General features: G+C 46.1%; 1 protein-coding gene across 1 annotated transcript; it reads right to left on the bottom strand.

Moving 5' to 3' along the window:
- Positions 1-40903: 40903 nt before the first annotated feature.
- LOC141224329 (SH3 domain-containing kinase-binding protein 1-like) lies at positions 40904-128441 on the bottom strand. Its single transcript, XM_073666906.1, has 7 exons — positions 128366-128441; positions 121993-122082; positions 55811-55923; positions 46242-46367; positions 44301-44554; positions 41233-41296; positions 40904-41026 (listed from the first exon to the last, which is right to left on the bottom strand). The coding sequence occupies exons 1-7, from the start codon at positions 128439-128441 to the stop codon at positions 40904-40906; spliced, it is 846 nt and encodes a 281-aa protein (XP_073523007.1).
- Positions 128442-144179: the final 15738 nt, after the last annotated feature.

Genomic DNA, 144179 nt, shown 5'->3' with positions numbered 1-144179 from the left:
AATTTTTTTTAATATGAACTATTGGCACAATAGTCAATGAATGTGACCTTTTTTCAGTCTCTATAACTATATAATGGAATCTTACTTATGGGCTATCTACTTTGTTTTAGGTTTTAAGCGCCACTTCTCTGACCGGACTTCTGGAAAAACTTCAGGACAGCAATGTGCTTCTGGATAAAATCATGAAAGGGCTGAATACCTATCTGGAGAAGAAGAGGCTTTTTTCCCACGGTATAGTCCTTTCACTTGTTGCAATGATTCTATATACTACTTAAAGAAATTTTTTTTTTATTATTTAAACCATTGAAATCATTTTTGTAATTGGATTTCATTAATAATTTTGCACTGTTTGCCTTCTATTGGCTCTGTGTTGCGCTGGCTATTGGACTTATTTTTAATCTGTCTTTTTTCAGCTCCTCTTAGCCGATTTATGACCACAGATCACATCAAAGCTGAATGTGCAGGAAACAAAAAGCCTAACGGTGCAACATTTTTAATGAAACTGAATTGTCGCAAATACTCGCAATTAAATGGGTATTCCCATCTCCAAGATCCTATCCAATATGTAGTAGGCGTAGTGATAATAATAATATTAGCAAATACCTCCAATTAGAAATGTAGTATAGTTCTTCTGATTCGCTATGTCGCTTTCCCCTGCTTCGGTATCCATGGTTACGACCACTCATATAGTGACAGTGATTTGCTAGTGGTCGTAACCTAAGGTACTGCAATGCCCTGCACATTGGGTAAGCGACAAAGCAAATCAGAAGAACTATACTACACTTCTAATTGGAGGTATTTGCTAATATTATTATTATTACACCTACTACATATTGGGGTAGAATCCTGGAGATGGGAATACCCATTTCAGTTAAATAAAAAAAGTTCCCAAAGCTGGATAGCCCCTTTAAGCTAGCCATACGCATGAGATATGAGATACCCGTGGTCTGAATGGTTATTTGGCTACTTCTCCTGACTCCCACATATTCTGCTGAACAGTCATGTGTTTTTAATGGGGAGAGAGGAGAAAGTCGGTACTGGACACCTCCGGCAGCGGGTTATCTCCCCTGAGAACCAAAAGACCGGGTATTGAAATCCCATCTGCCCGATCCTTCTGGCCCTGACATCCTCTATCGGGGGATAGTCAGGAGACCCCCATACACATCAGTGGGTAGGCCGGTCCTGCTGCAATCGTCAGGTTTAAACTATTTTAATCCAATGTGTACGGGGACTGAATCTTTACTTGAAAGCTTTGCTTTTCTATTTTCTCACATAGACACTAATACAAATGGCGCCTGACCCAATACTTTAATGACATTTTTATCATATTGTGCATTTTCGCTTTAGTTTTTTCTTCCTGTCCAACGACGAAATGCTAGAAATTCTCTCTGAGACTAAAGATCCTCTGCGGGTCCAACCACATCTAAAGAAGGGCTTTGAAGGCATCGCAAAGCTGGAGTTCCTTCCTAACCTGGACATCAAAGCCATGTACAGCACCGAGGGGGAACGCGTAGAGCTCATCCAGACCATCTCCACCTCCGAGGCTCGGGGGACCGTGGAGAAGTGGCTCATCCAAGGGGAAGATGTCATGTTAAGGAGCGTGCATGATGTTATTGCTCGGTCACGAATGGTACGGATCTACCTACAGACCAAAAGCATTAATTGGAACTAATCTAGTACTTTTATATTTGTATAAGATTATTTGGCAGCAGTGAATGATTTGTGGATGATGTATCTCTTGCAATACAGCCAGGTAGCAGATCTTCTACCTGCAATCGGTAGAAATGAATTTGCTAGATAATACTAGTAAGGTTGTCCCTCTCTTAAATGCTTCTGTCAACGTAATTTAACTTTGTTTTTTAAAAGGCGTACCCTGAGACTGCAAGAAAAGACTGGGTGAGGGAATGGCCGGGACAGGTCGTGCTCTGTGTGTCTCAGATGTTCTGGACAAGTGAAGGGCATGAAGCTATCGGCAGTGGCCCAGAGGTACGGCATAAGCTCCTTTACTGATCAAGGTTGCTTCACTAGAAACAGTCATGGCCGGAAGTGTTGGCACCCTTGAAGTATTTTTCCATAAAATTATTGCAATTGCATGTGTATTTTTTGTTATACACATGTTTATTTCCTTTGTGTGTATTGGAACAACACAAAAAAAAACAGAGAAAAAAAGGCAAATTGGATATAATTTCACACAAAACCCCAAAAATGGGCCGGACAAAATTGTTGACATCTTTCCAAAATTTTGGGTAAACAATTTTGTTTCAAGCATGTGATGCTTGTTCAAACTCACCTGTGGCAAGTAAAAGGTATGGGCAATATGAAAATCACACCTGAAACCCGATACAAAGGGGAAAAGTTGACTCAATCTTTGCGTTGTTACGTGCCACACTAAGCAGGGAGAACAGAAAGAGGAAAAGAGAACTCTCTGAGGACTTGAGAACCCAAATTATTGACCAATATCTTCTTTTTGTGTTGTTCCAATACACACAAATTAAATAAACATGTGAACAACAAAACATGTGTAATTGTAATAATTTTCTGGGAGAAATACATATATATACATTCATAGACAGACTTCATGAGTTCTCCTACTAATAGACTGTCATACCCAGGGACGCAGCTTATAGGAGTTTCCAGGGGCGGATATACCATTGGTGCAACAGAGGTAAGGGGACCCACATTCACATCAAAGGATGCAAGCAGCTTCTTTTACAGTACGTTATTAGACTGCAAAGAGCCCATGTACTGTTCTTGCCCAGGGGTCTTCTCCTGGGGGTTGCAGTTGTACAGCGGCTCAATATCTTGAAGGTACGTAAAAGGCTCCATAGTATTTGATAGTTGGGATTTTGCATTGATTCATGCATCTTGTCTAGAGATGAGCAAATAAATTTGCAGGACCTTGGTCTAAGAGAGCAGGTTAGTAGTCTGTGGCTGTTGGATGGGAGCCTTGCTAACCGCCTCTTACATGCCGGCATCCCTGGCTCCTCTTTTGATTAGCCGGCCAGGCGTGATGTCATTTGTGCCTCACACCACAACTATGACATCGGCATCAAAAGAGGAGCCGGAGATGCCGGTTCATGGAGCTCCGGTCCTGCGGCCGTGGAATACTGACCCGACTGTTGGACCAGAGTCCTGCAAATCCATTCGCTCATCTCTACTCTCGTCATATCTACCAATAAGGGAAGACATTGTATGGGATTTCCCATAATACCAGCATAAAATGAATCCATCTGCATTGAGTTTTCCATGCTGTTTGTGGCAGGGTTTTATAGAGGTACATCTGGGTATTTGGAGCTCTGGGTTCAATCCAGATCTCCAACTTCTATAAAGATATGTTGTAAAATTGTTGTGTACATTATAAAGTGCCTGCATATTGTGGAGTTCTCAATCTAGTCTGCAGCTTATAATCTGTATAGATTTCAGCCCCCTTGCAATATGTATGTTCTATGAATGTTTCTGCAGATGATTTCACCGTTACATCCTTCTTGTAGGGCCTGAAAAACTCCTATGATAATCTGCAGCTCCAGCTAAATGATATTGTGGAGCTTGTGCGAGGAGGCAAATTGTCCCAGCAGACTCGCAGCACATTGGGGGCTCTCGTCACCATAGAGGGGCACGCTCGTGACGTGGGCATGGAAATGATCCAAACAGGTTTGTGCAAACATCATGGCTGGCACCAAACTTTCCAATACCATGTTCTATTTATTATACACTACATGGAGAAAGGTATTGTGCCCCCTCCACATTACACCTACAGGGGCTTTTATGGCCTCCTATTCTAAATCCATATACAGGATGTTAATATGGAGTCCGTCCCTCTACAGATATCACAGCTCAATATGCAGAGCACCTTCATACATTTCACCCCATTCCTATCTTCTTTCCATATCTATGTTATATTCCCCCCTCTTTTCTTTGAGTTTTCATAGGACACAATTGATCTTGTCACAGTAAAGCAATCTTGGGGTGTACTTACAATGACGTCTATGGGGCAGTAGTCATTTCTGCATATTGAGATGGTGGTCCCTATATAGGAATGTTTTTGCATCTGTATGTGTCGGCGTCCCCTGTATATGACTCATTGCCACAATTGATATTCTTTATAGTCAGTGGTTTGGATGGCCTAGGTGCGGTTTGTAATATTTTCTATCAATGGTGTGTGTGCCCTCCTCTGTGCGGTGTCCTTCCATAACCATGGATGTACTAATAAAGGGTTTTTATGTCAATTCCTTTAATGACCGTTTGTTCGGCTTCTTTGTAGGTATTATGTAATTCTCTGAATGGTCAGCCATTCTAAGCCTGAGCAGACATATGGCAATGTAATTGATGTGTGACTGACATTGTTCTTCCCTATGTTGCGGTGACATATTTATGCTGCCATTGTGCAGTATTTGTTCTAATTAATCATCCTAAAGGTGTTTAGTGGGGTTGAGGTTGAGAACGTGTGTGAAACAGTTCTGCTCTTCTATTCCCTTAGGGTTGGAAGCTACAATTGTTTAAAATGTCTTGTGCTGAAGCATTAAGATATCTTTTCACTGGAACTAAGGGGCCTAGACCAACCCCTAAAAACAAGGCCATACCTCCACCAGCAAACTGTACAGCGGGCACAATGCAGGTAATAGGGTAACGTTCTCCTGGCATTCACCAAATCCAGACTCGTCCATCAGATGCCAGATAGAGAAGTGTGATCCGTCACTGCACAGAACAGGTCTCCTCCAGAGTCCTGTGGTGGCGGCTTCACACCACTCCATCTGACGCTCGGCATCGTGCTTGGTGATGTAAGGCTGCATGCAGCTGCTCGGCCATAAAGCTCCTGGCGGGGGCGCAGTGTTTGTGGTGATGTTGTTACCAATGGAGCGTTCTGCCCTCTGCTCCTCAGCACTCAGTGACCCCGCTCTGTAATGTTCCGGGGTCTCCTGAGTTGCTGCAGTTCCTTCTACACCTTAATAATATCACTCACATGTGATGGGGGAAGATTTAGGAGGGAAGAAATGTAATATCCAGACTTGTTACCCCGGTGGCTCCTATTACAGGACCGCGCTGGTATCAGAGAGCTTTGCACCACCAGCCGTTCTGTCATATGTTAGTAACAGCACACAGCATGGGAGGGCGGATGTTATACACCGGGGGGCGAGGAGATTGATGTTATACACTGGTGGGGGGCGAGATTCTTAATGTTATACAAGGCCGAGGGGCCAGATGTTATACAGGGGGGGTGCGAGGGGCTAGATGTTATACATGTCCGAGGGCTGGATGTTATACACTGAGGGGCGAGGGGACGGATATTATACACCGGGGCGAGGGGACGGATATTATACACTGAGGGGCGAGGGGACGGATATTATACACCGGGGCGAGGGGACGGATATTATACACTGAGGGGCGAGGGGACGGATATTATACACCGGGGCAAGGGGACGGATATTATACACCGGGGGCGAGGGGACGGATACTATACACCGTGGGCGAGGGGATGGTTGTTATACACTGGGAGCGAGGGGACGGATATTATACACCGTGGGCGAGGGGACGGATATTATACACCGGGGGGCGAGAGGCCGGATGTTATACACCAGGGGGAGGGAGCGAGGGGACAGATGTTATACACCGGGGCTGGGGGCCGGATGTTATACCCTGGGGGTCGGATGTTATGCAAAGGAGGGCTTGGGGTTGGATGTTATACAGTGGGGTTGAGGGATGGATTTTATACACTGGCGGGGGGATGGATGTTATACTAAACTAGGGGTGAGGGGCGGATGTTATACCCCGGGGGAGGCGAGAGGCCGGATTTTATAAACTGGGGGCTGAGAGTCCAGATGTTATACACCGTGGGCAATGGGACTAAATGAAGAAAGCAGAATTCGGTGACTAGGAGTTTTGTCCTATAATGTATGTGCATTTGCCTTCCCTTTAGAAACTCTCCCTTGTGATTCTGCAGTGTCTTAGAGGTTGACTATCTTTTCCTACATTGCTCAGGAGTTTCTCATGAAACAGACTTCCAGTGGCTTGCCCAACTCCGCTATTACTGGGAGAATGAGAATGCGAGAGTGCGAATCATCAACTGCAATGTGAAGTCCACCTATGAGTACCTGGGCAACTCCCCACGCCTGGTCATCACTCCGCTCACTGACAGATGCTAGCGGACTCTGCTATGATGTGATGGGTTATGCTCAGAAATCTTTTAGACTTTTGTATGATGCATGAAATTTATTAGAAAGTTTATTGATATTTCATACCAGTTCTTTCATGTTTCATTGGTAGATCTGTGCTTTTTATCTAAATCTTGGTGGAGCTCCAGAAGGTCCGGCCGTCACAGGAAAAACTGAGACCACCAAAGATTTGGCCAAGGCGCTGGCCGTGCAGTGTGTGGTCTTTAACTGCTCTGATGGTTTGGACTACATAGCAATGTCAAAGGTACATACAATGTTAAGGTGCTCCATTGCAGATAATAAACTGACTCCAACCGATGTTCTGCTGACATGTTTTGATTATATAGTACAGACCAAAAGTTTGGACACACCTTCTCATTTAAAGATTTTTCTGTATTTTCATGACTATGAAAATTGTACATTCGCACTGAAGGCATCAAAACTATGAATTAACACATGTAGAATTATATACTTAACAAAAAAGTGTGAAACAACAGAAAATATGTCTTATATTCTTAGTTCTTAAAAGTCGCAGGTTAACATCAGCTCAGATTAGAGACCAGGTCAATGCCACACAGAGGTCTAGCAGCAGACACATCTCTACAACAACTGTTAAGAGGAGACTTTGTGCAGCAGGCCTTCATGGTAAAATAGCTGCTAGGAAACCACTGCTAAGGACAGGCAACAAGCAGAAGAGACTTGTTTGGGCTAAAGAACACAAGGAATGGACATTAGACCAGTGGAAATCTGTGCTTTGGTCTGATGAGTCCAAATTTGAGATCTTTGGTTCCAACCACCGTGTCTTTGTGCGATGCAGAAAAGGTGAACGGATGGACTCTACATGCCTGGTTCCCACCGTGAAGCATGGAGGAGGAGGTGTGATGGTGTGGGGGTGCTTTGCTGGTGACACTGTTTGGGATTTATTCAAAACTGAAGGCATACTGAACCAGCATGGCTACCACAGCATCTTGCAGCGGCATGCTATTCCATCCGGTCTGCGTTTAGTTGGACCATCATTTATTTTTCAAAAGGACAATGACCCCAAACACACCTCCAGGCTGTGTAAGGGCTATTTGACCAAGAAGGAGAGTGATGGGGTGCTACGCCAGATGACCTGGCCTCCACAGTCACCAGACCTGAACCCAATCGACATGGTTTGGGGTGAGCTGGACCGCAGAGTGAAGGCAAAAGGGCCAACAAGTGCTAAGCATCTCTGGGAACTCCTTCAAGATTGTTGGAAGACCATTTCCGGTGACTACCTCTTGAAGCTCATCAAGAGAATGCCAAGAGTGTGCAAAGCAGTCATCAAAGCAAAAGGTGGCTACTTTGAAGAACCTAGAATATAAGACATATTTTCAGTTCTTTCACACTTTTTTGTTAAGTATATATTTTTCCACATGTGTTAATTAATAATTTGATGCCTTCAGTGTGAATGTACAATTTTCATAGTCATGAAAATACAGAAAATCTTTAAATGAGAAGGTGTGTCCAAACTTTTGGTCTGTACTGTATATACTTTTTTTTAGTTTTTCCAAGGGCTGGCATCATCGGGAGCATGGGCGTGTTTTGATGAGTTTAACCGTATTGAGCTGGAGGTGTTGTCCGTGGTGGCCCAACAGATTCTCCGCATCCAGAGAGCCATCCAGACGATGATGGACATGTTCAACTTCGAAGGAACAGATCTGAAGCTTAACCCAAATTGCTTCGTAGCCATTACCATGAATCCTGGCTACGCGGGACGTTCTGATCTGCCGGATAACCTCAAGGTAAAGAGTCCCAGTGCCTTGCATCGGGCCCTTCCACAACATTTCTATAGGATTAAGCTCAGGACTATGACTCGGCCATTCCAAAACTTTATGTTTATTCAACCATTCTTTTGTAGAACGACTTGTGTCTTTGGGCCATTGTCTTGCTGCATGACCCACGTTTTCTTGAGATTCAGTACATGAACTGATATCCTGATATTTTCCTTTAGCATTTGCTGATAGATTTTAGAATTCATTGTTCCATCAATGATGGCAGCCGTCCTTGGCCAAGTGCAGCAAAACAGGCCCAAAGCATGTTACGATTACCATCTTTGTGTTTCATAGATGATAGGAGGTTCTTATGCTGTAATGCAGTATTTTCTTTCTGCAAACATATAGCTTCTCACTTAAAATCTCTATCTTGGCCTCATCCTTCCACAAAGCATTATTCCAGTTACCTATTGATGTGCCCAGGTGTGTTTTAGCAGTGACATTTTATATCGCATTGCCTTTCTCCTTGCAATCCTGCCATGCTCGCCATTGTTATTCATTGTCCTTCTAATGGTGGACTCATGAACAATTACATTAGCTAATGTGAGGAGAGGCCTTTAGTTGCTTAGAGGTCACCTTGAGTTCCTTTGTGACCTCACAGACTGATGTAGCTTTAAGTCAAATTTATGCAGTAATACAGAATTTTTTGAGGGGTTCACAAACTTTCAAGTAAATACTAGGTTTACAAAAGAAACATAAGATTTCATCAAAGGGATTATTCTCCCCCAAACCTATATGAGATTGTACATTTCCTATGTATAACCACAACACCTGATGCCCTAATTTCTGCAAACTCCTTAATATTGATGTCCCATTCTCCTATTTTCCAAAATGGACACAGTAGAGGTGTGGAGAGAGATTTGGAAAGTGTTAAAGGAGTATTCCCATCTCCAAGATTCTATTCCAATATGTAATAGGTGTAATAATAATATTAATAGCAAATACCTCCAATTGGAAATGTAGTATATTTCTTCTGATTAGCTATGTTGCTTAACCCATGTGCAGGGCATAGCAGTAGCTTAGGTATCCATGGTTACGACCACTAGCAAGTAACTAACTGTTACTATGAGTGGTCGTAACCATGGATACCTAAGCTACTGCAATGTCCTGCACATGGGGGTAAGCAACATAGCTAATCAGAAGAACTATACTACATTTCTAATTGGAGATATTTGCAAACATTATTATTATTATACCTATTACATATTGGGACAGGATCTTGGAGATGGGAATACCCCTTTAACCACACTTTGACTGACTTTCCTCTGATGTGGAATAGACACATCACTTTTAGGTCTGGGGTGGAGGATAGTGTAAATGGACATAATGGGTTCCCCGGCTCTATGCCTAGTTTACAGTAATTTAGTTTCATTTGTTGACTGACCCATCTGGTTTGCGCATTTCAGGTTCTTTTCCGGACTGTAGCAATGATGGTCCCCAACTATGCTCTGATTGCGGAGATCTGCCTTTATTCTTACGGTTTTCTGCACGCTAAACCTCTCTCGGTGAAGATGGTAATGACTTACCGGCTGTGCTCGGAGCCGCTCTCGTCCCAGTTCCATTATGATTATGGGATGCGTGCAGTAAAGGCTGTGCTGACCGCTGCTGGCAATCTGAAGCTGAAATTCCCCCATGAAAATGAAGATATTCTTGTAAGTTCTGAACTGTTGGTCGCTTTACATCTCGTATAGGATAGCATTACCATCTTACCGAGAAGCATTTGGATCACAAAAATTACAGCTGTATGATTTTATAGTAGCAGACAGAGACTTGCAAATAATTTCTGCACATTACTGTTCCTGGCTTGTTAGATCTCATCTGTGCAAAAATGTCAAAACTATAGTTGTTAAACACGTAGCTTGTTCATCTTATGGGACAGTTTTGATTTTTAACTTAAACACATGTATTTTAGGCTAAAAATCATTTTAACAATTGGGTTTTATTAAAAATTTTGCATCGCTTGGCTTTCACCGGCTTTTTGATTCCCTGCACATTCAATTTTGATAAGGTCTGTGGTCATAAATAAACTGAGAGGAGCTCAGAAAAAGACAGATAAAACATTTCCAAACTCCCCGTCAGCCAGCAAAAACGAGTTCACTGACAGTATCTCACTTAACTCATTCTGCAGCCGGCAATTAACAGTGCAACACAGAGGCCACATGTATTCCCTATGGAAAAACAATTCTGCAGCATATTTTAGTGCAACTCAGCAGCGTTCCATTCCTCTTTTATCATTCCTGGAAATGTAGGAATTAATTGAAATCTGTCAATAACGAGTCCCCTACACAGTCTGACAATGTCACCACTGTTTGGGCACAGTCAGATTGTATAGGGTTGTCCCCTATATAGATTATATATACATTATATATCATTTACACATACATTTCCAGGAGGTATAACAGAGGGACGATACAATGTAGAGTTTTAGGAAAAGAGGTTTCATACTTATTTTTTGGAGAATACTATTCTTTACTAATACAGACATACCACAAGAACTGACGGCTCCTTTGTAATGGGGTTCCTCACTTTTAATATTGTTTCATGTCATATTGTATATGAATTATTTTATCATTTAATCCTTTTTCATTCTATTTAGCTCTTGCGGTCAATTAAGGATGTAAACGAACCCAAATCTTTGTCTCCTGATATTCCTCTGTTCAATGGGATTACCAGCGACCTGTTCCCTGGCATTCAACTTCCGAAAGCCGACTATAAGGTATTAAAATATAATAGTGTCTTAAAGGGGTTTTCCAAGCCTTAAAGAGGACTTGTCCCTCGCCATAAATCTGTAAATGCCGCTGTTCTCCTGACTCCGGCATTGTTTTTCTTTTCTTCCTGCTCCTCTCCGTTCCTGACATCTGTCACACTCCTCTAGCCCTTTAAGCCAACTGGGCAAGGCCTTACTGAAGACTCCCACAGAGAGGACTTGATGACCACGCCCACTTGGCTATTAAAAATTATGAACTAGATTTCTATAAAGAGGCTATATCTCAGGAATGGAGAGGCGCAGGAGCAAAAGAAAAACAACACCGGATTCAGGAGAACAGCGGCATTTACACCAGGTAATAAAATTGCATATTAATGGCAAGTGATAGGTCCTATATAGCTGGCCAGCTATCATTTGGATGACAGTTATCTTTCCCGGCTCCCCCATATTCAGGAATGCTCCCTCCTCTGTTCTCTATGACAGAGTCGCTGCCAGAATCTTATGGCAGCTGCTAATTTCAGGGTCAGAAAGTAAGGATCGGGTGATTAAATTCCAACCGCCCGATTTTTATGTCCCCCAACATAACCTGTCATGAGGCCCCCATACACAGAAGATGGTAGACCAATCCCATTGAAATCACTAGATCCTGATCCACTGCTTTGGAATTGGGTTACATAACCTTGTCACTCATCGTCCGGTCCCATTAGTGCAACCTGGGCAGCTGCACAGGGGCACCAGAGGTAAGGGGGCTCACTTACACCTCCAATGCAGGATGATCTGATGTAGAAAACAAATGGTTAAAACATCTGTGAGTGATTTATCACTAGTTTAGTTGTAGGTTATGGAGACTTTTTTTTTAGATGAATGAATCGATTCGCAGGAGACTGATCCAATGGCCAGGTGTCATGGGTGCGTCAGATGTGACAGACAGTCGCCCTGCAGTTGGTTGCAGGAGATCCCTTCGTTTGGCATTACAGACATCTTCTTAGTGGTCTCACTGTAGGACCCAGCGGCTACCTCCCTCCTGTTCTAATTGACAATCAGGCCTGGGTGTTTAAATACTTCCTGGTTGCTACACAGAGGTACCAGTGATATTCACATGACCCCTTGTGAAGGCTTGGAGCAAGTGCAGTTCTTACTTCCTCTCTGGTGCTAAGAGGATGTGTGTGCCATCTCTCTGAAGTCGACTCAAGCTAAGCTACTTCCCCTATGCCTGTCTCCCCTTGCTGTCTTTAGTTGTCAGTGGGGATCGACTAGTGCTCACCCCCCTTCCCTATCCAGGGTCAAGCGCTAAGGAAATACAGGGATAGGTTCCTGTGCGGCAATTGGTGAGGAACCAATATAGAGTGGGTAGGGGAGACAGGGTGATTGCAGATCAGCCTAGGAGGTCTCCATTTCCCCCTTTCCCTAGTATCTGGGCTCCCTTCCCCTCATCCCTTTGTGTCGCACTTTGTCTTTCCTACACTGTGCGTGACATCAGGTCAGTGGTGGGCACTGAATGAGACCCCTGAGAGCCACCTTATTTCTTCCTGCCCCCCGGCTCTTCTTCACATTAGCCGGCCTGGCATGACGTTATGGTTGCAGCATGATGTACACCAGGCCATATAATCAGAAGAGGAGCCGGGGATGCCGGCAGCTAAGAGGCGGCTCTCAGGGGTCCCGTCCAGCGGCCACAGAATACTGATCTGGGTCCTGAAAATGTATTCTCCCACCTCTAATTGGATCCACTGTAAACAGACTGATGAAATATTTTACCTTCCTTTTGCTCAGGGTTTACAGGAATGCGCACAGGAGAGCTGTGCTGGACACAACATCCAGCCCGAGAAGGTCTTCCTGGAGAACATGATCCAGACGTATGAGATGATGATTGTCAGACACGGGTAAGCTGCAACTACAGAAGTCCATGGGACGGGGGATTTATTCTTCCCTGTTTCCATTTTATACAATGGACCATGCTGCATTTTGTTTATCCCGTACAGTTTTATGTTGGTTGGAGAGCCGTTCTCTGGAAAAACGAAGGTCCTCCACGTCCTCGCTGATACTCTGTCTCTTATGAGTGAGCGAGGGTGCGAAGAAGAAAAAGTGATTTACCGGACGGTGAACCCTAAAGCCATCACCATGGGGCAGCTGTTCGGGCAGTTTGATCCAGTGTCATATGAGTTTCGTCTATGATTGGAATTATTGTTTACTAGATGGTGGCCCGATTCTAACGCATCGGGTATTCTAGAATATGTATGCGGCCGACCAGGCGCAATTAGCAGAGCGGTGTTTAAATTTGGCGCCAAAATCGCTGATTGGTTGCAGCCGGCAACCGCGACCAATCAGCAAAGCGGTGTTTAAATTTGGCAGCAACATCGGTGATTGGTCTTGGCCGCCACCCACGACCAATCAGCGAACCGTGTTAGTGAGGACTGGAGAGCGTGTTTAAATTTGGCGCCAAAATCGCTGATTAGTCGCGACCGCGACCAATCAGCAAAGCGGTGTTTAAATTTGCCGCCAATAATGCTGATTGGTCGCGGCCTGCAAATGCGACCAATCTGCAGAGGGGTGTTTAAATTTGGCGCCAAAATCGCTGATTGGTCGCGGCCGGCGGTCGCGACCAATCAGCAGAGCGGAGTTTAAATTTGGCGCCAATAATGCTGATTGGTCGCGGCCGGCGGTCGTGACCAATCAGCAGAGCGGTGTTTAAATTGACCAATCAGCAGAGCGACTTTTAAATTTGCCGCCCATATCGCTGATTGGTCGCGGCCGGCCACCGCGACCAATCAGCAGAGCGGGGTTTAAATGTGGCGCCAATAATGCTGATTGGTCGCGGCCGGCCACCGCAACCAAGCAGCAGAGCGGCGTTTAAATTTTCCTTCCATATCGCTGACCAATCAGCGTCGTATTAGTGAGGACCGGGGATCGGCGCTGCTTATGCGGCTACTTCCGCTGCGAGAAGCCGGGAGATGCGCGGCTGCTCGCAGCAGAAGCATCCCGACCGGCGGCGCCGCTCCCCGGTCCTCCGTTCAGCTAGCGGCCGGGAGATGAGCGCCTCGCGCCGGTCATCTCCCTGCTGCATCGCCGCTGACCTCCGTCCTGCAGATGAGCCGCTAACGGCCGCCATCTTTTTCTCAAATCCCGCGTCGCTGATTGGCCGCAGCCGGACCAATCAGCGACGCGGGATTTCCTGGACAGACAGACAGACAGAAAGACAGACAGACGGGATAAGACGATTATATATATAGATAATTCTAATATCTTTGCTGAAAATGGGAAAATCTCCCCTTTTATGGCTTATGGACATGGTAGAAGGGGTTCCTTCAGAGACATAGACCCCAGCCATACATTGCTGGGCAATCATTTTATTATGACTTACTCCCTGTTTGCACAAAAATTGGAAACTGTTTTATTTTCCCCATCAGACATGGAAACAACAAATTGTATTATTTATGCCAGAAATTAGCATAGGTTTGCATACTTCCAGCCACATTCTGACTAGACTGTGTCTGGCCTCCCTCAATACATTTGCTTTGAGTGAGGTCACGCACTTCTAGTTGGCATGTGACCGCATATATGCAAATCACTTACTTGCGGTCTCTCCCGGTGCCGGCACGTTCACTTCAATAGGGGCCACGTGTAGTCAATACATGTGTATCATCAATATCATAATCCCAGGCATTCCCTTTAATAATCCGTTCAATTGTGGGATTGTATTGGATTTTATTGGAAGAGCAATTTTATTGATGCCTCTCTTCATTTGCAGTGGACAGATGGGATAGTTTCTAATACTTTCCGGGAGTTTGCGTTATCTGAGACCCCGGAAAGAAAATGGGTTATCTTTGATGGACCTATTGATACGCTAGGGATAGAAAGTATGAACACAGTCCTAGATGATAATAAAAAGGTAACTCTCTATTTTACTTTGTGAAATTTTTTTTTTATTTAACCGCTTCCCGACCGCCCACTGTAGATAAACGTCCGCGCTGCCTGGGCTCTGTGCAGCGCGGACGCTTAAAAACGGTGGACCCCGAGGGTCCTGCAAGCGCTGCGGGTGCCGTGCAGAGAGATAGCTCTGACAGGGAACATCATCTGGACCTGATTGGATCAGGTCCCAGTGATGTTAACCCTTTGCTGTCTTCTATATGCCGCGATCTATAGTGATCGCGGCATATAGAAGACAGCAGGAGGAGAGGGGGTCGTCTACTTACCTCTGCGACGACCCCTGATACCTTCCAGGACCTGGCGTTGCTATGGCAGCTGGAGGTCACATGACCGCCTCCAGATCTGCCATATACGGTGTCCTGCCAGGCTCAGCCTGCAGCTGAAGCCTGGCAGGAGACACTGACTGTGAAATAGTCAGCAAAGATCTCATGTAATGTAATATATGTCTATTACATTACATGAGATCAGTGATCAGAAAAATAAAAATTAATGTCCCATACAGGGATTAAGTAAAAATGTAAAAAAAAAAGTAAAAAAAATGTTTTCAAACTACTAAAAAAAATCACAAAATAAATAAAAATAAATAAATAAAATATTAAACCGATAAATCCGTGTATTTATGCAAAAACAAAAAAAGTACACATATTTGGTATCGCCGCATCCGAAACAACCCGATCTATAAAACTGTCACACCAATTAACTCCTTCTGTGCACACCGTAATAAAAATAAATAAAAAACGGAGCAAAAAACTATGCTTTTTCCTCATATCGCCAAACAAAAAGTGGAAAAAAATGCGATCAAAAAGCAAAATGGAAATAAAAATGGTAACGCTGAAAACGTCATCTTGTTCCGCAAAAAACAAGCCGCCATAGAGCTCCATCAGCCAAAAAATAAAAAAGTTATAGCTCTCAGAATAAAGCAATGCAAAAAAAATATTTTTTCTATAAAATTGTTTTATTGTGTAAAAGCGCCAAAACATAAAAAAATATACAGTAAGTGTAGTATCGCTGTAAACGTACTGACCTGAAGAATAACGCTGCCTGATCACTTTTACCACACGCAGAACGGCATAAAAAAAAACCTCAAAAAACAATTCCTGAATTGTTGGTTTTTGTTAATTTTACCTCCCAAAAAACAGAATAGAAAGCAATCAAAAAATGTCACGTACCCAAAAATGGTACGAATAAAAATGTCAACTCGTCCCGCAAAAAACAAGCAGTCACATGACTCTGTCAGCCAAAATATGGAAAAATTATAGCTCTCAAAATATGGTGATGCAAAAACTAGATTAAATTGCAAAAAAAAAGCATCTCTTAGTGTGTGACAGCTGTCAATCATAAAAACCCGATATGATTCTGGTATCACTGTAATCGCACCGACCCGAAGAATAAAGTAATCTCATCACTTATACCGCATGAGGAACGGCGTAAAAAATAAATAAAACCAATTCTTCACCTGCTACTGATTTGCTTATTTTGTCTCCCAATGTGCTCACTATGCATCTAGATAAGTTCCCTAAGGGGTCTAGTTTCGAAAATGGGGTCACTTGTGGGGGGTTTCCACTGTTTAGGCACATCAGGGGCTCCCCAAATGCAACATGGCGTCCGCTAATTATTCAAGCAAATTTTACATTCAAAAAGTCAAATGGCGCTCCTTCCCTTCCAAACCCTGCCGTGCGCCCAAACAGTGGTTTTCCTCCACATATGGGGTATTGGCGTGTTCAGGAGAAATTGCACAACAAATTTCATGGTGCAATTTATTCTATTACCCTTATAATAATGCAAAATTAGGGGATGAAAAACATTTTTGTAGGAAAAATGTGAAAATTTTATTTTTACAGCTCAATATCATAAACTTCTGTGAATCACCTTGGGGTTCAAGGTGCTCACCACACATCTAGATAAGTTCCCTAAGGGGTCTAGTTTCCAAAATTGTGTCACTTGTGGGGGGTTGCCACTGTTTAGGCACATCAGGAGCTCTCCAAACGCAACATAGTGTCTGCTAATTATTCAAACAAATTTTGCATTCAAAAGGGCGCTCCTTCCCTTCCAAACCCTGCAGTGCGCCCAAACAATGGTTTTCCCTCACATATGGGGTATCAGCTCTCAAGAGAAATTGCACAAAAAATTTTGGGGTTCACTTTTTCCTGTTACCCCTGCGAAAATAAAAAAAAATTGGGTCTAAAGTAACATTTTTGTGAAAAAAGTTAAATGTTCATTTTTTTCTTACACATTCCAAAAATTCCTGTGAAGCACCTGAAGGGTTAATAAAGTTCTTGAATGTGCTTTTGAGCACCTTGAGGGGTGCAGTTTTCAGAATGGTGTCACTTTTGGGTATTTTCAGTCATAAAGACCTCTCAAAGTGACTTCAAATGTGATGTGGTCCCTAAAAAAATGGTTTTGTAAATTTTGTTGGAAAAATGAGAAATCGCTGGTCAACTTTTAACCCTTATAGCTCCCTAACAAAAAAAAAATTTGGTTCCAAAATTGTGCTGATGTAAAGTAGACATGTGGGAAATGTTATTTATTAACTCTTTTGTGTGACATATCTCTCTGATTTAAGGGCATAAAAATTAAAATTTTGAAAATTGCAAAATTTTCAAAATTTTCACCAAATTTCCATTTTTTTCACAAATAAATGCAAGTGATATCGAAGAAATTTTACCACAATCATGAAGTACAATATGTCATGAAAAAACAATCTCAGAATCAGGGGGATCCATTGAAGCGTTCCAGAGTAATTACTTCATAAAGTGACAGTGGTCAGAATTGTAAAAATTGGCCTGGTCATTAACGTGCAAACCACCTTGGGTTGTAAAGGGGTTAAACACTGCACCCCTCAACGTATTTAAAATTGCTTTCATATAGTTCATTAACCCTTCTGGTTCTTTTCAGGAAGTAATGGAAAGTGGAATGACAAGAATGAAACAGTTTATTTTTACAATCTAGATTTTGGTAACTTCTGAACAGGCAATTATAGCCGGCATACTTTAAAGGTAGTTATTTGGCCATGAACTGCCAAGGCAAACATCAGGACCACACAATCAAGATATCAAGGTGCCGATAAAGTTAAAAGGAAGCCCCCACACTGTGTTAACTATTTAGATTCTATAATCACTATTGACAACAGAATCAAAGGGGTTAAACGTCCATGGTCTGTGCCAACACTGATCATGGCTGATGCAGCAAGTTGTCAGCTATAATGTACAGGTGACAGCTACAGGATAGTCACCTGTCGGGGAACGCTAGTCTCTTATATTGCAGATCAGTAAAAAGACGTCTATTGGTCAATAAGGGGTTAAGGATAACAAAGTCAATGTTTTGGAGCGGCCATCACCAAGCCCTGATCTTAGTCCTATTGAAAATGTATGGGCAAAGCTGAAAAGGCTGGTGCGAGCAAGACGACCTACAAACCTGGATCAGTTACACCAGTTGTGTCAGGAGAAATGGGCCCAAATTCCGACCTAAGAGTATGTGCCCACGTAGCGTTTTACAAGCGTATATGCTGCGGACTTTCCTCAGGGTAAACGCTTGTGAAACGCTAGGTAATCTGCCCCCCATGGTCCCCAAGGGGAATCCGCAAGTTCTATGCCCATGCTGCGGATTTTTCCGCAGCGTTTTTGATGCGCGCAATAATCCACAGCATGTCAATTAATTTTGCTTTTCCGCAAGCGGAATTGCCTTTGCAATGCAATAAAAAACACAAGGCAATTCCGCATGTGGAAAACGCGCGATAAACGCAGGATAAACGCGCGTGGAATTCCGCATGTGGAAAACGCGCGATAAACGCAGGATAAACGCGCGTGGAATTCCGCATGTGGAAAACGCGCGATAAACGCAGGATAAACGCGCGTGGAATTCCGCATGTGGAAAACGCGCGATAAACGCAGGATAAACCCGCGTGGAATTCCGCATGCGTTTTTTCGGGAGAGGACATGCGGAAATGAAGCAGAAATTTTCTGCTTCATTTCCGCAACGTGGGCACATAGCCTTATATTGTGAGAAGCTTGTGGGAGGAAATCCCAAATGTTTCACCCAAGTCATTCACTTTAAGGACAATGGTACCAAATACTAATGAAATGGATGGAAAGTTTTGACTTTGTTTTAAGCATTTTTATTACTTACTGCATTCTCGCTCTCTCATTATTCTGGCATTTGGCAAATATTACAAATGATGGTAATCCTAATTGACCTAAAACAGGAAAGGTTTATTCTGATTTCATGTCAGATATGGAGAGAAACATGCAGATACTGTATGTCTTTTTATACAGTGTATGGAAACTTCTGGTTTCAACTGTATATGAGATATTGAAATGTAATTGGTCATATTGTAATTTATTTTGAATGAATTAAGTGAATTCCCACATTAATTTGACATTATATAATAATGTCTTTATCCTACTAATATTATAAATGCGAAAGTTTGTGAGTATGTATGTTTGTTACTCTTTCACGAAAAAACTACTGGACGGATTTGCATGAAACTTTACAGTAATATAGATTATACATCGGAATAACATATAGGCTACAATTTGTAATGATTTTATGTAATTTTGGTCGTAATATAACGATACATGTCAATTAAGTCGGAAAAAAATCTGGCCTCTGAGAGCTCTCTGATATACACACATACACAGGTGATATTTAAATGGCTGATTTACAGCAGTCAGAAGAGATTGATAATACAATAATTTGCCCATAGTGGATCATTGTATAGTGAGGTCACAGTTGCCGTCTGTCCACAGTCAAAATACAGGGGTGATCATATACCGTGGCCCGGTACAAGTGTGGCACAGGGGGTTCACACACGACCCCCAGGGACTGACATTTCCTAGAAACTTTGGCAGCTGTCAGTCATGAGCTCACCCTGATACATTACACTCTGGAAACAGCTGAAGGGAGAAGGATAATTTATGACATTTTCTCAGACTTAAAAAAAAAAAAAAAAAAAAAAAAATAGGCCAGAAAACAGCCCATATGTCAGGAACAGGTTACTAGGGAACTACACGTCCCAGCACGGCCTGCCTGCGCCCACAGCCCGCGGGGAGTGTGAGGCTTCCTCCTGCAGGTTGCCCGGGGGCACCGGGCCGTCATTGTCCTCACACAGGGGGTCCCCGCCACCATTGTCCCTCCACATAACACCGTATAATAAAACATGCGCTCACCTGCGCCAGCTGCTGCAGCCGGGAAAGTTCCGAGTGCCTCACCTGGGCGGAGGGGAAGTGACTCACACACGGGGAGGGGCAGTAACCTGAGCGCGGCTCCATGGAGGATGCACATGACGCACCCCCTGGGCCATATTCTTTAGGGGAATACCCGGAGCCGGATCAGATGGGGGTTGTAGTCTCCGAGTGGCTGTGACCCGGTCCGTGCCCAGGGTGTCAAGCTCAGAGTATGTGGCAGTCCTGCAGATGTTATAAAGTTCTTTATGTCGACTACGCCACCCGTTGTATTGCGGTCACTACGGCCGCCGCTGCAGCAGGGTCCGCTGAGGCTGATGGTGTTGGTGCAGCTTTTGATAGTATAACCCCCAACGGGTGGGGTATAGCCTCAGGGGGTCAGGTGCAGAGGATGGGGGTTGTGGTGGTGCAGCATAGATGGTAATTAAAGACAGAGTCGGGTTGTGCAGTTTAGGGTATTTACTTACTGCTGATGTTCCGGTCACTCCAGCTTCAAGTGACCACCCGAGCCGTGCTGCGTCCACCAGGTCCTGGATTCAGCCAACCCCCAAGCAAGTCCGGAGCGTGACCCTGAGCCCTCCTTCCTGTCCTGTCTTCTGGCCGTCCCCACCAGGGATCCACCTAGGTCCAGCTCCCTCGGGCCTTCTGTTGGGAGACCCTTGGCCTTGGGTTCCCTGACCCTACACGTGGTTTGCCTTCAGGGTGGATGTGGTGGGTGGCCGTGGCAGATCCTGCCCACGGCCTCCGGTCTCTGGCTAGGGTGTGCTTTAGCCCCCACCAGTTTGGGATCCGGTACCCAGTTGCCAACTCTTCACCCGGTGATGGACTTTGGGTTCTCAGAGTCCTTTTCTTTCACCCTCTCTGGGTCTTTCTTGCTCCACTCTCACTCTCTCTGGGGCTGCTCTGCTCCTCTTCCTCTGGCTTCTCACAGACTGACTGACTGTGGCAGACTGACCGACTGACCCTGATCTAAGATGGTGCCCACCTTATATACTCCCTCTATGTGTGAGCTCAGGTGACCAGCACCCAATGAGCTCCTATCTTTACCCAGGCTGCTCCCCCTATCTGCCCCTACACTACTGGGATGTACCACCCCCCTCCCACTCCAGCCAGGAACAGACTCGGTCGTACCTGCACATTTCTAAGTGGGAGTACCGTTGGTCTGTTCCTCGGAAATGGGATGTGTGTAGTGCATGCAGCTTTCTGGGCTCAGTTTCAGACTCCATCCTTACCCGGGAGTGGAATATCACACCTCTGGGTTGAGGTGCAATACCCCTGTAGCAGCCGAATCCTCAGGGTGCTACATTCCCCCCTGGTAAACCACAGCACGTCCTCGGGCTGTAAGAGATAAACATCCACAAACATACATTTTTTTTTTTTTTCATATAAACAACATAATAAAAACATATAAAATATCATATATATATCAGCATCATCATAAAACTTTTCATATTAATAATATTCTCGTCGCCTCTGGCTCCTCCTCCGGTCACTGTGCAACGTGTGACCGGGTAAAGTGCGACAGTCTTTGGAACTCGTGGCTTTCCTATAAAACCAGTAGGGGGCGCTTTAGGACGCGCAACTATTTACAAGGGATATGGCCGCTCTCAGTCCTCGGCCAGGTATTTAAGGGATAAACGGGTAAACAGTTCACACTTGCTGGTCCCAACGGGGACTATATTATCAGCAACAGTTTCTTTGGTACCCCTACGGGTAACTATATACAGCTTCTACTCTGCCGTACTCAACGACGACGTCCTCCTGCTCTTTCTTTGTGGTTACCTTTAGCTTCAGACCCGTCCGGGTCCTCTTGTTCTTCCTCCTCACACCGCAGCTCTTCCTCCGTCAGGCGATGCACATGGAGGGCGTAGGGTCCTTTGGCACACTTGTGCCGGGTAAAGGTGACCTCGTCCCCGATGTAAAGGTCACGACCTCTGTGTCCCTCCGGTAGGTGGGACTCAACGTCTCTCCTGGTCACGAAGACGTCGCCTGGGGTGCGGTGGTCTCGGATGAAGCCCCACCCATGCTGCATGTTAAACTTGATCACAGTCCCGGTGGTGCGGGGACTATGTGCTGCACGGGGGTCTCTCCTGGCCCGGCTCTTCTGCTCCGCGCTCCTTATCTGGGCTTGTTGTTCCCGGACCCGCCTCTCTCTCCGCTCCCTCTCAAAGACCTCGAGCTGCTGGCGGCAGCACTCAGCACGCTCCGCTGCGGCTGCCCGGGTCTCCTGAGTGAACCCCATGCGATCTTCTCCGGTGGGGTCCCACTCAAACTGTGCCTCCTCTAGCGGGGGCGAGGTCCTTTTTACGGGCTTTGGAACCGGAATCAGGGGTTCATCTAGGGGTCTCTCTTTCCGGAGTCGGGGATGGTGAAACTCCGGTGGCCATGTAAAGGGCTGCCCATCCGGGCACGTATGTTGGGCGAACAAATCTTCTCCCAGATGCGGCACTCTTGGTTTTATGGGCGCGGTGGTGGTGGCGGCGCCCGGGTTGCCCAGGCCTTGCGGCCAGGCCTGGGGCACCTGGAAAGTGAAGGGCACCGTAAGAACGGCGGCGCCCTGTGTTACTTGGCCCTGCGACCAGGCCGGTGGCTCCGCGGAGGTAGGGGGCGCTGTTGGTATTGCGGCGCCCGGGGGTACTAGGCCTTGCGACCAGGCTGGTGGTACTTCCTGCTTGGTCACGCTCGGGGTCGAGGCGTGTGACGTCACAAGGGTCGCGGCTCCCGTTTGAGGCCTAGTCTGCGGCGGTGACGTTGCAGCGACGGGCACGGCAGGGGATACTTCGGGCTCTGCGACGGGGAGCTGGGGCAGGTACGCGGTTTCCCGGTTTGGGGTAGAGACGTCCCCTTTACCTGCCTCCTTTCGTTCGGCTCCCTTCTCGGCGCCGTCTCCGGCCTTCAGTCCTCCTGCGCCATCCTCAGAGGCGGTCTGTCTCCTCGTCTCGGGTGGCGTGCTCCGCTGACGGGTCTCGGTCTGCTGGGCCATCTCACGGCTCCACTCCGCCAACGTCTCTCGCTGCACCCGGGCCATCCTCCGTGCGAGGCCCTCCAGAGCGGTCTGCGCACACTCCCGGTCTCGGGGGAGCTGTGCTAGGACCTCCACTAGGCCTAGTGGGGTCGTTGCTTCTAGCAGGCTCCTGACCAACGGGTCGGTGCTGCTCTGCTCTCCTTCTGCTGTTCCCGGCAGGCTCCTGGCCAGCGGGCCGGTGCTGCTCTGCTCTTCTCCCATCTCCGGGTAAGCTTCTTCTGGACTCAGCTCTAGGCTTCTTGTCTCCGGGTGCGCCCTCTCCAGACTGCTCCAGGCGACACCCATCTTTGCTCCCTTCTTCTCAGTCCTCCCACTTCGAGGGCGGTCCCGGGGCCACTTGGTGATTGTCAGCTCCAGGGGCAGTTCTTTCACGCTGACAGACACCTCTAGCATCACAGTCTCTGTTGGTGGGGGCGGTTTCCACTTTTGGTGCCATTTTCGGTCCTGGCCCACGATGGGAGGTGGCCTCTTGCCACCCTCTGGCACGCCCATAATGGCGTCCGCTCTTCCAAGGCGGGAAACCTTTGGAAATGGCGGGAATCGTCTCCCAGTGGCGGGAAACTCTGCAGATGGCGGGAAAAAGCTGTTAATGGCGGACAACCGGCGGGAATCGATCTGTGATGGAGTCCGATGGCGGGGACCCTCCGGAACCGGCAGGAGACTTCTTTTTGAGGTAAACTTGTTCTTTTCTTCAGGCACGCAGTACCCGGTTGTTGTGGGCACGTAATCCTGCCGACTACGCCAAAGTTGACGCACCCCCTGGGCCATATTCTTTAGGGGAATACCCGGAGCCGGATCAGATGGGGGTTGTAGTTTCCGAGTGGCTGTGACCCGGTCCGTGCCCAGGGTGTCAAGCTCAGAGTATGTGGCAGTCCTACAGATGTTATAAAGTTCTTTATGTCGACTACGCCACCCGTTGTATTGCGGTCACTACGGCCGCCGCTGCAGCAGGGTCCGCTGAGGCTGATGGTGTTGGTGCAGCTTTTGATAGTATAACCCCCAACGGGTGGGGTATAGCCTCAGGGGGTCAGGTGCAGAGGATGGGGGTTGTGGTGGTGCAGCATAGATGGTAATTAAAGACAGAGTCGGGTTGTGCAGTTTAGGGTATTTACTTACTGCTGATGTTCCGGTCACTCCAGCTTCAAGTGACCACCCGAGCCGTGCTGCGTCCACCAGGTCCTGGATTCAGCCAACCCCCAAGCAAGTCCGGAGCGTGACCCTGAGCCCTCCTTCCTGTCCTGTCTTCTGGCCGTCCCCACCAGGGATCCACCTAGGTCCAGCTCCCTCGGGCCTTCTGTTGGGAGACCCTTGGCCTTGGGTTCCCTGACCCTACACGTGGTTTGCCTTCAGGGTGGATGTGGTGGGTGGCCGTGGCAGATCCTGCCCACGGCCTCCGGTCTCTGGCTAGGGTGTGCTTTAGCCCCCACCAGTTTGGGATCCGGTACCCAGTTGCCAACTCTTCACCCGGTGATGGACTTTGGGTTCTCAGAGTCCTTTTCTTTCACCCTCTCTGGGTCTTTCTTGCTCCACTCTCACTCTCTCTGGGGCTGCTCTGCTCCTCTTCCTCTGGCTTCTCACAGACTGACTGACTGTGGCAGACTGACCGACTGACCCTGATCTAAGATGGTGCCCACCTTATATACTCCCTCTATGTGTGAGCTCAGGTGACCAGCACCCAATGAGCTCCTATCTTTACCCAGGCTGCTCCCCCTATCTGCCCCTACACTACTGGGATGTACCACCCCCCTCCCACTCCAGCCAGGAACAGACTCGGTCGTACCTGCACATTTCTAAGTGGGAGTACCGTTGGTCTGTTCCTCGGAAATGGGATGTGTGTAGTGCATGCAGCTTTCTGGGCTCAGTTTCAGACTCCATCCTTACCCGGGAGTGGAATATCACACCTCTGGGTTGAGGTGCAATACCCCTGTAGCAGCCGAATCCTCAGGGTGCTACACACACACTGCAGCCTGACAGCATGGCGTCCTCCCCTCCTGTGTGCAGCACAGCCCTGTGTGTGTGCAGCGCAGCATGTCACCCACAGCACCAGCAGGCTGCGCTCAGCTCCCACAGAGCACTGGGAATGGTTGCTATGGGTAACCGCGCCACAGCTGCTCCTCATAGACCAGTCATATACAACTGATATCGTCTGTACAGCGATCGTAATATAACTAATTAGATTGTTTTAGTATTTTGTTTGAACTTTACTAAGTACCTATTTTGTAATTAGTACTTATAAAAATGCCGCGAAAGCGTAAGTCTAACATTTCGCAAAGCTCTAATAAAGCGCGAGCTATGAAAATAATTAGACGTGATGAGACGTCTCAACAAGCCGAGCAACGAAGGCTTGAGCAGGCGGTGCGTTGTGCGGCACATAGAGCTGCAGAGACTCCAGAACATTCCCAAGCCCGACGTGAACAGCATGCGGAGTATCTGGCGTCTCAACGGGCTGCTGAAACTCAAGAACAGTCCCAAGCTCGACGTGAACAGCATGCGGAGTATCTGGCGTCTCAACCGGCTGCTGAAACTCCAGAACAGTCCCAAGTCCGACGTGAACAGCATGCGGAGTATCTGGCGTCTCAACGGGCTGCTGAAACTCCAGAACAGTCCCAAGCCCGACGTGAACAGCATGCGGAGTATCTGGCGTCTCAACGGGCTGCTGAAACTCCAGAACAGTCCCAAGCCCGACGTGAACAGCATGCGGAGTATCTGGCGTCTCAACCGGCTGCTGAAACTCCAGAACAGTCCCAAGCCCGACGTGAACAGCATGTGGAGTATCTGGCGTCTCAACGGGCTGCTGAAACTCCAGAACAGTCCCAAGCCCGACGTGAACAGCATGCGGAGTATCTGGCGTCTCAACCGGCTGCTGAAACTCCAGAACAGTCCCAAGCTCGACGTCAGCAGCAAGCGACTTACATGGCGTCCCAAAGAGCCACTGAAACTTATGAAATGGCCGAATCTCGCAGACGCACTGTTGCTGAAAGGGCAGCACAGCGGCGTCAAACATTTACAAGAAATACATGGATATTGTTTAATAAAGCTGCATTTGAGTATGACGAGACTCTTGATTATGAAACTCACAAGCTTATAAAAATAGAAGCAATGACCATAGATTGCAAATATTGCGGAGCTCTTAAGTGGAAAGAGGAAGCAGCAGGTATGTGTTGTTTGGGCGGGAAAGTAGCTCTTCCTTATATAGACGAGCCAGTTCAACCTTTAAAAGAGCTTTTCTCTAATGAAACTGATGAATCTCACCTTTTTCTAAATAATATAAGAAAATACAACATGTGTTTTCATATGACGTCTTTTGGAGCAGATCAAATTGTCTCAATGCCTGGGTTTTGCCCGACCTTTACAATACAAGGACAAGTATACCACGGTATCGGTTCTTTAATTCCTACGTCCATTTCGCAACCACAATTTTTACAAGTTTATTTCATAGGTGACGAAGAAGAACAAATCAACAGGCGTACTGAGTGCGTGCAAAGCGCAGATAGAAACATAGTTAAAAAATTACGAGTACTTCACGACCACAACATTTTGGTGCATGAATTTAAAACGGCTAGAGACAGAATGATCAATGACGATCATTTCAAAGTAGTGATTCACCCAGACCGTGTAACACGTGGTCAACATGAGAGACGATTCAATGCCCCTACTACAAATGAAATAGCTGCTGTAATAGTTAGTAGCGAACAAACTATGTCTCGGGACATCGTTGTGCAGACGCGCGATGGCATGCTCACTAGGGTACACATAGATTCTATGACGCTCTCGAGTACCCAATAATTTTATGGAAAGGACAAGAGGGGTACAGCATTGATATTCCTCAGATAAATCCAATTACCAAACAAGCAATGCCAAGCAAAAACGTGTCCTGCAAAGATTTTTATGCCTTTCACTTGATGGTCCGTCGCAGCGATTTTAATTTGATGCTTAAGTGTAGGCTCCTACTTCATTAGTTTCTGGTCGACATGTATGTAAAGATGGAAAGTGAGCGCTTAAGGTTCATTTCTTTAAATAAAAAAAAACTGCGCGCAGAAAATTATATTCACTTGCAAGATGCAATAAGAAATGATGCGGATTTGGATCCAAATAACTTAGGTCAGATGGTGATTCTCCCGTCATCATTTCTAAATAGCCCGAGATACCTACACGAATACACACAAGATGCGTTCACATACGTACGTAATTATGGGAGGCCTGATTTATTTATTACAATGACTTGCAACCCCGCTTGGCCAGAAATCACCAAAGAGCTTATGGCTGGTCAAAATTCAACGGACAGACATGACTTAACAGCTCGAGTAGAATAAAAGTACAGAAGTTGGTAGCTCTACTTACAAAAGGTAACATATTTGGTGATATGCAATGCTTCATGTACTCGATCGAGTGGCAAAAGCGAGGTTTGCCTCATGTGCACTTACTGCTGTGGTTAAAGGAAAAATTGCATCCGAACCAAATTGACGAAATCATATGTGCTGAGATACCAAACCCAGAAACCGATCAAAAGCTCTATGATACAGTGACAAAGAATATGATTCACGGGCCATGTGGTACATTCAATTCTTCATCGCCATGCATGAAGGAAGGAAAATGTACCAAAAAATATCCGAGGAAGCTTTTAAAAGATACTCAAACCAATGACAAAGGTTATCCTTTGTACAGGCGCAGAGCACCAGAGAATGGTGGACGCACGACGATTATAAAAACCCGTAGAGGAACACAGGAAATATTGGTGGACAATAGCTGGGTGGTCCCATATTCTCCACTCTTATCAAAAAATTTTAATTCTCATTTAAATGTAGAGTTCTGTAATACGGTACAGGCGATAAAATATATTTGTAAATATATTAATAAGGGTAGCGACCAGGCTATTTTTAATATCCGCCAGCAAGGGAATGTTAACATTGACCCAAGAGATGAGGTGCAGACCTTTAGAACCGGCCGATATGTTAGTAGTAACGAAGCAGCGTGGCGGATCTTAGGTCTACCTCTGCACGAGAGACACCCAACCGTCACTCATCTCGCGATTCATTTACCCAATAGCGAGAGGGTTTACTTTATGGAAAATAATTTTAGAGAGAGATTAGAAGCACCACCTAAAACTACACTAACGGCATTTTTCCTGTTGTGCCAAAGTGATACGTTTGCAAAAACATTACTTTACATTGACGTGCCTCGCTACTATACTTGGAATGTGGCACGGAAGCAATGGAAACGTCGTCTACAAGGAACACCTGTCGATGGCTGGCCAGGTGTAAAGGCAGGAGACGCTCCAGGTCGCATTTACACGGTGCACGTTAGCAATTTTGAATGTTATTGCTTGCGTATGCTGCTGAATGTAATAAGGGGTCCAACCAACTTCTCGGATTTAAAAACATTTGAAAGTCAAGAACTTGCAACTTTTCGGCAGGTGTGTGAGAAGATGGGGTTGTTGGAAGATGACAACCACTGGGATACCACCTTAGAAGAGGCCGTGCTATGTCGCTCCCCGGCGCAAATAAGAGAGCTGTTTGCCATATTGATATGCACTTGCGGTTTATCCAATCCTCTACAACTCTGGCACAAGTATAAAACTGCGTTATCAGAGGATATCATGCACAGATTTGAAAGAATGGATCACGTTAACGATGATCTCTGTTTCAATGAGGCGTTGGGGCTTATCGAGGACAAAATATTAATAATTTCTGGAAAGAAATTGTCCGATTTTGGTCTACCCTCACCGCGGCGTAGAGGAGAGCTGTCGAACGAGTTGATAAAAGAGCTAAGCTATGATACCAACCAGTTGGACGCTCACGTTTGCGAAACTGAGCCACGTTTGCTACCTGATCAAAGAGAGATTTATCACAAAATAGTAGGATGAGTTGAGAATGGTGAAGGCGGACTTTTTTTCCTTGATGCCCTGGGTGGTACAGGAAAAACTTTCTTGCTTAATTTACTTTTAGCAAAAATTCGTAGCGGTCATAACGTTGCATTAGCTGTGGCTTCCTCTGGAATTGCTGCAACATTGCTAAGCGGTGGACGGACGGCACATTCAGTCTTTAAATTACCTCTTAATCTGGTGAACGAAGAAACCCCATCGTGTAATATCAGCAAGAGCAGCGCCCGTGGCCTCCTGTTGCAACAGTGCAAACTAATCGTGTGGGACGAGTGCACAATGTCACACAAACGCGCCATCGAAGCTCTTGATCGTTGTCTACAAGACTTACACAGTAAACAAACAATAATGGGTGGTGTGGTTGTTTTATTGGCTGGGGACTTTAGGCAAACTTTGCCTGTCATCGAGCGAGGCACTGCAGCAGACGAAATTAACGCATGTCTGAAATCCTCATATTTATGGACCAAAGTTGAAAAGCTGCACCTCACCACCAACATGCGTGTCCAGTTATTCAGTGATCTAGAGTCGGGCGCGTACGCTGAGAAACTGCTCGAGATCGGTGAAGGTCGAATCGAAACTGACGAAGAAGGTATGGTTCTATTCACTAACCAATTTTGTCATGTTGTGGATTCGGAAGACGCACTTATTGCTCAAGTTTTTCCAAATTTGCAACAAAACATCCACGATGAAAATTGGCTATGTGAAAGAACTATACTAGCACCAAGAAATGAAACAGTTGCGAAAATCAATAAAATTATCTTGGACCAAGTAACCAGCGATGCAACAACCTACAACTCCATCGACACAGTCATGTCATCTGAAGACTCTACGAGCTACCCCGTGGAGTTTCTTAACTCTTTGGAGCTATCCGGGGTCCCATCTCATAAGCTCGAATTAAAGGTCGGTATACCCGTTTTGTTAATGCGCAACTTGGACGCCCCGAGATTATGTAATGGCACTGGATTGCGAGTCACTGAACTAGGCAGGCACATTGTAAAGGCCACAATTTTAACTGGAGAAGCTAAGGGTGAAAATATTCTTATACCACGCATCCCAATAATACCCAATAACTTACCCTTTAATTTCAAACGTTTGCAGTTCCCACTTAAAGTTGCACTTTCAATGACCATCAATAAATCGCAAGGGCAAACTTTGAAGGTAGCGGGGATACATTTAGGCACGCCCTGGTTTTCCCACGGTCAGCTATACGTAGCTTGCTCACGTGTTTCTAAATCGCAAAATCAACATATTTTCGCTGAACGAAAGAAATCAAATAACATAGTTTACAGGAGTATATTGCAGTAAAAACATATAGATAAATTACCTGCAGATGTCCATTATTCCAATTACATACTAATTCTTTACTAACACGAACAATATTAAACGCAAGTAACTTCAGTCCGTCCTGTTTATTAATCAGTGTTTAGTAGTGTTGAGCATTCCGATACTGAAATATCGGGTATCGGCCGATATTCACTGTATCGGAATTCCGATACTTAATTCCGATACTTTTATAATATCGAATACCGGAATCGGAAGTTCCCATAATGCCTGCGCTCTGCAGTGTCTGTGAAGGATGACAAGCTGGGTGGCAGCGCTCAGCTGCGATCCAGCTTGTCATCAGAATGCCATCCCAGCGTGGGAGAATTCTCCTGATTGTTTAAAAGCCGGCGCGCGGTAAAAAGCCGCCGGCTTTTAAACAATCACGCAGCCCCATACTGCTTCCCCGCAGCCTCCCACCCCGATCCTCCGCTCCCCTCGCCACCTCCCATCCCGATCGTAAATTAGGACCGGGCGGGGAGCGCAGCACCAAGGAGCGAAGGACCCGGGCGGGGAAGCCGGCAGTGAAAAGACTTCACCGCCGGCTTTCCCGTTCTGTGCTGCGCTTTCCCGCCGGTTATTTCAAATGAACAGCTGAGGTATCAGGTGATGCCGATCAGCTGTTCATTTGAAGTAGCCGCGGTGCCCTCAGAGGGTTCATGTGAGTTCATGCTTGACTGCATGAACTCACATGAACTTTCCCACGGCCGCACAGGTCAGCCTCACCTCCCAGACCCGTCATGATTAGTGTGTGCGGGGTGTGTGTGTGTGTGTGTGTGTGTGCGCGGGGTGTGTGTGTGTGTGTGTGTGTGTGCGCGGGGTGTGTGTGTGTGCGGGGTGTGTGTGTGTGCGGGGTGTGTGTGTGTGCGGGGTGTGTGTGTGCGGGTGTGTGTGCGGGTGTGTGTGCGGGGTGTGTGTGTGTGTGTGTGCGGGGTGTGTGTGTGTGCGGGGTGTGTGTGTGTGCGGGGTGTGTGTGTGTGCGGGGTGTGTGTGTGTGCGGGTGTGTGTGCGGGCAGACATAGGCCGATGTGACACTACTACTCCCATCGGCCTATGTCTGTCCCCCGTCCACTCCTGCCAGCAGGATCAGCTCGATGGGAGCAGTAGTTCCCATCAGCCTGATCCTGCTATTTAAATTGCCCTACTGTGTCCCCAATAAATGTTAAAAACATGTCATTGGTGGCCAGTGGTTACCTAAAAGAAATTAGTTCATACATTACCTGTCCCCGCCGATCGCCACCTGAAATAAAGTAAAAAATAAAAAACTACACCTATACTCACCAAGACACCTAATTCCCCGAAGCCATCGATCTCCTGTAATAAAATATAAAATAATAAACCACAACCTTATCCTTACCCCTCCGTAGTAGTCCACGAGTGTCCCACGAAGATCTCCAGTTCAGAGCAGCCACATAGAATGTGACCGCTCTGAACCGCTGCCGCCGCTAGAATGACGGGGCCGTAAGGGTTCACCGGAGTTCAGGCAGCGCTGCTCCGGTTAGCTCCTTTACGGCACTGCTGTATCGTGAGAAATTCCCACAGTACAGCACTGCCGTAAAGGAGGTCTCCGGAGCTGCGCTGCCTGAATGCACTCCGGTGACCTCAGTCAGTGGCTCCCGCTGCCGGGAGCGGACGTGTTCCCGGCAGCCTGAGCTTACAGCAGCCATGCACAGCTGTCACCATCTCCAGATGTGACAGCTGTGCATGGGAGATCAGCGCAGGAACGTGGACAGGTAACTATTTTTTTTTTAGTAAACTAAGAATTAAATAAAATGGTGTTTTATTTCAAATAAATTATTTTTTCTGGGTGTAGTGTGTTTTTTCTTTTTAACACTTTGTAGGTTAGTAATGGGGGTGTCATATAGACGGCCATCATTACTAACCTGGGCTTCATGGCAGCTGGCGCTGACATGAACCCCACCACTATTACCCCCTGCCACCGCACCAGGGCAGCGTGGAAGAGCGAGGCTAAGTGCCAGAATTGGCGCATCCTATGGATGCGCCATTTCTGGGGCGGCTGACGGCTGGTGTTTCTAGCCTGGGAGGGGGCCAATATTCATGGCACCCTTCCTGAGCTATTAATATCAGCCCCCAGCTGTCTGCCTAGCCTTTGCTAGCTATTAAAATAGAGGGGACCCCACGTCATTTTTTTTTGGGGGGTCCCCCATTTTAATAGCTAGTAAAGGCTAGGTATTCAGCTGGGGGCTGATATTAGTAGCCTGGGAAGCTCCGTGGGTTTTACCCCCTTCCCAGGCTTCAAACATCTGCCCCAGCCGTCTGCTTAACCTCCGCTAGAGACTAAAATTATGGGGGATCCCACGCCATTTTTTTTTTAAATAAATCCTTTATTTTAACACTAAATGACATTTGAGGACTTAATAAAGATGCAGTCCCTAAATTATTATTTATTTTTTAATAAATTTTTCCCAAAACTTTTGACGTGGGCTTCGCCATATTTTTGTATGCCAGCCAGGTACAGCATCCAGCTTCTATGAACGCGCCATTTTCCGGGGCGGCCGCGGACTGCAATTTTCAGCGGGGGGGGGGAGGGCAAAAAGCTTGGGCCTCCCTGCGCTGCAGATTCCATCCCCCAGCTGCCTAGTTGTACCTGGCTGGACACAAAAATAGGGAGAAGCTCCACGTTTTTTTTTTTTTAATTATTTCATGAAATTCATGGAATAATTAAGAAAAAAAGGGCTTCCCTATATTGTTGTGTCCGGCTAGGTACAAATAGGCAGCTGGTGGTTGGGGGCAGCCCGTTCCTGCCTGCTGTACCTGGCTGGACACAAATATAGTGTGAAGCCCCACGTCAATTTTTTTTTAATTATTTCAGGAAATTCATGAAATAATTAAAAAAAAATTATGTGGGGCTTCGCCCTATAATTGTGTCCAGCCAGGTACAGCAGGCAGGAACGGGCTGCCGCCAACCACCAGCTGCCTATTTGTACCTAGCCGGACACAACAATATAGGGAAGCCCTTTTTTTCTTAATTATTCCATGAATTTCATGAAATAATTAAAAAAAAAAATGTGTGGCGCTTCGCCCTATTTTTGTGTCCAGCCAGGTACAACTAGGCAGCTGGGGGCTGGAATCTGCAGCGCAGGGAGACCCAAGCTTTCTGGGTCCCACCCGCTGCAAATTGCAGTCCGCAGCCGCCCCGGAAAATGGCGCGTTCATAGAAGCGCCATCTTCTGGCGCTGTACCCAACTCATCCAGGGCCCTGGTGCGGTGGCTCACTGGGTAATAAAGGGGTTAAGGCCAGCTTGGCATTATCAGCTGGCCCTAAGCCCGAAATTCATGGGGTCACGCCAATATTAGACATGACCGCCATGAATTTCTAGTAAAGTATTTAAAAAAAACACAAACACCCAGAAAAAAGTCCTTTAATTGAAATAAAGACACAATTCTTTATTGTTCTAAATTAAACCATACTTACCGCCACACCCATTCCAGCTGAAGCCAACGATCTCCTGCAATAAAAGTAAAATAATAAAGCAACCTCATCCTTACCTTTCCATGGTTCCCAGGACAGCTTCAGCTCTGCTACATCGAGATGACAGGCTGGACCGCAGCAGAACGCTGCCATCCAGCCTGTCATCCCGCGGACACTGAGAAGCGCAGGCATGCTTGCGCTCCTCAGTGTCTTTCTGTGACGTCATCCAGATGAGCCGAGGTCATGTCCAATGAACTCAGCTCACCTCATGCACGTCACTGACAGCGTGGGAAAATTCTCCTGCACTCAGCGCTTCAGCGTGAGAATTCTCCCACGCTGTCAGTGACGTGCATGAGGTGCGCCGAGTTCATGGGACATGACCTCACCTCATGCACGTCACTGACAGCGTGGGAAAATTCTCACGCTGAAGCGCTGAGTGCAGGAGAATTCTCCCACGCTGTCAGTGACGTACATGAGGTGAGCCGAGTTCATTGTTGGCTCATCTGGATGCCGTCACAGCCAGACACTGAGGAGTGGAAGTATGCCTGCGCTTCTCAGTGTCTGCGGGATGACAGGCTGGATGGCAGCGTTCTGCTGCGGTCCAGCCTGTCATCTCGATGTAGCAGAGCTGGAGCCGTCGTGGGAGCCATGGAAAGGTAAGGATGAGGTTGCTTTATTATTTTTCTTTTATTGCAGGAGATCGTTGGCTTCAGCTGGAATGGGCGTGATGGTAAGTATGGTTTAATTTAGAACAATAAAGAATTGTGTGTTTATTTCAATTAAAGGACTTTTTTCTGGGTGTTTGTGTTTTTTTTAAATACTTTACTAGAAATTCATGGTGGTCATGTCTAATATTGGCGTGACCCCATGAATTTCGGGCTTAGGGCCAGCTGATAATGCCAAGCTGGCCTTAACCCCTTTATTACCCAGTGAGCCACCGCATCAGGGCCCTGGATGAGTTGGGTACAGCGCCAGAAGATGGCGCTTCTATGAACGCGCCATTTTCCGGGGCGGCTGCGGACTGCAATTTGCAGCGGGTGGGGCCCAGAAAGCTTGGGCCTCCCTGCGCTGCAGATTCCAGCCCCCAGCTGCCTAGTTGTACCTGGCTGGACACAAAAATAGGGAGAAGCTCCACGTATTTTTTTTTTTAAATTCATGAAATTCATGGAATAATTCAGAAAAAAAGGGCTTCCCTATATTGTTGTGTCCGGCTAGGTACAAATAGGCTGCTGGTGGTTGGGGGCAGCCCGTTCCTGCCTGCTGTACCTGACTGGACACAAATATAGGGCGAAGCCCCACATCAATTTTTTTAAATTATTTCATGAATTTCCTGAAATGATTTAAAAAAAATTGACGTGGGGCTTCGCACTATATTTGTGTCCAGCCAGGTACAGCAGGCAGGAACGGGCTGCCCCCAACCACCAGCTGCCTATTTGTACCTGGTTGGACACAACAATATAGGGAAGCCCTTTTTTTCTTAATTATTTCATGAATTTCATGAAATAATTAAAAAAAAAAAATACGTGAAGCTTCTCCCTATTTTTGTGTCCAGCCAGGTACAACTAGGCAGCTGGGGGATGGAATCTGCAGCGCAGGGAGGCCCAAGCTTTCTGCCCCCCCCCCTCCCCCCGCTGAAAATTGCAGTGCGCAGCCACCCCGGAAAATGGCGCGTTCATAGAAGCTGGATGCTGTACCTGGCTGGCATACAAAAATATGGCGAAGCCCACGTCAAAAGTTTTGGGAAAAATTAATTAAAAAATAAATAATAATTTAGGGACTGCATCTTTATTAACTCCTCAAATGTCATTTAGTGTTAAAATAAAGGACTTATTTTAAAAAAAATTGACGTGGGGCTTCGCCCTATATTTGTGTCCAGCCAGGTACAGCAGGCAGGAACAGGCTGCCCCCAACCACCAGCTGCCTATTTGTACCTGGCCGGACACAACAATATAGGGAAGCCCTTTTTTTCTTAATTATTCCATGAATTTCATGAAATAATTTTAAAAAAAAATGCGTGGGGCTTCGCCCTATTTTTGTGCCCAGCCAGATACAACTAGGCAGCTGGGGGCTGGAATCCGCAGCGCAGGGAGACCCAAGCTTTCTGGGCCACCCCCGCTGCAAATTGCAGTCCGCAGCCGCCCCAGAAAATGGCGCGTTCATAGAAGCGCCATCTTCTGGCGCTGTACCCAACTCATCCAGGGCCCTGGTGCGGTGGCTCACTGGGTAATAAAGGGGTTAAGGCCAGCTTGGCATTATCAGCTGGCCCTAAGCCCAAAATTCATGGGGTCACGCCAATATTAGACATGACCACCATGAATTTCTAGTAAAGTATTTAAAAAAACACAACACCCAGAAAAAAGTCCTTTAATTGAAATAAACACACAATTCTTTATTGTTCTAAATTAAACCATACTTACCATCACACCCATTCCAGCTGAAGCCAACGATCTCCTGCAATAAAAGTAAAATAATAAAGCAACCTCATCCTTACCTTTCCATGGTTCCCATGACAGCTTCAGCTCTGCTACATCGAGATGACAGGCTGGACCGCAGCAGAACGCTGCCATCCATCCTGTCATCCCGCAGACACTGAGAAGCGCAGGCATACTTCCACTCCTCAGTGTCTGGCTGTGACGGCATCCAGATGAGCCGAGGTCATGTCCAATGAACTCCGCTCACTTCATGTACGTCACTGACAGCGTGGGAAAATTCTCCTGCACTCAGCACTTCAGCGTGAGAATTTTCCCACGCTGTCAGTGACGTGCATGAGGTGAGCTGAGTTCATTGGACATGACCTCACCTCATGTATGTCACTGACAGCGTGGGAGAATTCTCACGCTGAAGCGCTGAGTGCAGGAGAATTTTCCCACGCTGTCAGTGACGTGCATGAGGTGAGCTGAGTTCATTGGACATGAACTCGGCTCATCTGGATGACGTCACAGAGAGACACTGAGGAGCGCAAGCATGCCTGCTCTTCTCAGTGTCTGCGGGATGACAGGCTGGATGGCGGCGTTCTGCTGCGGTCCAGCCTGTCATCTCGATGTAGCAGAGCTGGAGCTGTCCTGGGAACCATCGAAAGGTAAGGATGAGGTTGCTTTATTATTTTACTTTTATTGCAGGAGATCGTTGGCTTCAGCTGGAATGGGCGTGATGGTAAGTATGGTTTAATTTAGAACAATAAAGAATTGTGTCTTTATTTCAATTAAAGGACTTTACTCTGGGTGTTTGTGTTTTCTTTTAACTTTGACTATGGGGTTAGTAATGGGGGTGTCTTATAGACGCCTCTCCATTACTAACCTGGGCTTGATGTCAGCTGGCATTATAAGCTGACATCAACCCCAACCCTATTACCCCCTGCCACCGCACCAGGGCAGCGTGGAAGAGCGAGGCTAAGTGCCAGAATTGGCGCATCCTATGGATGCGCCATTTCTGGGGCGGCTGACGGCTGGTGTTTCTAGCCTGGGAGGGGGCCAATATTCATGGCACCCTTCCTGGGCTATTAATATCAGCCCCCAGCTGTCTGCCTAGCCTGTGCTAGCTATTAAATTAGGGGGGACCCCACGTCATTTTTTTGGGGGGGTCCCCCATTTTAATAGCTAGTAAAGGCTAGGTATTCAGCTGGGGGCTGATATTAGTAGCCTGGGAAGCTCCGTGGGTATTACCCCCTTCCCAGGCTTCAAACATTTGCCCCAGCTGTCTGCTTAACCTCCGCTAGAGCCTAAAATTAAGGGGAACCCCACGCCAATTTTTTTTTAAATAAATCCTTTATTTTAACACTAAATGACAAGTACAGTAATCAACACTGTCACTGTACTTCATATATATGTGACTGACATGTTTCTATCTATCTAATCTATGTGTGATTCTCTATTCCTTCTATTCTAAATTGTCGGGTACAGATGCTGAATTGCCGGCCGGCTTTCTTAAAGAGACGGTGCATGAAAACACTATTATTTTTTTAAATAAATCCTTTACACTAAATGACAAGTTCTGTAAGCAACACTGTCACTGTACTTCTTATATATGTGACTGACATGTTTCTATCTATCTAATCTATGTGTGAAGCTCTATTCTGTCTGTTATAAATTGTTGGGTACAGATGCTGAATTGCCGGCCGGCTTTTTTAAAGAGACGGTGCACGAAAACACTAATATTTTTTTTAATAAATCCTTTACACTAAATGACAAGTACAGTAAGCAACACTGTCACTGTACTTCATATATATGTGACTGACATGTTTCTATCTATCTAATCTATGTGTGAAGCTCTATTCTTTCTGTTGTAAATTGTCGGGTACCGGTGAATGCCGCTGATGAATTGCCGGCTTTTCATGTCATTCTACATTATTCTTAGTTGTTTTACTTCATGTAGAATTAACCTACAAGGAAAGAAAGGGTTTATTTTCATTCCGATATTTGTGTCCCATTGACTTGCATTGGTTTCCGGTATCGGAATCGGCGATATCCGATACTTTTTGGGTATCGGCCCGATCCAATCCGATACGATATTTCCTGATATCGGAAGGTATCGCTCAACACTAGTGTTTAGTAATCCGTTTGTGATGAAATTTGATATGGATAATTTCAAGCCTGGGGAAGGACATAGGGCTACTTTTTATAAACACACCATACAGGCGAAGATTATATAAAACTGTAAGCCTGATTGACTGACACACCTAGCGGTCAACGCACAGCCGAAACCACTGAGCTTAGCATCTTGAAATTTGCAGATAGGTTCTATTATAGCTTAAATAAGCACTAAGAAAGGAAATTTGATAATTCCACCCTCAAGAGTTTCCCTCTTAATATTATAGGGGTTCAAAGATTGTATGGAATCCGTCAGTTTTGAAGTTAGACATCTGAAATTTTGGATGTGCGAGTAACTAAATAAGATTATTTTTTTTTACTATTAAGATTATTTTTTTTTACTATTAAAATGATCTGTCACGAAACTTAATGTGGCAGACCAAATTCCATGCGAGCGAAGCCGCGGGTAAAAGATAGTACTACCTAAATTACAGTATATTTTCAGAACAATTCCTATCCTAGTCCCAGAAATATGGATTAAATCTCTTCATAAACAACTGTCAAATTATAGATGGCAAAAAAAGTTTCAGAGAATTGCAAAAATGTTACTATTCAAAAATAAAAGGGGGAATTGCCCTACCAAATATCCAGGCTTCTTCTGAAGCTAATATTATTATTCAAAGCAGAAAATAGCAGAAAACGAATCAATTATAAACTTCCTCTCCCTAAAAACTTTTCATAATCTTCCAGAAGAGGAATTGTACAGCCAGACTAAAGAAAGCCTTTGTGGACTACTCTGATTCATGTTGGAGATACTGTGGACAAAAAGCCAACTTACCGTATTTTTCGGACTATAAGAAGCCCTTTTTTCCTCCAATGTTTTGGAGGAAAATGGGGGGTGCGTCTTATAGTCCGAATGTTGGAGGGGGGGGGTGTATATATATGTGGGGTGTGGGGGGAGCAGTAGCGGTGAAGGAGCGGGGTACAGGAGTCAGCAGCCGCCCGCTGCAGCCTACATTGTCCCCGCTGCTAAATAAAATGAATATTCAGTGCTCCCCACGCTCCTTAATAGCAGCACACAGTGTAGCCGCAGCACGGCTCCTGCTGTTGCCGGAATCGCCTGTGCCCGCTGTTAAAGGGCATGAATATTCAACCTCTCTCCACGCCCATGGGCATGGAGAGGGGGTGAATATTCATGCCCTTTAATAAGCGGGCACACGCGGTAGCCCGGCAGCAGCAGGAGCCGCAGCGCGGCTACGCTGTGTGTCGGCTATGAAGGAGCATGAAGTCACTGCTCCCCGTGCACACAGTACCGGCGTGGGGAGCAGTGACTTCCGGCAGCTGATCTCTCCTTGCGCATGGTAGAGACGCCATGCGCGGCTCACATGGAGAGATCAGAGTGGGCAGGCAGGACGAAGCGCTGGAGGAGAGAAGAAAGGTGAGTAGGAGTGTTTTTTTTAATGTGCAGCATGATAGGGATTAGGGGGACCATGCATACTAGGAAAAGGATGAGGGGGCCATACATACCAAGGTAAGGATGAGGGGGCCATACATACCAGGGTAAGGATGAGGGGGCCATACATACCAGGGTAATGCTGAGGGGGGCATACATAACAGGATAAAGATGAGGGGGCCATACATAACAAGATAAAGATGAGGGGGCCATACATACCAGGATAACGCTGAGGGCGGCATACATAACAGGATAAAGATGAGGGGGCCATACATACCAGGATTAGAATGAGGGGCCATACATACCATGATAAGGATGAGGGGTGCCATGCATACCAGGATAGGGATTAGGGGTGCCATGCATACCAGGATGGGGATTGCTGTGCCATGCATACCAGGATGGGGATTGCTGTGCCATTCATACCAGGATAGGGATTAGGGGTGCCATGCATACCAGGATAGGGATTAGGGGTGCCATGCATACCAGGATAGGGATGAGGGGTGCCATGCATACCAGGATAGGGATGAGGGGTGCCATGCATACCAGGATAGGGATTAGGGGTGCCATGCATACCAGGACAGGGATGAGGGGTGCCATGCATACCAGGACAGGGATGAGGGGTGCCATGCATACCAGGATAGGGATGAGGGGTGCCATGCATACCAGGATGGAGGGATGCCAGGCATACCAGGATGAGGATGGGGACCACATATAAAAGGAAGGAGAGAGACATATATACCAGGATGGGGGATATTGTCAGAATTGGGGGACATTACCCCTATACCAGTGTCAGCAGAAGACCCCCTCCCCCTTAAAAGTGCATCATGAACACATTTTTTGCTCAAATTTTTTTTTTTTCCTCCTCTAAAACCTAGGTGCGTCTTATGGTCTGGTGCGTCTTATAGTCCGAAAAATACGGTATTTCATATCTTTTGGACATGTTCTAAAGCTGCATTAATATGGAAAGAGATCTTTAAATTGTTGAATAAAATCAACAACTCTACAGTTAATATTTCACCACAACTAGCCCTTCTATCTCTTGACTCAAATTTACTCCCACAGAAGATAAAACATATTTCCATTCATATATTGGCTATAACAAAGCTACTTATTGAATCTAAATGGAAGTCAGTTAATGTTCCTACTATCTCAGAAATTATAGATAAAATGTTAGTTCACAATTCTTTAGAACATTCCTATGCGTTAAGAAACAGCTCTCTTAAGAAATACTATTCTATATGGTCTTTCTGGATCTGGATACTGGATACTTTTCCCTGAATAAGAATACCTCTCCAAACAAATAACATCTTTTAGCCAGAAAGTATACAAATCATTTATTATTTTAACATAATTAAACTGAAATCCTGTGATGCCATAACAAGGATTTATACTATAGATGATCTATTTTGCTTTCACCTCCCTTTCCCCTGTTTTCCTCATTCATCCTTCCCTTTTTTCCCCATCCCATTCCTCTCTCCCTTTCCTTCCTTTCTTTCCTTTCTTCCTCTCCGGCTATCCTTTTCCAGATTTTTCCTCCAAGTTAAAAGTTTTGTTAGGATGATGTAACTGTTGTAATACTACTATACTGTCTTTATCATATTTTATTTTCCCTTTCCCTTCTTTTGTAAAACATCCCTTAATAAAAAGTATATTATTGAAAAAAGACAACTGGATTTTCTTTACACCGTTTTAATGAGTAAGCCTATGATTGATGATGTACTAACAGGACTCTGAGAATTTCAGACTTTTATCATATCACTGGAACCTGTGGTCAGAGCACAACTACAGCATACATTTCCAAACTACTATTTCGGAAGGGCTTCAAGTCAAATATTATGTACCTGTAATCGAAGACGAATCTTCTTTTCTTCATCCAGCTCGGACAGTAATTGTTTTATTTCTTTTCTAAAATAAAAATACAAGAACGATGGAATTAATTTTCTGGGGTAACCTCGAGTATACTAAACTATACTTTAAAAGGCAGCAAAGTGAAGAACAAGGACAATGAAACATGTGGAGAATCCGAATAACCAAATAGTTTGAGTAGGAATCTGACTCCTGAAATACTGCTTGGGGTAAGCTGTGCTGAGATCTGAGATGATATGTGCTCCACAGATTATCTATTTCACAGTCTTCTTTGCATATACTGAATAATACATAGGGAGAAGCATCTTATTTTCAGATAATTTTCATCTAATATATCACCCTGTGCTTATATTGGACACAGACAAATGTTCACCAGAAAAGCAACAAATGTTCAGATGACAAATGCTCATTTGCAAAAAAAAACAAATATATATAAAAAAAAACAGTCAGCTGATGTGGACACATCATCCTGGGTTCCACATCGAGCCTCTTAATAATCCTAGGCCTACATATGTTTAAGCATAGAGCCCATGAATTTACTGCTTACGCATGGACCAATGTTTCAAGCCTAGTCTGGACAGGATCTGAATAAATCTGATGCTGAAGCCTCAAATTCATAGTTGAGCTCTCACCCCATTGCAAGATACCAGTGGTACAACCTACACCTACCACCTAAAAAACCCTTCATCTTTGGGTTGGAGTTTGGTTTGTTTGGCTTGCGAGACCTCTGAGGCTGGAAATAACCAAGGGGGCAGGTTCTGAGGAGACATGGCAGTGACAGTCCACAAAAGGATTACCCACTATGGTGATTGTACTGGATCCCTAGGAGGAGATGCGACACAGTATTCATCTCCAGGAGAGACTCAGGCAACCAAGTGAGAATCAACTGAACCAATCAGTTATGTATTTATGTGCGTCCACTATAATCACACCTAGGTCAATCCCTGCTGTGCCATAGTTACATGTGCTACCCTATCATCTCCTCTACTCTGCTGCCAGATACACCAGGCTCCTTATTGCTGCTCTGGTGATATGCTCAGTGACTATACGACCTGCTTCAGACACTACATCACATTAGCCAAGAGACTCCACTGTCTTATATTTCAATTTACTCCATCCTTCTCGCATTTTAATATGGCACTAAATATAAAGACGTTTTTGTTCCACTGACCATCCATTTAAATTATTGAAATTAATTACTTTGGTGCTACCTATCGTTGGCAAATAGAACTCACAGATTGCATAGATTATAATATATCATGCATCCCAGAATTTCACTACCAAGAAAGAACTAGTCTGTCCCAAATGCTCCACCATAGGGACGTCTACAGTCACTACCATCAAGAAATCTACCCCCCCTTTGCACTCAGGCCTGAGTAATTCTAGATCAGTGATCCCCAACATTTCTTACCTTGGGAATCGCATTCAGCTCTGAGAGAGGGTCATGAGCAACATCCAGAGCCCCCCGACTAGTGACATCCAGATCCCGCTCCCTATCCCACAGTAGTTACACCCAGAGCCCCATTACTGGTATAATAACAGCCAGAACTTCCCCATAGAAATAAAACCAAGGCAGTGTGCTTACATACAGGGGTTCTCACCGCACTCATATTCGGTATTCTCGCAGCAGGCACTCCCACCACATTATTGCATCCAACTTCAAGCAACCCTTTAACTAGCAGTATCATCTTATCTCCAGTCTCATCTCCAGACTTCATTTATCTCTCCAACTCTTAAAGGGGTTGTCCACTACTAGGACTAGGACACCAGTATTGATATGGTGCAGGGCTCACGTGACATAACCGCACGAGAGCCCCAGAACGTGAGTGCCGACACCACTGGAACTGCGCCAGCACGGGAGGTGAGGACAGGGGTTTTTATTTTAACGAGGGCAAACATTCAGAGTGATAAAGGGTTGTCCTAGTAGTGGACAACCTCTTATATATGAGCATCTAGACCTGCTCTTCTGTATGGGGCTATTCACAAACGTCAGGAACTAGAGACCTGCTCTTCATATCTGTTTGTTAGACATGGTGCTAAGGCAACAAGCTGACACACAGCCGCGAGCCACACATTATAGGTCTGCGAGCCACAGGTTGGGGAGCCCTTTTCTACACCTTGTACTGTACAAGATCTCATTTTTCTTTTTCTCCTGTTAGAGCATTGTCCCAATGTTTTAGATTCCCAGTGGATCTCACTATATACCAGCAGAAGAAAGATAGGTACATTCACGGAACTTGCAAACTGTGATGTACTAAATGTAAAAAAGTATGAAAAACTATAGCAAAAATATAGTCATATAGTCACACAGTCTGAGGCTTTATTCTGCCCTGTCATAAACAGCATCTCAACTCATTTCTTTTAATGCTGGAAGCTAATAGTAAATGGACCTAAGTATATGGCTGTACATTTGCTCACTGCACCTTTAGATCCATCTAGAGAAAAGGTCCATTTTCTGAACGTATAGCAAAATTGTCTGCTTCCAATGTGCTGAATGAAGTCTTATAACATCCATTACAGGCTGTTATTAGATGAGTGTGAATAGTTTGTGTTAATTACTTCCTATTCTCTGCTAAATTGATATTTTGAACATAATTGCAGATTTGTTTTTCGTCTTTTGCACATTCTTCTTTTAGCCAGATGGAAATCACTGACTGTGACAATTATAGTGTCTCTTAGCACCGATCTGATGAAAATAAGCTCCGACTGAATTCACGCTCAGAGAAAAAATGGTATGGATTAATTATTAATAAACAAATACTCCATAAATAATACAATGTATCATGACATTTTAAGAGTTTCTTTCATCAGGAAAACCTGTTAGAGAGGACAACCTCCAGGGAACCTCTTTTTTGAGCCCTGACAAGCAGCGGCTCTCCATCTTGTGGACTCGGGCTATCTATGTATGACATGATAGCCATTCATTTGGTTTGCACATTATAAAAAAGTCATCCATGACATTTTTGAAACTTTACACAAAAACATTAAATCAGAACAAGTCCTTTAATTCCCGGCTGCCGGCATCTGGTATAATAAAGCTTACTTTTGCTGGTCCTTCATTGTCTCAATGATGCTTCGAAGCTCCTTGACTTGTGCCTGCAGCTCTTCTAGTGATGACTGGCCATGCTCAACTGTGTGTCTTGCATCGGAGCTACCAAAGGACGGAGAGTTTGACCTGTGACTACTTGAGGTGACAATGTGAAATGCTGATGGGGCTCCAGGAGCGCCGTGTGAGAAACTAACACTTGAAATCAAGCCTCCTGGTTTGGGGGGCAATGCAGCTCTGTTCTCTGGTACCTACAAGACAGGAATACACTGAATATGTACAGAAAACTGTTATTATTAAAAGGACACATGTAGTAATCATAAATGAATATTTCCCATATGCTGGTAAATCATTACCTAAATACAGCGGTATTATATGTGCTATTAGGTGGTCTTCATTATTGAAAGATATTAAGAAAATGCAGGCACAACTGCAGCCACAATTACAGCTCAGTCATAGGCAATGCTCTGATTAACGAGAAAAAAAACACAAAAAAAACACTTTCATTTAATATTCTAATGTATACAGTGACCCCCATAGATGGTACAGAGCTGACTTGGCTAATGCAGCATAAGCTATCTATTAGATAGGGGATAAATGTAAGATTACTGGGGGTCTGTTTGCTGGGACCTCCACCAGTCATGAGAACAGGGGTCTTATTTCTGCAATATGGAGCAGCAGTGCACCACAGTGTGTGACCACAGCTCCATTCACTTCTATGGTTTTGTGGAACAGCAGTATGTGTGACCACCTGTGCCATAGGCAGTCAACAGAGCGGCGGTCATGCATATGCCCTAATGCTCCATTCACATGTGAAATACAGTCCTCAGGATTGGTGGGACTCCCAGCAGTTGGACCCTGCATCATCATATAATCACCTGTTGTTTGTAGCACTGGTGTATACAGACAGAAAAGGGCCCGGGTACAAGAACAATATATGGGCCCTTTGCAGTCCAAGAGCTCCTAAGAATGCAAAATTGCACCTGCTTTGGAGGTAGAAATGGGCCCCCTTATCTCTTGGGCCCCTGTGCGGCCCCATAGGTTGCACCAATGATATGTCCGCACCTCGTTTGTAGGATAATTCCTTTGAAGGAGTTGTCCCAAGTAGCAAGTTACCACCTATGTACAGGATTTGAATGATGGCTGTGCATGTGCACTGCTGCTCCATTCAATTTCTATGGCCTGCCAGAGTTCCACAGACAATGAATGGAGTGGTGCTGTGCTCATATCTTGAGAGTGTGGTAATCACAGCAGTGGGACCTCAAGCAATCTGCAATAGAGATGATCAAAAAGATTTGCGGGATCCTTGTTCAACGACTACTTCAGTAGTCAATGGCCGCCGGAGCAGAGCTCTGTGAACCTCCTTTTAACGGCCAGGATCCCTGGTGCTTGTTCTGATCGGCAGGCCTGGCTAAGTGTCATGTGTGCGTTGTACCAGAACAATGACAGTGAGCCAGGCCTACGGATCAGAAGAGACACTGGGAACACCAGCAGGTAGGAGGAGGTTCACAGGGCTCTGCTCTGGCAGCCATGGACTACCAATATGGCAGCTGGACTAGGGTCCTACAAATCTTTTTGATAATTTCTAATCAACAAATTATCACCATTCCATGCATGTATGGGTAATAACTTAGTCAAGTTGGACAATGCCTTAAAGCATGCAATCTATGATAAAATGGTAAAAATCTACTTCTAGAAAAAGGTTTTCCCACAATTACTTATTTAGCTTTTATAAGGGAAGAGAGTACACCCGTGACATTAGGGACCATCAGCGCAGCAGGAAATAGAGCAGCTACAGTAGGCAGCTATATTGCTATACTCCCCGATAAGCATGGATCATCTACACCTTTCCTCCATGGTAAGATTACAGATTGACTTTTAACCCTCCCAGTCCTAATTGTATTGATCCACAACAGAGAGCACGCTCCCCTTACTTACCTGTGATGTAAGACTACGTGGGGCTTTCTTGGATGAGTCTATAGGTCTCTGTGACAGGTGATTGATATCATCCTTGTCATCTTCTGGACTTGGAGAGTCAAAGAAATCAGGACTGGAAAGGGAGGACTACAAAAGATCGTAGTGAATAAAAGTATACTGATTGTAACAATATTTCCTACATGACAAGAAGATGCGTAATAAGCCAGCCATCTCCATTCTTACCAGCACAGCTATAAAGAGACTCTTGACCGTGTACGGCCAACCCGGGTTCCATTGTTCACATTCCCCTCCCCTTTTCACCCATACCAAATAAAACACAGCACCTGTAATTTTCTCTTTGGATAAATTTGGCCACAGCGGCCGTTTTATTAACAAACAACAATATTAAACATATAAACATTATAATAACAAGGGTAAGGGTTCTTGGAGTTAAAAAATTGATCTGGCATAAACCAAACTGTACTTGAACCACCATGTTACCCTCAGCCGTACCACGCCAGCTCAAGGGCACCAAAAGCTCCCAGGGTAAAACCCCGTCCAGAGCCCCCAAAACCAAAATGCCAGATCACCCCCCTTAATCAAGCCAATGCCTGTAACTTGATAATCTCCTTTTTTACCGACACTTCCGTGCCAACTCCAAGAACCCCAACCCCCCCCCGCCAGCCACTGCGACAAAGACATCTTAACACATCACTAAAATTTTTTTATATATATATATATATATATATATAGATATAGATATATATATATAAAACCCCTCCTAATACACCCTAATTATTAGACCTCCCTGTTCTTCTTCCTACAAAACCCGCCCTTTTCCAATGCAATTTAAAAGAAACTAACAAACAACCGAAAAAAGGGGTGGGTGGGACTTTTCCAATGCTTTCTTCTCTGAACTGACCGTTTCTCACCCCACCCTTTCTGCTTTATCTACGCCCCCCTCAAATGCCCGCCCCTCAACCTATATCCAATCCTTATTCTTTTAAGTTCAAATTACACCCTCCTGTCCCCTCCCGGTCATGTGGGGCTTCCATCTAGGTTCCTTGCCTCCAGCCCCCTTCTTGACCATGTAAGGCCAACCCGGGTTCCATGGTTCACATTCCCCCTCCCCTTTTCACCCATACCAAATAAAACACTGCACCTGTAATTTTCTCTTTGGATGAATTTGGCCACAACCCCCCCACCCGCCACAAACGAACAGCCCTGACCACCTCAGGCTCGTGAGCGCCCCAACACCGCCAAAGCCCTTTCAATCCCGCCTTGTATGGCCAATGCCCATAAATCGATGCGTATATCATTCAAATGCACGCCATCCTTTGCCCAAAATTCTCCAACTCCCGCTTCCAGATCAAGATGCCGTACGCTTACTCCCCCATTCCTGTTAACAAAAGCTGATATGGCTCTGTTCAACTTTATACGTGCCCTATTAATTCCCTTCAATGATCTGGCCTCCCTCCATGTTTTTCTGGGCACCACCTCAGACCAAACAGTCAACACCTCAGGAAACGATCTCCATAGCCTTAAAAGATCAATTTTAATGTCCCTCATCAATTCCCTGACCGGTCGAGCCCCCAAATCATTCCCTCCCATGTGCAGCACTAAAATATCCGATGCCCGATCCAAATGAGCTGCTTTATGGAACTCTGGCAGTACTCTTCTCCACACCATCCCTCGGAAACCCAACCACAGAACCACGGCTTGCTCTCGGCTGAAGCCCAATTGCCTACCGTCGGGCCTCACGTCCGCCCGCAGTGCCCCCCAGTGGACAAAAGAGTGCCCCATAATCCACACTAACAACGGGACTCCACCTGCAACAAGACAACCAAAAATATTTAAAACCAAAAGATAATTACATTAGACCGAATGCCTAATTCCTTACATAAGACAGGTATCGATCGGAACTCCATCTCCCAATGCGTTTTATCACTTCCTTGCCTAACCCCAAACCATCCGCTTCCGATGACGCGCCAATTCTGAAGGAATGTGACCCATATACCTCAGGGCTAAGGCCCAACTCAGCAATACCCTTCTTAAACACTGCTATAAACTGGAAACGCGATAAAAATTCACCATTTTCATGACACAATAATGGGCCCTTCCTCCCTGACCAAACCTGCCAGTAAGCCATTAAACATGTCCTAGGACAAACCAAAGATCCCTTAACCTCACCTAAGACCACACGTTTTCCTCTGCCCAATTGATCTGTCATCCCCCGTCTTATCCAAAATTCAATGCCCCCATCTCGACCGCTCATATCCTCAGCAAACAAACCCCCAACCTTATTCTTGCTTAGTGCCACCAATTCACCTACCCTTAGTGCACCAAAAAATGCCAAAGCAAAAGCCAATCTAAACAATGTGGCCTCGAAAAATGAACAACAAATCCTATCCATTACCAAACCCAAACGTTCCAAGATACTAAAGGTTACCGGCCTACGTTTATCCAACACTTTACCTCCTTTCCTAAAGCCCTTCAAAGCTTGCTTCACCAAAAAGGCCTTCGTAACATCCTTCGTACCCAGCAATTTAAAACCAAATGCTAATCCTGCCACAAACTTGCCAACTTTTGAAATCGACTATCCGCTCTCTGCCGCCCTTTCCCAGCAGAAACAACACAGCCGTCTCTCTATCTACCTCACTCTTCACTCCACCCCACTCCCGAATCCAACTTTGCCATACTCGCAACGATGCCTCGTATGATGCCCAGGTCTGCCTTGTGATAGACTCTTGTATTAACCGTCCCACTCCTCCATAACCATCTGCCATAACCGCGAAGGGCATTCTTGACCCACGTCCTCTGCCTCTGGTGCTAGTGCCCGAAAACGATCCCACTGAAAACGAGACAAGGCATCTGCTATGGAATTTTTTACACCTGGCACATGGACTGCTGTAATCCAAGCATTCAACTTAAGACAACAAAGTACAAGTTCCCTCAGCAACCTAATCACAGGCGGCGACAAGGCCGACAAACTGTTGATGACCGATACAACTCCCATGTTATCGCAGTGAAACCGAATTCTCCTGTTGGCAAAACACTCCCCCCAAATATTCACCGCCACAACAATAGGAAACAACTCCAAAAATGCCAAGTTCCTCGTAAGACCCCTCTCTTTCCACAAATTCGGCCACTCACCTACACTGCACCGCCCTTTCCAGTATGCCCCATAACCAGCACCTCCTGCAGCATCCGTAAATATCTCACAATCATAACTGTTCAAAAACTCCTCCTGTATTAACGATCTTCTGTTATAATTTTGCAGAAACAACTTCCAAACTTTCAGATCCTCCTTGTGTTCTTTATTTAAGCGAATAAAATGATGCGGAGCCCGCACTCCTGCTGTTGCTCCAGCCAACCTGCGACAAAATATTCTGCCCATTGGCAAAATCCTGCCCGCAAAATTCAAACGCCCTAACAGTGACTGTAACTCCTTCAGTGTCACCTTGCGCAATCTCCCGATCCTATCGACCTCCTGTTTAAGCAAAATCAATTTATCATCTGGTAACCGACACTCCATCCTTTCAGTATCAATTACAATGTCCAGGAAACTTAGGGTTGTGCAAGGGCCTTCCGTCTTTTCTACTGCCAAAGGTACGCCAAAATGCTCTGCCTCCCACTCCATAGTACCTAACAAATTCCTACACAACAATGATTGCGGGGGACCTATAAACAAGAAGTCGTCCAAATAATGAATGACCGACTTCACAGAAGCCAGGTCCTTCACTACCCATTCCAAAAAACTACTGAAAGTTTCAAACAAAGAACACGAAATTGAACAACCCATTGGCAAACATCTATCAACATAATACTCCCCTTCCCAAAAACATCCCAACAACGGGATGCTATCCGGGTGAACTGGCAACAACCTAAAAGCAGACTCAATATCAGTCTTAGCTAGCAACGAGCCTGGCCCATACCTCCGTACCCATTGTGCCGCCGCATCAAAAGATGTATATTGGACCGAACACAACTCCTGCGCAATGCCATCATTCACTGAAAGCCCTTTAGGGTATGACAAATGCTGAATCAAGCGAAACTTATTCACCTCTTTCTTGGGCACAACTCCTAACGGTGAAATAATCACCTTGTTGCTAGGCAATTCCTGAAACGGTCCCGCCATCCTGCCCAATTCAACCTCTTTAGCTAACTTCGTCTTAACCACCTCTGGATAACGGTGAGCCGACATTAAATTTTTAACCGAAAAAGGGACTACATGATCAGGAGCTGGTATTCTAAAACCATCCAAAAACCCATCCTCAATAACTTTAGCCTTCAACTGATCCGGATACCTATTTAGAAAGGGGGCCATCGCGTGAACCCTCACCGGAGTAACCCCCTTGACCGGTAACCACCGACGGCTTTCCTTTTCCTCTCTTAAAGCATTTTGATGCTCTATGTGAGCTTCCATTACAATGGGAGCACACATGCTTGAATTTACAGGAGTTCCCGTACTTGCATTGGCCATCATTAAATTGCCAGCAAGTTCCCGCTTCCTTTTTAATGTTTTGCGCCCCCTTACTACCTCCCCCATGTCCCGCTGATTGATTCCCGCTACTGTTGTTCCCGTGAAAGGACTGCCCATACCTCACTGGAGCCATAACCCTCAACCACAACCCAATGTCTTTCTGATCCCATCTGATCTCCGGTCGGACTGCTTTTCTCTGCCGAAATTGCTCATCATATCTTAACCACGCCTGACCCCCGTAAGTCCTCTGGGCCTCCCCGATAGCATCAAGCTAGCAGAATAAGCCTGAGCAATTATCAGGAGCTTTCTCCCCAATAACACTAGCCAATATTGCGAAAGCCTGTAACCAATTTACAAACGTCTGAGGAATCAACCTCCACCTACGCTTCTCCTCCTCCTCTTTTCTACTCTCATTCCTTTTTCCCTTATCCAGGTTAAACTTTTCCAATGGAAGAAGGGAAAAAATCTCTACGTACTCATCCCGCCAAATTTTTTCCTTTACCTCTTTTTTAGGTGTGCCCCCAACGGCCCCTCAAAGCACACATAAACTTCCCCTTTTGCCCTATCGCCCAGTCTTACATTATCCGCCTTGTCCTTTTCTGTCTGCACACAAACCGATACCCCAGAAGGTATAATGTCTGCACTGACCCCCGACCTGCCCATCTCGCTTCCCACCTGCAAAGACACCGGTTGACTAGGCACCCACGTCGCTGCCGCGGATGCCAATCCACCCTGATTAACTCCCCCCACTATCTATTCTAGCCAAAAATTGCGACATATTAAACAAAATGTCTCTAAGACCCATTATATCAGACCCGCAACCTCCCCTAATATTTTGCCCGCTGGGCCCCGCCGACTGCCTATCAACTCCCTCATACAGTAATGACCCAGCGGGCGACAAACAAGACATAGAAGCAAACTCACCCAGCTGCGCAGGTGCTGTGTCCCTGCCAGCCAAAATTCCTGTGTCCTGCCGACGCCTGGATTCACCTCTATCCTCCCCAGTCTCCGATCCGTCCGACTCCTGCTGCAGCGCAAGGCCCGCGCCCCTGTCCTCCTCGTCACCAGGGGGGACCTGAGCACTCGCCGCCGTCTCCGCTGCTCATCCTCAGTCAATCCTGGCTCTGGTCCTTCCTGCCGTCCGTGACCTTCCTTGATTTCCAGACCCCGACTCTCGTGTCCGGCCTGTCGTGTTCCAAGTTTGACTGCCAGGCATCCCAGTGCTAATGCCCGCCGCTCCACCGCCTTGAATGTGTTGCATCGAGCCAGGCAGCAGATCTTCAAATTGCCGCTGCCTGCCCGTGAAATTCTGCTGCTGCATCCCTGTCCCATTGTTTCTAGCAGGCACCCCGACTGGAGCATCGCCACGTGTACCTGCCGTGCAAATGATCCTTCTGCTGCTCCCCCCGCTACGCGTCCTCTGTGGTCACGGCGCTTTGAATTGGTGCCTTTTCTTGAACTGGGGGGCATGTGCATATCTCCGTCGAAGACTTCCTGAGTAGCCCCGTCACGTGATGCCGGTTCCGGAAGTGACGTTGCTAGCACTTCCGGTGATGTCCCGCCCACCGGAAGCTGACGTGGCTGTATCGTGGGCATTGCTTCTGGCGCGGCCCGGGCCCTGGTATTGCGGCGTGACACCGGAGCAGGCCGCAGCACAGCCGACCGGGTTCTTTCAGTTGAGGACTGCGATACACTGCAGATGGAGCCCGCAGGGCGGCTAGGCGGATTCCTGCCGCGGCGGGCACGCTGACGGGGAGTTCCAACAACACGCTCACCGGACGCAGGGTCCCCTGAGGGGCTCCGCGGCCTGCGCCTGCTGCCCGCACTAACCGTGTCCGGAGAAATCCTAACGGGGGGCCTCGTCCTCCTGCTGGCCCTTCCAGATCTTGATGGAGGTGCTTCTGCCCCATCACTCCCCAGCAAATCAGACAGCTGGGACTCCAGCCACCCTCCACTTCTGGATCTTGCAGCCTCCCTCAGTCTTGCGCTCAAGGAATCTACAGTTTCCATATTCTTGGTAAGTGTCTTCACACAAAAGGACTTTCTCCATTGTTCTTGTCTCTGGGACTTTTCCAATGCTTTCTTCTCTGAACTGACCGTTTCTCACCCCACCCTTTCTGCTTTATCTATCCCCCCCCCCCCCTCAAATGCCCGCCCTTCAACCTATATCCAATCCCTATCCTTTTAAGTTCAAATTACACCCTCCTGTCCCCTCCCGGTCATGTGGGGCTTCCATCTAGGTTCCTTGCCTCCAGCCCCCTTCTTTAGTGAAAATGAATTGACTAGAGAACAACACTAATATGTTAGCTAAGTGCTGTGTTGCGCTTTTTATTATAGTCTACCCTTTGGGACCATTTGAGTTTCCTCCATCCCCAGCTTCCTTCTTATTTTCACAGCATTAAAGTGAAGGTGCCGCAGTTGGTTTTTTTTTGTATTCATTTTTTGTTTCATCTGGTCTTATCCTTCAGTCACCTCCAGAACTGCACTCACTATTCTGCTGTTACATCTTGTCTTATCCTCCAGAGCTGCGGTCACTATTCTGCTGTTACATCTGGTCTTATCCTCCAGTCACCTCCAGAGCTGCACTCACTATTCTGCTGTTACATCTTGTCTTATCCTCCAGAGCTGCGGTCACTATTCTGCTGTTACATCTGGTCTTATCCTTCAGTCACCTCCAGAACTGCACTCACTATTCTGCTGTTACATCTTGTCTTATCCTCCAGAGCTGCGGTCACTATTCTGCTGCTACATCTGGTCTTATCCTCCAGTCACTTCCAGAGCTGCGGTCACTATTCTGCTGTTACATCTGGTTTTATCTGCCAGAGCTGCGGTAACTATTCTGCTGTTACATCTGGTTTTACATCTGGTTTTATCCTCCAGAGCTGCACTCCCTATTCTGCTGTTACATCTGGTCTTATCCTCCAGTCACCTCCAGAGCTGCGCTCACTATTCTGTGTCATCATGTAACAGAATAGTGAATTCTGATCTGGAGGTGACTGAAGAATAAGACAGCACGTCTTATCCTCCAGTCACCTCCAGAGCTGCAGTCACTATTCTACTGTTACTTGTCACTGGTACCTAATCCATAACATGAGAGGTCACATGACCAGCGACCCTTTATATTTGCATTAATAATGAAAATGCAAATTACTAAATAAAACTGAAACATTTAAATACATTATATACAAAATAAATAGTAAGAACACAAGGACAATATTCAGTCCAGGCCTGGGCCGCAGAGCTGACGCTCTAATATCAGACCTCAGTGACCGCTCTGTACTATATACTCCTGTATATCCAGGCCTGGGCCGCAGAGCTGACGCTCTAATATCAGACCTCAGTGACCGCTCTGTACTATATACTCCTGTATATCCAGGCCTGGGCCGCAGAGCTGACGCTCTAATATCAGACCTCAGTGACCGCTCTGTACTATATACTCCTGTATATCCAGGCCTGGGCCGCAGAGCTGACGCTCTAATATCAGACCTCAGTGACCGCTCTGTACTATATACTCCTGTATATCCAGGCCTGGGCCGCAGAGCTGACGCTCTAATATCAGACCTTGCTGCATAAGGATCTGCATGTAGTTGTGTGTTGGTATCACTATGTGTCTACGGCTGTGTGCCCACATAGCGTTTAAGAGTTTTTTTCACGTAAATTACGCAGCGCAAAGACTTGAAAAACGCTAGAATATATGCCCCCCATGGTCCCCTATGTGAGAACGCAAGTCATGAGCACATGCTGCGTATTATCGCTGCGTAAAAACACGTAGCATGTCCATTAATTTTGCGGTTACGCGGTGTAATCGCCGCCTTATGCGTATGTCCATGCCCACCATGTGTATATTGTGCGCTTCAATATGTGTATGGTACCCGGGTCTGGAGGAGGGGAGACTCACCTCCAGGCCCAGGTACCATAAAACCTGTTGTAAAAAAATAATGAAAATAATAAATATCAATATACTTACCCTCTGTCAGCCCACAATCTCCTCACCGCCGCTGCCTCCGGACCCAGAGATGCATTGCGGCAATGGCCTGCGATGACGCTGCGGTCATGTGACCGTGAGGTCCTCACAGGTCCTGCCGCTCTGTATCTATGGGAACAAAGTTACCGGGGAGAAGCGGTGAGGAGACTTATTATTTTTTACATGCATATGCAGCATCAATAGTAAAAAGTTGGTCACACTTGTCAAGCACTATGCAGTGTGACCAACCTGTCAAGCACTTTTCCAAGTGATGCTAATATCGCTTGGAAAGCTCTTGACAATGTGCATGCTAAAATGCATGCAAAAACGCTGGATTTGCGCTTGTGTTTTGCGGGAAAACGCATGTGAATTAGGCTTGTGCTTTCCCGCAGCAGGGGGATGTGGAAATGATGCAGAAATTTCTGCTTAATTTACGCAAAGTGGGCACATAGCCTAATATCAGACCTTGCTGCATAAGGATCTGCATGTAGTTGTGTGTTGGTATCACTTTGTGTCTACAACAAAATGGCTCCTCACTGTGAGAGATCCTAATTCCTAAACTTCATTGTCTCTTATCCATTTGTAAACACCCAGAAAGGGAGGGGGGAGGAGGAGACATCAGACATGGAGCAAATCCAGCCCAGATTTTCAGCAGTCGTAATGCATGCCAGCTCTACACAAGGTTTTCATGCCAAATTTCAGTAGCGGCTCCCCCTAGTGTTTCAAAGTGGAACATGTCAAACTTTTTAAATTATTTTTCATATTTTACTCCATTAAAAAAATAAGATAATATTGGAGAAACGAATCAAAACAATAATACTTTACGTTTTCGCAAATGTTGAAAACATTTTTTTTTGATGGCACCTTCCCTTTAAGGCATCTGTACTCATGAGAAGTCTTTACACTCCTTGAAAATTGCACGTGTCTATACATTTAGCAGCTGGGTTCAGGAGAGTGACGACTTATAACCAGGACAAACAGAATAATGAGAAGAATGTATCAGGCTGGGTCTGTCAGTGGTGTAAAGTGATCCCTGCCGCTCAGGTCTCCTATTCTGTAGGACACTTCTGTAGATTGCATTATAGGCCGTCCCTTAGTCATGAGCAGCATTTAGTTGTGTGGAGCATGAATTGCGGCACATACATACGACGTCAGAGACTGGGAAGGTGGACGTCTCCCGCTGGATTTAGGCCTTGAAGCAGTAGGAGGACTAAGTTTCTCTCCAGTTGACACAAGGGAATCAAAGCCTTCAACATCTAACAGATAAAATACAGATATGGCAACAAATCTATCAACTAAGTGACATCTCTTTCTCTTCAAGTTGGATACGGTCAAACAGCTTCTCTGTCTTATACACGGCCATTTATTCTTTTCATCAGTATTATAAGTACTCAGTCGACTTCCCCAGAAATATAAAGAACCAGGAGGAACTTCTGTTCTATGATGAGATCGGCCTCGTGTTATAGATTTACTCCATTCAGGAGCAGAGGTTTCCCACAACGTAGTGATCTACTGCCATGAAGCTTCTACACTATTCTAATCATTGTATCCTGGGTTTTTATATGTATTGCTTGTATAAATAGGATTTCTAGTTGTAATGATGTACGTTAATCTATAACTGCTGGGCTACCGATGACCAACACAGACTAAAATACATCACATGCCGAAATTTCAACTTATTATCTGTCCCATCTACCCAGTTCTTTGCACAAAAGAACACAGCCAATAAATGGCCAAGGATGGTAAAAAAAGGCAGAATTTTACATTTGGCCAACAGTTTCTGATGCCAATTTCAGTGGGCTAAAAAACACAAAGCGCTTTTATAAGACGTGATTTACTGTCATTCATAAGAATTTGCAAATAAAATGGTGAGCAAAAACAGATTGAAACTGAATGAGAGCGGCACTCACCACTAGTACATGAAAATACAGCACTTTATTGTGGTTGTCACATGAGGAGACATAAAGACATAAATAAGCGACAGCTGTTTCACGTAAACTACGCTTTTTCCGGCTGAGCCTGAAGAAGTGTAGTTTATGCGAAACAGCTGTCGCTTACATTCCTCTTTATTCAGGCTCGGACTGGCCCATAGGGCAGCAGGGAAATCCTCTGGTGGGCCCCAACTCCACTATATGGGCAGTACTTGGCATAATTCACTTGGAACAGAAAAAAAGCAGCATACCATCATTCATTCACCAAAATACCCAGTTTATTATTATATAGAGGTATAGGTAAATTTGTGAACAAGGGTAGTGTAATATTTGCATGCAGTTGAAAAGTGGGTCCCCCAAAGTCAATGTTACTGGTGGGCCTTTGGCACCCCAGTCCGGCACTGTCTTTATGTCTCCTCATATGACGACCACAATACTGTGCTGTATTTTCACGTATCAATTGTGAGTGTCGCTCTCATTCAGTTTTTCATGCTGTTTTTGCTCATAATTTTGTACTGTTTTATCTCAAGATGAGCACCACTATATCTGGCAATCCGCTAGTTATGCTTGCCCTAATGCATTCCTGGAGGGTGTGTTAGCAGCACCCGAAATTCTGCTAATCTGTTATTTATTGGTCAAATAAAATGGTGCACAACATAAATTGAATTAAAGGGCTTGTCCCGTGATTTATTTTCAGGAGCGCACCGCTCTCCAGGCTCACAGCTACCTACTTGCTAAGAAGCAGTGCGCTCCTGCTTGATTGACAGTTCAGGCCAGATGTGAATCTAGCGCTCCCTGATGTTATATGAGGCAGCATTAAAGAAGTGCAGTGGTACTGAAGCTGGCCAGAATCGGAACTAATAGCAAGTTCCAAAGATCCTGTCCAGTTTCAGTGCAGTGCTTGCAAGCTCACTATGTAAGAGCTTGTAAGTGCATCTTTAGCCACTGCTACTGTCTAGGCTATGAACAGTAAACAATAAAAAAATGCAATTTTAATTATCAGGGGGCAGGTATTAAAGGGAATCTGTCAGCCCAATCTGACATTATAAAACAAAACCCTGTAGGGGATATAGTCACTCGAAAAATTACACCTATAGTTCCAAATCCTGCCTCTATTCTGCAGTAATTGAAGCTTAATCAAATAAGCAAATTAGGAAGCTTGATGCATCCTTAGTGTGACCAAGAGGCTCTGCAAACCGATCTCCCACTGATTTTGCACCCTCACTGGTGACTGTCAGCCTGAGCTTTTTCTGCAGACAGTTCTAGCTCCAGGCAAGGCAGCGCTGTCGATCACTAATGAGGGAGGCGGGGCATGCAAAACCAGTGTACGGAACGGTGCACTGAGCCTCTAGACCACTCTAAGGGTGCACAGTGAACTATAATAAGCATATATGATTACAGAGAATCTATCAGCAGGTTTTTGCTACGTAATGTGACAGCCGCATGATGTAGGAACAGAGACCCTGATTCCAGCAATGTATAACTTAGTTACTGGGTCCAGCACTTATGATAGAGTCACAATTTTCTCTGCTAAAGGTCTAGCAGACCTTGAAATGTTGAGCCCTATGTAATCCAGCCCATACCACTGATTGTACACAGAAAGCTGCCAATGTATATTGACAAAAAGCTGCCATTCAATGTTGGGGTGTGTGGATGGCCTAGGAGGCATGCGGGCAGCTTGTCCTATAGTGATAATCTCCTGCTGATAAAACTCTGTACTGAAACAGCAAAACACAGTCCAGTAAGTGACACATCGTTGGAATCAGGCTCTCAGCCCCTACATCATACTGCTCTCAAATTACAGAGCAAAAACAGGTGACAGATTCCCTTTAAACTTCAGTTTCTCAAGAAAAGAGGCAGTGATTTGTACCACTAAATATATCTACCCGTCTATGTGCTAAGTTTATATTGTCAGCTTGAGCCGCATTAAATAAATAGTAAATTAGAAAGTTGCTTGTTTTTACAAGCGCTTTCCAATTATACCTGACTTTGAAGATGGGAATAACCCTTAAAATAGATAGAAGTTAATACTTGTGGTTGATGCTATATTTTAAAACATTTTTGAAGGGTTCATTATTGCATGAATGTAGGATTTTGTATGTTCTCCCTGTGACGCCTCTTCTCGGAAGCCCTTTTCTTTACCCTGGGAGATGGGGGACTCGGAGTCGGGTCCTAAGATGGAGAGATGGGGTGCAGCCGTGGCCCGGACCCGCTCCGTGCTCAGGGCCGTCACAATTTAAAAGGGATGGTATGGGCTCATCCGGGTTGAGTGGCTGATTACAACTACGCCACCTGTGGCACCTGGTGAAGGCCACCAGCGCTGCCGCAGTCCGCTGAGGCCTGGTGTTAGGGCAGCTGGCGTTGTTACTACTCCCCACAGGCGGAGCAAGGCCTCAGGGCAGAGAGACAGGACGGAGGCGGGGTAGTAGTCTAGAAAGTCTGTGTCGTGCGGTGTAGCGCCGATTAAAGAAAGTCCGGAGGCCATAGGGGTGAACTTCCAAGGCTTTACTCACATAAGAGATGGCAGAAGGAAGGCGACTCCCTGCTCCTCGCGGAGTTCTGCGGCCACCAGGGACGGGGGTCCGACAACCTCCGAGCAAGTCCAGTGTTAAATCAGGATTCTGCACCAGAGTTTTCCTAGACTTCAGACCGGGTCCTTTCCCGTCTGTGTGTGTGTGGATAGGCCGGGTCTCCCTCTGAGCTCCTCTCAGAAAAAGGGTACGGGTGGCAGCTCCGCTCCTTCCGATACCCGGTGGGATCCTCAGGGCCTACCGGGCTTACCGACCAGGACGTGGAGTAGCAAGGTCGGGTGTCGGGGGCCGGTACCCCTCTTGCAGCCGGAATCCCTCTGAAAATATCAGGTGGGCGAGGACAGGTGGCGTCTACCGCTCCGTCTGCATCCTCCCTAGGATCCATTTGCTATGGAGCTACACTCTAAAGCTCCGGGCCTTCTTGGTCATGGTCCTTGACCGGGCTGAGACGTTCATCATCTCCAGCCAGCCCCTCGTCCCAAGGCCAAGGTACGAGGGCTGTGTCTCCATCCGCTGCAGGTCCACACAGGATCCACACTCAGGGTGGGAGATCACAGTGTTCACAGTTCCAAGACTGATCAAAGACCAAAGGACCTCCCAAAAGACCATGAACCAAGATGGCTTTTTATTAAATATGAAATTTAAAGTGTCACTAAAATGTGAGTCCTCCACCCTCACCCACTAAATGGTTCCCCTAACTCTTGGTTCCCCAATCTCCCTGTAACCAGGAGGGCAGCACATAGTGCATTCTAGCCCCCTCTGGTGGGAGAAGTGTGGTGTTGGATGTGAAGGAAGGGTCCTGACCATCACACTGTTCTTACCTCAGAGGAGGAACACTACACTCCATTAGAGAAGTGCAGCATTCCTGTGGCGGTCGAACCCTCAGGGGCGCCACATCCCCGTGTTCGCATGGGTTTCCTCCCACACCCCAAAGACATATTGATAGGGGATCTAGATTGCTAGCCCCCAATGTGGATAGTGTTGATAATGTCTGTAAAGAGCTGTGGAATTAATGACGCTCTATAAGTAAAATAAAAAAAAAGTTCACATGTTGCAGCTGCATTGCATTTTTTTGCCATTTCTATCTCGATTGCAGCAACAAAAAAACGAAGAAAACCCTGCAAAAGCAAAGTGTGAATGCAGCCTTAAATTCAAAATCAATGTCAGCTTTCACATATCTACAACAATCTTGCATTCAAAAACTCATATCCCAAGATAAACTTCTCCTGTTTCACAGAATATACCCATATCTTGTAAAATGCTACAGGCAATAAGAAAGCAAACCAAAAACTATCAGCAAGGAGGGGGCTGGAGACAGCACAGCTAGGGGGAAGCCACCCATGACTGGGATTGGTCTAGAGGTTTCACCCCCCCCCCTTTTGAATGAGGCAGCCTTGGGGATTGGATAATGGGAAGTTGGGGGGTGGGTAGTGGGAGAGGCGCATATATAGGGAAAAGTGTGGGAAAACCGCCATTCCCTGAGGAGCAGCAGAGTGATTTACCCAGAAATGGCGTCCGTCGAATCCCTGGTGGGCCAGCTCAGAGACGTCGCCATGACACCAGGGAGGCAAGCATCTGCGGGCAGGCAGCAGTCCAGGGAACCACTGCTGCCTGGCTCACAAGGACGACGCGGAAGGGAAGGAGCGGCGGGTAGCGACACCGCTCTGCCTGGCAGCGTCCAGGCCTGTGCGTCTGGGTCTGGTTGCCGGAGGAGGCCCAGAGCTGCATCCAGGAGTGCAAGACGGTCTGGCGGGAGGCGATCGTCAGGGAGAAGCCAGTCTGCAGCATCCGTGACCATTCAGGTCCCCCTGGTGACGCGGAGGCCAGGGGCGCGGGCCTTGAGTGGCGAATGGACACAGAAGGATCCGATTCCAGGAGTGATCGTGACGGAAGAGGTGATCGTCAGGACTCAGGAATTCCGGCTGGCGGGGACACAGCACCTGCGCAACTGCGTGAGTATGATTCTATGTCTTGTTTGTCGCCCGCAGGGGCTGTTTTGCTAAGGGGAGGTAGCGGTCAGTTTGTAGGGCCAGGGGGGAGGAGTTTAGGTGGTCCCGGGGGTGCAGAGGTATCGGGGATTAGGGATATCTTGCATAGCATGTCACAGATTTTGCTTAGAATGGAGAGCGGTGCAGCGGGTGGGGCAAGTCCATCCCCCGTAGGAGCTTGGTTACCAGGCCAGGAGGTGTTGCTGCAACCCAGTTGCGTTACGGTAGGGTCTGCGGCGGGCACAGAGGTAGCATCTACGGGCGTTTCAGTATCGGTTTAGACGGAAAAGGACAAGGGCGATACGGTGAAGCTGGATGATAGGGCAAAGGGTGAGGTGTATGTGTGCTTCGAGGGGCCACTGGGGGCACATTTAAAAAAAGAGGTGAAGGAGAAAATTTGGCGTGATGAATATGTCGAAATTTTCTCCCTCCTTCCCTTGGAGAAGTTTAATTTAGACAAGGGGAGGAAGGATAATAGCAAAAAGGAAGAGGAGGAGAAGCGCAGGTGGCGCTTGATCCCTCAGACTTTTGCAAATTGGCTTCAAGCATTCGCTATATTGGCTGGTGTCATTGGGGAAAAGTTTCCTGAAAATTGTCTATTCTGTTACTTAGAAGCGATTGGGGAAGCGCATCGTACTTACGGGGGACAAACATGGCTGAGGTACGACGAGCAATTCAGGCACAGGAAGGCGGTGCGGCCTGAGATTAAGTGGGACCAGAAAGATATTGGCCTTTGGTTAAAAGTGATGGCCCCTGCTAGATACAGGCAGTCCTTTCACCGGAGCGGGGGAAGCGGGAGTCAATCGTCGGGACAGGGGGGAGGTAGTCAGGGAGCACAGGGAGGAAAAGAAAAGTCGGGAACGTTCTGGCAATTTAATGATGGCTAGTGCAAATAAGAGAACGGCTGTAAGTTCAAGCACGTTTGTTCCCATTGCAACTGGAGCTCCCATGGGGCTGCAAAATGCTTCAAAAAAGGAAAAGGAAGGATGTCGTGGGTACCGGTCAAGGGGGTGACTCCAGTGAATCTGCTAGGGATGGCCCCCTTTCTAAGTAGATATCCCGATCAATCGAAGGCCAGGATTATTAATGATGGTTTTTTGGAGGGTTTCAGGATCCCGCCTCCTGACCATACGGTTCCTTTTTCTGTTAAGAATTTGAGGTCTGCTTTGTTGCATTCAGAGGTTGTCGGTGTTAAGTTAGTAAAGGAAGTTGAGTTAGGTCGTATGGCAGGGCCTTTTGATAGTCTACCGGTTGAAGGCGTGATCATTTCTCCTTTGGGGGTAGTGCCTAAGAAGGAGCCAAATAAATTTCGCCTGATCCGGCATTTGTCGTACCCAAAAGGTTGTTCGGTCAATGACGGTATAGCGCCGGAATTATGTTCAGTTGAATACACATCATTTGATGCGGCTGTGTCATGGGTTCGTAGGTACGGGCCTGGGTCACTGTTAGTGAAAACTGACATTGAATCAGCTTTTAGGCTACTTCCGGTTCACCCGGCTAGCATTCCGCTATTGGGTTGTTTTTGGAACAAAGGTTATTACCTAGATAGGTGTTTGCCTATGGGTTGTTCTATTTCATGTTCATTGTTTGAAACTTTCAGTACTTTTCTGGAATGGGTGGTCAGGGATGTTGCAGGTGTGCAGTCCGTTATTCATTACCTGGATGATTTTTTGTTCATAGGTCCCCCAGATTCGTTTGTCTGTGGTAACTTGGGTGTCGCATTGGGGGGCGATAGAGAGTGACGAGGATAGGACGTTGGCAGTCTTGTTTTTGGTTGGTAAGGCTGCGGACTTAGGGTGGTCGGCATCTAGAATTAGTAAATTTGTTGCTGGGCTCGCATTCAATTTCAAGTTACAGGGTTTGACTGATGTTACTAAATCCTTTTTGGTCAATCAGGCACTTAGAGGTTTTCGAAAAGGTAGCAAGAGTTTGGATAAGCGTAGGCCAGTCACGTTTAGTATGTTGGAAAGGTTAGGTCTGGTTTTGGAAAGGATTTGTTGTTCTACTTTTGAGGCGGCTCTGTTTACGTTAGCCTTTTCCTTAGCTTTTTTTGGGGCGATGAGAGTAGGCGAGTTGGTCGCCCCCAGCAGGAATAGGGCGGGAGGTTTATTAGCCGAAGACACGAGTTGCTGGGCCTGGGGTATCGATTTTTGGATTAGACGCGCAAAAACTGATCAGTTGGGTAGAGGTAAGCGCGTCGTTTGAGGTAGAGTGGACGGGGCTCTGATGTGTCCAAGAAGGTGCTTGGAGGTTTATTGGCAAGTGTGGTCGTGTAGATCCGGCCTACTGTTACGTCATTGCAACGGGTCATTTCTTTCCCGTTTCCAGTGTATAGTGGTCCTAAAAAAGGGGGTGCAGGAGTTGGGCCTTAGCCCGGGTGTTTATGGTTCACATTCCTTTAGGATTGGCGCAGTGTATGAGGCTGATAGGCGCGGTTTGGGGGCGGAGGTGATAAAGCGGATTGGAAGGTGGAGTTCGGACCGTTATTTGACGTATGTTCGCCGTTAAATAACGCAGGACTTTGTTCATTTGTGAGTTGTTGAATATGCTTGTTTATTATTCTTTTAGGTGGCTTCCCCGTGTTAGCTTGGATTTTCGGACATTCGTACGTGCATTGGGGGGCGCTGCATGCTGACGTAAGGCGTGACGGTAGGCAGTTGGGCTTTCCGAGGGTACAAGTGGTTATAAGGGGGCTAGGTTTTAGAGGGATGGTATGGAGCCGTTTTTTGTCGGAGTTTCATAAAGCGGCCAGATTGGACAGAACACCGGATATTCTGGTTGTGCAGTTGTGAGGGAACGATTTGGGGGCAAGGCCCGTGAGAGAGTTAATTCGGGATATCCGTTTTGATTTTTTGAGATTGTGGACTTCGTTCCCGGGGGTTCTGACGGTTTGGTCAGATATAGAGCCCAGGAAGAAATGGCGGGTGGTCAGATCAGAAAAAGGTATAAATAGAGCAAGAGTGAAATTAAATAGGGCCGTGTCTAGCTTTGTGTCAAGGAATGGTGGGATAAGTTTTAGGCACTTTGAGTTGGAATCGGGGGTTGGTAATTTTTGGTTGAAGGACGGTGTTCATCTCAATGATATCGGTATTGATCTTTGGGCCCTTGCAATACAGGAGGGGATTGAAGGGTGTTGGTAGCTTTGGGGCACTCACGAGCCTAAGGTTTCAGGGCTGTTTGTGGTTGGCGGGGGGTGGGGTTCTTGGAGTTGGTACCGAATTGTCGGTGGAAGGAATTGGGAAAATTCCAGGTCGTTTAAATTGAGTGGGGGGTGATCTGGCAGTCGGTTCTGGGCTCTGGACGGGGCTTTACCTCGAGAGCATTTAGTTGGTTGGTCTTTCACGGAATGTGGAAGTTTTTGGTGCCTTTGAGCTGGTGCTGAACGGCTGAGGGTAACATGGCGGTTGATTTTTTAAGTTAATTTAAAGCCAGATCTATTAGCTCCAAGAACCCTCCCTCCATATATATATATATATATATATATATATTCCATTGTTATTTTGTTTGTTATTTGTTGTTTGTTAATAAACGGCCGCTGTGGCCAAATTTATTCAACGAATAACAGGTTGTAGAGTCTTTATTTCAGGGACGGGATCATGGGATCCCTTGGTATGTTGGGAAGAGGGAAGCCATCAGGTAGGAAACCACATTGGGCGTAACAGGTCATGCGTAGTTATAGTTGTTCATTAAAGTCAGATGCTTCCTAATGAGTCACGATCACCCATGGGTCAACAGGTCAATAGCAACAATGCCAGAGTGTTAAATGATTGCACACAGTCCTTATAAAACAGCATGGAGCCGGCCCCCCGAATCATCACCGAGGTATTATACACTTTACAAGTCACAAAATATAAGTCCAGCCGTAAGTGGCACAGTATAATGTGTTGGCAAGTAAAGTGACAGGCAAAGTAAGATCAAAGCTGGTGGAGATTATCCTGCAAAACATTATTGGAATTTGGAATTTAGAAGTTAAATTAAAGGGATTCTATCAATTCTGACATCCAAATCAAAGTCATCACAGGTCCTTGTTGGGGTTCTTGCACTTAGGCCATTAATGACATCAGTGTGCAATCAGTGTGTGATCAGTGTGCGATCAGTGTGTCATCAGTGTGTGATCAGTGTACCATAGTGTGATCAGTGTGCCATCAGTGTGCGATCAGTGTGCCATCAGTGTGTCATCAGTGTGCAATCAGTGTGTGATCAGTGTGCGATCAGTGTGCCATCAGTGTGCGATCAGTGTGCCATAGTGTGTGATCAGTGTGTCATCAGTGTGTGATCAGTGTGTCATCCGTGTGTGATCAGTGTGGCATCCGTGTGTCATCAGTGTGTGATCAGTGTGTCATCAGTGTGTGATCAGTGTGTGATCAATGTGTCATCAGTGTGTGATCAGTGTGCCATAGTGTGATCAGCGTGCCATCAGTGTGTCATCAGTGTGTCATCAGTGTGTCATCCGTGTGTGATCAGTGTGCCATCACTGTGCCATTAATGTCATTGGTGTGTCATCAGTGTGTGATCAGTGTGTCATCAGTGTGTAATCAGTGTGTCATCCATGTGTGATCAGTGTGCCATCAGTGTGCCATTAATGTCATTGGTGTGTGATCAGTGTGCCATCAGTATGTGATCAGTGTGCCATTAATGTCATCAGTGAGCCATCAGTGTGTGATCAGTTTGCAATCAGTGTGCGATCAGTGTGTCACCAGTGTCATTATTGTGTCATAGTGTATGATCAGTGTGCCATCAGTGTGCGATCAGTGTGTCACCAGTGTCATTAGTGTGTCATAGGGTATGATCAGTGTGCGATCAGTGTGCCATCAGTGTGTGATCAGTGTGTGATCAGTGTGCCATTAAAGTCATCAGTGTGTGATCAGTGTGCCATCAGTGTGTGATCAGTGTGTCATCCGTGTGTGATCAGTGTGTCATCCGTGTGTGATCAGTGTGCCATCAGTGTGCCATTAATATCATTGGTGTGTGATCAGTGTGCCATCAGTGTGTGATCAGTGTGCCATTAATGTCATCAGTGTGCCATCACTGTGCGATCAGTGTGCCATCAGTGTGTGATCAGTGTGTGATCAGTGTGCCATTAAAGTCATCAGTGTGTGATCAGTGTGCCATCAGTGTGTGATCAGTGTGTCATCCGTGTGTGATCAGTGTGTCATCCGTGTGTGATCAGTGTGCCATCAGTGTGCCATTAATATCATTGGTGTGTGATCAGTGTGCCATCAGTGTGTGATCAGTGTGCCATTAATGTCATCAGTGTGCCATCAGTGTGCGATCAGTGTGTCATAGTCTATGATCAGTGTGCCATCAGTGTACGATCAATGTGTCATCAGTGTGTGATCAGTGTGCCATTAATGTCATCAGTGTGTCATAGTGCGTGATCAGTGTGCCATCAGTGTGTGATCAGTGTGCCATCAGTGTGTCATCAGTATCATTAGTGTGTGATCAGTGAGTCATTAATGTCATCAGTGTGCCATCAGTGTGTCATCAGTGTGTGATCAGTGTGCCATCAGTGTGTCATCAGTATCATTAGTGTGTAATCAGTGTGACATTAATGTCATCAGTGTGTCATCAGTGTGTGATCAGTGTGCCATCAGTGTGTCATCAGTATCATTAGTGTGTGATCAGTGAGCCATTAATGTCATCAGTGTGCCATCAGTGTGTCATCAGTGTGTGATCAGTGTGCCATCAGTGTGTCATCAGTATCATTAGTGTGTAATCAGTGTGCAATTAATGTCATCAGTGTGTCATCAGTGTGCGATCAGTGTGATATTACTGTCATCAGTGTACCATAGTGTGTGATCAGTGTGCCATCAGTGTGTGATCAGTGTGCGACCAGAGTGTCATCAGTGTGTGATCAGTGTGCCATTAATGTCATCAGTGTGTCATCAGTGTGTGATCAGTGTGCCATCAGTGTGTCATCAGTGTGTAATCAGTGTGTGATCAGTGTGTCATCCGTGTGTGATCAGTGTGCCATCAGTGTGCCATTAATGTCATTGGTATGTGATCAGTGTGCCATAGTGTGTGATCAGTGTGCCATCAGTGTGCGATCAGTGTGTGATCAGTGTGTCATCAGTATCATTAGAGTGTGATCAGTGTACCATTAATGTCATCAGTGTGCCATAGTGTGTGATCAGTGTGTCATCAGTATCATTAGTGTGTAATCAGTGTGCCATTAATGTTATCAGTGTGTTATCAGTGTGCCATTACTGTCATCAGTGTGCCATAGTGTGTGATCAGTGTGCCATCAGTGTGTGATCACATGACCAGCGGTGGTGCATGCATGATGATTCCATATGAATTGCACTGAGTGACAGTTGGAAGAGACAGTTGGAATTGCCCAGCGACAGTGGAGGAGATGTCGTCTGACCCAAAGCAAAGCAATAATATGGATGCAAAAGAGGAGGAGATTGTGGTGAGGAGAGAAGGAGTGAAGACTGGAAGACCTTCCCATGACACATCTGATGATGAGAGGAAGTCTTCAGTCAACAGGACAAAACCACCAGTCCAGAAGAAAGAAGTAGTAGAGGAGAACGTGGTGAGGAGAGAAGGACTGAAGACTGGAAGACCTTCCCATGACACATCTGATGATGAGAGGAAGTCTTCAGTCAACAGGACAAAACCACCAGTCCAGAAGAAAGAAGAAGTAGAGGAGAACGTGGTGAGGAGAGAAGGACTGAAGACTGGAAGACCTTCCCATGACACATCTGATGATGAGAGGAAGTCTTCAGTCAAACAACCAGTCCAGAAGAAAGAGGAAGTGGAAGAAAAGGAGGAGGTAGAAAGTCAGATGATGGGAGCCAAGAAGAGAGGAGCCATCTTCATCTCATCGGGGGACAGAAAGGAGAAGAAAAGAAGAAGGATTACATCAGGACAGAAAGCCATGGATCTAAACCAGAAAGCTGAAGAAGCTGAAGGAAGCAGCGGTGTTCGGCCAACCGGCTCCAAAAGCACAGTCTCTGATACTGATACCATCAAGAGGAGATTATTATTCCATCATGTGCTTGGCCAGGGAAGTTTTGGGACGGTCCTGCTGGCGGAAGATTCATCTACCCACAAACATTTTGCTGTTAAGATCATCGGCAAAAGAGCCCTGCTTGCTGAAGGTGATGAGCGTGTGATGGTGGAGCGACGGGTTTTACAGCTGGCATCTGGGAGCCCCTTCCTTGTCCACGCAGACTTTGCATTCCAGACCAAGGTACAGTATTGATTGCTGGATATTAGGAAATGTCACACGTACCACACACTGCTCTGCCTCATGGACCCCACTGATATCATCTTCTTACATCTCAATGTAGCATGTCCCAAGGTAACCACAGAATATAAGGTTAATGTGACACTTATACACATGGGATATTGTGGCCCCTACTGTTATTAATATAATTCATTGTGGAGCGCGGTACATTGGGAATCATTTATTAAAAGCTTTTACTTTTCCAGGTCAGTTAAAACAATCTTAGCTGATCTCTAATTGGTTAGTATGGGTAACTAGTTTTCTAGTAGGCAGATTTATTAATGAGGCCCAATGTCCCCCACACTTTAAATTATTGAAAATATCAGATGTAATCACAGAGGTCAATGACCTGTAAAAATTCACTTCCCCCGGACCTCATGATTCTAATTGGGTGACTGGTAATATTTGTATCATTTACAGTATTAGCTGGGCATTATCTCGTTTGTAGGCATCAATGCCATGTAGTAGTCTATGGACATTTATATCCACTCTGTGATCAGGGCTGTTACAAAAGAGGCTCGATATTCTTTGTAATATTCAACCTGCTGCTGCAGAACCTCTTCCTGCCGTCATCACCTTCTTGATATGACTTATACATTGCTCTGAAGGAAATTTTTTGTATTAAGTAAAATGTGTTTATATGTTTTTTTTGGACTCTATGCCATTTCTTTGACACTATAATTTTGCATATTATTATCTTGTATAGACATGGGATTTCAGAATAGATTAAATGTATTTAATGTTTGTTATTTCCTGGATGACATTGTATTTTGTGTATACCATGTGGGGGACCCTGTGTACACTATATGTCAGGGCTATTGACTTTTGTGCACTTTATATACAATTTGAAAATGTGTTATTTTTGTATACAAGTATTATCTGTATCTTAATAAAGTTTTTTTAATTAATGGTGGGACAATGTTATGTACTTGGGGTCACTTTTTTTTCCGTCACCATGTTTTCTATGTATGAATATACTGTAATAAAGTACCAAATCCACTGTCTTTGAGTGAAACTTCTTCTAACTTAACCAACTAATGGAAAAAATGGTATTATATTGAGCATGGGCGGGCTGGGCCAGGGGGCAGAGGGGCACATGCTCACCGGGCCGGCCACCAAGCAGCTGTTGAGGGCCGCCCAGCCATCTGCTGCTTTAGAGAACGCAGGGCGGCCCTGTATATGTAAATGTGTACATGTGCCGGCCGGGCGTCTGCAGCGCAGCACAGCAGGCACTGCTCACATTCTTCTGCCTGCCGGAGAGAAGCTTCATCCGCTGAGCAGTACCGGAGAGCAGACATCTTTGATTCCTATAAGTCTGAGCTCCGGATAGCGCTGGGACAGGAGATTTATGCTTTTTGTAGAGTGTGGAAGTGGCAGGACGCTGTTCACCTCCTGACAAGTCCAGAGGCCGGATCCTGAATGTGATCTATGGACGTTCTGCTGATGATCAGAAAGATTTATTGTAGCAGATGGACCCTTCATGCAGGTTGGGGTCGCGCTGTCAGTGTGAGGTTATCGCCCCTCATCTGTATGAATGTTCAAATCACATCGTACCCGAGATAGAGACCCTGCAGACCTGACTATAAAGACCCCTGCCCAAGACTGATCCTGCACCGACTACAGGACAACACAGATTATATATATATATACTGCCATCTCTACAAAGTGATGTCTTGTAGTCGGTGCAGGATCAGTCCAGGGCATATATGATCTAATGTCAGTGCACAATATAGAAATATGAATATCAAAAGACTGACCGTCACTTCCAAACAGAAAACAGGTGTGTACAGGCATACCTCCCAACTTTGGAAGAAGAGAAAGAAGGACAGATCGGCAAATTTGGCCGTGCCCCTGGCCACACCCATTTACCATTTCTTATTCCCAGGGCTGGCTCCAGGTTTCCGCAGGTCCCGGGCCAAAGAGTCTCAGTGGGCTCCTTTAACACATACCATGATACGTGACCCACAGATATGGCAGAGAAATCCCTGTGCAAGCCCCCAAATGACCCTTTTCCTGTGCAAGCCCCCAACATTACATCCTACCCTGTGCAAGTCTCTCAACATGACCCCCTTCCCTTTGAAAGCCCCCAACATGACCTCCTACCCTGTGCAAGCCCCCAAATGCTGAGACTTGTAATCCTTATTCCTCACTAAGACTATGTTAATACTAATGATGACAAAAAAGTAATAGTACTTGTAGTGCCATACCCTTTCCTACTTCCATTTGCCTGATGACAGAGCTGCTGGGACTTGTAGTGCCCGATCCTACCCGGTAAATAACAGCACATTATAGCCCCTCTCTATATACTAACCCCTTCCTACTGTACTTGCATGATGACAGAGCTGCCTGCATGCTGGGACTTGTAGCTCCGCTCTCCACCCTGTACACAATGCTAATCTTCACCACACCCCTATGTAATAACAATATTACACTTCTGTCTCCCACATCTCCCTGTCAAGTACGAAACTGTATTCCCCGGCAGCCACATAAAACCACATCTAGGGAAACAGGAAGTTCAAGGATGCAGTGTATGCTAGGAAACGTAGTCCTAGTCCAATCTATATACACCCACTATGCACTTAGCATGCGGTTAGAGTCAGCCATCTTCTCAGTGCACAGTGACAATGCGCTCTCTCACCAGCTGTGGTCAGAAGTAATGAGACGGTAACAGAGTGCACTGTCATTACACATTGTAAGTAAAAAATTAGACAAGTGTCGCCCCCACAAGTGATGTCAGATTAGAGATTCAGCAGCCAGGTATCAATTAACTGAATGCTGGACCAGAGTCCCACATATCGATCCGCTCACCTCTGGTTATGTCCTTTCTTTGTAGTAGACCTAGATACATTTAAAAATGTGGTGCAAATTTTGTTTAAGGTCATGTGCAAATGTTGCATGTTTGATGCATCTTTTTCAGCACAAATTTGGCACTGAAAATATGCAACGTTTTGTTGTCCCAGCAAAGTGAATGCAGACATCGCTTATTTTTTTCCTAGCAGATTTGCATCAGATTCAAACCTGAAGCATGTCAATTCTTGCAGCTTTTTTCACCCATGCTAATGAGTGAGGAAAAATACGCAACAAAAATGCAAGTAAAAAACGAGGCAAAAACAGGTGTATTTTATGAAGAGTTTTCCCTGCCAAGACATCAGGATTTGCAACAGAATTTTCTGCTGCAAATCCTGAATGTTTGCACAGAACTTAAGGTTATATGCACACGTTAAGTATTTGCTGCAGATGTTTCTGCACCAAAAATGTGTCCATTGGCAGAAAAACCGCTGCATAAAATCCACACGTTTTTGCTGAAGTTTTTTATGCGTTTTTCTCCACTCATTGGAATGGGGGAAAACACTGAAAGAATGGACATGCAGCAGATATGAAACTACTTCAAATCTGCAATTAAGAAATAAGCAACGTGTGCATGAGATTTCAGATATCTCAATCACTTTGCTGTATTTTTTGCAGCAAAAAAGTGGGGAAACCGCAGCACAAAGGCAACGTGTGCACATACCTTAAGGTGGTTGTTCTTGTTAAAATCTAAGCATTAGCTAAACGAGTGCACATTAGAAAAACCACAGAAGGAATTGAGAGGCTGCGCTCTGCAGAGCCATACACTGCACTAGTCAGTGTTACCTAGCCTTATGTATGACTAGCTTTAGGCAGCGCACACGCTTTTAGAGGTGCAGTAAAGCAAGGTACGCTGTGCTGTTCTACACCCCTGAGAAAAACCTATGCCAGGAGTAATGGTGGTCACACAAGTATAGGGGTACTACAGAGTTACCTAGAAATGTCGCTTTTTTTTTGTTTGTGTTTTTTTGCAAATCTACACACTCAAGCAAGTCACAATTGAACTCAACAACATGAAACGGGTAAAAGTATATTATATATGACTAACTTATTATGCTGTATATACCAGTATATATCAGTATTGCACATACAGTATACAGGATATATGTCTGGTATATATTATAGTATGACAACAGACATCAGATATTACACTATCACATATTATCTATATATAATATCTAATGTCTGTGCACTTAGTATGTTGCATACAGTATACAGAGGAATATGTGACTGGTGTGTGATATACAATGTGAACAGACACCATATGTCTGTACGCAAAGTATAAGGCCTCATTCACACGTGTGTCCGGTACGTGTGGTGACAGTTTTCACACGAACTGGAGACACTTACACATGTAGACCCATTAAATGAATGTGCCTGTGCACATGTCACTGTGTTTCCACGGACCATGTGTCCGTAGGCAAAACATGCTGAAATGTCCATTTTTTGCACACCGTACGGGTCGGAAGATGTCCAACACACGCGCGCACATCTGTGTGTCATAAGTATGACACGTACCGGCGCCTGGGAATCAGCGTACTGTTAGCGCTGTTACGAAGTGCCGGATGCTGGAGGCATCTCTCATCATTGTCCCCTGCTTGCGCTGAGATCAGCCAGCAGGGGACAATGTTAAGAGTAGTATTCTGCTCCTTCTGTCTCCAACAAGTGTAAAAATAAGAATAAAATAAAAAACACATTATACTCACCTGTCCGAAGTTTAAATAATTCAGTGTTCCACGATGTAATCCATCTAACCGACATTTGTTCATCAGCGTGATCGATGGCTTAAGGCGATCACACATGCTGAGGAGCAGAGGAGAATGACTCGCTGCAGCGAGCGGGCCCCTGAACTGCACTGAGTTCACTGACCAGTGTCCTGTCACTCACTAAGCTCAGCGCAGTTCAGGGGTCCGCTCGCTGCAGAGAGTCATTCTCCTCTGCTCCTCAGCGCGTGCGGTCGCCTCAAGCTACCGATCACACTGATGAAGAAATGTCGGTCAGATGGATTACAGCGTGGGACACTGGATTATTTCAACTTTGGACAGGTGAGTAGTGAGTATAATGTGTTTTTAGAGCTCGTACCTCTTCCATACAAATTATAAAATACAACTTTTAATATCTGTATTAAAATATTGACAGCCATAAAATAACAAACCACAACATCAGTGCACAATAAGAGGAGGGGATAGTGCCTCACCCTATTTAGGCCCTATTTCACCCTACCTTGCCGCGGAGGTTGGCACCCTATTTTCCTGTACAATGGCACCCCCGCTCAACGATGACTCTCCCTGGGATCCCTATAACACCCTATATTGACGGCCAGTGGGGTACAGGGATTCTTAGTGGAGAACACACAGTTTCTTGTGACAAATAGAAACAATGCAAAAAATGCTCAAAAAGTTTTTATATATCTGCAGCCCTGATCAGTACAATTTGACCACAGATACAGAAGGCTGCATGAATATAATCAAAGCGCATAACATGGATCAATTTTTAAAATCTTGTTTGCTCTAAATCATGCCACATAGAAAGGGGAAACGCCTTGAGTTGTACAGGCATTGAGTCATATATGCACCATATATTTTCATTCATGACATGTAATCTTAGTTGTGGAGGCATTAAGTCATATATGTATAGATTTGGTAATATATTTTGATTCATGACAGTTAAACAGTGGCCATGAGCTACATATGAATTGCCTTGAGCTATTTGGGCATTTAATTGTGGTTACATCTACTAAGCAATATTTATTTGTATTAAATGGATCCCTGGTCCAGGACAATTTATTAACTGAGATCATGAGCTATATATAAACTGATCGGGCATTGAGTATTATCTTGAAACTAGACGGTGGCCCGATTCTAATGCATCGGGTATTCTAGAATATGTATGCGGCCGACCGGGCGCGACTAATCAGCGAAGCAGTGTTTAAATGGGTTGTGCACTACTTTAAATTAACCCCCCAATGCATCCTCCCGGGGCCCCTAATGAATTCTGTGCTAGTGAGGACCGGGGAGCGGCGCTGCCTGTGCGGGTACTTCCGCAGCGAGCAGCTGACCTCCGGCTACATCCGGTACTTCCGGCTACATTGCGCTGACCTCCATGCGGCTACCGTAGGCAGATCAGCGGCTAGGGCCCCTGATCTCCCGACGGCAAGTGTGAAGGAGGGGTGCGGCGCCGCCTTGGCCGCCGGTCTGGGTACTTCTGCTGCGAGCAGCCGGGAGATGACCGGCTAGCGCCGGTCATCTCCCTGCTGCATCGCCGCTGACCTCCATGCGGCAGATGAGCCGCTAACAGCCGCCATCTTGTTCTGAAATCCCGCGTCGCTGATTGGCCGTGGCCGGACCAATTAGCGACGCGGGATTTCCTGGACAGACAGACAGACGGGATAAGCCGATTATATAGTAGATGGATCCTCTGTCCATGTCATGGAAATTAAGTAGTGCACTTTAAGATTTATCCTTCTATGTGGCATGATTTCGAGCAAGCAAAAAAGATTTTAAAAATTGATCCATGTTATGCGCTTTGATTATATTCATGCAGCCTTCTGTATCTGTGGTCAAATTGTACTGATCAGGGCTACAGATATATAAAAACTTTTTGAGTATTTTTTGCATTGTTTCTATTTGTCACAAGAAACTGTGTGTTCTCCACTAAGAATCCCTGTACCCCACTGGCCGTCAATATAGGGTGTTATAGGGATCCCAGGGAGAGTCATCGTTGAGCGGGGGCGCCATTGCACAGGAAAATAGGGTGCCAACCTCCGCGGCAAGGTAGGGTGAAATAGGGCCTAAATAGGGTGAGGCACTATCCCCTCCTCTTATTGTGCACTGATGTTGTGGTTTGTTATTTTATGGCTGTCAATATTTTAATACAGATATTAAAAGTTATATTTTAGAATTTGTCTTGAAGAGGTACGAGCTCTGTGAATTGTTAGATTTGTTGGTACCGTAACTACACTGCTCAAAAATATAAAGGGAACACTCAAATAACACATCCTAGATCTGAATCTGAAACAGCCTTCCATGTGCTCGCCAGAGGTAGCCTGACTGCCATTAGGTACCGAGATGAGATCCTCAGACCCCTTGTGAGACCATATGCTGGTGCAGTTGGCCCTCGGTTCCTCCAAATGCAAGACAATGCCAGACCTCATGTGGCTGGAGTGTGTCAGCAGTTCCTGCACGATGAAGTCATTGAAGCTATGGACTGGCCCGCCCGTTCCCCAGACCTGAATCCGATTGAGCACATCTGGGACATCATGTCTCGCTCCATCCACCAACGTCACATTGCACCACAGACTGTCCAGGAGTTGGCAGATGCTTTAGTCCAGGTCTGGGAGGAGATCCAGCAGAAGACCATCCGCAAGCTCATCAGGAGCATGCCCAGGCATTGTAGGGAGGTCATTCAGGTACGTGGAGGCCACACACAATACTGACCCTCATTTTGACTTGTTTAAAGGACATTACATCAAAATTGGATCAGCCTGTAGTGTGTTTTTCCACTTTAATTTTGGGGGTGACTCCAAATCCAGGCCTCCATTGGTTAATACATTTGATTTCTATTGATGATTTTTGTGTGATTTTGTTGTCAGCACATTCAACTTTGTACAGAAAAAAGTATTCAATGAGAATATTTCATTTCATTCAGATCTAGGATGTGTTATTTGAGTTTTCCCTTTATTTTTTTGAGCAGTGTATATAGATCGTTTACTGTGATTTTATAATGTGTTTTTAATTTTATTCTTATTTTTACACTTGTTGTAGACAGCGGGGGCAGAATACAACTCTCAACATTGTCCCTTGTTCGCGCTGATCTCAGCGCCAGCAGGGGACAATGATGAGAGCTGCCTCCATCACCCATCGCTTGGGAACAGTGCTAACTATACCGCTGATTCCCAGGCGCCGGTACGTGTGTTCCTGCTGTGGCATATGGGCAGCACATGGTTGCCACACGTATGCCACACAGGGAGACACGGACATCTCCGGTACTGTTTTTTTCCAGTACAGGAAATATCAGGACGTGTGAAAGAGGGCTAGCACATACAGAATAATATATTACTTGCATATAGTACTGTTATACAAACATCAGATGTTATACAGGATACACATTGTTGTATGTATATTCATATATCTGACAGTGTGTATACTGTATAACATCTCATGTCTGTACACAAAGTATAAGGGTATGTGCACACGTTTAAGCACCACTCCAGCGTTTGCTTGTTCTCAGCACTGGAGTGGCGCTTTAAGTGTAAGCCCCCTGCCCCTGGTCATATACTCATCCTCCAGCATCTTCCCCGGTTTTCAACACCGCTCCGGTCCAGCGGCGCCATCTTGTGAGTGCAGCTTCTGAGTGTCCGGAAGTCAGAAGTTACGTCACAAGCTCTCAATACAGGTCTATGAGAGCCAGAACGAGGCTCACATAGACTTGTATTAAGTTGTGACCTCCAGCGCACTCCTTGAAATACAGGAGCTGCAAGCAGGTCACTTTTCACAGGAAACAAACGGGTGCGGTGTCGAAAACTGATGAAGGCTACAGGTGGGTATCAGACAGGGGGCAGGGGACTTACATTTAAAGCACCACTCCAGCAATGCAATAAAAAAATGCTGGAGTGGTGCTTTAAGTATTTGGTGCAGAAACTTCTGCACCCTTTCTGCATCTCTTGGCAGAAAAAATGCTGCATATAGTAGACAAGTTTTTGATGTGTTTTTTTTACTTGCGTTTTTATTGCAGATTTTTCAACACTCATTAGTATGGGTGAAATCTGCAGCAAAAATACTTAAAAAATTTACATGCTGCAGATATTTTGCCCTTCAAGTTTTGTGACGAATATGTTAAGAAAAATCTGTCATAATTTTGCAATGTGTGCACAGGTCCTAACACACAGGATAATATATGACTTATACAGTATATACATTGCTGCATGTATATACAGATATATCACAATGTGTATACTGTATAACAGCTGATGTCTGTATTATTCTTTATACTATAGTGGTATACTATGTGCAAAGATATACAATGAACTATGGACTGGACTGATCATTCCTGCACCTGGCACAGGATATACTGTACAAGTGCTTCTCACAAAATTAGAATATCATCAAAAATTTAATTTACTTCAGTTCTTCAATACAAAAAGTGAAACTCATATATTATATAGAGTCATTACACACAGAGTGATCTATTGCAAGTGTTTATTTATGTTAATGTTGATGATTATGGCTTACAGCCGATGAAACCACAAAAGTCATTATCTCAGTAAATTAGAATACTATATAACACCAGCTTGAAAAATGTTTTAATGTTTTTAAAATCCGAAATATTGGCCTACTGAAATGTATGTTCAGTAAATGCACACAATACTTGGTCGGGGCTCCTTTGGCATCAATTACTGCATCAATGCGGCAATGTGGCATGGAGGCGATCAGCCTCTGGTACTGCTGAGGTGTTATGGAAGCCCAGGTTGTGCTGATAGCAGCCTACAGCTCGTCTGCATTGTCGGGTCTGGTGTCTCATCTTCCTCCTGACAATACCCCATAGATTCTCTATAATAGATTCTCTATGGGGTTAAGGTCAGGCGAGTTTGCTGGTCAATCAAGCACAGTGATACTATTGTTTGTAAACCAGGTATTGGTACTTTTGGCAGTGTGGACAGGGGCCAAGTCCTGCTGGAGAATGACATTTCCATCTCCAAAAAGCTTGTCGGCAGAGGGAAGCATGAAGTGCTGTAAAATGTCCTGGTAGACGGCTGCGCTGACTTTGGTCTTGATAAAACACAGTGGACCTACACCAGCAGATGACATGGCTCCCCAAACCATCACTGATTGTGGAGACTTCACACTAGACCTCAAGCAGCTTGGATTGTGGCCTCTCCACTCTTCCTCCAGACTCTGGGACCTTGATTTCCAAAAGAAATGCAAAATTTACTTTAATCTGAAAACTATACCTTGGACCACTGAGCAACAGTCCAGGTCTTTTTTTCCTTGGCCCAGGTAAGACGCTTCTGGCGTTGTCTATTGGTCATGAGTGGCTTGACACAAGGAATGCAACACTTGTAGCCCATGTTCTGGATACATCTGTGTGTGGTGGCTCTTGAAGCAATGACTCCAGCAGCAGTCCACTCCTTGTGAATCTCACCCAAATTTTTGAATGGCCTTTTTTTAACAATCCTTTCAAGGCTGTGGTTATCCCGGTTGTTTGTGCACCTTTTTCTACCACACTTTTTCCTTCCACTCAACTTTCCATTAATATGCTTGGATACAGCACTCTGAACAGCCAGTTTCTTTAGCAATGACCTTTTATGGCTTACCCTCCTTGTGGAGTGTGTCAATGACTGCCTTCTGGACATCTGTCAAGTCTGCAGTCTTCCGCATGATTGTGGAGCCTACTGAAACAGACTAAGGGATCTTTTTAAACGCTTAGGAAGCCTTTGCAGGTGTTTTTTCTAATTTACTGAGATAATGACTTTTGTGTTTTCATTGGCTGTAATCCATAATCATCAACATTAACAGAAATAAACACTTGAAATAGATCACTCTGTTTGCAATGACTCTATTTAATATATGAGTTTCACTTTTTGCATTGAAAAACTGAAATAAATTACATTTTTGATGATATTTTAATTTTGTGAGAAGCACCTGTATATAACATGTGATGTCCAGTATCCATACTCAGGGTTGATCAGTCCAGTGCAGGATTCTGTATTGTGTCTCTGGTCACTCTGAGGTATAGGGACAGAGATTTATTGCAGCAGACTGAACTTTCCTGTGGATCTGATGACGCTGGAGCCGATGAGCTGGCACTGACAGAGCGACCCTGAGGGTTCAGACTCCTGCAATAAATCTCAGGGGAAATCATCAGATCGGCCACAGACACAATCCAGGACCCCACACAATACAGGTCCCGGCCCTGTATTTATCAGCAGGTGAGCAGCGTCCTGCCATCTCCTCACCACACAGAGAGCTGAAGTTCGTACTCACAGATGCCCCCTGTCTGTCCCGCCCACATGCTCCTCTCCATCAGTAAGAAGATGCAGCCACACTCCCTCTACTTCAGCAGACGGACGCACACAGCATTCAGTGGACGTGTTTGCTCCACTGTGATGCGACCGGTCTGCACTTACTGTATACAACAGCATCAACCCACCAGTGGCCTTAATCAGCTGCTTAATGACCGGCCCAGGGGGCATATGCCCCTCTACCCCCTGACCCAGCCCTCCCCTGCTCACATATGAGTGAAGTGACTGTGTGATGACTGCTGGAACCTGCAAGTGTAGCACCCTGAGGATTCGGCTGCTACAGGGGTATTGCACCTCGACCCAGAGGTGTGGTATTCCACTCCCGGGTAAGGATGGAGTATGGAACTGAGCTTAGTAGGCTGCATGCACTACATACATCCCATTTCCGGGGGACAGAACAATGGTACTCCCACCAGTATATGTGCAGGTACGACAGCGTCTGTCCCTGGCTGGAGTGGGAGGGGGGTGGAACATCCCAGTAGTGTAGGGGCAGATAGGGGGAGTAGTCTGGGTAAATGTAGGAGCTCATTGGGTGCTGGTCACCTGAGCTCACACATAGAGGGAGTATATAAGGTGGGCACCATCTTAGGACAGGGTCAGTCAGCCAGTCAGCGAGTCAGCAGTAACTCCAGGAGAGGAGAAGGAAGAGGGACCCAGAGGCGCAGGACGAGAGGGGACCCCAAGAGCCCGTATGAGAACTGATAAGGGTGAAGGGTCGGCAAAAGGGTACCGGATCCCAAGCTGGCGGAGGCCAAAGCAAACCTTAGCCAGGAACCGGAGGTCGTGGGCAAGATTTGCCACGACCCTCACCAAATCCACCAGAATGGCACACCGAGCATAGGGTCAGGGAAGCCAGAGAAGGTTCAACCACCAAGAGACCCGAGGGAGCCGGACACAGGTGGATCCCTGGTGGGAACGGCCAGAGAGAGAGAAGAAGGGAGCTCAGGACCATACTCAGGAATTGCCCGGGAGTTGACCGAGTCCCGCACCTGGTGGACGCAGCACGGCTTGGGAGGTCACTGCTGTACAGAGTGACCCGAGCAACACCAGTGAGTAAAAACCCTGAACTGCATTTCATGCCTCTGAGTCTCCTTGCTGCACCTTCACAACCACCATCCTCCACGTCTGACCCCCTGAGGCTATACCCCTCCCGTTGGGGGTTATACTACCACAGCTGCACACACACCACCAGCCTCAGCGGACCATTCTGCAGCGGCGGCCTTTTGACCGCAAATCAACGGGTGGCGTAGTCGACACTAAGAACATCTGCAAGGACTGCCGCACACTAAGTTTGACACCCTGGGCACGGACCGGGTCACAGCCACTCGGAGACTACAACCCCCATCTGATCCGGCTCCGGGTATCCCTAACAACATGGCCTAGGGGGCGCGTCAACCTTTGGCGTAGTCGGCAGGATAACGTGCCCGCAACCACCGGGTACTGCGTGCCTGAAGAAAAGTTCATATTTACCGTAAAGAGAAGTCTCCCGCCGATTCCAGAGGGTCCCCGCCATCGGACGCCATCTCGGATCAGTTCCCGCCATTCGCCCGTCATCTGCAGTCTTTTCCCGCCATCTGCAGTGTTTCCCGCCACTGGGAGACGATTCCCGCCATCAGAGAAGATTTCCCGCCTTGGCAGAGCGGACGCCATTATGGGCGTGCCAAAGGATGGCAAGAGGCCACCTCCCATCGTGGGCCAGGACCGAAAATGGCGCCAAAAGTGGAAACCGCCCCCACCAGCAGAGACTGTGATGATTGATATGTCCATCAGCGTGAGGGAACTGCCCCTGGAACTGGCAATCACAAAGTTGCCCCAGGACGACCCCCAATGTGGGCGGATACAGAACAAAAGAAAGAAGATGGGAGCAGCCTGGAAGAGTCTAGAGAGAACACACCCGGAGATGGAGGGAGAGTCAAGCAGCACCGACCCTGTGGTCAGGAGCCTGTTGCAGGCCGCCACTCCAGAAGGCCTGCTGGAGATCCTGGCGCAGCTCCCCGGAGATCGGGAGCGTGCACGGACCGCACTGGAGGGCTTGGCTCAGAGGATGGCCCGAGTGCAGCGAGACGTACTGGCCGCATGGAGCAGAGAGATGGCCCAGCAGGCTGGAGCCCGCCAGCGAAGCACACCACCCGCAACGAGGAGCACGCCTGCCCCTGAAGAGGATGCAGAAGGGACTGAGGCCGGAGACGACGCCACAGAGGGAGCTGAAGATACGGAGGCAAGTAAAGGGGACGTCACTACCCCAAGCCCGGCCACCGTAAGCCTACCCCCGCTCCCCGTCGCAGAGCCCGAAATCCCACCGATCGTGCCTGTTGCCGCTCCGCTACCGCTCCAGACTAGGCCTCAAGCAGGGGCCGCGGCCACGCCTCTTGTGACGTCACGCGCCTCAATCCTGAGCGCGGCCAAGCAGGAAGCGCCATCGGCCTGGTCACAGGGCAGAGTACCCCCGGGCGCCGCAGTACCAACAGCGCCCTCTACCTCTGCCGAGCCACCGGCCTGGTCGCTGGGCCAAGTAACCCCGGGCGCCGCCGTCTTCACGGTGCCCTTCACCTTCAGGGTGCCCCAGGCCTGGTCGCAAGGCCTGGTGAACCCGGGCGCCGCTACCACCACTGCGCCCTCAACGTCCACAGCGCCACACCTGGGTGAAGACCTATTTGCCCAGCGCACTTTCCCGGATGGGCAGCCCCCTGTGTGGCCACCAGAGTACCACCATCCCCGACTCCGGAGGGAACGGCCTCTGGATGAGCCCCTGATCCAGGCTCCGGCGCCCGCCAAGATCACCCCACTCTCGTTGGAGGAGGCGCAGTTCGCGTGGGACCCCACTGGAGAAGACCTCATCGGGTTCACCCAAGAGACCCGGGCGGCCGCAGCCCAGCGTGCAGAGTGCTGCCGACAGCAGTTAGAGGTCTTCGACAGAGAAAGGAGAGAGAGGCGGGTCCGCGAGGAGCGGCTCCAAGTGAAGAGCGCCGAGCAGAAGAGCCGAGCCCGCAGAAACCCCCGTGCTGCCCACGGTCCCCGTGCCAGCGGGACTGTAATAAAATTCCAGTTGGAGCACGGGTGGGGTTTCATCCGGGACCACAAGACCCCCGGCGACGTCTTTGTCACCCGCAGAGACGTTGAAAGTCATCTGCCGGAGGGACACAGAGGTCGTGACCTATACCTGGGTGATGAGGTCACCTTCATCCGGCATCAGTGCGCCAAGGGCCCGTATGCCCTGCATGTGCATAGACTGACTGAGGAGGAGCTACGGGGTGAGGAGGATCAAGAGGACCCGGACGGGTCTAAAGATTACCCTCAGCCAAGAGCACACCGCCACTGATGAACTGTAAATAGAATATGTAAATAGTTACCCGTGTGGGTACCAAAAACTGCTGCTACCAAAGTGTAGTCCCCGTCGGGACCAGCAAGTGAATATCCGTGTGTCCCTATCCCCTAACAGGCTGAGGACTGTGAACAGCCATTCCTTTTCCCCACTGGCCGAGGACTGAGAGCGGCCATACCTCCCCTTGTATATAGTTGCGCTTTCTAAGGCGCCCCCTACTGGTTTTGTAAGGAACGGTGTTTTTCCAGAAGAGACTGTTGCACTTTACCCGGTCACAAGTTGCACCGTGGCCGGAGGAACAAGAAGGTTTATATGAAAAGTTTATTGCTGCTGATAATATATATAGTGTTCTATATGTTTATGTTATGAAAAAAAATTGTATGTTTGTGGATGTTTTTATTCTTTTACAGCCCGAGGACGTGCTGTGATTTACCAGGGGGGAATGTAGCACCCTAAGGACTCGGTTGCTACAGGGGTATTGCACCTCGACCCAGAGGTGTGGTATTCCACTCCCGGGTAAGGATGGAGTATGGAACTGAGCTTAGTAGGCTGCATGCACTACATACATCCCATTTCCGGGGGACAGAACAACGGTACTCCCACCAGTATATGTGCAGGTACGACAGCGTCTGTCCCTGGCTGGAGTGGGAGGGGGGTGGAACATCCCAGTAGTGTAGGGGCAGATAGGGGGAGTAGTCTGGGTAAATGTAGGAGCTCATTGGGTGCTGGTCACCTGAGCTCACACATAGAGGGAGTATATAAGGTGGGCACCATCTTAGGACAGGGTCAGTCAGCCAGTCAGCGAGTCAGCAGTAACTCCAGGAGAGGAGAAGGAAGAGGGACCCAGAGGCGCAGGACGAGAGGGGACCCCAAGAGCCCGTATGAGAACTGATAAGGGTGAAGGGTCGGCAAAAGGGTACCGGATCCCAAGCTGGCGGAGGCCAAAGCAAACCTTAGCCAGGAACCGGAGGTCGTGGGCAAGATTTGCCACGACCCTCACCAAATCCACCAGAATGGCACACCGAGCATAGGGTCAGGGAAGCCAGAGAAGGTTCAACCACCAAGAGACCCGAGGGAGCCGGACACAGGTGGATCCCTGGTGGGAACGGCCAGAGAGAGAGAAGAAGGTAGCTCAGGACCATACTCAGGAATTGCCCGGGAGTTGACCGAGTCCCGCACCTGGTGGACGCAGCACGGCTTGGGAGGTCACTGCTGTACAGAGTGACCCGAGCAACACCAGTGAGTAAAAGCCCTGAACTGCATTTCATGCCTCTGAGTCTCCTTGCTGCACCTTCACACCCACCATCCTCCACGTCTGACCCCCTGAGGCTATACCCCTCCCGTTGGGGGTTATACTACCACAGCTGCACACACACCACCAGCCTCAGCGGACCATTCTGCAGCGGCGGCCTTTTGACCGCAAATCAACGGGTGGCGTAGTCGACTGTTATGTTCTGCTACCAAAGCTAAGGAAAGAGAGGAGATCTGTCCCTACTATAAGACTCAGCTGAATCCCTACGATGTAACAGGGAACCTGATCCTGCGATCAGACCTGCTAAAGTCCTAATCTAGTCTGTACGGAGACCTATAGATTTGGGGAGGGAATCCCTACAAGTACTAAGGACTGGGAGGAATATGGGACACCTCCTAACAGAAATAGCAGCAGACAGACGAACAAACAAAATAGATAGAACCTAGAGGTCCGTAGACCAAGCAAACTAACAGAGTTAGATACAGAGCACAGGCTAGCTAGAAAGTAGATATACAATGAAGTCCAGCAAAGCCAGAAGGGCGGAGCAGGATTAAATAGGCCAACAAGGTCATGTGACCAGCAAAGGAAAAAAAACCTAACAGCAAGGTTCTAACAGTACCCCCCCTTCTAAGAGGATCCTCCGGATCCCCTAGGACCAGGCTTATCAGGAAATCTCCTGTGAAACGGTCTGATAAGTCTGGACGCGGAAACATCATCTGACCTCACCCAAGAGTTATCCTCGGGTCCGAAACCTTTCCAGGCCACAAGATACTGCAAACTACCTCTATACCGTCTAGAGTCAAGGATGCGAGAAATTTCATATTCCCCGTCCTCCACCACCGGAGGAACAGAGGCAGAGGCGTCACCATCCGACACAACAGCTTTTTTTAACAGAGAGACATGAAAGACCGGATTAATTCTCCAGGAGGTAGGAACCTCCAACCTAACAGCAGATTGGTTGACAACCTGAAGCACCTTAAAGGGCCCTACAAACTTGGGACCCAATTTCTTAGAAGGAATCCTCAACCGCAGATTCCTAGAGGACAACCAAACCATGTCACCAACAGCGAACAAAACCTCCTGTCGTTTCCTATCAAAGTAGTCTTTAGATTTTCTGTTGGCCTCCTGAAGATTACCACGCACATCCGTCCAAACTCTTTCCAAATCACCGGAAAAATTCTCCTCCTCAGGCACGGCAGATCCCAACTTGGAGAACGACCCAAACGACGGATGTCTCCCAGAACAACAAAAAAAAGGCGAACAACCAGCAGAAGAAGATGTATGATTGTTCAGAGCAAATTCGGCAAGTGGCAGAAACTCAGACCACCCCTCTTGATTGTCTGCCACAAAACAACGCAAGAACTGCTCAACATCCTGGTTTTTCCTTTCTGTCTGGCCATTAGATTCAGGATGATATCCGGACGAAAACGACAAATGAATTCCCAACCTGTCACAAAAGGCACGCCAAAAACGAGCCACGAACTGAGGACCCCTATCAGAAACAATGTCAGTAGGAACGCCATGAAGTCTGACAATTTCCTTGACAAAGGCCTTAGCGAGAGTTTTAGCGCAGGGCAGTTTGACGAAGGGAACCAAGTGACACATCTTGCTAAAACGGTCCACGACCACCCAGATGACAGTAAAACCCTCAGAGGGGGGAAGGTCAGTTATAAAGTCCATAGCCAAATGTGTCCAAGGAGCACTGGGGACCTCCAAAGGACAAAGCAACCCCGCAGCAGGAGTATGTGAGGACTTAGATCTAGCACATATAGTACATTGGCGCACCCACTTAATGACTTCCTTCTGCCATCCAGGCCACCAAAAACTGCGACCCACCAGTCTCTTGGTCTCAGAGATTCCGGGATGACCTGCCAACCGAGATTCGTGACACTCAACAAACAAATCTCTCCTAAAGGTCCCAGGCACAAACAACCTCCCATGAGGAGTGTTAGATGGGGCATTCTCCTGAGCTTTAAGAATCTCATCTTCCAAAACGGAGTCTAAAGCAGCTATCACAACACCTTCTTGTAAAATGTTTTCCTCTTTCTCAGCACCGACTATGGGAGAAAAACTGCGAGACAAGGCATCCGCCTTAACATTCTTAGTACCAGGGATGTAAGTAACGGAGAAATTAAACCGCGAGAAAAACAGTGCCCACCTAGCCTGACGGGCATTCAGGCGCTTGGCAGCGTCAAGATATATCAGATTTTTATGATCCGTAAGAACCTGAACGGGAAATTCCGCACCTTCCAAGAAGTGGCGCCAGTGTTCAAATGCGAGTTTAATAGCCAATAATTCCCGATTACCAATATCGTAATTCAATTCAGTCTCCGAAAATTTTTTTGAAAAAAATGCACAGGGATGTAATCCATCCCCGTTATCCTGAGACAATACTGCGCCAACCCCCACAGAGGAAGCATCAACCTCAACCAAAAACGGCCTAGTAACATCAGGCTGCATAAGGATGGGAGCAGAGGTGAACCTCTCCTTGAGATACACAAAAGCTTCAATGGCCTCAGAAGACCACTGAACCGCATCAGCACCTTTCCTGGTGAGATCAGTCAGAGGTTTGACAATACTAGAAAATTTTTTTATGAATTTTCTATAGTAATTGGCGAAACCCAAAAACCTCTGTATTGATTTCAAACCAATAGGCCTAGGCCATTCCTGCACAGCCTGAACCTTAACCGGATCCATCTCAAAACCTTTGCTGGAGATAATGTAGCCCAAAAAACTAATTCTCTGTACAGCGAACTCACATTTCTCCAGCTTAGCAAAAAGCGAATTGTCCATTAATAACTGTAATACCTCACGCACGCTCCGCCAATGAGACTCCAGATCTGGCGAATAAATCAAAATGTCATCCAAATACACAACCACATTTTTACCGATCAAAGGTCTAAGGATGTCATTAATAAGATTCTGAAAAAATGCAGGAGCATTAGTAAGACCAAAAGGCATAACCAGATTCTCAAAATGACCCACAGGAGTGTTAAAAGCAGTCTTCCATTCATCACCCTCCTTCATGCGCAACAGATTGTATGCCCCCTTAAGGTCAATTTTAGAGAACAACTTGGCCCCCAATAACTGGTTAAACAGATCAGGAATCAATGGCAGTGGGTAAGGATTGCGTACCGTAATTTTGTTAATCTCACGAAAATCCAGACAAGGACGTAAACCGCCGTCCTTTTTTTTTTACAAAAAAAAATCCAACCGCCACAGGAGACTTAGAGGGCCTAATGTGACCGGCGGCCAAACTTGTCTGTATGTATTCCTCCAAAGCCTTCCTCTCAGGAATAGTAAGGTTAAATAAACGACTTTTAGGAAGAGTCGCTCCAGGGACAAATTCAATAGAACAATCATAGTCTCTATGGGGAGGCAAAACCTGCGATTCTTTCTCAGAAAAAACTCTCCAAAAATCCTGAATAGGAACAGGCAATTCTCCCCTATCCAAAGCTGCAATACGCCCGTTACAACACTTGTCATAACATTTATGGCTCCAGGATTTAATTTCACTGGTAGACCAATCCAGTACAGGATTGTGAAATTTTAACCAGGGCAAACCCAATATTACTGGAGAAGGCAAGTTATTCAACACTACCAAATCCAATTTCTCATGGTGAACACCATTAATAGTGAGAGGAAATTCACTGACCTTGAGAGTAATATTCTTCAAAGGGGAGCCATCCACAGAAACCACAGCAATGGGGGATGATAAAGGTTCAGGTTTTAAATTGAGTTTTTCCACGAATCCCCCATCAATTACATTCAGTGTAGACCCGCAATCAACAAACACCCGAAATTCCATTAATTTTTCCTGAGCAATCGTGGAAGCAGCTAAAAATATACCCTTGGAATTTAAACAGGCAATACGGGCGTGACTGACCATTTTTTTTTCTTTCTTCATACGAAGCTCACAGCCTTTAATCAAATGACCAGATTTTCCACAATAGAAACACAAGCCTTCTGAAAAACGACGGTGTTTTTCTTGAGAGCGAGGTGCCACCGATCCAATCTCCATCGGTTCACCACTGTTAGTACACACATTATCATAACCAGAAACTGACATCGCAGAGGATTTGCTCTCATTAACCCTAGCACGCAGTCTTCTGTCCACCCGTATAGCTAATTGCATAGCCTGTTGCAAATCCTCAGGTGTAGGATAAGCAATTAGCAGGTCTTTAACCTTTTCACTGAGCCCAGCAAGAAATAGACTTTTCAGAGCAGAATCGTTCCACCCTGTTTGAGTGGACCAACGACGAAAATGTGTACAATATTTTTCCATATTACCTGATCCTTGTTTTAAACGTCTCAACTCAGTCTCAGCTGATGCCACACGGTCAGGATCATCATATAATAGTCCTAAAGCAGAAAAAAAACTATCCACTGATCTGAAGCATGTATCACTAGGTTGCAAAGAAAAGGCCCACTCCTGAGGCTCTTTGCGCAAAAGTGACATTATGAACCCTACGCGCTGGGATTCATCCCCAGAGGACTTGGGTCTCAAACGAAAATACAATAAGCAAGCATTTTTAAATGAAAAAAATTCTCGATGTTCACCAAAAAATAAATCCGGCAAACATACCTTAGGCTCCAAGAAATATGCTCCAGGACAGTTACTCACGTGCTGACGGAGCTCGGCCACTTCCAGAGAGAGTCCCTGCAGGTGTTTAGCCAAATCCTGAACCGACACCATGATGGAACAAAAAAAAATCTTTCCTTAGAGAATTTACAGGCTGGACTTACTGTTATGTTCTGCTACCAAAGCTAAGGAAAGAGAGGAGATCTGTCCCTACTATAAGACTCAGCTGAATCCCTACGATGTAACAGGGAACCTGATCCTGCGATCAGACCTGCTAAAGTCCTAATCTAGTCTGTACGGAGACCTATAGATTTGGGGAGGGAATCCTTACAAGTACTAAGGACTGGGAGGAATATGGGACACCTCCTAACAGAAATAGCAGCAGACAGACGAACAAACAAAATAGATAGAACCTAGAGGTCCGTAGACCAAGCAAACTAACAGAGTTAGATACAGAGCACAGGCTAGCTAGAAAGTAGATATACAATGAAGTCCAGCAAAGCCAGAAGGGCGGAGCAGGATTAAATAGGCCAACAAGGTCATGTGACCAGCAAAGGAAAAAAAACCTAACAGCAAGGTTCTAACATCGACACTAAGAACATCTGCAAGGACTGCCGCACACTGAGTTTGACACCCTGGGCACGGACCGGGTCACAGCCACTCGGAGACTACAACCCCCATCTGATCCGGCTCCGGGTATCCCTAACAACATGGCCCAGGGGGCGCGTCACAAGCAGAGCTGAATCCTGACAGTGAGTATATTACACACTGTTAGGATTGGCATGCTACAGGGCTTCATTTTATAATTAAAGGGTTTGTTCAGGTTTGAGATGAAAGTCTGCAGTCACAGCACATGCAGTACACACTTTTAGGAGTCTCCCTTGCACAAGTATGCGATTTGTATACTTCTGGCCACATTCTGACTAGACGTATCCATCCTCACTCAATTCATTTTCATTGAGTTAGGCCACACATGTCTAGTCGGCATGTGACCGCATGTATGAAAATCGCCGGCACAAGAAAATCCTGACAGTGTGCAGTGCACTGTTAGAATTCAGAAGCCTGCAGTCACATAGAGTGACTGCTGACTCACCACAAACTTGGACAATCCTTTTAATGCTTCTAACATAAATAAAAATATGAGAATCAGTACTGAGTTAGTATCACAAATAACATTTACATCCAGGTACCTTATAGATGATGTTGTTTCTAGTCGTTCTCTTTCTTTTCTTCTTCATCTTGTCCAGACTCCATGATGAGTTTTCTCATCCAAAGCTCGTCTCTGCAGACTGCATTATAATGCTCCTGAATAAAAATATGTGTCCTATGCTGAACCCCTGAATAAATAATTGCCCCTCACTATATTCCCGGCATGAATTATCACCCCCACACTGTCCCTCCTATGGTACATGCTCTGTACACTGCACTCTCCTTTCCATACTGGGCCCCTTCTTCACACTGTCCTCTCACACTGTGTCCCCCTTATAGGGCCCAGTGTCTATACTATGCCCCTGCACCATACTCTCCCCCTCCTTGGCTTACAATCTCTTCCTGGCTATGTCCTTACACTGTTCCCCAATGCTTACCCCCAACTACTCAATCTCTATTCTGTGCCTTCTCATCACACTGCTCATCCCCTCCTTGGTATACTGTCCCCTCCTGGCTGTGCTCTTACACTGTCCCCCTATGGTACCCCCTACACTACTCAGTCTCTATTCTGTGCCCACTCACACTTTTATCCCCCCCCTTACTGTCTCCTCGCACTATTCCCCTCAATAGTCTCCTCACTTATTTACCCCTTCCTCCTCATACATTTACCCTCCCACTAAACAATACTGCCTCCTCACACATCTCCTCAACTCCCCAAACTGTGTCTGAACCCATCCCATCACCCTCACTGTCACGCCAGGTGTGGGAAAGTCTAGTGCAACACAAAGGGAAAAGGGAAAGGGAGTCCAGACTCTAGGGAAAAGGGGGAAGGGGAGACCTCCTAGTCTGGTCTAGTGTCACCCTGTCTCAACTACCCTCCCTATATTGGCTCTTCATCAATCGCTACACGGGTGCCTCGCCCTGACTTTCCCTGGCGTATGGCTAAGGCTAGGGACGGGAGGAGATGAGCACTAGTAGATCTCCACTAAACTCTATAGACAACAAGGGTAGTCAAACAGGGGGATATTGCTTAGCTTTTGACGACTCCAGACAAATGCACACATGGCCTCAAGCTCGAGAGAGGACGAAGTACTGCTCTTGCTAAAGCCTCACAAGTCGTAATGAATATCGCTGGCACCTCCCTCTCAGACACACCAGGTATTTATACACCCAGCCCAGGGAGCTAATTAGCCAGAGGGAGGTAGTCGCTGGGTCCTAGAGACAGCCAGCCTCTAACAAGATGTCTGTAATGCCAAACGTAGAGATCTCCTGCAACTAACTGCAGGGCGACTGTCTGTCACCTCTGACACACCCGTGACAGTACCCCCCCCCTCTACGAGTGGCCTCCTGGCACTCAGGACCGAGTTTCTCAGGAAAAGAGGTGTGAAATGAGCGAACCAATCTGGGAGCGTTCACCTCTGATGCTGAAACCCACATCCTCTCCTCTGGACCATAGCCTTTCCAGTGCACCAAGTATTGTAGAGAATGACGTTGGACACGAGAATCTACAATCCTCGAAATCTGGAACTCCAAATTAACATCAACCATTACTGGGGGCGGTGGTAGAGGCGAGGGTTCAAGAAGTTCCACATGTTTTTTAAGTAAGGGCCTATGGAACATGTTGTGGAATTTAAGGGCCTGAGGAAGTTCAAGACGAAACGCTGCTGGGTTAATGACGGCGGTTATTTTATAGGGACCAATAAACCTAGGTCCCAGCTTCCAAGAAGGAACTTTCAATCTTATATTCCTGGTAGGCAACCACACAAAGTCATTCACATTCAGGTCCGGACCTTGCAAGCTTTTTCTGTTAGCCATACGTTTATACCTGTCTCCCATGATCTTTAAATTACTCAGCACACCCTGCCATACCGAGGAGAGCGATGAAGTTAAACCGTTCTGAAGCTTCTCCCCCACTAAAGGTATCAAACTGTGGGCGATAACCGTATGCACCGAAGAACAGTGACATGCCAGTGGATTCTTGACGATGATTATTAATGGCAAATTCTGCCAGCGGTAGGTAGGATGCCCAATCCTCCTGATTTTCGGAAACGAAACACCTGAGGTAGGTCTCCAAATTCTGATTGACACGCTCGGTCTGTCCATTCGACTAAGGGTGGAAGGCAGAGGAAAAGGACAGCTGCACCACCAGTCGAGAACAGAATGCCCTCCAGAACATGGAAACAAACTGGGTCCCCCGATCTGACACCACATGGGAGGAAACCCTGTGAAGCTTCACAATCTCATTTATGAACACCTGAACAAGTGTATTGGCATTTGGAAGTGCAGGCAATGCGACAAAATAAACCATTTTACTGAACCTATCTACTACCACCAAATCCACCGTTTTGCCTGCAGAAACCAGTAGGTCAGTAATAAAATCCATGGACAATTGTGTCCATGGCCTACTAGGGATAGGTAGCGGAAGAAGAGTACCAGACGGATGGATATGCGAAACCTTAGAACGCGTGCAAATACTACAAGCAGCTACGTGTTCAATTACATCCTGATGCAACCCGGGCCACCAAAAACGACTAGCGAGGAGGTCTACCGTTGCCTTACCACCTAGATGCCCAGAAAGCACAGAGTTATGATGTTCCTTAATTACTTTGCAGCGCAGATTGGATGGTACAAATAACTTTCCTGAAGGGCAGGAGGCAGGGGCGTCCCCCTGAGCCTCCAGCACCTCACCCTCCAGTTCAGGATAAAGTGCCGAAATGAATACACCTTTCTGTAATATCGCGGCAGGGTTCTCATGGTCACCACCACCAGTGAAACTCTGGGACAAAGCATCAGCCTTGACATTTTTGACCTCTGGATGAAAAGTGACAACAAAATTGAACCTAGTAAAAAACATGGACCATCTGGCTTGCCTACGGTTGAGACGTTTAGCTGATGGATATATGACACGTTCTTATGGTCAGTAATAACAGTAATAGGATGGACAGCCCCCTCCATCCAATGTCGCTATTCATCAAACGCCAATTTGATCGCCAAAAGTTCCCTATTACCCACGTCATAATTTCTCTCAGCCGAAGACATTTTTTTTAGAAAAGAAGGCGCATGGACGCCATTTACCAGGGGACGAATCCTGAGACAACACAGCCCCAACCCCGATATCAGACACATCAATAAAGAGTTGAGAAACATCGGGTTGAATGAGTATAGGTGCAGTGGCAAAATGATTCTTTAAGGAAGAAAAAGCCTGGATGGAAGAATCCGACCATTTGGAAAAATTAGACCCCTTCTTAGTCATGTCAGTAAGGGGTTTCACAGTAACAGAGTGATTCTGGATGAATTTCCGGTAAAAATTAGTAAAGCCCAGAAAACGTTGTAGAGCCTTCAGGTTCTCTGGACGTTCCCAGTCAAGGACTGCACGGATCTTCTCCGGATCCATCCGAAAATCCGAAGATGACAACAAGTACCCCAAAAACTGCACCTCCTGAACAGCGAAAACACATTTTTCTAGTCTGGCTTAAAGTTTGCTATCCCTTAATATCTGGAGTACCTGCTTAACATGCCCCTGATGAGTCTCAAAATCAGTGGAGTAAAGCAAAATATCGTCCAGATAGACCACCACAAACCTCCCTATCAAATGATGGAAAATATCATTTATGAAATTCTGGAATACCGCAGGTGCATTGGCCAAACCAAAAGGCATAACCAGACTCTCGAAATGTCCTTCCGGGGTATTGAACGCTGTTTTCCATCCGTCCCCTTCTCTGATTCTAACCAGGTTGTAGGCTCCCCTTAAATCCAACTTGGAGAATACCTTAGCTCCCACAACCTGGCTGAACAAATCAGGAATCAGAGGAAGAGGGTATGGATCATGGATGGTAATTTGATTTAATTCCTGGAAATCTAAACAGGGACGTAGACCGCCATCTTTTTTCTTCACAAAGAAACCTGTAGCCACGGGCTAAGATGAGGGTCTGATATGTCCCTTCTCCAGACTTTCCGCAATGAAATCCTTCATGGCTTGTCTCTCAGGGCCAGAAAGATTATACAGTCTGGACTTCGGTAGTTTAGCTCCGGGGGTCAGGTTAATAGGACAGTCATAAGCACGATGAGGGGGCAAATCCTGACATCCCCTCTCAGAAAAAACATCCTCAAAACCAGACAGAAAAGCAGGTAATATTTCCGTAGAGACAGTAGCAAGGGAAATATCTAGACAGTTCTCATGGCAGTAATCTCCCCATTCAATAATCTCCCCAGTTTTCCAATCAACCAACGGATTATGTTTAACAAGCCAAGGGATATCCAAGACAATCAGTGTGGGAAGATTGTCCAGAACATAGCAAGGGATGATTTCACAATGAACTGACCCCACACTCACTTTTACATTATGTACAATCTGAGTAAATGCTCTCTCTGCAAGGGTCGCCGAGTTGATGGCGAAAATGGAAATAGGTTTATCTAAAGTACAGCAAACAAGACCATGAGTTTTCACAAACTCAGCATCCAAAATGATGACTCCGGCTCCACTGTCAGCAAACACAGAAATTTTTTCCCCACAAAAAAAAACATGCCTTTTTTCTTGTGAATCTCTGGGGAGATGTATGATGCAGATACACCCCCTTACTGCATGGGTTCTTCCACCTCCCCCAATACTGGTTCACCCCCAGACCGCTCCCCTGGCAGGGATACACAACCCCAACTAGAAGGCCCTGGAGAAGGTGGTCTCACCTGTCAATCCCGAAGGCGTCTATCAAGACGTATGGCCAAAGACATGGCAGCCTCCAAGGACTGAGGGGTTTCATATACTGCCAAGGCATCTTTCAACCTTTCAGTAAGCTCCTTACAAAATTGACTTCTAAGGGCTGAGTCATTCCATTTGGAATCCGTTGCCCATCTGCGGAATTCCGAACTGAATGTTTCCACTGACCTATTTCCCTGCTTAAGGCGACGTAGCCTAGACTCAGCCAAGGCGACTCGGTCAAGGTCATCATAAATGAGGGCCAGAGCCTCGAAAAACCCCTCCACAGACTGGAGACAAACAGAGTCCTGCGGTAAAGAAAACGCCCATGACTGAGGATCTCCCTGTAATAGAGATATCACAATACCAATCCGTAGCTCCTCATTACTAGAGGAGTAAGGATGAAGTTTAAAGTATAATTTGCATGCCTCCTTAAATACAAAAAAACGTATCCCTACCTCCTGAAAACCTGTCCAGGAGGACAACCTTGGGTTCAGGCTGGACCGGCCTACCTGCAGAGACCCTCAGATTGGCGACCTGTAACCGCTGATGCTGCTGCTAAACCTCACAGCGGAAGTCATTCACCTCCAGAGACAGACTGTGAAACTGCTCTGCGAGCTCTGCAACTGAACCCGTACGAAGGGAGAAAGGAAAAAAAAAAGGTCCATGCCCAAAAACACACAGAGAAAGAAAAAAAAAAGGCAGATTTTTTTTTTCCTTTTCAAAACGTGCTCGGCCGGTGATAATGTCGTGCCTGGTGTGGGAAAGACTAGTGCAACACAAAAGGAAAAGTAAAAGGGAGCCCAGATTCTTAGCTTTAGACGACTCCAGACAAATGAACACACGGCCTCAAGCTCCAGAGAGGATGAAGTACTGCTCTTGCTAAAGCCTCACAAGTAGTAATGAATATCGCCGGCACCTCCCTCTAAGACACAGCAGTTAATTATACACCCACACGAGGAAGATAATTAGCCAGAGGGAGGTAGCCGCTGGGTCCTACAGACAGCCATCCTCTAGCAAGTTGTCTGTAATGCCAAATGTAGAGATCTCCTGCAACCAACTGCAGGGCGACTGTCTGTCACCTCTGACACACCTGACGCGCCCCCTGGGCCATGTTGTTAGGGATACCCGGAGCCGGATCAGATGGGGGTTGTAGTCTCCGAGTGGCTGTGACCCGGTCCGTGCCCAGGGTGTCAAACTCAGTGTGCGGCAGTCCTTGCAGATGTTCTTAGTGTTGACTACGCCACCCGTTGATTTGCGGTGAAAAGGCCGCCGCTGCAGGATGGTCCGCTGAGGCTGGTGGTGTGTGTGCAGCTGTGGTAGTATAACCCCCAACGGGAGGGGTATAGCCTCAGGGGGTCAGACGTGGAGGATGGTGGTTGTGAAGGTGCAGCAAGGAGACTCAGAGGCATGAAATGCAGTTCAGGGTTTTTACTCACTGGTGTTGCTCGGGTCACTCTGTACAGCAGTGACCACCCAAGCCGTGCTGCGTCCACCAGGTGCGGGACTCGGTCAACTCCCGGGCAATTCCTGAGTATGGTCCTGAGCTCCCTTCTTCTCTCTCTCTGGCCGTTCCCACCAGGGATCCACCTGTGTCCGGCTCCCTCGGGTCTCTTGGTGGTTGAACCTTCTCTGGCTTCCCTGACCCTATGCTCGGTGTGCCATTCTGGTGGATTTGGTGAGGGTCGTGGCAAATCTTGCCCACGACCTCCGGTTCCTGGCTAAGGTTTGCTTTTGCCTCCGCCAGCTTGGGATCCGGTACCCTTTTGCCGACCCTTCACCCTTATCAGTTCTCATACGGGCTCTTGGGGTCCCCTCTCGTCCTGCGCCTCTGGGTCCCTCTTCCTTCTCCTCTCCTGGAGTTACTGCTGACTCACAGACTGACTGACTGGCTGACTGACCCTGTCCTAAGATGGTGCCCACCTTATATACTCCCTCTATGTGTGAGCTCAGGTGACCAGCACCCAATGAGCTCCTACATTTACCCAGACTACTCCCCCTATCTGCCCCTACACTACTGGGATGTTCCACCCCCCTCCCACTCCAGCCAGGGACAGACGCTGTCGTACCTGCACATATACTGGTGGGAGTACCGTTGTTCTGTCCCCCGGAAATGGGATGTATGTAGTGCATGCAGCCTACTAAGCTCAGTTCCATACTCCATCCTTACCCGGGAGTGGAATACCACACCTCTGGGTTGAGGTGCAATACCCCTGTAGCAGCCGAATCCTCAGGGTGCTACATTCCCCCCTGGTAAATCACAGCACGTCCTCGGGCTGTAAAAGAATAAAAACATCCAGAAACATACAATTTTTTTTTCATAACATAAACATATAAAACATATAAACATTATCAGCAGCATAAAACTTTTCATATAAACCTTCTTGTTCCTCCGGCCACGGTGCAACTTGTGACCGGGTAAAGTGCAACAGTCTCTTCTGGAAAAACACAGTTCCTTACAAAACCAGTAGGGGGCGCCTTAGAAAGCGCAACTATGTACAAAGGGGAATATGGCCGCTCTCAGTCCTCGGCCAGTGGGGAAAAGGAATGGCTGTTCACAGTCCTCAGCCTGTTAGGGGATAGGGACACATGGGTATTCACTTGCTGGTCCCGACGGGGACTACACTTTGGTAGCAGCAGTTTTTGTACCCACACGGGTAACTATTTACATATTCTATTTACAGTTCATCAGTGGCGGTGTGCTCTTGGCTGAGGGTAATATTTAGACCCGTCCGGGTCCTCTTGATCCTCCTCACCCCGTAGCTCCTCCTCAGTCAGTCTATGCACATGCAGGGCATACGGGCCCTTGGCGCACTGATGCCGGGTGAAGGTGACCTCATCACCCAGGTATAGGTCACGACCTCTGTGTCCCTCCGGTAGGTGGGACTCGACATCTCTTCTGGTCACGAAGACGTCGCCGGGGGTGTGATGGTCTCTGATGAAGCCCCAACCGTGCTGCAACTGGAATTTAATTACAGTCCCGGTGGCACGGGGACCGTGGGCTGCACGGGGGTTCCTTCGGGTCCGGCTCTTTTGTTCTGCACTCTTTACTTGCAGCCGCTCCCCGCGGACCCGCCTCTCTCCTCTCTCTGTCGAAGACCTCTAACTGCTGCCGGCAGCACTCCGCACGCTCAGCTGCGGCCGCCCGGGTCTCCTCGGTGAATCCCATTATGTCCTCACCGGTAAAGTCCCACTCGAACTGGGCTTCCTCCAACGAGAGTGGGGTGATCTTGGCGGGCGCCGGAGCCGGGATCAGGGGCTCATCCAGGGGTCTTTCTTTCCGGAGTCGGGGATGGTGGTACTCCGGTGGCCACACAGGGGGCTGCCCATCCGGGCAGGTGTCTACACCCAGGTGTGGCGCTGTGGACGTTGAGGGCGCGGTGGTGGTAATGGCGCCCGGGTTCACCAGGCCTTGCGACCAGGCCTGGGGCACCCTGAAGGTGAAGGGCACCGTGAAGACGGCGGCGCCCGGGGTTACTTGGCCCAGCGACCAGGCCGGTGGCATGATGGTGGTAGAGGGCGCAGTGAAGACGGCGGCGCCCGGGGGTACTCGGCCCTGCGACCAGGCCGGTGGCGCTTCATGGTTGAGGCGCGTGACGTCACAGGGGGCGTGGCCGCGGCTCCGGCCGCTTGAGGCCTAGCTTGGAGCGATGACGCAGTGGCTACGGGAACGGTGAGTGGGGCTTCGGGCTCTGCGACGGGGAGCTGGGGCAGGTTTACGGCTTCTGGGCACGGGATGTTGTCGTCCCCATTACCTGCCTTCATCTCTTCGGCTCCCTCCGCGGCGTCGTCTCCGGCCGTCGTCCATCCTTCGCCGTCCTCAGAGGTGGACTTGCTCCTCGCTGCGGGTGGCATGCTTCGCTGGCGGGCTCCGGCCTGCCGGGCCATCTCTCGGGTCCACTCCGCCAGTGTTTCCTGCTGCACCCGGGCCATCCTTCGTGCTAGGCCCTCCAGCGCGGTCTGTGCACGCTCCCGATCTCCGGGGAGCTGCGCCAGGATCTCCAGCAGGCCTTCTGGAGTGGCGGCCTGCAACAGGCTCCTGACCACTGGGTCGGTGCTGCCTGACTCTCCCTCCATCTCCGGGTGTGTTCTCTCTAGACTCTTCCAAGCTGCTCCCATCTTCACTCTTTTGTTCTGTATCCGCCCACATTGGGGGTCGTCCTGGGGCAACTTTGTGATTGCCAGTTCCAGGGGCAGTTCCCTCACGCTGATGGACATATCAATCATCACAGTCTCTGCTGGTGGGGGCGGTTTCCACTTTTGGCGTCATTTTCGGTCCTGGCCCACGATGGGAGGTGTCCTCTTGCCATCCTTTGGCACGCCCATAATGGCGTCCGCTCTGCCAAGGCGGGAAATCTTCTCTGATGGCGGGAATCGCTTCCCAGTGGCGGGAAACACTGCAGATGGCGGGAAAAGACTGCAGATGACGGGCAAATGGCGGGAACCGATCCGAGATGGCGTTCGATGGCGGGGACCCTCTGGAATTGGCGGGAGACTTCGTTTTGAGGTAATTGCGAATTTTTCTTCAGGCACGCAGTACCCGGTGGTTGCGGGCATGTGATCCTGCCGACTACGCCAAAGTTGACGCGCCCCCTGGGCCATGTTGTTAGGGATACCCGGAGCCGGATCAGATGGGGGTTGTAGTCTCCGAGTGGCTGTGACCCGGTCCGTGCCCAGGGTGTCAAACTCAGTGTGCGGCAGTCCTTGTAGATGTTCTTAGTGTCGACTACGCCACCCGTTGATTTGCGGTCAAAAGGCCGCCGCTGCAGGATGGTCCGCTGAGGCTGGTGGTGTGTGTGCAGCTGTGGTAGTATAACCCCCAACGGGAGGGGTATAGCCTCAGGGGGTCAGACGTGGAGGATGGTGGTTGTGAAGGTGCAGCAAGGATACTCCTAGGCATGAAATGCAGTTCAGGGTTTTTACTCACTGGTGTTGCTCGGGTCACTCTGTACAGCAGTGACCACCCAAGCCGTGCTGCGTCCACCAGGTGCGGGACTTGGTCAACTCCCGGGCAATTCCTGAGTATGGTCCTGAGCTCCCTTCTTCTCTCTCTCTGGCCGTTCCCACCAGGGATCCACCTGTGTCCGGCTCCCTCGGGTCTCTTGGTGGTTGAACCTTCTCTGGCTTCCCTGACCCTATGCTCGGTGTACCATTCTGGTGGATTTGGTGAGGGTCGTGGCAAATCTTGCCCACGACCTCCGGTTCCTGGCTAAGGTTTGCTTTTGCCTCCGCCAGCTTGGGATCCGGTACCCTTTTGCCGACCCTTCACCCTTATCAGTTCTCATACGGGCTCTTGGGGTCCCCTCTCGTCCTGCGCCTCTGGGTCCCTCTTCCTTCTCCTCTCCTGGAGTTACTGCTGACTCACAGACTGACTGACTGGCTGACTGACCCTGTCCTAAGATGGTGCCCACCTTATATACTCCCTCTATGTGTGAGCTCAGGTGACCAGCACCCAATGAGCTCCTACATTTACCCAGGCTACTCCCCCTATCTGCCCCTACACTACTGGGATGTTCCACCCCCACTCCCACTCCAGCCAGGGACAGACGCTGTCATACCTGCACATATACTGGTGGGAGTACCGTTGTTCTGTCCCCCGGAAATGGGATGTATGTAGTGCATGCAGCCTACTAAGCTCAGTTCCATACTCCATCCTTACCCGGGAGTGGAATACCACACCTCTGGGTTGAGGTGCAATACCCCTGTAGCAGCCGAATCCTCAGGGTGCTACACACCCATGACACTCGCTCTCAATACTGTGTCCGCATACATTTTCCCCTTGCTCCTCATACTATGTCCACACTCATCCCCCCACTAACCATACTGTGTCTGCACCAACCCCACACACAGTAAATGCACTCACACACACAGTAAATGCCCTCACACACACAGCAAATACCCCCCTACAAGCAGTAAATACACCCCCCAGGCAGTAAATATCCCCCTGCAGTAAAACCCCTCTGAGGCAGTAAACCTCTGACTGGCACCATGCTTGACCCGAGCCTCAGTAATAACAGGGCACCCCCTGTAAATGTCTGAAATAAAATTACATTGAATATTAATTGAACAAAATGTACAGCAGTCCTTTAAATCTCCGTATGCCACTCTAAAGAAAATCATTATACATAACCGCATATTTAAATAACCCTCCACAGGAGCACAATTATGATCCCTAAGGTGTCATTTGTCATTAGAGATGCCTCATATGGTCGTCAGCTAGAACATTGAAAAAATGTTGGGACATCTGAAATGTAATCCCTCTTAAATGGGAAATGTATACTATCAACCTTCCATTTATCCTGTTGCCTATAGTTATACTGACCTATTCTGTAATATGTGTGTAGATATTGTAATCTTTTGGCAACTTTACCTGCATATAAATATACTTATACGTTTTTCTGTGCTACAGCGCTATGTGCTGCTTGGTCTGGAATACGTGAGCTGCGGGGACTTTAACACCTTCCTACTGACGAAGGGGCGGCTTGACATCCCCAGCGCAAGGTACATTTTATGTTACCTACAATCCTGATTATAACTGTACATAAATGTCTAGGGTTGGTTCTGTTCACTTCGGTGCTGTATTATATGCCTTTGGGTTCTGGTGCTTTTTATATCAAAAATATTGTAGACTGCAGCGACAGAAACCTGAGTGACTTCATTATTCATCAGTGGGATCTGGCAGGATTTGTTGTATGTCCTGTATATAGTCATCTTGTTCTGGTTGATCATGTAGATAATATTGGCTGGATCTTGGTGTTTCTTGTCTTCTCCTCGGTAAGCTACACTCATTCATGTCTTTTTGTCAGATTCTATGCCGCTGAACTGGTCTGTGGAATCCAGCACCTCCACTCCAAGGGCGTCATCCACAGAGACCTCAAGCCCGAGAACATCCTGGTGGCTGAAACGGGCCATATTAAGATCACAGATTTCGGTCTCGCAATTGACAACATGCATGGAGACCGAACAGCCACCGAATACGCTGGAACACCGGGCTACATGGCTCCTGAGGTGCAGACAATAGTGCTTTCCTATTTAATTTTCACAAAAATTATAGTCCATGGGGTGTTAACATTTTGACCTTTCTGTTCTCTCTTCCATGATAGATTTTTCCTGGCAAGGAGTATAACGCCGGAGTAGACTGGTATTCTTTTGGTGTCATCTTAAAAGATATGGTTACCAGTGAGTGTACGTTCCATCTGACACTCGATGAGACATCCTCCGGCATTGATGACATCATTAAACAGGTCAGTATAACTCCAAGTTATTAGTACTAGGGGTTGTATAATATTCATTTAAATGGTGATGTCGTGAGAATGTTTTATTGTCTCTACCACTTACCTTCATGGGTTTTACTTTATTGTTTTTAGCTCCTACAGAAAGATCCAGCCAGACGCTTAGGAGTCCATGGTAACATCAGAGAGCAGGTGTTTTTCCAGTGTATTGACTGGGTCTCTGTGGAAGCCCTGAAAGTGCCTCCACCACACATCCCTGTAGTAAGTATATGTCCAGATCACATTGCACCATCATCTCTGCATAGGGGAAACAATGATGGGTAGAGAACACTTATTGAAAGCTGATAGTTGTTTCTATCATTTTTTGGTGTTGACTTTCTGTTGAGTATTATTTACCGCTGACACTAACATTGTTAAACCAACATCATCCAGAGCTGCTGGTCCTGGTCTGATGGTTCAGATCATTTCACTTTTCACTTTCAAGTTAATGTGGACATCATCCTTCTCCAGAAGGATTAAGATTTTGGCAATTTTAGTGCAGTTTAAAACCAGGAATGTGATAAAAAGTCATATTCTTAATGTTATGATTCTTTTTTTGTTTTATAGCCAACTAAAGCTCATCACCGTTCTCGACCACACCATCTGGAGAAATTAGAAGCAGCGGAGGCCAAAAAGTCACCTCTATCAGCAAAGGACCAGGCCATGTTCAAGGGATTTTCTTTTGTCAACATGGAAACCCTTGACAAGACACCAGCTCCATAGTCACCAGAGCGAGCTGTCTTCCTCAGCCTCCAGAAGACCTTGAAGAACCGAAGAGTGAACATCACTGATCATCTGGAAAAACTGCTGGAATGAAGATAACCATGGACACAACACTGAGGGACCCCAAAGACAGACTCTAAAGATGGAGAAGCCAGATATTGTAATCATATGCTGGCGGTAAGTATAAGCGCCACAACACCTGCGCTTCACTATAATCATAGACATGTGCAGAACTTTTTACACTAACCGGTAATTGGGTTTCTTCTTGCTCATGACAGCTCCATCTTTCGGTGCTGTCTTGGGCTGAGAAGAAATAACATGGTGTGCGATGGCCGGCTATTAAGGGGAGGAAGGAGGCCGGATTTTTTTTTTAAACAAACATCATTGCACATGTCTATGATCATTTTTACCATTACCGGTAGTAAGATTTCCTCACACTCATGAAAAAGCTGTCATGGGTGTTGGGAAAAGGTGTGTGATGGCCGGCTATTAAGGGGAGGAAGGAGGCCGGATTTTTTTTTTTTTTTTTTACAGGTGAGCATAAAGATGACAGTGGATCCCAGTGGAAGAAAGAGATGTCAGCAGATCTACTCATATGCTGGCGGTAAGTATAAGCGCCACAACACCTGCGCTTCACTATAATCATAGACATGTGCAGAACTTTTTACACTAACCGGTAATTGGGTTTCTTCTTGCTCATGACAGCTCCATCTTTCGGTGCTGTCTTGGGCTGAGAAGAAATAACATGGTGTGCGATGGCCGGCTATTAAGGGGAGGAAGGAGGCCGGATTTTTTTTTTAAACAAACATCATTGCACATGTCTATGATCATTTTTACCATTACCGGTAGTAAGATTTCCTCACACTCATGAAAAAGCTGTCATGGGTGTTGGGAAAAGGTGTGTGATGGCCGGCTATTAAGGGGAGGAAGGAGGCCGGATTTTTTTTTTTATGCAGCTGAGCATAAAGTTGACAGCGGATCCCAATGGAAGACATCGAAGATAAAGGAGTCAGCAGATCTACTCATAAACTGGCGGTAAGTATATGCACCACAATATCTGCACTCCATTATAATCATAGCTATACGCAGAACATTTTACACTGTCAGTCAGTGCCAGTGCGCGGTTAGAGCAGCCGATTACTATGTACTGAGCAGTGACTGAAGCCGCGTCGGCTTTATTAAGATCTGGGCCCCAGTCACTCACAGCCGCAGCTACTTACACTGTATGGCCGCAGCAGAGTGGGCTGGCCTCATCTGACATCAGTGACGTCAGACACTGCCGACCCGCTCTTTGTTCCCAAGCTGCCGGCGCACCCTGGTTCTTGCGGCACAATAGGAGTTGAGAGCCCCAAAGTGATGAGGTGCACGCACACACCCACTTGTAAAAAGAGGGTGCAGCTATGCCAACTGGTGCAGTAACAGAAGAATCTGCGGAAACACGGTCCAGTACCATGTCACCAAAGAGTCCTTCTCACAAAATGCTCCCTCCCACTGTTTTTATGGAGATGGAAGAAGAGCCAATGCCTTCATGGTCATGTTCCATTTTAGAACATGTATATGAAGGACAATCTTGCTGCCAAAGTGCAGATGTAATGCAGTTGCCGGAATGCAACGCACAGAGACACAAGGCAGGGACAGTCAGAGATGATTATAAACAGTTTATGTATATATAAAACAGGTATTTTGAGCAAGGGGATAGCAACAAGGGTATTGAACGGTAATTTGAAATATTAGCAAAATACGAAGTCTCTCAAAGTAATGTGGTGCACCCAGTCAGGGGAGTCACCACGTCAGTTCTTTATCTCTGTATATGGCTCTAGTGGGGGTCACCGGTTATTCCCGCTAGGCTGCAAGTCTTTTCCGGACAAAATCAATTCAAGCAAGTTTAGCTTCTTCCGCCCCAACTGTTCTCCTCCCAACCTGAGTACCTAAACCCAACTGGCCCCGGTACCGTGAGTGAACAGAAGAAGTGACGGCCCTGTTCACGTATGTGTGACACCCCAGGGGTCTGGTTGTCACAGTGATAGAGATATTACGTCTGAGAGCAGGTGGGAGGTCCTTTGGTCAGGGATCCTGTGCATGCCACACCTCCTGCCCAGCCTTGGGAGGGGAAGAACTTCCCCTGTATAAACCCGGGGCTGAGGCAGGGTTAGTGAGTCCAGGAAGAGTAGAGACAAGAGCAGCATAGGAAGCAGCAGAGTCACAAGGAGTCAGGGGCTGGCAGCTAAAGAGCTCGCCCTGACTAAGAAGATTCTTTACCGGACCCGGAGTCCGAGGCTGTGGGGACTAACTTCTACCCAGCAGCAGAATCCGTCAGGCAGGGGATTTCAGGTCCCCTGGCCCAGAAGCCCGAAGGCCCGGTCACACGCGTGGGACCAGCACCGCCATCGTGGAGCGGAAGCCTTTAGGAGGCCCCGAGTCACCGGCCATACGGGTGAGCACCACACGGTACACTCAGGGACGTGGGCTACTTACATCAGCTTCTAGCAAGCTAGCCAGAAGAGTACAGTCAGCTTGGGAGGCCTACAACTACGCCTGGCCAGGGGAGATCCCATCTGCTCAAGGACTGACCAGGCCCCGTTCGCTAGCAAGTACTCCGGGAGGGTCTATCGTTGTTACCAGTAAAGACCCTGAACGCTACCATACCGTCTCTGAGTGGTTCCTGCTACCCCCATCATCCACGTCGGCTGCCCTGAGGCCATACCCCTCCCGTTGGGGGTTATACTATCACGCTGCACCATCCTTCCACCGGCCTCAGCGGTCTGCCCTGCAGCAGCAGCCCCCTGGCTGCATTCAACGGGTGGCGTAGTCATCAACCATTTTCTACCGCTAACAGACTGCCGTCCAGTTTGACTCCCTGGGCACGGACCGGGTCACCGCCACGAGACTACAACCCTAAACAGATCCGGCTCCGGGTAAGCTCCCGCGTGCGCAACGCAGCGCGACACAGGCCCAGGGGCGCGTCAAATTTTGGCGTAGTCGGCAGGATCACGTGCCCGCAACCACCGGGTACTGCGTGCCTGAAAAGCAAAGACTGTTCAAACTTACCAGTGGTGAAGATTCCCGCCATCGGTGAAGATTCCCGCCATCCGGCGCCATCTTCAGCCTTCTTCCCGCCATCGGTGAAGTTTCCCGCCATCCGGCGCCATCTTCAGCCTTCTTCCCGCCATCCGTGGAGTTTTCCCGCCATTGGACGCCATCTTGAGGACGCCGCGCGGGAAGAAGAGGGGCGTGGACTCCGAAAGCGCGCGAGAACTGAAGCCCCGCCTCACGTCTGGACGTTGCGTAAGGTCCTGGAAGGAGCCCAGCAGACGCCGACGTCACAGGAGCGCGACGGAAGGTCCTCAACCCTGACGATCCACTGCGGAGCCGCGGCCTACGGAACAGGATCATCGCAAGGTAGGCCACGGTCCACTAGGGGGGAGGAAGATGTCGGATACGGAGGAGAGCTCCACTGCCTCAACCCCCGCCAGCGCTACCGCTGTTGCAGTTATGCCCTTCACCATGCCCTATATCCCGGGAGCAGCTTGGCTACCCCAGTACTCAGGGGAGTCACATACCCTGCATGACTTTAGAGAAAAGCTGGATAGCCTCTTCCAGGTGTACCCCCTCACAGAAGAGCAAAAAGTGAGCATCCTGGTGGCCCAACTAACTGGGGCAGCCAAAAGGGAAGTAAAATCCTGGCCACCTGGGAGGAAGACTGTCGCAGGGATACTAACCCGGCTGAAGGACACCTTTGATACCCGCACCTCAGCCGAGATTAAACTTAGATTCTACGGGTGCAAGCAGCGAGCGCATGAGAGTATAAGGGACTATGCACTCAACCTACAAGAGGCCCTGAGGGCCATTAAGCAGACCGACCCTAATGGAGTGGGAAACGAGGACAGGCTGTTGACCGAACAATTTATAGAGGGTTTATATTGCAATGCCCACCGCACCCAGTTGCGGGCAATGGCCTTACAGGACCCTCATCTAGAATTTGCACAGTTCAAGGACAGAGCCATCCGGGTGCTCCGAGAACCGGCACCAGGTGGCGTTGTGACCCACAGACGCCCCACTACCACTTACTACCAGGAGGCAACGCCCTTGTCAGCAGGGCCTGTGGGAGCTGATGCGCAGGCTTTGGACAATGACCCGGCTCCAGACCTACACCATCAGGTCCAAGAGCTAGCTAAAAGCGTTGCTGCGCTAACCCGAACTGTGCAGTCTTTACAGGTTTCCACTCCAGGGAAGATCCAGCTGGCATCCGGACCGGAGGACATCCCGTGGCGTCGACCAAGGAGGACCCCACCGGCCAGAGGACGACCCAGTGACCGATACAGCGAGGACGGACGACCCATCTGCCGCCGCTGCAATCAACCCGGACATATGGAAAGGTACTGTTCTTTAAACGGGCACAACCTGGGGTAGAGGGCCAACCCCCAGGAAAAAGATCACCAGGCCCATCGAACTGGCGCGACAGATATGTGGGAGGACGTCCAGTCTTGCCTGTGGTACTGGATGGCATTCCCATGAGTGCCCTACTGGACACCGGGTCACAGGTCACCACCATCCCGTACGTGCTCTTCAAGCAGTACTGGAATGACTCGGATATTACCCGCTACCCTGACGACGACTTGAGTATCATCGCCAGCAATGGTCAGCCCGTGCCACAGATCGGATTTAAAGAGGTGACCATCAAAATTGGTAGAGTCGAACTGGCCGCACAGGGACTGATCATTGTAGATATTGACAAACATGAGAGTCACCCAAAAATAACTCTAGGAACTAATGTAATTGAAAATTGTCTTGCAGAGGTGATTTTCCTTTTACAGCAGGTTGCCAAGAATGCCAGCTCCGGCGAGCAGCGGGTGCTCCAGAAAGAGATCCGGGCACTGATGCAACGGCAACAAGTGGAACTCTCCGGCGGTGAGATTGGTAGCGTAAGAATGTGTGACCCTTTTCCTATTGCCATGCCCCCAAAAAGTGAAATGATGATTTGGTGCCGGGCAGCTATTGGTCTGAGAGGTAGAGATTACCAGGCAATGGTAGAACCAGTTTACTCAGACAGTAGGCCCACCATTTTGACAGCACGGGGGGTGGTCAATGTACGCCATGGGAGGGTGCCCGTTCGCATAATAAATATCGGGGAGAGGGAAGTGTACCTGCCCCGGTATGCCACGCTAGCCAAATTATATACCACTAATCAAAATTCTATACAATCTGTGGAACCCTTGCCTCCATCTCACCCGGAGGAAGGTAACGGCTCTAAGAAAGACATGGAGGACTGGTGTCAGCAACTACATCTGGGTACTGACTCCACTCCCTCACACCAGAAACAAGGAGTCTATCGGGTGGTTCAAGAGTATGAGAGAGTGTTTAGTAAACACCCGTTAGACTTCGGGCGAGTCAAGGGGGTAGAACACCGCATCCCCACGGGAGATCATCCTCCCATAAAAGAGAGGTATCGACCCGTACCCCCTGCACATTACCAACACGCCAAGGGGATGCTTAGAGACATGAAGGAGGCTGGGGTAATCCGGGATAGCTGTAGCCCCTGGGCAGCCCCACTAGTTTTAGTCAAAAAGAAAGACAACACCATGAGGATGTGTGTAGATTACCGGAAAATCAACCGTATCACACACAAGGATGCGTACCCCTTACCAAGGATAGAGGAGTCATTGGCTGCTTTAAGATCTGCTAACTTCTTCTCTACCTTGGATCTCACTAGCGGGTACTGGCAGGTTCCTGTAGCAGAGGCGGACCGGGAGAAGACCGCATTCACCACCCCGATGGGACTTAGCGAGTTCACCTGCATGCCGTTCGGACTCTGCAACGCCCCAGGAACCTTCCAACGATTAATGGAGTGCTGTCTGGGCCACAGAAACTTCGAGACGGTCCTGTTGTACCTGGACGATGTCATCGTATACTCCAAAACTTATGAGGACCACCTGAAACACCTGGCGGAGGTGTTCGAAGCTCTGGCGAGTTACGGCCTAAAGGTGAAACCCTCCAAGTGTCACCTCCTGAAACCAAAGGTGCAATATCTGGGACACGTGGTGAGCGCTGACGGAGTGGCTCCCGACCCCGATAAGATCACCGCAATTAAGGGATGGCCAAGCCCCTCCAGCGTAAAAGAAGTGCGGCAGTTCCTAGGGTTGGTAGGCTACTACCGAAGGTTTATTCCCGGTTTCACCAAAAAGGCAGCACCTATGCAGGACCTCCTGATAGGCCAGTCCCGGAAGGCCAAGAACCAGAAGCCGCCCTTCAAATGGGAAAAGCTAGAAGAAGAGTCCTTCCGCCAGCTGAAGATGGCCCTCACGGGGGATGAAATCTTGGCGTACCCGGACTATAGCCAGCCCTTCATCCTCTACACCGACGCCAGTAACATCGGGCTAGGAGCCGTACTGTCCCAGATTCAGCAGGGGAGAGAACGAGTAATCTCCTATGCCAGCCGAAAACTGCGACCCACCGAAAGGAACCCCGAAAATTACAGCTCATTTAAGCTAGAGTTCCTGGCCGTGGTATGGGCAGTCACCGAGCGCTTTAGGCATTACCTCGCTTCTTCCCGGTTCACCGTATACACGGATAACAACCCGTTGACACACCTGGACACGGCAAGACTCGGTGCCCTGGAGCAGAGGTGGATGGCCCGTCTGTCCAACTACGAGTTCACAATTAAATACCGGGCAGGGCGCTCCAATACCAACGCGGACGCCCTGTCCAGGATGCCCAACCTGCCGGACGGAGGAGAAGATCCGGAGGGACTGGAAGAAGTTGAACTCCCTGCGTTCCACCGTCATGGGACTATCCAGTATTCCCACCGGGTAAGGAGTAAGCAGGCTGCTACGTTGAACCCCTTACCTCACTACAACTGGGCGGAAACGCAAGACAGCGACCCTGCCGTCCGACTGGTGAAGGAGATGCTGACTCGCCCGGAGGCTAGCCTGGAATCAGACGCTCCAGAGGAAGCCAAACAACTATGGGCAGAGAAGAGTCGACTGTTCCTTTACAAGGGGAAGTTGTGCCGCAGAATGGTTAACTCCAGGACGCATGAACTACTCTGGCAAGTAGTGGTGCCACGAAGAGACGCAGCCATGGTGATGGAGGCATACCACGACGGAGCTGGACACTTCGGGTGGAAAAAGCTGGAGTTCCTGCTGCGCGAGCGGTTCCACTGGGTAGGCATGAGGGGAACCATCGAGAAGTGGTGCAGAGACTGTGGCCCGTGCAATCTGAGAAGGAAGGACCGGGCCAGCCAGAAGACTCCCCTGCAGTCCATCGTCACCCGGCAACCGTTGGAACTGGTAGCCTTGGATCATGTAAAACTGACCCCCAGCAGAAGTGGCTACGTCTACGCGTTAACCATCGTGGATCATTACTCCCGGTTTCTGGTTGTCGTCCCCGTCAAGGACTTAACGGCTCGAACAGCAGCTAGAGCCTTCCAGCAGCACTTTTGCCGTCCACACGGGTACCCGGACCAAGTGCTGACGGACCAGGGACCTGCCTTTGAAGCGGAGGTCTTCCAGGAATTCTGCAATCTGTATGGCTGCCGGAAGATAAGGACGACACCCTACCATCCGCAAACTAATGGACTTTGTGAGAAAATGAACCAGGTGGTAATGGATCTTCTAAAAACGTTGCCCCTGGAAGAACGCAGTCTGTGGCCTGAGAAGTTGCCCGATCTGGTGGACCTATACAACCACATCCCGGTAGGTTCCACCAACTGTACCCCGGCTTACCTAATGAGGGCAAGACCTGGTAAGTTACCTGTTGACCTGGAAATGGGAGTCCTGACGCCCGAGGACACTTCACCAGAAACAGACTGGGACACAGAGAGGCAGCAGCAGTACCGGAAAGTACAGGAGAGCGTGGAGCGAAGTCTCTGTCAGGCTAGGGAAAGACAAGAGAAGACTTACAACCAGTATGCTCCCGCTGTTCCCCTGGTACCCGGAGAGCAGGTCTTGAAGAGGAAGAGACGGCTCCACAAGTTGGACGACCAGTGGGAGAAGGACCCGTACACCGTACTGCCCTCAAGCCACGAGAACCCGAAGGTCTGTACCATCAGTAAAGATGGAGGGGAAACCACAGCCATTGTATCCCGGGACCACCTGAAGAAGTGCCCCGAACAACTGAGGAACCCTGAGGAGGAACAGGAAGACCATCGACCCGTGGAAGAAAGGGAAGATATGGTTAGTACCGTGCTCGGGGACTTCCCTCGGTCTTGGACTCAAGTCAATGGTGCAGTTGTGGTACCCGTACTCACCTTCCTCCAACCATCATCCCAAGAACCTACGGAGCAACGGGTAGAGCTGGAAGAGCAGCCGGTCCAGGAGGCAGAAGACTCCACCCAAGCGGAACAGGAGAATCCACCCTCTGCTTATAGTGAGCCTGCCGTACCCCTAGTGAGACAAAGAGCCGGTAGACAGCTGCCCAGTTTACCCTTGACAGCTCCTACACCCTGTAGTTCAGGGCCAGACAGTCAGCTCCGTAGGTCCACTAGGGCCACTAGAGGCCAGTTACCCGCACGTTGGAGGATCTAAATGTTTAAGTTGTTTTACAATGTTTACCTGTTTATTGTTGCTTGTGTGTAATTTTGTGTTTCTAGTTGTTTTTAGGAGTCTTCGGTGGATTTACCGGGAATCCTTTGTATATAGTTGGAGCGTAACCCAGGATGGACTAGAGACTGTTAAGGACTTGGGGTAGGACAGACCCCTACCTGGTTACGTCTCCCTGTGTTGGTGAAATGGACACCTTTGCTTTTCTTCAAAGACTGCACCCGGTTGCGGACATCCGTGACCATCTTATTGTGTTTCCTTATTGTATTTTATTGTTCTTTGATATACCTTGTTATATTTTTCTAAAAAGTGTTTAGTCCCGGAGTACTAAATTTCACTAGGGGGGAGTGTGACACCCCAGGGGTCTGGTTGTCACAGTGATAGAGATATTACGTCTGAGAGCAGGTGGGAGGTCCTTTGGTCAGGGATCCTGTGCATGCCACACCTCCTGCCCAGCCTTGGGAGGGGAAGAACTTCCCCTGTATAAACCCGGGGCTGAGGCAGGGTTAGTGAGTCCAGGAAGAGTAGAGACAAGAGCAGCATAGGAAGCAGCAGAGTCACAAGGAGTCAGGGGCTGGCAGCTAAAGAGCTCGCCCTGACTAAGAAGATTCTTTACCGGACCCGGAGTCCGAGGCTGTGGGGACTAACTTCTACCCAGCAGCAGAATCCGTCAGGCAGGGGATTTCAGGTCCCCTGGCCCAGAAGCCCGAAGGCCCGGTCACACGCGTGGGACCAGCACCGCCATCGTGGAGCGGAAGCCATTAGGAGGCCCCGAGTCACCGGCCATACGGGTGAGCACCACACGGTACACTCAGGGACGTGGGCTACTTACATCAGCTTCTAGCAAGCTAGCCAGAAGAGTACAGTCAGCTTGGGAGGCCTACAACTACGCCTGGCCAGGGGAGATCCCATCTGCTCAAGGACTGACCAGGCCCCGTTCGCTAGCAAGTACTCCGGGAGGGTCTATCGTTGTTACCAGTAAAGACCCTGAACGCTACCATACCGTCTCTGAGTGGTTCCTGCTACCCCCATCATCCACGTCGGCTGCCCTGAGGCCATACCCCTCCCGTTGGGGGTTATACTATCACGCTGCACCATCCTTCCACCGGCCTCAGCGGTCTGCCCTGCAGCAGCAGCCCCCTGGCTGCATTCAACGGGTGGCGTAGTCATCAACCATTTTCTACCGCTAACAGACTGCCGTCCAGTTTGACTCCCTGGGCACGGACCGGGTCACCGCCACGAGACTACAACCCTAAACAGATCCGGCTCCGGGTAAGCTCCCGCGTGCGCAACGCAGCGCGACACAGGCCCAGGGGCGCGTCATATGCAGCTCTTCTGCTTTCACTGGCGTGACTTTACTGGCTCAGCAGTCTCTCAACTCCTCTCTTCCTGGCCGTTGGAGGCAGTCTCTCAAGCCGGGGATAGGGGGGTCCAGATCTCGTCTGTCGGCGGGCGACGTCGGGTTCCGCGAACTCACTCAGCACCGCAAGCAGGTTCCGACTCTCCTCAGTAGGTACAGCACTTGGGTCACATCTGTGAGGGATCCGGAGCTCATCCACCGCTGCCCGGCTATGGCACCTGGCAGGCCTCCGGCTTAGGCCTGCCACGCAGGTCTTCTCAGCATACAGGGAGCACGTCTGCTCCTCTCTGCTGCTTGGCGCCAAAAACTCCTCAGGCTTGGCGCGCTGGCCTCTTATCTCCAGGAACTCCTTCCTGGAAGTCACCTGACCGGGTCCAGCATCTAAATCTGCTCTCTCTTCAACTTCTCTTGTATATCTTGGTTCCGCTTGACTGTGTCTGGACAGCAGATGGCAATCTCTCTCCATCTTTGAAGCATCATGTAAGAGTTCTCTTAAAGGCTCTCTCGCCTCTACTACACAGAGTCGTTTTCTTCAGAGGAGTGCATTCATGTAACATTACAAGGAGAAGAAATCGATTGGAAAGACCCAGCAATGTGGCCAGATGTCATCATGGACAAGGAAAGGGAGAAGATTGTATTTTCAGGGCTTTCTAATAACGAAGTATTGAAGCAGATAGTACAATCTCTGCCTAAGGATGTTGATGACCGTTCTTTTAGTGACTTTCTCCTATATGCCAAGTCATCTAATGGGCATGAACATTTTTTCAGGGATTGGCTAACATGGAGCCCAAGTAAGAAAGCAATGTATTGTGTAGCGTGCATGGCATTTTCTGTTGATCAGAGAATCAAGACTGGGAGCAGACTTTATCGGAAAGAAGGTTTTAATCCTTTGGTTTTCAAATGGAATCGCCTGTACCTCAAGTTACCAGAGCATGAACATATTGCACAGAACAGGAAGCACTACTGGAGTTGGAGAACCCTCCAAAATGCCCTAGGTGGCCATGCTGTTGACTTTGAGATGCAATGAAGTTTAGCGAAGGAAGCGGAGAAGCTCGTGACTCTTCTAGAAAGACTTTTGGATGCGACACTGCAATTAGGTTAATGCAACATGGCTTTCAGGGGAATATTGCAGAGAATTTGAGATCTACATAACGGCAATTTTCTTGGAACTTTGGAAATCCTGTCACAATATGACAGTGTACTAAAAGAGCATCTAGAAAATTCAAGGTTAGTCAAGAAAAGCAAAAAAATTCCAGCTCATTATCTATCTTGGACAATACAAAATAAATTTATAAATATTTATAGAAAACATGTCCTGGATGCCATATTTTCAGATAGGAAAGAAGCTATTTATTTTTATTTGTGATGCTACTTCAGATGTCTCACGCACTGAACAGAGCGTTGTACTTTTGAGGTATGTCTCCAGAGAGACATACATTTTTTTTTCAGAAGACACGAGAAGAAATTGAGGACATGGTTATATCAAGACTGAATGAGCATGCCATTGACCTAAAAACTGCAGAGGCCAGGTATATGATAAAGGAGCAAACATGTCTGGTAGGATTAAAGGTGTAAGGGCCAAAATTCTAGTGAAATTTCCAAGGGCTCTCTTTTGTCTTTGTACTGCCCATTCTATAAACTTTGTGGGTGTTCATGCTGTTGCAAGCTGTCCTGAAATGAAGACTTTTTTGGAAGCCTAAACCGGCTATACATTCTGTTTAGCAACGGTCTTCCAACTTGATGCAGTTGGAAGGCCTTTACATGGTCTAAGTGACACCCGGTGGAGCTCAAGAATAGAGGCTGCCAAGCATTTTGAAGTTTCTTGATGAAGTTCTTTCTTACGGAAAACTTACAAATGATGCACATTCAGAAGCTGAAGATGTCCAAGACTATTTTTTGTCTTTCAGGGCAGTGATTTTAGCAACATTTTGGGTAAAAGTTCTTACGACTTTTGAGAGAAAAAAAATACTACAATCTAGATCTGTCTCTTTTGGAAGTTGGAGCTGCCAACCTTAAACCTCTCTCTGAAGAAACGATATTACTCAGGGAAAAGTGTCCCACTCTGCTTTCTGAAGCTGGTTTGGTAGCAGATTCCAGATTGCAAAGGACCTATTGAATGCTCAACAATAGTGCCAAAGAAAGTCAAAGCATCATGAAGCTGCAAATCCTGAAGAGCACTTCAAAGCTAATGGCCTTCTTGTGGCAATGGACACTATAATTTCTCATTTTCACCAGCGCCTCAGATCAATGGAATATGTCTGCAAGTTGTTTGCTCCAGCTCTTAAGGTGAGGACAATTAGTGAAAAAAAATCTGGTGGCATCCACTGAAGAATTGATCTCTGCATACCCTAAGGATCTAAACATCATCGTTACTTTCTGAGCTGCAACATCTTCGGAAAGTTTATGAAGGTACATTTACAGAAAATATGGGTCCACTGGATTTACTAAACGCCATCTACAAATTCAAGCTTCAAGGAATATATGGAGAGGTGTGTATTGCACTCAGAATTTTTAGCATCCTACCACTTTCAGTAGCAGAAGTACAGATAGCATTTAGCAATCTCTCATTGGTAAAGAACTATCTGCGTCCTACAATGACAGAATAACGGTTGAACAGCCTAGCCCTTCTATCAATTGAGCATGAGCTCTCCAGACGCCTGAATATTAAAGACCTGATTAATGATTTTGCTAACCAGAAGGTAAGACGACTGCCTGTTCCACATATGTCAATTTGCATCTTCACATCTTCTACATTGCAGCCAGTTTTACATTAGTGTATTTATGCCATGAATGTTCCCCTGTATTATGGATGAGTATCCTAGCCTGACTGCCGGATTACTGACCCAAAGTCCTAGTATTAGAGAGATGTAACAGATCAGTTAGTAATGTTTCAGTTGTGGGACCTGCACCTGACTGACCCAGCGATGTACTATCAGTGCCCCAGATGGGAATACCCATTTATTATTAGGGCTCAGTTCCTTAGATCGTGTGCAATACTGTTTCTTGTTTTTATATTGCATTTTCCTGACCTCACAAAATGACCTTATTTTCATTGTATTAATTGGTTATACATCTTGTCATTGTTTTGTTTTCTGTTTGTTTTGTTACTGACACTATAATTTGCACTTTACATAATTGACCAAAGGATTTAACTAAATGACTCTTATGAAAAAGAGCGAAATGTTTAGTGGGAATGTGTTCCGAAGCTTTTATGTTAAGGGCATTGACCACTCTCTGGTTATTGTTAACCAATGTGTTTGTGAGAGGAATAAAAGGCACTTAGTGACAAAATTCAACATAGACTATATTTCTATTTCCCATATCTCATATTTAGTGCCAAAATTCAAGAAAGGCCATATTAGTAAGTGCCTTATCATCATCTCAAACACATTGGTCAACAATAACCAGAAAATGGCCAATCCTTTTAATCATAGCTTAAAGTTTTGGAAGAATTTACTTTAAAGTTTGTCACCCCTTATATCACAAAATAATAAATATTCAGAAACTGCTTTTCTAATAGACTGACACATCCAGAAGAGATCCCTTTTCATCAGTCACCTCATTATTATAACAAGCAGGATTACAATGAGAGATAACAGAATCCAACATTCACATTAGGTAGTGTCACAGCTCACCTTTTCCCCTTTCCTGCACAATGACATCTGCATGTCACTAAATATAAGAACATGTAAAGAAAACTGTCCCAAGGAAATACATAGAGTCCCCTATAATGTCTAATGTCCATATCTCCAAATAGGCAAGAGAGCAGCTTCCATAAATGTACAGAAAACAGAATACAATAATCTGCAATCAGAAATACAGATTATAAAAAATTATCACAATCTGATTTCAATTAGTTTAAAAATGTATGTGACACATTCCCTTAAAGAAAAATAAAGAAAATATCACTAAACAGAGAATTGGATATTTTAGGAAATGTTTAATAGGTTAGAGTAGAGTAGGGCCCTGCCAAAGGAGTCTACCTTGTCGTGGTGGCAGGCTTAAAAAATCTTTTGGCCAAAACAAAAGCTGCTGGCTATGTATGTGATATAGTGTTTGATGGGAACTGTTAATGTGTGATTTGTAAGGACGTGGTGCAGAAGTGGAGTTTTTCCAAGATTGGGTGGTGGGAGTGTGGAAGATTCAAGAGATGGAGGCGGAGCTGGGGTGGAGTTTCAAGGGGGCTCGAAAATTTTGCCAGAATGGGGTGCTGAAATTCCTGATGACAGCCCTGCTTCTTTATATATCAAAAATCACAGTCTCCTACTCTCCATAGGCTGGTGTTCAAAGGAGTACTGTCATGACAAGCACTGGCGTGTTCAGCAGACCCAAGGCTGTCATGGCAACCCTATGTGTAAACTATTTTGGGAAGAAGAGGTTAAATATAGGGGTAGAATCTCCTCTATTTGTGTTAGAACTCTCCTGTTAGGTTTTTTTGAGTTTGCTGGCCACATGACCATTTTTGCCTATTTAATCCGGCTCCGCCCTCCTTGCCTTGCTGGACTTCATTGTATTTACTACTCTTGAGCTAGCTTGGTGCTCTGTTGCCGTTCTCTGTTAGTTTTGCTAGGTCTTCTGACCTCTATGCTTTTTGTTGTGTGTTTGTCTTTGACTGCTACTATTTCTGCTAGGAGGCGTCCAACTTATCCCAGTCCCTAGTTCTTGTAGGGATACCTCCCTCACACCTATAGGTCTTCGTACAGACTAGCCGAGGACTTTAGCGGGTCTGATCGCAGGATCAGGTTCCCCGTTACATCGTAGGGATCTAGTTTAGTTCTATTGTAGGGACAGATCTCCTGTCTTTCCTTAGTCTCTGTAGCAGATCATAACAGTAAGTCCAGCCCTAAAAGAAAAAAAAAAAAATAAATAAAAATTTCTCTAAGGAAAGACCTCCAGTTTTCCATCATGGTCTCGGTTCAAGATTTGGCTCAACGCTTGCAGGGACTCTCTCTGGAGGTGGTCAAGCTCCAACAACACGTGAGTAGCTGTCCTGGAGCACATTTTGTTGAACCAAAGGTACGTCTGCCTGATTTATTTTTTGGCGAACAACAAGATTTTTTTTCTTTTAAAAATGCTTGTTTATTGTATTTTCGTTTGAGACCCGGATCCTCTGGTGATGAGTCACAGCGCATAGGGTTCATAATGTCACTTTTGCGCAAAGATCCTCAGGGATGGGCCTTCTCTCTCCAACCTAGTGATCCGTGCTTTAGATCAGTGGATAGTTTTTTTTCTGCTTTGTGTTTGTTGTACGATGATCCTGATCGTGTCTCATCTGCTGAGTCTGAATTAAGACGTTTGAGGCAGGGATCGGGTAATGTGGAAAAATATTGTTCTCACTTCCGTCGGTGGTCTGCCCAGGTGGGGTGGAACGATTCAGCTTTGAAAAGCTTGTTTCTTGCAGGGCTAGGTGAAAGGGTTAAGGATTTACTGATTGCTTATCCCACACCTGGAAACTTGCAGGAGGCAATGCAATTAGCTATACGGGTGGACAGGAGACTGCGTGCAAGGATTAATGAAAGCAAATCCTCTGCTATGTCAACTCCGAGTCTTGAGAGGGTCTGTGCTGACAATGGAGAGCCGATGGAGATTGGGGCGATGGCACCCCGCTCTCAGGAAAAAGACCGCAGGCTTTCTGAAGGCTTGTGCTTCTATTGCGGAAATCTTGGTCATTTTATTAAGAGCTGTGTGCTTCGTATGAAGAAAGAAAAAAAAATGGTCAGTCATGCCCGTATTGCCTGTTTAAATTCTAAGGGAGTATTCCTATCTGCCACTACTGCTGCTCAGGATGAATTCATTGAATTTCGGGTATTTTTGGATTGTGGTTCTACTCTGAATGTGATTGATGGGGGATTCTTGGAAAAACTTAGATTAGAACCTAAAACTTTGTCATCCCCTATTTCTGTGGTTTCTGTTGATGGCTCTCCCTTGAAGAGTGTTACTCACAAGGTCTGTGAATTTCCCCTCACTATTAATGGTATTCATCAAGAGAATTTGGATTTGGTGGTATTGGATAATTTGCCTTCTCCAGTAATATTGGGGTTACCCTGGTTAAAATTGCACAATCCTGTATTGGATTGGTCTACCAATGAAATTAAGTCCTGGAGCCCTAAGTGTTATGACAAGTGTTGTAATGGGCGCATTGCTGCTGTGGAAAAAGGGGAATTACCTGTACCTATTCAGGATTTTTGGAGAGTTTTTTCTGAGGAGGAGTCGCAAATTTTGCCTCCCCATAGAGACTATGATTGTACCATTGAATTTGTCCCTGGAGCGACTCTTCCTAAAAGTCGTTTATTTAATCTGACTATTCCTGAGAGAAAGGCTTTGGAGGAATACATACAGACAAGCTTGGCCGCCGGTCACATTAGGCCTTCCAAGTCTCCTGTGGCTGTTGGATTTTATTTTGTAAAAAAGAAAGATGGCGGTTTACGTCCTAGTCTGGACTTTCGTGAGATTAATAAAATTACTGTACGCAATCCTTACCCACTGCCATTGATTCCTGATTTATTTAACCAGTTAGTGGGGGCCAAGTGGTTCTCTAAAATTGATCTCCGGGGGGCATACAATTTGTTGCGCATGAAGGAGGGTGATGAATGGAAGACTGCTTTTAACACTCCTGTGGGTCATTTTGAGAACCTGGTTATGCCTTTTGGTCTTACCAATGCTCCAGCATTTTTTCAGAATCTTATTAATGACATCCTTAGACCTTTAATCGGCAAAAATGTGGTTGTGTATTTGGATGACATTCTGATTTATTCGCCTGATCTGGAGTCTCATTGGCGGAGCGTACGTGAGGTATTACAGTTATTAATGGACAATTCGCTTTTTGCTAAGCAGGAGAAATGTGAGTTCGCTGTACAGAGAATTAGTTTTTTGGGCTACATTATCTCCAGTGAAGGTTTTGAGATGGACCCGGTTAAAGTTCAAGCTGTGCAGGAATGGCCTAGGCCTATTGGTTTGAAATCGATACAGAGGTTTTTGGGTTTCGCCAATTATTACTGAAAATTCATAAAAAATTTTTCTATTATTGTCAAACCACTGACCGATCTCACCAGGAAAGGTGCTAATGCGGTTCAGTGGACTTCTGAGGCCATTGAAGCTTTTGTGTTTCTAAAGGAGAGGTTCACCTCTGCTCCCATCCTTATGCAGCCTGATGTGACTAAGCCGTTTTTGGTTGAGGTTGATGCTTCTTCGGTGGGGGTCGGTGCGGTGTTGTCTCAGGAAAACAAGGATGGAGTACATCCCTGTGCCTTTTTTTCAAAGAAATTTTCTGAGGCTGATCTTAATTACGATATTGGTAATCGGGAATTGCTGGCGATTAAACTCGCATTTGAACACTGGCGTCACCTCTTGGAAGGTGCTGAATTTCCCATTCAGGTTTTCACTGATCATAAAAATCTGATCTATCTTGATGCTGCCAAGCGCTTGAATGCCCGTCAGGCTAGGTGGGCACTTTTTTTCTCGTGGTTTAATTTTTCCGTTACTTACATCCCGGGTACCAAGAATGTTAAAGCGGATGCTTTGTCTCGCAGCTTTTCTCCCATGGTCGGTGTTGAGGAGGAAGAGGAGACCATTTTACAAGAAGGTGTTGTGATTGCTGCTTTGGACTCCGTTTTGGAGGATGAGATTCTTAAAGATCAGGAGAATGCCCCATCTAACACTCCCCATGGGAGGTTGTTTGTGCCTAGGACCTTTAGGAGAGATTTGTTTGTTGAGTGTCATGAGTCTCGGTTGGCAGGTCATCCAGGAATTTCTGAGACCAAGAGACTTGTGGGTCGCAGTTTTTGGTGGCCTGGATGGCAGAAGAAAGTCATTAAGTGGGTGCGCCAATGTACTGTGTGTGCAAGATCCAAGTCTTCGCATGCTCCTGCTGCGGGGTTGCTTTGCCCTCTGGAGGTTCCTAGTGCACCTTGGACACATCTGGCTATGGACTTTATTACTGACCTTCCCCCCTCTGAAGGTTTCACGGTCATCTGGGTGGTCGTGGACCGTTTTAGCAAGATGTGTCACTTGGTTCCCTTCATCAAACTGCCCTGCGCTAAGACACTCGCTAAGGCCTTTGTCAAGGAAATTGTCAGACTACATGGTGTTCCTACTGACATTGTTTCTGATAGGGGACCTCAGTTCGTGGCTCGTTTTTGGCGTGCCTTTTGTGACAGGTTGGGAGTTCATTTGTCGTTTTCATCCGGATATCATCCTGAGTCTAATGGCCAGACTGAAAGGAAGAACCAGGATGTTGAGCAGTTCTTGCGTTGTTTTGTGGCAGACAATCAAGAGGGGTGGTCTGAGTTTCTGCCACTTGCTGAATTTGCTCTTAACAACCATACATCCTCTTCTGCTGGGTGTTCGCCTTTTTTTTGTTGTTCTGGGAGACATCCGTCTTTTGGGTCATTCTCCAAATTGGTTTCGGCTGTGCCTGAGGAGGAGAGCTTTTCCGGTGATTTGGAGAGAGTTTGGACGGATGTGCGTGGTAATCTTCAGGAGGCTAACAAAAAATCTAAGAGGTACTTTGATAGGAAACGGCAAGAGGTTTTGTTTGCTGTTGGTGACATGGTTTGGTTGTCCTCTAAGAATCTGCGATTGAGGATTCCTTCTAAAAAATTGGGTCCCAAGTTCGTAGGGCCCTTTAAGGTGCTTCAGATAGTTAACCAATCTGCTGTTAGGTTGGAGGTTCCTACGTCCTGGAAGATTAACCCGGTGTTTCATGTTTCTCTATTGAAAAAAGCTGATGTGTCGGATGGTGACGCCTCTGCCACTGTTTCTCCGGTGGTGGAGGACGGGGAATATGAAATTTCCCGCATCCTAAATTCTAGACAGTATAGAGGGAGTTTGCAGTATCTCGTCGCTTGGAAGGGTTTAGGACCTGAGGATAACTCATGGGTGAGGGCGGATGATGTTTCTGCTTCCAGACTTGTCAGAGCGTTTCACAGGAGGTTTCCTGGTAAGCCTGGGCCTAGGGGATCCGGAGAATCCTCTTAGAACAGGGGGTACTGTTAGAACTCTCCTGTTAGGTTTTTTTGAGTTTGCTGGTCACATGACAATTTTTGCCTATTTAATCCGGCTCCGCCCTCCTTGCCTTGCTGGACTTCATTGTATTTACTACTCTTGAGCTAGCTTGGTGCTCTGTTGCCGTTCTCTGTTAGTTTTGCTAGGTCTTCTGACCTCTATGCTTTTTGTTGTGTGTTTGTCTTTGACTGCTACTATTTCTGCTAGGAGGTGTCCAACTTATCCCAGTCCCTAGTTCTTGTAGGGATACCTCCCTCACATCTATAGGTCTTCGTACAGACTAGCCGAGGACTTTAGCGGGTCTGATCGCAGGATCAGGTTCCCCGTTACATCGTAGGGATCTAGTTTAGTTCTATTGTAGGGACAGATCTCCTGTCTTTCCTTAGTCTCTGTAGCAGATCATAACAATTTGTATCTCAATCCGCCTGTTGGTAGACCCAAAATGACATAAAAGCGATTTTGTATCATAAAATATAAATTTTATTGAATGATATTTAAAGTTATACAAAGACAATAAATAAGGAAAGGAGGGGAGGGGTTGGGGATAGGAGAGGACAGCTACAGAGGCAGGATGAGATGGTAAAGATCCTGCAAGGAGACTAACATCCCTAAACCAGCATAGATTGTATCACAAATGTGAGTGTAAGCTGCCGGCCAGGTAATATAATGGTAAAAAACCAAGCATAGATCGTATCAAAAGGTACCTTCACATAAGGAGCATTGATAGCAAAGGTAGGTATAACATGTGGCTTTCAAGGTAATAACCTTATAAGGTAAGTCAGTGACAATAGTAGGTATAACATGTAACAAGAAAAGGTAATAATAGACAATAGATTCAGAGGTTACATTATAAAAGATATCGTCATTGTCAAAGATTTCCATTACCTTGTGCCATAAAGATAAGATCTAAGGCAGCGTGCACTAAGATGCTGGGGGGGTGTAGCAGCCGCAGGTGGAGCTTCCCTCCATTCGCAACTGTTAGAAGCAGATGATAGCTGAATAACACAGCCGTCATCTGCCAGCTCAGTTCCCAAGTCCACATCAAAGAACAGGGATGTATGTTATTTTTTTTATAAACATTTTATTTTATTGTTTTACTTTTTTTATTTTAGTCCCTATACAGAACGTGAACCTGGTTGCTTCATTGCGCGATGCTGCGAGGCATGATTTAACATTGCAGCTGTGGGGGCCATTGTGTAGGTTTATTGACTAAGAAAGCCCCCTAACTTTATTTAACAACCTAGATGCCACTGTTACTATAGGTTGCGGCATCAAAGAGGTAAATTAAAGATAACAGCTAGGATCAAAGACATTGACTGCTCAGTTCCTGCAGGAGCCCCTCAGTGATCCAGCTGGAATGGCGCCACCACCGGAGGTGAGTATAGCTGCTATTACTTTACTTCATGGAAACAGTAATTGAGAAGGGTTAGTCCTAGTAGTGGACAACCCTTATATAGACTAAGGGCTTGATTCATTAAGGGGTTTATGTTGAAATTGTGTAAAACTCCTTAACAGTGATGAGCGAGCGTGCTCACCACTGCTCGGTACTCGCCTGAGCATCACCCTGCTCGACATGCTCGGCGAGTATTTTCGGGGTTGCTCGGGCGGGAGCTCTGTTCCCCGCCATGCATGTTTGGCTCTCTTTAGAGAGCCAATGACCATGCAGGGATTGTTTGCCACACACTGTAATGTCGTAGCCATGTTGGTTGTGGCATTACAGTGATTGGCTGGCCGAATAGCGTCATCGAGTCTATATAAGACCGGGCGCCGCTATGCTCATCAAAGCCTATCCCGGAAACAGGCAGAGTAAGGAGAGGTCCTGCTGTGTGAGGGAGAGAATTGGCGGTGTAATAGTTACATATAGGTAGTGGTACTCCAGGAGTATGTATATATATATATCCATCTGAACTAACAGTTCTTCTGAGGACTAATCCAGCTGCATATATTAATCCTGATAGCACGAGTTAGGCAGGCAGGCAGGGTTTGTGGCAGTGTACACAGCACAAGAGGGTCCACTGCACGTTCTGTCTGCTCCTGCTGTTACAGATATCCGTAGACATAGCCCCAGATATCAGGGGCCAGAGCTATTTTTTTTTATGTTAATCCTGATCATTTGCTTAAAAAAGCAATCCAGAGTACACCATTTTACTTCTCCATTTGCTTGTTAGCACTGCAGAATACAGCCAGATCTTTTCCATCATCAGACGTGATCCCATATTACAGCGATAAAAATTCAGAAATGTGTAGTGAACGTGGAAAATATTATCCTTCATTTACAGTTTGTAGCAGTTTGTCAGTGAAGCTATTCACACGTGGTCGCTGTGAATAATAGGAAACTACAAGCCCGCTATTTAAAACAGTAGGCGTCCATCAGACATATCACATATAACTGCGGTACAAATCCAGCCATTTGTAGCGATCGTGTAAAATATTGTCTTCCATTTACAGTTTGTAGCAGTGTGTCAGTGAAGCTATTCACAAGGGCGCATTGAGGAGCATTTTTGTTTTTGGTTATTTATTTTGCCTTATATACAAGTCATTACCTTGGAAAGGATGTTCCTTGACATTTTTCCCACGAAAATCCATTTTGGTTTAGTTTTTGTATGTTTCATTGTGAATCCGTAAAAGTGGGGTAATACTCTGACAACATTGTTCACAGCAGTGACCTGGGAGTCAGAGATGCTTCCAGGGGTCTTCCCCATGCTGTTCCCATGCCATTTGAGCATGGACAGTTTTTGGCCCCCTGCAGACCTCCGGGGTGGAGGGGGTGCCACCGAAAAAATGCTCGAGTTTCCCATAGACTTAAATTAGGCTCATTGCTGGGGTCGAGCACTCGAGCATTCCAATTTGCTTGATTCGAGCAACTAGAACCCGAGCATTTTAGTGCTCGCTCATCACTACTCCTTAATAAGTTGCAATGTTTAGCATAAACGCCAGCTCCACTATTATGAGATAGAATGTGCAGGATATGGACGGGGCGCGGCTACTCAAATCATGATACATTATACCACTCTAGTGGTGTAACTTACTCCAGAAGTGTACTCCAGTCACTAATTGGAGGACACGTTTGGCTACAGCGCATGCTGGTTATCAGATACACCTAGTCCATGAAGAGTCATACTCTACTTAATGAATAAGGCACATTGTACTCCAGCAAGCCCCTTCATTAAAACTTATGTGCGTAACGCCAGTCTAAATGAATGTGCTTCTAAATGTACACAGAGAAGCCTCAACTGAATAAAACTTAAGGCACCAACAAAAAAGTATAACCAAATTTTAGTTTACAAGCAACTTATTACTTATATACACTATTAAAGGGAATCTGACGGCAGGTTTTTGCTATGTAATCTGAAAGCAGCATAATATAGAGCAAGAAAGCCTGATTCAAGCAATGTATCACTGACTGGACTGCTTGGTACAGTTTTGATATAATCCATGCTTTATCTGCTGTTGATATAGCAGCGCTATAAATGCTGAGCTCGATGTAACCCCTCCCCCACCGCTGATTGGCAGCTTCCTATGTACACTGTACAGTTTCAGAAAACTGCCAATCAGTGGTAGGGGCGGGGTTACACAGATTAACCTGACTGGCCTGCACATGAGACCTAGTCAGGCTGTGATAATCTCCTGCTGATAAATTAATAAAATTCAGTGAAACACATATGGTGTCAACATGTGCACTATACCTCTAAATTCATTGAACGGTACAGTTTTTTTTTTAAATGTGGTCACTTTGGGGGTTTCTGCTTTTCTGGTACATCAGGCGTTCTGCTGATGTGACATGGCACCCCAAACCATTCTGGCCACATACTGGAGATTTGTATTTTCAGGAGAAAATTGTATTATGATTTATAGGGTCCAATTTTTCTTGTCATCCTTGCAAAACGTTGGGGCTAAACCAACATTTTGGTTGAAAAAATGTCATCCTTCAATTTCACCTCCAAGTGTTTAGTGACTTGTCACCCGGCTTAAGATGCTCACTACGCCCAGAAATGAATTCCTTGAGGGATACAGTTTCCAAAATGGGTTCAATTATGGGAGTTTTTGTGGGTTTCTCACCTTATGGGCTCTTGAAATGTGACATGTCATCTGCAATCTATTCCAGGTAAAATTGTGAGCCAAAAGTTTTATAGCGCTTCTTCCCTTCTGAGCCCAAAGAGTAGTCTCCGACCACATATGGAGTATTGATGTACTCAACGTTACCCTTGTAAAAATGAAAATTTGTGGCTTCTTCAACATCTTAGTGGAAAAAAACTTTTTTTTTCTTTTTCAAGGCCTAGTGTTATAAAATTCTCTGAAATGCCTGTGGGTTCAAGATGCTCACCCCACCCCTAAATGAATTCATAGTGGGTGTAGTTTTTATAATTTGGGTAATTGTGGGAGGTTTTGGATTTTAGCACTTCAGGAGCTCCGCAAATGTAACATGATGTTTATAGTCTATCTCTTCCAAAATAGCTTAACAAAGGCCAAATAGCGCTCCTTTCCTTCTGAACCCAGCTATGGGCCCCAAAAATAGGTTTCAGCCTCTTATGGGATTTCAGTGTACTGAGACATTTGGGGCTAAAGTAACATTTTCATAGAAAACATTTTTCTTGTTCCAATGTTATAAACTTTTGTGAAGCATCTTTGGATCTAAAATGGCCAGCATACCCTTAGTTGAATTCCTTGAGGAATGCAGTAACTAACATGGGGCCTTTTCTAGGGGCTTTCCGTTCTTTGGGCACCTCAGGAGCTCTGCAAATGTGACATGGCATATGGAATCTATTCCAGCCAAAATTGTGCTCCAATGTAAAATTTTGCTCCTTGCCTTTCAAGCCCTGCCGTTTATCCAAAAAGTATCTTCCAGCCACATGTGGGGTGTTGGCCCAAAATTAATTGTCTATTTTCTTCTGCTCCGTTACTGAAATGACAAAATTGGGAGCTAAAGTAACATTTTTGTGCATAAAAAGTAATTTTTCATTTAACAGCATGAAGCCCTGTGGGGTATACAAAATTTCTCAATACAGTTTTGAATATCTTGAGGGGTACACGTGACATAGGCCCCTCAAAATCACTTCAAATGTGTAAAGGGCCCCTAAAAAAAGAGAGTTTGGAAATCTCATTGAGAAAAAGAAAAATTACTGCTAAACTTTTAACCCTTATAAAAAATCCTAACAAAAAAATATCAATTAAAAATAGAGCGTATTTAATGTAGACATATGGTAAATGTTATTTATTTAAAAAAATTCTGCAGTATGGCACAAAAATAAAGTTTTTAGGGACATAAAAATTTCAAAGTTCAAAAATGGAGATTTTTTCAAAATATATGCATCAAATTTCTATTTCTTTAATATAAATGCCAATCATATTAACCTAAATCTACCACTAACATAAAATACAACGTGTCAAGAAAAAAATTATTACCACATAAAATAGCACATTGGTTTAAAAAATTTGGCCTGGTCAGGAAGGTGAAAACTACCTTAGACGGGAAAGGGTTATTCCCAATATATGTGATAACTCTGAAGTGGAGCAGACTCCACAATACAAGCTGTTCACATTATTACATAGATTTCTTAGACCCGATGAGGCTTGTTTAGTTACGTTGAAAATCCACTTGCTTTTGAGCTGAAGCATTTCCACCTGTTCACATGGGCCAATAAATACACCATTTTTGATGTAATTTTCTATAAAGTGCTACCCTCTTTTTCGCTGACTTATGTGCCATAGCTTGGTGGGTTGCAGTCTGTGTGCTGGAGCCTTTCTTTATGCTTTCCAGCTCCTTTTTTTGTTAATCTATCTATCATCTACATTTTGTATTAGTAACCATCCTCCAAATCCCCTTGTCCGGCCACTTTCTGAATAGTTTGGATATTCTATTTGGACACATCACGGCTCATGGAAAAAATAAATCACACAATGACAGCACATCCATATAAAAACATTCTGTTTCATTATGAAGCTTACAACAGAGTGGCAAGTGACAAGACATAAATACCAGAGATATTATCAAAATCCAAGTTAAAAACAGCATCACTAAATATGCAGGGAATCGATTGTACGAGCCAAGAGACTGTAGTTTTATTTGCTCAAAATAGGAGAAGGGGAGCAAAAAATGTAAAACATAATTCACACTTAGTTTTGGGTGATGAGTATAAATGACAGTGAAGTGATAACTTATAATAAGGAACATACACTGGTAACACAATGACGTTCCTGTAAGTATAACATGTTGTAATGATGGGACATTCATTCCATGCTATGACAAACTAGCGTAACTCTCTCAGCAGTAATGTCATCTTCCACCTCTTCACATCGTCTGCACTGACTTGTGGTATTTGCCAATTACGGAAACAGCGAGTGACGGCAAAAACCAGTGCGTCGTTATACCGTGATATACAAAATGGGTTACATCTATATAAACGTCACCAATTCCTTATAACCCCATGCACTGCTCTCACTGAGATCACTTGGTTGCACATTAACTTTACATACAAATGATGAAATATATACATACAACAAAATCCCTTTAATCGGGCATCCGATAGTCCAGAAGTTCTGATTATCTGGCATCTGACCTGTACATTGGACTTTCTTCCTAGAGATTCTCTAGGTAGAGTTCATCCACAACATATACATGGCAGTCCAATAATCCAGTGTATTAGTTCATCTGTCACCTCTCAGGTCCCATCAAAGCTGAATTAAAGACATTTTATTGTATATATACATACAACACTCAAGCACCCAGATTTCTAGGGGTTTGTCCTGATTCTTAGACCCCATGTGGGGTGCAGCTTGAGAAAGGGCAACGTCACATATAAATATGGGAGAGACATGTCACATTAGATTTATCTTCTATACTTTCCCATCTGCGTTCACTCGAGGATGACAGAAAATGAGACATATTCAGCATCTTCTTCATTCTTGCAACCTAAAGAGGCAAGTCTAATAATACAAGTGCAGCAACCGACCTCATGGCAACACCGATAATCCACACAATTGTCGCCTCCAACACAAGAAGCTATTTTGAGTAGAATCTTAACCAGTTTGTCTACGAATATGATTATTAATGCTTATTTTTGGGTTTTGTTATACATTTTTTCTATAACATGTTGGACATCAATACAGTATATACTTATATTGCTGTTTTTGATTTAAACATTTGCGCACTATGCAATTAAAAATATAGTCATTCGTATAACATGTCTTTTACAATTTGTACCACTAGAGGTCTCTGTTGTACTCTATCCAGTGGCTTCAAATACGCTGCACGCAGTACCAAACGTCACCACTAGAGTGAAATTCAGAAATCTCAGCTGCTTGTAAACATGGGACGCCTTGGCTTTCACAATCATTGTCTTTCTTCATTGCTTCTTATTATTTCATTACTTGGAAAGATAATGTAAACTAATCCAAAGCCCTATCCTAAAATACATTTACTATCCCTTGTAATGCATACTTAACTATTGTAAAGTATTGTCCAATTAGAATTCCATTACTACTGAATCTAAAGAAATATTCAATGTGGTCACTTATTTCTCACCAACCATTTGCATCTTTATTTTACTTTTAGCATAAATCTATAATTCTTCCTCCATTACTAGAATGATAATCGTTTTTTTTTGTATTTTTAATTTGCATCCTGTCTCTTTAAAATAAATGTAACCGTACTTCCTAAATGATAAAGTTTATTTTTAAGTTATTTTATTGCATTTTCTATTATTATAATAGTCCTATGAACCTCCTGTCTCAGGTGACGTCCGGAGAAGGGCGTTCTTACCCTACAAGCTTCGTCTGGCCGGTCCGATCACCAATGTAGTTAGGGCCAACTTGTAACTACTATGTTTCTGCAGGAATCAAAAATTAAAAAAAGGCACAAATTATCTGTAAACGCCATACTTTTCTCTCTTAGGGAACACATTCGTAAAGTACAGTGAAAAGCAAAGCGTTTCATCACATTGTATGAACAGTACTTTGCACATGAACGTTTCCAGTCAGAGATCCAAACCCATATAGTATGTCTCAGAAGGTAACAGAAAGGACAGGAAAGGGTTACTCAGCTGCACAGAGATTTCAGAAAATCCAAGATAAAAGACGTAATAAAAAAGGAAAGAAAAAACAACCATAAAATTATAAAGCTTGTAAACAGACAATTGGAAATACTCTTTATTCATGGAAAAATATCATAAAAAAGTACCACTCTGAAGTAAAACTGCCGGAGTTTCCTTCATGCGCAGTTTCGAGGAGGAACACTTGAGCACAACGTGGAGTCCACCGATATTCACGTGGGTGAGAGCTAGAAAAGTCACCAGGGCGTCCTTGGTAGGTGAACGGCTGTTGTGCTTGTCGCGTTTGAGGCAAATTTTAGATCGTTTGGCACCAAAAGTATTTTGGCCTTGGAGGGAAGAAAAGTTCATGATTGTAGGACTTCTGATGTGGGCTGTGACATGTCCATTGTTCTCATTTGGATTGTAGAGATTTCTTAATTTCATTGACATCCATCTGGAATAAAAATGGATAGAGAATGTTTAGAGCAACAACTGTTTCTTGTACAAAGAAAAGAAGAATCCCCTGGACCTTCAAGATAGTCCTGGACCCACCTCTGAGGCCCACCATCAAGATCCAATGGGACCACTACCTCCACCTGAGGTAAAAAGAAAGGAACTCACCGTGGGAAGCAAAAGCCCAGCGCTGACAGGAATCACTGAAGAGCAGCAGTGAGTAAACTCCCTCTACCCCGGAGCAGCACCGCACGCCTCACTAATGACACGGAGCGCCGTGCCAGCAACAGAGCGGGCAGCGCCAATGTCATTCAGAAGCCGGGCTACTTACCAGCTCAGGAGAAGTCCCTGCACTTGGAGAATCCCCTCTTGACAGACACTAGCAACGCGCCGCAATCACGCTGTTTAATAGCAGAGCTTCTGGATACTGAGCATACAGCGCAGCTCCAAGATAAATGATGACAGGCAAAGATGAGGAACTGTCTGATAATATTATTACATATACTTCCCGTACTGCCCCTATTAATATGGACACATCGTTCACATTAGGTGGATCTCATACAAGGAATAAAGGAAAGAAGCAGGCAAGTGGCATAAAGGGTAACAATGATAATAAAAAGGACTTACACTCATCTGAAACAGATGATGGTTCAGAGGACATATCTCCCAATTTGACCCCCTCTAAACATAGACCTAAAAGGGACCATACAACTTCTCCTGATATGTCTCCTATTCTGATACCCATTAATAGATATAGTGACAACGCAAACACAATTTTAATAAAAGAGAAACCTGTTAATCTTTCTCCATCAGAAAAATACTTGCTAGACCTCCATTCATCTTTCATTCAACAACTGAACATAATTATGGTCAATGGATTCCAAAGCCTAAATACAATACTGAAAAGATATTAATCAGAAAATCAATGACACAAATAAAAAAGTAAAATCCCCATATCTGGCACACAATACGCTTTGGAAAAGGATCATTGTTTACTTAAAAGCGAAGTTAAAACATTAAAATTAAAACTTACAGATTTAGAGGACCGCAACAGGCGGAACAATCTAAAATTTAGGGGAATACTTGAGAATGTTTCCCCGTCACAAATGGTTCCATATATTAAAGACTTAATATATAAAACACTACCATCGGTTCCTAATGCAGAACTGACAACAGACAGAGCCCATATGCTACCAAAACCTAGTTTTCTGTCAGGAGACACTTCAAGAGAAGCGATTGCGAGAATACATTTCTTCCAGACTAAGGACCGGTCGCCTTCTGGACTATCTAAAGAAAAATTAATATCTACCTCCTCCTTACCAGTCAATAAAAATATTTCTGGACTTCTCAAAAGAGATATGCTAGGAAAATCCTTTGCTGGCATAACTAGCATCTTAAGAGCGAATAACATTTCGTATAGTGGTGTTTTTCTGCTAGACTCATAGTCTTCTTCAATGGAAAAGCCAACCTTATTCAAGACCCAAAGGACGGACGGAATATGTCCGAGAATGGTCACAATCCAGAACAAGGAAGAAAAGTACACCCCTCAGAGTAAATTCATTTTAAAGGTCTAACCGTAAGTGGCTACATCATTATTTTATTGCGCAAATACTAGTATTTGAGATGTCCATAAGGCAGTACTTAGAGGGATCCTTATCCAACTCAATGCACAACACAAAAGGAAAACAAAAGAAAATATATAAAAAAAATCACCCAAAAGATTAGCAAGGCAGTGGCAAAACAACAACAAAATCCGACGGAAAAAAACTCACTTTGCCATAATAAGTCTTAGAGCTGAACTTAAATCCAAGATGGAATCAACTACATACACCCGCAAGCTATAGTGGAACAATTTGCTACATTTTATTCTTCCCTATACAATCTGAAAGACGATAAAGAAACTACCCAATTAAATATTAAATGAATAAATAATTTCCTTTCAGAAGAACTCCCGCAATTAAACTCAGAGCAAATTAAATGATTAAATTCCCCTTTCTCTACTAACAAAACTGTTATTGCCATCAAGAAATTGCAGGAAAATAAATCCCCCGGACTTGATGAATACCCACCGAATATTATAAATTATTTAGACATCATCTCTCTAACCCCCTAACTTCTGTTATATCAAGCGACCAACAATGGCCTATTCTCAAATGAATCCCGAATAGCCACCATTGTTGTTATACCTAAACAAAATAGTAATTCTGAGGAGATGTCGAACCAAAGGCCGATATCTCTTCTAAATACAGACATTGAAAATATACGCTAAGCTAATATCTGAAAGATTCATTAAAATTATGCCTATACTAATTCATTCTGATAAAGTAGGGTTTTATTAAGGGAAGACAAGCCTCAGATGACACAAGAAGACTTTTAAATTTACTTATATATGTGGAAAAACAAAAATTGTCTTCCATACTACTATCTTTAGAAGCCGAAAAGACATTTGTTCGCATCAACTGGGATTTCATGGTCGCCACTTTAAACGAATTTGGATTTCAAGAACAAATTCTTAAAACTATTACTGCTCTTTATTCATGCCCTTCAGCAAAGATCCAAATTAACAATTTACTCTCTAAAACCTTTACTATTACTAATGGTAAACGTCAGGGAAGTCCATTATCTCCACCCTTATTTGATCTCATAATGGAACCCTTTGCTGAAATTACCAGAACCAACAACCTCATAAAGGGAATCCCACTTAATTTTAGACAACATAAAATTAGTTTATTTGCGGTTGACACGTTCATTTCCATTACTGACCCTATCAACTCACTAAGAGTTATTACCCCAAATATCAAAGAAATTTCAGCGGTTTCCAATTCTAAAATAAATGCCAAAAAAATCAAAAATGTTAATATTTTTCTTAGATTATCAATTTACAAAATTAATGGAAAAATCCCATAATCACTATTTTGGAATCAAATTCACTAACCTTTTACATAAAATCCTAGATGAGAACTTAAACATATTGCAAAAGCAAATCCAAATAAGCATTGGTAACTTTGATAAATCTAACACTTCGTGGATGAGTAGGATTACTATCTACAAAATGATTATACTACCAAAATTACAATATATTTTCAGAACAATTCCTATCCTAGTCCCAGAAATATGGATTAAATCTCTTCATAAACAACTGTCAAATTATAGATGGCAAAAAAAGTTTCAGAGAATTGCAAAAATGTTACTATTCAAAAATAAAAGGGGGAATTGCCCTACCAAATATACAGGCTTCTTCTGAAGCGAATATTATTATTCAAAGCAGAAAATAGCAGAAAACGAATCAATGATAGACTTCCTCTCCCTAAAAACTTTTCATAATCTTCCAGAAGAGGAATTGTACAGCCAGACTAAAGAAAGCCTTTGTGGACTACTCTGATTCATGTTGGAGATACTGTGGACAAAAAGCCAACTTACCGTATTTTTCGGACTATAAGAAGTCCTTTTTTCCTCCAAAATTATGGAGGAAAATGGGGGGTGCGTCTTATAGTCCGAACGTTGAAGGGGGGGGGTGTATATATATGTGGGGTGTGGGGGGAGCAGTAGCGGTGAAGGAGCGGGGAACAGGAGGCAGCAGCCACCCGCTGCAGCCTACATTGTCCCCGCTGCTAAAGAAAATGAATATTCAGTGCTCCCCACGCTCCTTAATAGCAGCACACAGTGTAGCCGCAGCGCGGCTCCTGCTGTTGCCGGAATCGCCTGTGCCCGCTGTTAAAGGGCATGAATATTCAACCTCTCTCCACGCCCATGGGCATGGAGATGGGGTGAATATTTATGCCCTTTAATAAGCGGGCACACGCGGTAGCCCGGCAGCAGCAGGAGCCGCAGCGCGGCTACGCTGTGTGTCGGCTATGAAGGAGCATGAAGTCACTGCTCCCCATGCACACAGTACCGGCGTGGGGAGCAATGACTTCCGGCAGCTGATCTTTCCTTGCGCATGGTAGTGACGCCATGCGCGGCTCACATGGAGAGATCAGTGTGGGCAGGCAGGACGAAGCGCTGGAGGAGAGAAGAAAGGTGAGTAGGAGTGTTTTTTTTTTAATGTGCAGCATGATAGGGATTAGGGGTACCATGCATACTAGGATAAGGATGAGGGGGCCATACATACCAGGGTAAGGATGAGGGGGCCATACATACCAGGGTAAGGATGAGGGGGCCATACATACCAGGGTAAGGATGAGGGGGGCATACATAACAGGATAAAGATGAGGGGGCCATACATACCAGGATTAGAATGAGGGGCCATACATACCACAATAAGGATGAGGGGTGCCATGCATACCAGGATAGGGATTAGGGGTGCCATGCATATCAGGATGGGGATTGCTGTGCCATTCATACCAGGATAGGGATTAAGGGTGCCATGCATACCAGGACAGGGATGAGGGGTGCCATGCATACCGGGACAGGGATGAGGGGTGCCATGCATACCAGGATAGGGATGAGGGGTGCCATGCATACCAGGATGGAGGGATGCCAGGCATACCAGGATGGGGATGGGGACCACGTATAAAAGGAAGGGGAGAGACATATATACCAGGATGGGGGATATTGTCAGAATTGGGGAACATTACCCCTATACCAGTGTCAGCAGAAGACCCCCTCCCCCTTAAAAGTGCATCATGAACACATTTTTTGCTTAATTATTTTTTTTTTCCTCCTCTAAAACCTAGGTGCATCTTATGGTCCGGTGCGTCTTATAGTCCGAAAAATACGGTATTTCATATCTTTTGGACATGTTCTAAAGCTGCATTAATATGGAAAGAGATCTTTAAATTGTTGAATAAAATCAACAACTCTACAGTTAATATTTCACCACAACTAGCCCTTCTATCTCTTGACTCAAATTTACTCCCACAGAAGATAAAACATATTTCCATTCATATATTGGCTATAACAAAGCTACTTATTGAATCTAAATGGAAGTCAGTTAATGTTCCTACTATCTCAGAAATTATAGATAAGATGTTAGTTCACAATTCTTTAGAACATTCCTATGCGTTAAGAAACAGCTCTCTTAAGAAATACTATTCTATATGGTCTTTCTGGATCTGGATACTGGATACTTTTCCCTGAATAAGAATACCTCTCCAAAGAAATAACATCTTTTAGCCAGAAAGTATACAAATCATTTATTATTTTAACATAATTAAACTGAAATCCTGTGATGCCATAACAAGGATTTATACTATAGATGATCTATTTTGTTTTCACCTCCCTTTCCCCTGTTTTCCTCATTCGTCCTTCCCTTTTTTCCCCATCCCATTCCTCTCTCTCTTTCCTTCCTTTCTTTCCTTTCTTCCTCTCCGGCTATCCTTTTCCAGATTTTTCCTCCAAGTTAAAAGTTTTGTTAGGATGATGTAACTGTTGTAATACTACTATATTGTCTTTATCATATTTTATTTTCCCTTTCCCTTCTTTTGTAAAACATCCCTTAATAAAAAGTATATTATTGAAAAAAGACAACTGGATTTTCTTTACACCGTTTTAATGAGTAAGCCTATGATTGATGATGTACTAACAGGACTCTGAGAATTTCAGACTTTTATCATATCACTGGAACCTGTGGTCAGAGCACAACTACAGCATACATTTCCAAACTACTATTTCGGAAGGGCTTCAAGTCAAATATTGTGTACCTGTAATCGAAGACGAATCTTCTTTTCTTCATCCAGCTCGGACAGTAATTGTTTTATTTCTTTTCTAAAATAAAAATACAAGAACGATAGAATTAATTTTCTGGGGTAACCTCGAGTATACTAAACTATACTTTAAAAGGCAGCAAAGTGAAGAACAAGGACAATGAAACATGTGGAGAATCCGAATAACCAAATAGTTTGAGTAGGAATCTGACTCCTGAAATACTGCTTGGGGTAAGCTGTGCTGAGATCTGAGATGATATGTGCTCCACAGATTATCTATTTCACAGTCTTATTTGCATATACTGAATAATACATAGGGAGAAGCATCTTATTTTCAGATAATTTTCATCTAATATATCACCCTGTGCTTATATTGGATACAGACAAATGTTCACCAGAAAAGCAACAAATGTTCAGATGACAAATGCTCATTTGCAAAAAAAACAAATATATATATAAAAAAAAAACAGTCAGCTGATGTGGACACATCATCCTGGGTTCCACATCGAGCCTCTTAATAATCCTAGGCCTACATATGTTTAAGCATAGAGCCCATGAATTTACTGCTTACGCATGGACCAATGTTTCAAGCCTAGTCTGGACAGGATCTGAATAATTCTGATGCTGAAGCCTCAAATTCATAGTTGAGCTCTCACCCCATTGCAAGATACCAGTGGTACAACCTACACCTACCACCTAAAAAACCCTTCATCTTTGGGTTGGAGTTTGGTTTGTTTGGCTTGCGAGACCTCTGAGGCTGGAAATAACCAAGGGGGCAGGTTCTGAGGAGACATGGCATTGACAGTCCACAAAAGGATTACCCACTATGGTGATTGTACTGGATCCCTAGGAGGAGATGCGACACAGTATTCATCTCCAGGAGAGACTCAGACAACCAAGTGAGAATCAACTGAACCAATCAGTTATGTATTTATGTGCGTCCACTATAATCACACCTAGGTCAATCCCTGCTGTGCCATAGTTACCTGTGCTACCCTATCATCTCCTCTACTCTGCTGCCAGATACACCAGGCTCCTTATTGCTGCTCTGGTGATATGCTCAGTGACTATACGACCTGCTTCAGACACTACATCACATTAGCCAAGAGACTCCACTGTCTTATATTTCAATTTACTCCATCCTTCTCGCATTTTAATATGGCACTAAATATAAAGACGTTTTTGTTCCACTGACCATCCATTTAAATTATTGAAATTAATTACTTTGGTGCTACCTATCGTTGGCAAATAGAACTCACAGATTGTATAGATTATAATATATCATGCATCCCAGAATTTCACTACCAAGAAAGAACTAGTCTGTCCCAAATGCTCCACCATAGGGACGTCTACAGTCACTACCATCAAGAAATCTGCCCCCCCTTTGCACTCAGGCCTGAGTTATTCTAGATCAGTGATCCCCAACATTTCTTACCTTGGGAATCGCATTCAGCTCTGAGAGAGGGTCATGAGCAACATCCAGAGCCCCCCGACTAGTGACATCCAGATCCCGCTCCCTATCCCACAGTAGTTACACCCAGAGCCCCATTACTGGTATAATAACAGCCAGAACTTCCCCATAGAAATAAAACCAAGGCAGTGTGCTTACATACAGGGGTTCTCACCGCACTCATATTCGGTATTCTCGCAGCAGGCACTCCCACCACATTATTGCATCCAACTTCAAGCAACCCTTTAACTAGCAGTATCATCTTATCTCCAGTCTCATCTCCAGACTTCATTTATCTCTCCAACTCTTAAAGGGGTTGTCCACTACTAGGACTAGGACACCAGTATTGATATGGTGCAGGGCTCACGTGACATAACCGCACGAGAGCCCCAGAACGTGAGTGCCGACACCACTGGAACTGCGCCAGCACGGGAGGTGAGGACAGGGGTTTTTATTTTGACGAGGGCAAACATTCAGAGTGATAAAGGGTTGTCCTAGTAGTGGACAACCTCTTATATATGAGCATCTAGACCTGCTCTTCTGTATGGGGTTATTCACAAACGTCAGGAACTAGAGACCTGCTCTTCATATCTGTTTGTTAGACATGGTGCTAAGGCAACAAGCTGACACACAGCCGCGAGCCACACATTATAGGTCTGCGAGCCACAGGTTGGGGAGCCCTTTTCTACACCTTGTACTGTACAAGATCTCATTTTTCTTTTTCTCCTGTTAGAGCATTGTCCCAATGTTTTAGATTCCCAGTGGATCTCACTATATAGGAGCAGAAGAAAGATAGGTACATTCACGGAACTTGCAAACTGTGATGTACTAAATGTAAAAAAGTATGAAAAACTATAGCAAAAATATAGTCATATAGTCACACAGTCTGAGGCTTTATTCTGCCCTGTCATAAACAGCATCTCAACTCATTTCTTTTAATGCTGGAAGCTAATAGTAAATGGACCTAAGTATATGGCTGTACATTTGCTCACTGCACCTTTAGATCCATCTAGAGAAAAGGTCCATTTTCTGAACGTATAGCAAAATTGTCTGCTTCCAATGTGCTGAATGAAGTCTTATAACATCCATTACAGGCTGTTATTAGATGAGTGTGAATAGTTTGTGTTAATTACTTCCTATTCTCTGCTAAATTGATATTTTGAACATAATTGCAGATTTGTTTTTCGTCTTTTGCACATTCTTCTTTTAGCCAGATGGAAATCACTGACTGTGACAATTATAGTGTCTCTTAGCACCGATCTGATGAAAATAAGCTCCGACTGAATTCACGCTCAGAGAAAAAATGGTATGGATTAATTATTAATAAACAAATACTCCATAAATAATACAATGTATCATGACATTTTAAGAGTTTCTTTCATCAGGAAAACCTGTTAGAGAGGACAACCTCCAGGGAACCTCTTTTTTGAGCCCTGACAAGCAGCGGCTCTCCATCTTGTGGACTCGGGCTATCTATGTATGACATGATAGCCATTCATTTGGTTTGTACATTATAAAAAAGTCATCCATGACATTTTTGAAACTTTACACAAAAATATTAAATCAGAACAAGTCCTTTAATTCCCGGCTGCCGGCATCTGGTATAATAAAGCTTACTTTTGCTGGTCCTTCATTGTCTCAATGATGCTTCGAAGCTCCTTGACTTGTGCCTGCAGCTCTTCTAGTGATGACTGGCCATGCTCAACTGTGTGTCTTGCATCGGAGCTACCAAAGGACGGAGAGTTTGACCTGTGACTACTTGAGGTGACAATGTGAAATGCTGATGGGGCTCCAGGAGCGCCGTGTGAGAAACTGACACTTGGAATCAAGCCTCCTGGTTTGGGGGGCAATGCAGCTCTGTTCTCTGGTACCTACAAGACAGGAATACACTGAATATGTACAGAACACTATTATTATTAAAAGAACACATGTAGTAATCATAAATGAATATTTCCCATATGCTGGTAAATCATTGCCTAAATACAGCGGTATTATATGTGCTATTAGGTGGTCTTCATTATTGAAAGATATTAAGAAAATGCAGGCACAACTGCAGCCACAATTACAGCTCAGTCATAGGCAATGCTCTGATTAACGAGAAAAAAAACACAAAAAAAACACTTTCATTTAATATTCTAATGTATACAGTGACCCCCATAGATGGTACAGAGCTGACTTGGCTAATGCAGCATAAGCTATCTATTAGATAGGGGATAAATGTAAGATTACTGGGGGTCTGTTCGCTGGGACCTCCACCAGTCATGAGAACAGGGGTCTTATTTCTGCAATATGGAGCAGCAGTGCACCACAGTGTGTGACCACAGCTCCATTCACTTCTATGGTTTTGTGGAACAGCAGTATGTGTGACCACCTGTGCCATAGGCAGTCAACAGAGCGGCGGTCATGCATATGCCCTAATGCTCCATTCACATGTGAAATACAGTCCTCAGGATTGGTGGGACTCCCAGCAGTTGGACCCTGCATCATCATATAATCACCTGTTGTTTGTAGCACTGGTGTATACAGACAGAAAAGGGCCCGGGTACAAGAACAATATATGGGCCCTTTGCAGTCCAAGAGCTCCTAAGAATGCAAAATTGCACCTGCTTTGGAGGTAGAAATGGGCCCCCTTATCTCTTGGGCCCCTGTGCGGCCCCATAGGTTGCACCAATGATATGTCCGCACCTCGTTTGTAGGATAATTCCTTTGAAGGAGTTGTCCCAAGTAGCAAGTTACCACCTATGTACAGGATTTGAATGATGGCTGTGCATGTGCACTGCTGCTCCATTCAATTTCTATGGCCTGCCAGAGTTCCACAGACAATGAATGGAGTGGTGCTGTGCTCATATCTTGAGAGTGTGGTAATCACAGCAGTGGGACCTCAAGCAATCTGCAATAGAGATGATCAAAAAGATTTGCGGGATCCTTGTTCAACGACTACTTCAGTAGTCAATGGCCGCCGGAGCAGAGCTCTGTGAACCTCCTTTTAACGGCCAGGATCCCTGGTGCTTGTTCTGATCGGCAGGCCTGGCTAAGTGTCATGTGTGCGTTGTACCAGAACAATGACAGTGAGCCAGGCCTACGGATCAGAAGAGACACTGGGAACACCAGCAGGTAGGAGGAGGTTCACAGGGCTCTGCTCTGGCAGCCATGGACTACCAATATGGCAGCTGGACTAGGGTCCTACAAATCTTTTTGATAATTTCTAATCAACAAATTATCACCATTCCATGTATGGGTAATAACTTAGTCAAGTTGGACAATGCCTTAAAGCATGCAATCTATGATAAACTGGTAAAAATCTACTTCTAGAAAAAGGTTTTCCCACAATTACTTATAAGGGAAGAGAGTACACCCGTGACATTAGGGACCATCAGCGCAGCAGGAAATAGAGCAGCTACAGTAGGCAGCTATATTGCTATACTCCCCGATAAGCATGGATCATCTACACCTTTCCTCCATGGTAAGATTACAGATTGACTTTTAACCCTCCCAGTCCTAATTGTATTGATCCACAACAGAGAGCACGCTCCCCTTACTTACCTGTGATGTAAGACTACGTGGGGCTTTCTTGGATGAGTCTATAGGTCTCTGTGACAGGTGATTGATATCATCCTTGTCATCTTCTGGACTTGGAGAGTCAAAGAAATCAGGACTGGAAAGGGAGGACTACAAAAGATCGTAGTGAATAAAAGTATACTGAATGTAACAATATTTCCTACATGACAAGAAGATGCGTAATAAGCCAGCCATCTCCATTCTTACCAGCACAGCTATAAAGAGACTCTTGACCGTGTACGGCCAACCCGGGTTCCATTGTTCACATTCCCCTCCCCTTTTCACCCATACCAAATAAAACACTGCACCTGTAATTTTCTCTTTGGATAAATTTGGCCACAGCGGCCGTTTTATTAACAAACAACAATATTAAACATATAAACATTATAATAACAAGGGTAAGGGTTCTTGGAGTTAAAAAATTGATCTGGCATAAACCAAACAGTACTTGAACCACCATGTTACCCTCAGCCGTACCACGCCAGCTCAAGGGCACCAAAAGCTCCCAGGGTAAAACCCCGTCCAGAGCCCCCAAAACCAAAATGCCAGATCACCCCCCTTAATCAAGCCAATGCCTGTAACTTGATAATCTCCTTTTTTACCGACACTTCCGTGCCAACTCCAAGAACCCCAACCCCCCCCCACCAGCCACTGCGATAAAGACATCTTAACACATCACTAAAATTTTTTTTATATATATATATATATATATATATATATATATATATATATATATATATATATATATATAAAACCCCTCCTAATACACCCTAATTATTAGACCTTCCTGTTCTTCTTCCTACAAAAGCCGCCCTTTTCCAATGCAATTTAAAAGAAACTAACAAACAACCGAAAAAAGGGGTGGGTGGGACTTTTCCAATGCTTTCTTCTCTGAACTGACCGTTTCTCACCCCACCCTTTCTGCTTTATCTACGCCCCCCTCAAATGCCCGCCCCTCAACCTATATCCAATCCTTATTCTTTTAAGTTCAAATTACACCCTCCTGTCCCCTCCCGGTCATGTGGGGCTTCCATCTAGGTTCCTTGCCTCCAGCCCCCTTCTTGACCGTGTACGGCCAACCCGGGTTCCATGGTTCACATTCCCCCTCCCCTTTTCACCCATACCAAATAAAACACTGCACCTGTAATTTTCTCTTTGGATGAATTTGGCCACAACCCCCCCCCCCCCCGCCACAAACGAACAGCCCTGACCACCTCAGGCTCGTGAGCGCCCCAACACCGCCAAAGCCCTTTCAATCCCGCCTTGTATGGCCAATGCCCATAAATCGATGCGTATATCATTCAAATGCACGCCATCCTTTGCCCAAAATTCTCCAACTCCCGCTTCCAGATCAAGATGCCGTACGCTTACTCCCCCATTCCTGTTAACAAAAGCTGATATGGCTCTGTTCAACTTTATACGTGCCCTATTAATTCCCTTCAATGATCTGGCCTCCCTCCATGTTTTTCTGGGCACCACCTCAGACCAAACAGTCAACACCTCAGGAAACGATCTCCATAGCCTTAAAAGATCAATTTTAATGTCCCTCATCAATTCCCTGACCGGTCGAGCCCCCAAATCATTCCCTCCCATGTGCAGCACTAAAATATCCGGTGCCCGATCCAAATGAGCTGCTTTATGGAACTCTGGCAGTACTCTTCTCCACACCATCCCTCGGAAACCCAACCACCGAACCACGGCTTGCTCTCGGCTGAAGCCCAATTGCCTACCGTCGGGCCTCACGTCCGCCCGCAGTGCCCCCCAGTGGACAAAAGAGTGCCCCATAATCCACACTAACAACGGGACTCCACCTGCAACAAGACAACCAAAAATATTTAAAACCAAAAGATAATTACATTAGACCGAATGCCTAATTCCTTACATAAGACAGGTATCGATCGGAACTCCATCTCCCAATGCGTTTTATCACTTCCTTGCCTAACCCCAAACCATCCGCTTCCGATGACGCGCCAATTCTGAAGGAATGTGACCCATATACCTCAGGGCTAAGGCCCAACTCAGCAATACCCTTCTTAAACACTGCTATAAACTGGAAACGCGATAAAAATTCACCATTTTCATGACACAATAATGGGCCCTTCCTCCCTGACCAAACCTGCCAGTAAGCCATTAAACATGTCCTAGGACAAACCAAAGATCTCTTAACCTCACCTAAGACCACACGTTTTCCTCTGCCCAATTGATCTGTCATCCCCCGTCTTATCCAAAATTCAATGCCCCCATCTCGACCGCTCATATCCTCAGCAAACAAACCCCCAACCTTATTCTTGCTTGGTGCCACCAATTCACCTACCCTTAGTGCACCAAAAAATGCCAAAGCAAAAGCCAATCTAAACAATGTGGCCTCGAAAAATGAACAACAAATCCTATCCATTACCAAACCCAAACGTTCCAAGATACTAAAGGTTACCGGCCTACGTTTATCCAACACTTTACCTCCTTTCCTAAAGCCCTTCAAAGCTTGCTTCACCAAAAAGGCCTTCGTAACATCCTTCGTACCCAGCAATTTAAAACCAAATGCTAATCCTGCCACAAACTTGCCAACTTTTGAAATCGACTATCCGCTCTTTGCCGCCTTTTCCCAGCAGAAACAACACAGCCGTCTCTCTATCTACCTCACTCTCCACTCCACCCCACTCCCGAATCCAACTTTGCCATACTCGCAACGATGCCTCGTATGATGCCCAGGTCTGCCTTGTGATAGACTCTTGTATTAACCGTCCCACTCCTCCATAACCATCTGCCACAACCGCGAAGGGCATTCTTGACCCACGTCCTCTGCCTCTGGTGCTAGTGCCCGAAAACGATCCCACTGAAAACGAGACAAGGCATCTGCTATGGAATTTTTTACACCTGGCACATGGACTGCTGTAATCCAAGCATTCAACTTAAGACAACAAAGTACAAGTTCCCTCAGCAACCTAATCACAGGCGGCGACAAGGCCGACAAACTGTTGATGACCGATACAACTCCCATGTTATCGCAGTGAAACCGAATTCTCCTGTTGGCAAAACACTCCCCCCAAATATTCACCGCCACAACAATAGGAAACAACTCCAAAAATGCCAAGTTCCTCGTAAGACCCCTCTCTTTCCACAAATTCGGCCACTCACCTACACTGCACCGCCCTTTCCAGTATGCCCCATAACCAGCACCTCCTGCAGCATCCGTAAATATCTCACAATCATAACTGTTCAAAAACTCCTCCTGTATTAACGATCTTCCGTTATAATTTTGCAGCAACAACTTCCAAACTTTCAGATCCTCCTTGTGTTCTTTATTTAAGCGAATAAAATGATGCGGAGCCTGCACTCCTGCTGTTGCTCCAGCCAACCTGCGACAAAATATTCTACCCATTGGCAAAATCCTGCCCGCAAAATTCAAACGCCCTAACAGTGACTGTAACTCCTTCAGTGTCACCTTGCGCAATCTCCCGATCCTATCGACCTCCTGTTTAAGCAAAATCAATTTATCATCTGGTAACCGACACTCCATCCTTTCAGTATCAATTACAATGTCCAGGAAACTTAGGGTTGTGCAAGGGCCTTCCGTCTTTTCTACTGCCAAAGGTACGCCAAAATGCTCTGCCTCCCACTCCATAGTACCTAACAAATTCCTACACAACAATGATTGCGGGGGACCTATAAACAAGAAGTCGTCCAAATAATGAATGACCGACTTCACAGAAGCCAGGTCCTTCACTACCCATTCCAAAAAACTACTGAAAGTTTCAAACAAAGAACACGAAATTGAACAACCCATTGGCAAACATCTATCAACATAATACTCCCCTTCCCAAAAACATCCCAACAACGGGATGCTATCCGGGTGAACTGGCAACAACCTAAAAGCAGACTCAATATCAGTCTTAGCTAGCAACGAGCCTGGCCCATACCTCCGTACCCATTGTGCCGCCG

This window comes from Phyllobates terribilis, unplaced genomic scaffold (genome assembly GCF_046119375.1).
Source record: "Phyllobates terribilis strain yellow unplaced genomic scaffold, ASM4611937v1 Scaffold_390__1_contigs__length_1800157, whole genome shotgun sequence".
Classification (NCBI taxonomy): Eukaryota; Metazoa; Chordata; class Amphibia; order Anura; family Dendrobatidae; genus Phyllobates; species Phyllobates terribilis.
The sequence above is the reverse complement of the archived record's forward strand: the minus strand, read 5'-3'. Positions and strand labels throughout refer to the sequence as shown.

What these genes read in the sequence shown, in the direction of transcription:
- LOC141224329 (XM_073666906.1), bottom strand. Translation starts at nt 128,441, where the DNA reads ATGATTGTGAAAGCCAAGGCGTCCCATGTTTACAAGCAGCTGAGATTT. An exon ending in CACGTAGTCTTACATCACAG is followed by an intron (nt 44,555 to 46,241) that starts GTAAGTAAGGGG and finishes CCTGTCTTGTAG; the next exon opens with GTACCAGAGAACAGAGCTGC. An exon ending in ACAATGAAGGACCAGCAAAA is followed by an intron (nt 41,297 to 44,300) that starts GTAAGCTTTATT and finishes TTTTTATTTTAG; the next exon opens with AAAAGAAATAAAACAATTAC.